This window comes from Microcebus murinus, chromosome 14, assembly GCF_040939455.1.
Source record: "Microcebus murinus isolate Inina chromosome 14, M.murinus_Inina_mat1.0, whole genome shotgun sequence".
Lineage (NCBI taxonomy): Eukaryota > Metazoa > Chordata > Mammalia > Primates > Cheirogaleidae > Microcebus > Microcebus murinus.
The window spans coordinates 34,447,056-34,583,170 of record NC_134117.1 but is presented as its reverse complement, the minus strand read 5'-3'; the positions used below and the strand labels follow the sequence as shown (position 1 = coordinate 34,583,170).

Genomic DNA, 136,115 nt, shown 5'->3' with positions numbered 1-136,115 from the left:
TTCTATAAGGTAAAATTGAGTGACCATTTTAGGATGATGATAAGGAATTTAAGTCATTTGTGAGTTGCTCAGTAAATATTTGCCAAAATTATTTTTAAATGCAAAGTAAGGCTCATTTAATCCTAACTACAAGCCTACAATGTTAATGTTGTTATCCTCCTTTTAAAGATGAGGAAAATTCAGTGACCCCAAGTTCAATAAATTGCCCAGAGTCATGCAACTACTTTAGGTGGTGAAGCTGGTATTTGAACCTAGATTAAGCTACTCGTAAAGCCAGACCTTTCTTCACCATCCCAGACAGGCTGAGGTAGTGCTGTTCATCAGGCAGCAGAGTGGCTGGAGCGCCCCCTGGCAATAGGAGAAGCACCGGGTTTCACAGATCACTCCGGATCCTCTGGGCTAAAGAACCTGAAAAAAACTCTGCCAGGGTAAGCCTTCAGCTGCCATCCTTGCTGTTGCCCTGAAGAGGTCACACATGTGACTTTGGATCAAAGTCAATGCCAATGGTGTGAACAACTGCTTTTTAACATAGGAGCCAATTCAGTTGCTAGGGTAGGAATGGGACTTATTTTTAGCCACTGTTTCTCATCCAAATATCCTTTTTGAATCCCAGGGTAGAAAAAATTTTTATTTTTGAAATTATTATTATTTTTAGTGGCATTAAATATTTGTTAATGCTCCTTATTTTGTGGGTCTGGAATTCAAACAGGGCTCAGGAGGAATAGCTCATCTCTGCTCCGTGACGACTAGGATGGCTGGGATGGCCCAAAAGGCTATAAAATGGTTGGGATGGTTCAACTGGGAGCATATGTCTGCTCTCAATGTCTGTGTTCTCCTAAAATTCATGTCGAAATTGTGACCCTCAACATAACATAGTGTTAGGATATGAGGCCTTTGGGAAGTGATTAGTTCATAAGGACAGAGCTCTCATGAATAGGATTAGTGCCCTTATTAAAAAAAACAAAAAACAAAACAAAACCAAGAGAGACTGTTGCCCCTTCCACCATGGGAGGATATAGGGAGAAATCACTCAAAAGAGGGTTCTCACCAGAACCTATGTTGTCAACCTGATTTCAGACTTTCAGCCTCCAGAACTGTGAGAAAGAAATTTCTATAGTTTATAAGCCACTTAGTCTATGGTGTTTTGTTATAGAAGCCTGAATGAACTAAGGCAATACTGAGGCTTTAATTCTGGCTATTAGTTGGGTTTCTCAGGGTTTTTTTGCATCATGTCTGCTAAATATGAAATGTATAGGATGGCTTCTTCATTTCCATGTGTGACACCTAGGTTGGAATGGCTGGACAGCTTGGGCTGGCTGGTCATCATTTCTCCACATGATATCTCAGCATAGGTAGCCTGGGCTTCTTCACAGCATGACAGTTTTGGGGTAGTCAGATTTACGTGGTGGCTGGCTTCAAAAATGTATAATCATACTGTTTAGATTAGCCTAATTTACAGTATAAAAGCATGTCATTGTACAAAGTGGTACTTCAGTTTAGACACTAAATCATTAACATTTGGGCATTTTTGAGACAAAGAAACATAGAAGTGCTTTTCATTTTTCACCCTAAAATTAGATTGAAAGCTGTATTGTGAAGCTATGCCAAGTGCTGGCCAGGGCTGGTTCATACCAGTCTGCACCTTCTTGCACTTGTTCTGCAGCTGTCTCAGAGTACTTGATCCAGGCTGCCTAATCATACCATACCAGCCCTGCATGGCTGATGGCCTTGAAACTTTCACCTCTTTGGCAAGCGTTTCATCATGTTAAGTAAAGTTGTCATTGGACACATAAAGTTCCAGAAACACATCCTTATCTTTAATTTCTACTCATCAGAATTTCTCTTAAGCCAGATTTAAAAGAAGGAAGGGGGAGGGGGAGAGAGAGAGAAGGGAGGGATTACAAGCAACCTGTGTATTAGGCAATAAGGGAATGGTTTATTCATTCAAGATTTTGGTACAGTGTAGTGATTAAGAACATGGACTCCAGAGTCAGAATCACACTGCATGAGTTCAAATCCTTGTCCCGCCATGTACTTCCTAGGTGTGTGATGATTTGGGGCAAGTTACCTAATCTCTCTGTGCCTCAGTTTTCTCATCTTTAAAATGGTGATGATAATAGTGCCTATCTTATAGGACCATTTAGAGAATTAAGTGACGATAACAGTACCTCTTGGTACCTAAGTAAGAAGGTATTATTGTGTCCATTTTGGATATGAGGAAAATAAACTGCTATGAGTGGTTTTGTCCAATATCAGAGAGTTGCTAATCAGCAGAGGCAGAATTTCTCCTACCTTGCACCTTTGCAGCTTTCAAATGTTTAATCAAATTTGCTTACTAAATTTAAAGGACAGAGAAGCTACATCTGTATAGATTGTATATTTGGACACAAGAACAAAAAAGTTCCCCCACATGTTGGCTCTTCCATGACCTAGAATAAAAAATTTAAAAACTGGTAACTTAAATCTCCAAACTAGAACAGGACCTCTAAAAAGCAAGAAAAAATTTAAAATATCCCACCTTTGACCGTAATATTCTTTTAAGTTGCTCTAACACTTGAGCTTTGATTTTACTTAAGAGAATGTCTTCCTGTTTTTACCAGTTTCTGCTGGTCCTAAGCTTACATGTGCTCAGATCCTTTGCCTGTCCTCATGCTACCCTGCTCTGTAAGGCAGCAGAGCTGGCTCCTGCAGGCTGTTTCTCAGGTTCCAGTGCAAGCACGGGCGGGAGAATAGCAGGGCTTTTCTCTCCTTTCTTCATTGCCTTGGATGGCATCTCTAACAGCTGCTGCCCCTCTTCTGGGATCTGCAGCACCTACAGGGCATGTCTGCCTTGACAATGTCCTCCTAACTCCTGGACTCTGACTATACCACCTTCTCTCTTTTCTTGCCAGCCCAAGAGAGGTGGTGGCTTCCTGCTTTTGCTAGTGTCTGGGTTGCCTCACTGTCCTGACTGGCTTCCCTGCCTCTTCCTCTTTCCTGTATCACATTCCTCTCTTCTGGATACCCAAGGTTGTTTATTTTTTCCTGACTGGACCTTGAATGACAGATAGTTTGTACTGTTGATTCAGGATTGAACCTAGGATCATACCTCAAAATAGTTTAAAGACTTTATTTAACCATTTCACTTGGCATCCCTTTCTGGCCTAACCCTCGGGCACATTTAGATATGACATCCATTATTACATTGTAAGTGGGCATATTTGTGTCAGAAAGGCAACCCTTAGACAATTAAAATGTTTTTATCAAATAGACTGGACTATAATCATCTAACAGCTGAAATAAGGTATTTCTAGGTCTGGAATCTTGAATAAACATTTAGCTGCCTATTTTCTCACATAAAATTTAGCATATTAAATTAGCATGGGCTGGGCGCTGTGGCTCACGCCTGTAATCCTAGCTCTTGGGAGGCCGAGGCGGGCGGATTGCTCAAGGTCAGGAGTTCAAAACCAGCCTGAGCAAGAGCGAGACCCCGTCTCTACTATAAATAGAAAGAAATTAATTGGCCAACTGATATATATATAAAAAAAATGAGCCGGGCATGGTGGCGCATGCCTGTAGTCCCAGCTACCCGGGAGGCTGAGGCAGAAGGATCACTCGAGCCCAGGAGTTTGAGGTTGCTGTGAGCTAGGCTGACGCCACGGCACTCACTCTAGCCTGGGCAACAAAGCAAGACTCTGTCTCAAAAAAAAAAAAAAAAAAAAAAAAAATTAGCATGGTAGAGATTTCTTTGTTGGTCACCAACAGTTCAGTGTGGTCATTTGGGGGTTTCTACACCGTGCAGTTATTTAGGATTCTTATTATTGACATCCAGCTAGCAAGTCAAGGGCAAAGGAGAGTATAGAGGGCTGGGTGCATTGGCTCAAGCCTGTAATCTCAGCACTTTGGGAGGCTGAAGCAGGAGGATCGCTTGAGGCCAGGAGTTTGAGACCAGCCTGGGCAACATAGTGAAACTCAGTCTCTTAAACAAAAAAGAAAAGAAAAGAAAAGAAAAGAAGAGAGAGAGAGAGAGAGAGAGAGAGAGAAAGAGAGAGCATAGAGGATTGTGTGGAATGTTTTAGGGACTAGGTCTAAAAGTGGCATACATCAACTCTGTCCACATTTCATTGGCCAGAACTCAATCACAAGGCCCCTATCTAACTGTAGAAGAGGTTGAGAAATGTAGTTTAACTAAATGCCTAGGAAGAAAAAGAAATGACTTTAGAAAACACATGGCTAGTCTCTGCCAGTTTGACCTTTTGGTAAATAAATTTCTATTTCATTCTTCCTCCCATACTTAGACTACATTTCCTGACTACACTCTCTAGGAGATTATCCAAAGTCATTGTACCCAGCTAAGAGCCCTGGGTGATGCTTAGTCATGTTCATCTGGTGTAGATGTGGTCCTTTATGTCTGAGTAGTTTATAAACTAAAAGAAGGATCTCTAACTCCTGCTCCTTTCCCATCCCCAAATATACAATGATAAGCAGAGACAAAGGACTGCATGGTCCTATTCAGAAAGGGAAAATATGAAAGACACAAAATTATCACTTGTCTAGAGCAGTCGAGCAGGCATCGTGAAGCTTCCCTGACCAGGAATTATTGGGAAATTTCTTTGATTCCATTTTGTCTGTTTTTTTTTGTTTTTTTTGAGACAGAATTTTGCTCTGTTGCCGTAGGTACAGTGCAGTGGTGTCATTGTAGCTCACTGCAACCACAAATTCCTGGGCTCAAGCGATCCACCTGCCTCAGCCTCCCCAGTAGCTGGGACTATAGGCACATGCCACGATGCCCAGCCAATTTTTTCTATTTTTAGTAGAGACAGGGTCTCACTCTTGCTCAGGCTAGTCTCAAACACCTGAGCTCAAGCAATCCTCCCGCCTCAGCCTCCCAAAATGCTAAGATTATAGGTGTGAGCCATTGCACCTGGCCTCTGTTTCTGTTTTATGATAGGAATTATTTTGTCCATTTTTCTTTGACCTCTAATTCCGCTCTTTGGGAATTCTCTTCATTGCTTATTATCCTCAATGGTAATATCTGACATAGGTGATGGGAGTAAGCTATCTCTGGGGCTATGCAGATTTGGGAGCTTGCTTCCTTCTCATGGAAGCTGATGGGCCAAGGGTTATTGTTGTTTTATGCCTCAATTACTTTTTGTCCCAGACTTTTGTTTTCTTCAGAAATATATGTTCCTCAGAAACTTAATAGGCTTCTTACTGATTGCCTTCTAGACAGGTCCTGTGCCACGAGCTATACCCCAAATGCTTTCCTGACATATCTCTGGAAAGAGATTTTCTTTATGTCTTTTATGTTTTATCCCCACAGCTCTCTCAAGAGGCAGCCTACCTAGAGGCAGCCACCTTGATGCTATCAGGACTGAGTGTCAAGGCCACAGCTTTAATGTGATCTTTGCCATAAAGTGGTGATCTAGCAGGCCTTTGTTGCTCACAGCTTGCTCAATCTTATTTCCTACAATTTGGGATCTGGAAGTAGGCTACTTTAAGACTACAAATTTATGAAATTTTCCTATTTTTTCCCAGTTCTTTTTGCAAATTGCCAATACTTGCCAGCCAATAGTAGCCAATATACACTAACAGTTTGGTTCTTTCTAACTGCTTTTCTTGGGCCTGACAGATCAGTAAGCATTGGCCTGTCTATTAAATTATTATAAGTGAGAATTTTTGCCAAATGTTGCCACTGCACAGGATGGACCCTTTTTCTGCCCCTGGCATTAGTTTCCTTTTTTCTCTCAAGGTGTGCTAAGCCAGTGCCACTTCTTTTTAGGTTTTTGCTTTAGGACACGATAGTTCAAGGTCTCATTTGTGGTTTTAGTAAAAACAACTTCTGAATCTCAGTGGCCTAACACAATAAACCCAAGAACGTTCAGTTTTCACCTACAATCCAATGTAGGTGGTGGCGTGGAGAGAGGGAACTCTGCTCCCTGCAGTCAAGCAAAGCCTAAGCTAACAGAGGCTCCACCACCTTTAATGCATGACTCCCAAGGTTTTCCAACATCCAGCCAGCAGTTGAGAGGGGACAGAGAGCATGAATGCTTACAAACAGCATGGATGGGATGTTTTAGGAGCTGGGCTTGTGAGTAGTCTAATATGCATAGCCTCCGCCAATGAACCTAACCTAAGATGGTAGAGGCAAAAAAGATTTTTTTCCTCCTTACACTTGCTTTGGATTACATTTTTCAGGTACAATAAATCCAAGAGGAAAACTGATTCAATAAACTGAAATCTTTTTCCAGATTTCAGTTAGATTTGTGTTGAAATGATTCCATCACTTACTGGTTATGAGACCTTGGAAAATTTACTTAATATATTTTGGCTACAATTTCCTTGCTTTTAAAAAGGGGAGTAACAATAGAAGTACTCAGGAAAATATATGAAATACTTTGAAAAGACAACAAAAAAAATTAGTGGATGTTCAATCTCACCCATCTGGATTATCTCTTTGTCTTTGAGCTATTTTATGACTATAAACTGTAGGAAACAGAGTGATGCAAATGATTCTTGTTCATAAAAATGCAAATTATGTCTAGTGGTATGCAATTGATTATTGTCCTGTGGCTATTCATCAGTTTTGCATCCATAAAGTAAATTTATTTTTGCATTCCTGATGGGTTAATTTATTTGTCTGCTCTTCGGGTTCTCATTTTAACTGGTTGTAATGTTTTACTGATTTCATCATTCATTGATAAGTTAAATACAATCATAGACACATGTTCATTTTATATTAGTATGTGAATCATGATTCCATTTAAAAAACTTATCCTTCCAGCGTAATTCAGAGTATTGTCATCATGATAAATTAATCAGTGCAAGCCAGGAAAGGTGGCTCACGCCTGTAATCCTAGAACTCTGGGAGGCCGAGGTGGGTGGATTGTTTGAGCTCAGGAGTTCGATGCCATGGCACTCTAGCCTGGACAACAGAGTGAGACTCTGTCTCAAAAAATAAAAAAATAAATTAATTAATCAGTGCATATGAAGCCCTTGATACAGGGCCTGGCACATAGTGCTCAATAATGTTAGCTTATTTTATAAAGCTAACGAAGAAGGTAGTGAAGAACAGATGATGTTACATTGCCAAGTTAGATGAGACAGAGGTCCATTAGTCTACCTATTCTTATTCTATCCATTGCTGTGTTTGCAAAAATACTCAGAGATAACAGTTTTACAAGTCAACAAACAAAACAGCAGTCAACATTCTAACAACACAACTATTACAGAAGAATAGGATCTCAGAAAAATCACCTAACCTCTCCCATCTCTATGAAAATGATAATACTTCAATAGCTGTTGTGCAGCCTTGCAGTAACACACATGAAATGGGGGTCCTCTGAATGAGCTAGAGGAATGATTGTTCTGCAAACAGATTTAAGAAGTACATGTCTGAGTGTTCTTTCAAATTCTATGCCTTCTGGCAGGTAAGTGAAACGCCTTAGTGGACTAGGTGTAAGAAACAGGCAGCTCTATCCATTTTTCTTTGTTTTAGATAGAGAAGAAATACTTCATAGAGATAAAATATTTTTCTATTATAAGAAAAACAACAGACAAACCTGATGATAGTTGGAAACAGATACTCTGGCTTAGAGTCAGAGAAGCAGCATGGAATGGAACAGTGTACTGGGAGGGGGCAGCTTCAGTTATTTGCTGCCACCAAAGAATTCAGGCCCAGAGTTTTAAAAGAGCAGCAAGGAGCCTCCATTATTATGTGATATTTATATTATTCTAATAGCTCAACCAAGTTATTAAACATACATGCCAACCAATCAAAACACATTTATTATCTCTTTGTGACCTCTATATTAGGTCATGATGTTTTAGATGTGCTGTTTGGGTGCAACTATTTGTTGGTGACATTCATCATGAGTTGCTTATCACTGTTTGAAGCCTTTTATACTGGCACGAGTAGAAAATGAAGTGCCAGGGAACTGCTTGGTCATTTTTGTTGATTAGGCTGGAGTTGTTGGCAGTTAATGAAGAGAACATGTAAGCAATATTTGTAGATCTGCTGTCAGACAGTGTTTACTTTGTTCTGTCCATCATAGGTTGCTTTGCCCATCATAATGTGGAAATGAGGGGAGAAAGAGTTCTAAACAAGTTCATCCTTTCAGGAAGCTTTGAAGTATAGCAAACAATAGATAACACATGAATTTGAATTTAGGCTCCACTATTTAAGAGATAACTGACCACAGAAAATTGAACATCTCTGATCCTCGGTTCTCTCACTTATAAAAAGAGAATTAATGGCTGCTCAAACAACCAGCCTCCTTTTATCTTCCTGCTCTGCCATCTTTAATGTGGGCCTTTCAGCCCTTTGGTTACAAGATGATTGCTACATCTACAAGCATTGCTTCTGAGTTCCAAGCGGGAAGAAGGGAGAAGAGTGAAGGTTAAAAGGCACATGTCAGGTGAGATGTCACTCTTATCAAAATTCAGTAGCTTTCCTAAAAGTCACACCTAGTAGACTTCTGCTTATTAGCTACACTGGCCACCACTGGTTGCAAGGAAACTTGGGAAATTAAGGATTTTTTAACTGGTCACATTTCCATTCACCAGTAGTATGAACAGAAGATTCTATTACTTTGAATAGGAGATTGGTTACTGGGTAAAAAACAAACAAAAACAACCAGCAGTATCTGTCACAGTGCTCAATAATCCTAAATATTATTTTATATTGACTTTTATCTCAGCTAGTGTCTCTCCCTTGCATCCTATCCAAAATATTATATGCCCAATATATTTGGGCATATAATGTGTGTATGTGTATGTGTGCATGTGTATGTGCATGCAAGCTCCACCTGCTTTCTTGCCCACTTAACTGGTACATCAGAAATATGTTCTTTCCATGTAGATTTCATAAAAAGGCTAAAAATTATCTATAAGCTGTAGAATCTGAAAAAAGGCTAAAAATTAAAAAAAGAAAAAAATGTATATTTTGATATAAAATATTTTTGATTTTTTATATATGTAACTAGGTCAAGAAAGTAAATTTGGGTTTTCTTTCTGATGAAGATTGCTACAAAAATAATAATCATTATTATGTACTAATAGCTAAAATTTACAAATATTTACTATGTGTTAGACATTGTACAAAGTACTTTATATTAACAATGTTCCTCATAAAAACTCTATATGGTAGACTCCATAATGCCTGCTCTACCAATAAGGAAAACTGATGCTCAGAAAAGTTTATCTACTTAGGATCACACAGCTGATACACAGTGGAGCCAGTATTTGATTTGGATCTGTCTGATTGCAAAACTCCTGCTTTTGGTCACCATATTATACTGTCAGATTGAAAGATGTCTACCACCTACTTTTAGGGACTCTTTCCAAACTTTATTCTAAATCTCAAAATCTTGGCCTCAACATTTGACCAATACCACGGTAATAACTGTTATTAAGAATCATCAAAGAATGCTAAAAGTGGTGGGGAAAAAGTATGATGACAAACAGTATATATGCATATTTTCAAAGTATCTCCACCCAAGATACTTATTAATTACAAAGAGAACATCTGTGATTCCTGAAATGATGCACTGAGAAGGGCACGGCATCACTTAGGTAGTATTGTCAAAAATGCATAACATGAATTTAGTCATGAGAACATCAGACATACCCAACTTGAGGGACAGTCTTTAAAACAACTGGCTAGTAAGAGTTAAGTTGCGAGGGTAAAATAATGAAAAAAATTGAAAAAAACAAAACAAACAAAACAATTGACTAGGCTGGTTGAGGGATAGTCTTATAACAACTGGCTAGGCCGGGTGTGGTGTAGGCTCACGCCTGCAATCCTAGCACTTCGGGAGGCTGAGGAGGGAGGATCGCTTAAGGCCAGGAATTTGAGACCAGCCTGAGCAATAGAGAGATCCCATCTATACAAAAAACAAAAAAATTAGCTGGGCATGGTGGTGCATGCCTGTAGTCCTGGCTACTTGGGAGGCTGAGGTGGGATGTAGCTTAGGACAACAGAGTATGACCCCATCTCAAAAAGAACAAACCACCAACAAATAAACAACTGCCCAGTTCTCCCTACAAGTGTCAATGACATGAAGGAAAGAAAAATTGAGGCAATGTCTTAGATTGAAGGAGACTAAGGAAATATGACAACTAAATGCATCATATGATTCTGGATTGGATCCAGGACCATAAAAAAGAACATTAGTGTGGCAATTAGTGAAATTTGAGTAAGGTTTGTATATTAGTTAATAGTATAATAGCAAAGTTAACTTCCTGGTTTTCATAATTATACTGTCATTATGTAAGATGTGAACATTTGGGAAGCTGGGTGAAGAATATATGAAAATTGTTTTTTTTGTGACAAGTTTTTTTTGCATCTTTTTTGTAAGTCTGAAATTATTTCAAAATGAAAAGTTAGAGAACAAAACTCATTTCCCAGTTTACTTGTTAAAGTTGTTTACTTATTAAAATTATGTCTGAACTAACAGAAAATGAACTCTAAGCACATCTCCACCAGCTTTTTTATCTGCTCTGCATTCTGTATTGTCTCTATTAGGCTGCCATGTTCCTTTGTCCAGATGGTGCCATGCTCAATGAGAGTGATTTACAGAATGGGTAACATACATTTGTATAATCATTATGAAAAATTCCTGGCAAATGAAAGACAAATTTTGTGCTAACAAAATTAATGCATTATGACAGTTTACCATCATGTGGAAGTGAAGTGTCATGGGAAGGGGCTTTTTTTTTTTTTTTTAATTCACATAAGGACTGAATTGGCTAGAAGCCTTTGGAGGGGATAGAAGCCTGCATTCTATCTAGTCACAGGCTATCTCCTAGCAAGGAGGGGTAAATCCTTTCCTCATCCTGTCTTTAGCAACAGAATTGAAACCCTCTCTCAGATTTTAAAATGTCCTGAGGAGTGACATTCCCAGGTTGGTTGTGGAAAGATCATATTGACCAGAGAATGTGTAAAGAGGAAATGCAGCAAGAGCTGTTGTTAGACCTCAGAGCTGTAAGATGGGTGATTTTCAAACTCTTCCCCAAGTTCCTGAACAGCAGAGGAGAATTTTATCAGGTAGGATGCTCTGGCTGCAAATAATAGAAAACTCAGCTAATACTAGCTTACTTAATGAACTTTACTGAGTGACCAGAGCTCAGAAGGGCTCCAGGCCCAATACTATCAGGACTCCATCCCATTCCTTTGATAGTCTCTTGGTTTGGCCTGCCTTCGTGTATCAGCTTTGTGTCCAGACTAAGGCTCTCACTGTTAAGAAATGGCTTTCATTAGCAAATGGAGACACATATTTATGTTCTACAGGGGAAAAAGAAAATCTTTCACCCAACCATGCCACAGAAACCTTTTCTTCAGTCTGGCTGGGCCAATTTAGGTCACATGCCCACTCCTCTACTAATAACATTCCCTAGGAGAAAGCCATACAGTACATGACTGAGGTCTGAGTTCCTAAACTATTCACTGGCAAAGTGAAAGGATTACCATGAGTGGTTTAGAGTAAGCAAGATACATTTCCAAAGCTGGTGATGAGGTTAAGTTTCTATGAGTCATGGGCCTTCTGAGGTAAGAGTGGATCTAAAGAAAACCAGGACTTTGCCAGGGAAAGAAATGGGGGCAATGGAAGCTAGGCAAGTGAATTTCTGCCCTTGTGAATTTAAAGTGCTGGTTCAAAATAATCCTCTACAAGCAGGATAGTTCTTTGACATTTCTCTCTCTTCTATAAAAGGGTTATATTGCTATGGCAAACAGTATGGAAGTTCCTCAAAAAATTAAAAATAGAACCACCATATGATTGAGCAATTCCATTTCTGAGTATATATTCAAAAGAACTGAAAGCAGAATCTCAAAGAAATTTGCACACCCTGGTTCATAGCAGCACTATTTATGATAGTGAAGAGGTGGAAGCAGCCCAAGTGTCCACTGACTGGAGAATGGATAAACAAAATGTGGAATATACAAACAATTGAATATTTTAAAAGGAAAGAAATCTTGTCATATACTATGACATAGATGAGCCCTGAGGACACTATGCTAATTGGAAGAAGCCAGTCACATAAAGAAAAATACAATAAATCTACTTATATGAGGTATGTAAAGTAGTAAAATTCATAGAAATATAAAGTACAATGGTGATTACCAGAGGCCAGGGGAAAGTAGAAGAAGAGAGTTGTTGTTTAATGGGCATAGTAGTTCAAATTTGCAAGATGAAAAAGTTCTGGAGATCTGTTGCACAACAATGTGAATATACTTAACACTACTGAACTGTACACTTAAAAATGGTTGAGGCCGGGTGCTGTGGCTCACGCCTGTAATCCTAGCACTCTGGGAGGCCGAGGCGGGAGGATCGCTCAAGGTCAGGAGTTCGAAACCCAGCCTGAGCAAGAGTGAGACCCTGTCTCTACAATAAATATAAAGAAATTAATTGGCCAACTAAAAATATATAGGGAAAACATTAGCTGGGCATGGTGGCACATGCCTGTAGTCCCAGCTACTCCGGAGGCTGAAGGATTGCTTAGCCCAGGAGTTTGAGGTTGCTATGAGCTAAGCTGATGCCACAGCACTCTAGCCCGGGCAACAGAGACTCTGTCTCGGGGGAAAAAAAATGGTTGAGATGGTAAATTTTATGTTACATTTTTAAAATCACAATGAATTTTTTATATGAAAAAATGAGTTTAAAAGTCCCTTTATAAATCCATTTTTAAAAATAAAACATGTTTCTGATAAAAAAATGAAAAAGATACAGAAAAGGAATAAAGTTCACTTAAAGCAAAAAGAGAAAGGAAAATAATGAAAACAATGCCAAAAAACTTTCAATAATAAAGGGTTCTTTCTCTTGTTTTGTTATATAAAATACAAGCAAAGGATAGACATACTTAAAATAGCACATGGGATCAAATGTGCAGTCCTAGAAATCCTTCAGTAAAAGCAAGGCAAGGTTTTGTTTGCTTTCTTATGTAATCATACAAACACTGCTTTCTTATATATACATATAGAAGATGTAAAATTAAATATCATAAAAGACCATCACATAGTTCTACTCTAGAGATTACATCCACAATTCACAGATATGTTAACAAAATAAATTTCTTTTCAACCATATTTCATTTAATTTTAAAAATCCTTTCCCTGGTTTATCATAAAAATTCATATACATTTCCAATTCTATTTCATAATATGTCAGGGTTGAGTTTATTTTAGAATGAATCTCCTTTTCGAATTTTGTGGAAAATTTTTAATCTAAGACAATTTATTAATCTTTGACATCCAGAAACTCCTGGTACTTAGTCACATACACTGATGCCCATTAGAGAGGCAGAGTATAGGCATGGCTTTTCTGGAAGACAATCCCTCCTGTGGCCAATCACACGAACTAGATAAGTGAATAATGCAGCCATTTGAGAGATTATTAACCATTAAAAATAATTATGAAAAGTCTGTTTTTCAAATGGGAGAAATACTTATTTTGTAATAATAAGTTGGAAAAAAGAATGCAACATAAACACTGTTTTGATCACAGCTATAAAAGAAACAGTAACAGTAACAATAGTGGAAATTTCAAACACAGATATAAGAAAGCACTCCAAAAGAAACAGATTAAATACATCAAAATGTTAACAGTGGTAGTCATTGGGTGATGGATCTTCAGGAGAGTTCTTCCTACTTTCAATCTTTTTAAAATTTTTTTCTTCATATGATATGTGTAAAATGTTTACTAAGAGAAAAATGAGATGGGGTAAACAAAATACTATTGATCCAAAGGTCTCACTTATGAAAATCTAAACTTTATAACCTCTATTTTGGCTGTTTAGAAGACTCACACAGCCTCTCACATCCTGCTTTATTTTTAATGTGTTTTTAACAGTTAAGGTCAATATAAAAATACTACTGTAAACGTAAAAATATAGACTTAAAATTAAGTGGCTCAGTTTTCTCAGTGATTTAACTCCTTAGCTATTCAAAATTTTATTTGAGTGACAAATTCATATTAGTATTAAAAAAGTATGTTAATTTAGAACAAAATGAAGTTCTTGGTTGTTTGAAACAGGATTAAAATATTAATAAAAGTCTTCTACCTGGAAATAATAATTGCTCAAAGGGATATACACTTGGCCCTGGAACATGGGCTTGAACTTCGAGGGTCCACTTACATATAAAATTTTCTCCACCTCTGCCACCCTGAGACAAGATCAACCCCTCCTTTTCCTCCTCATCTTCAGCCTATTCAATGTGGTGACCCACTTCCACTTAGTGAATAGTAAATATATTTTCTCTTCCTTGTGATCTTCTTAATATATTCTTTTCTCTAGTTTATGATAAGAATACAGTATGCATATAACATAAAAAATGTGTTGTTTATGTTATTGGTAAGGCTTCCAGTTAATAGTAGGCTATCGGTAGTTAAGTTTTTGGTGAGTCAAAATATTATATGTGGATTTTTGACTGTGCAGGGGGTCAGTGCTCCAACCCCCACGTTGTTCGAGGCTCAACTGAAATTCAAAAATCTCCTGAAACCACATCTATGTGAAAAAGTCATTTCATTTTCTCTCTCCCTTACATAGTGCACATATTACAATTTGAGAAGGTGCCTGGGTTTGTTCCATTTAAAAAGTCCTGATATTCTATTCTGGCAACCACAGCTTTAAATAAACATAAACCATGTGGAAATTTCTGAGATTAGAATAACTTAGATTCTGTCCTTGGGGCACACTGCATTAGTCCAGTGTAAGATGATGGAATGTCCTGCTGTAGGTGAAATAGTTCTGGCTTTGGATTGCAAACCCTGATAAGACTCAAGTTCCTGGATCTTGCCCACTAGTGATCTCAACCAGAGTGGTCACAGCGCAGCTCTCAGCTAGAATCTGCAGCTGCTGCTCTCCCCTGCCCAGGAGCACCTGCCCTGCAACAAATGGAACTCAATTTCACAGGACTTTTCTATTTAGGTGGTGTGTATAGCTGGAAAAGTGTTTTTGAATCTTAGCTCTGCCTATTACTACTGTAGAGACTTTGTATTACTTAATTTTTGTTGCAGATAAATTTTTTAAATAATATTTCATATTTTTGGCTGAGCACAGTGGCTCACACCTGAAATCCTAGCACTCTGGGAGGCCAAGGTGGGAGGATCGCTTCAGGACAGGAGTTGGAGACCAGCCTGAGCAAGAGTGTGACTCCGCCTCTACTAAAAATAGAAAAATTAGCTGGGTATCATGGTGTGCACCTGTAGTCCCAGCTACTGGGGAGGCTGAGGCAGGAAGATCACTTGAGCCCAGGAGTTTGAGGTTGCTGTGAGCTAGGCTGATGCCATGGCACTCTACTCAGGGCAACAGAGTGAGACTCTGTCTCAAAAAAAAAAAAAAAATTATATTTTCCATATCCTGTGCTCACCACCCTCTTTCTAAGAAGGATGCTCTTGGTATTTTCTTCCCTCAGGGTTTTATGAACAAGGAAAACAGAAATTATCATAGAACTGCTTTTACTTTATGAAAGTTCAAACTCTGTTAGATTCTGCAGTGTGTTCTGAGAAGAGACACTTTGAGGGCAATAAGGAGCAAAAAACAAATATCTCTGTCACTAAAAAGGGGGTTTCTGGGGATGAGAGGTTTCCTAAGATCTTGAGAACCCTTGGTGGTGCAGTGGCCAGAGAAATTTAGTGCCCAGAAAAGAGGGCTGTGTGGTGAGGTGCACCTTGAGATAATGAATTCTAGGGGACCCCAACCTCTGAAAGATCCTTGGCATTTGCAAGTCACACAGAAGCCATGGAGCAGCCCAATCTAGACTAAGTTTTCCTAGACATCTAGCAGATATTCATGCAGATGGAACAGAGATGACTGGGAAGGTCCTCCCCATACTCCGGCACACTGGGCAAGATCCCAGAACCTTGAGTGATGTCTTGTGAGGAAAGCCCTGGATTGGCTAAAATGCAGTTTCTTGCCATTCCAGTGGAATCATGTTAGGAGTTGGTTCTAATTAAATTTAAGAAAATAAAATAACTAGACGTTTCTTGCACATTTGCATTTGTGCACATTCCTGCTATGCCTGTCTGAATCTCTATTTCTTCATCATGTCCTGAAGATCAAAACACTTGCCTCATAGTATCATTGTGAGGATTAAGCGAGGTGATATTAAAGTGTCTGGGTTGGTGCTTAGGCATATTTAGTGGGTGCTTAGTTGTTTATTCTTTTAAAAATTGTTTTAAGCCTAGTCAAGTGCAGCAGTGAGAAGAGGGGAGAGTAGAACAAGGAGTTAGATCTGTAACTGACTGTGAACAATCAATTGACATAACTCACTATCTTCAGACCTGCGTTAATTTTTTATTTTAACCACTCTCTCTCCACGATGGGACTGCCAGAACAAATGGCAGAAGCTGATGTTAGGACCTATGGCAGGTCTTGGGACAGGGAAGGGTGAGGAGCAATGTTATAATATTAATAGTAATAATAACAACTATCATTGCATAAGAATTTATGGGCCACTAATGGACTGTAAATCATGTCAATGGTTTTAAAACTGTTTTGCAGTTCTAGGATTACAAGGAGGGTCTTATGAACTGCAGTAGAGAACAGAGTGGAGACCAACAGTTCACCTTCAGGGCTGCCTCCTCTGCTTCAACCGGATTAGCTTTGCTCTTACCTGTTTAATACATTGATCCTCTATATAACATTTTTTTTTGAAAGTCATGTCTGTTAAAAATGTTTGAAAATTTCTATAGAAATACTGGCAATATAAAAAAAACACATATTCAACCAGTCTTCTTCTTCTCCTGATCTAAACCCTAAAACTAACCTAAAATATGTGTATATATGTATATACCATAGATTTATAGACATTTGAAAATCATGCCAACTTACAAGAACTCAGTACCAGGAAATCAACATTGTTGATTTATTATACTAACAATCTTATTTATTATTTGATTGTTCTTATACTAACAATCTTATTTGAATTTCATCAATTTTTTCATTAATGTCCTTTTTCTGTTCCAGAATCCTGAGTAGGATCCCACATCATATTTATTTAGTCTCCTGAAGTCCATAACAGTTCCTCAATCTTTCCTGCTTTTTCATGACCTTGATACTTTCGAAGAGTATTGGACTGACGTTATGCATTTTTGGCAAGAATTACCACAGAAATGAAAGTGTATCCTCAGTGGACCATATAATGGGATTCATGATGTTTTATTACCAGTGATGTTGACCTATCACTTGGTTAAGAAGGCTTCTACTCAGTTCCTCCATGGTAAAGTTATTATTTTTTTCTGGATTGTTAGTAACTGAAGGAGATACTTTGAGACTGTGCAGAGTCTGTTTCTCCTCAAACTTTGACTCATAAATTTTAGTATCCATGTGTATATCCTTTCTGCTATAATTCCCACTGTGGTGTTTCCCTAATGGTGCAATGCCTCTCTCTCTTATTAATGATTGGAATTTTATGTTTATTGATTGGAATTTTACTCTAAGGAAGAGCTGTCCCTTCTCCCTCACTTATTTATTTAATCAACTATTTATTTACTTTTTGAGACAGGGTCTTGCTCTGTCACCTGGGCTAGAGTGCAGTGGCATCATCATAGCTCACTGCAATCTCAAACTCCTGAGCTCAAGCAATTCTGTTGCCTCAGCCTTCTGAGTAGCTGGGACTACAGGCTTGTGTCACTACCCCAGCCCCACCTATTTATTTTTAACTATATGGTCTCAGGTATTTACTCTACCAGGTAGTTATAATCCAAAATGGTCATTTACTTTACTTCAGTTCATTTATTGAACATCTGCTCAGATTGTTGCAGCTTTGTCTATTAGGAGCTTCTTTAGGTTGATTTTTATGTGTTATTGACAATTCCCATATTTTTTGTGTGTTTTAAAGCATCATCTTACTTTCTGGCACTGTAAGATATTCCAGGCTCATGCTGTACTTTCCTTGCCCTTCCTGTGATCAACCACTTCTCCAAGGAACCTTGGTTCCTTTCATATGAGGATGGCACTTAAAAATCAAATCTGGGCCGGGCGTGGTGGCTCACACTTGTAATCCTAGCACTCTGGGAGGCTGAGGCGGGAGGATTGCTCAAGGTCAGGAGTTCAAAACCAGCCTGAGCGAGACCCTGTCTCTACTATAAAAATAGAAAGAAATTAATTGGCCAACTAATATATATATATAAAATTAGCCGGGCATGGTGGCACGTGCCTGTAGTCCCAGCTACTCGGGAGGCTGAGGCAGGAGGATTGTTTGAGCCCAGGAGTTTGAGGTTGCTGTGAGCTAGGCTGACGCCATGGCACTCACTCTAGCCTGGGCAACAAAGCGAGACTCTGTCTCAAAAAAAAAAAAAAAAAAAAAAATCAAATCTGGGTTGTAGGTGAGCTTATGACTTACTATTGGGGTTGCATTGCTTTTAGTCCTTTCCTATGGATACATATGCATGTAAACTAACCCTTGTAAGTATACACATTTATATTTCTATATATATGTGTATATATATTTCTGTGTATATGTATTAAAAATGAGTTCATAGATATACACTGGATTCCAATATAACACCCCAGGATTCATTTCAACTGAAGGACTTTTTAAGACAGGAATGTCCTAAGTTAAATGTTTAGTTTATGCCTAAGTACCCTCTCCATCACTGCAGCATTTTAATTGTGACTGATACATATAAAAATGGCTTGTGTGTGTGTTAAGACAAAGGGGGCTCTGCCCATGTCTAGAGCAACATGATGCAGAATATGAGGTTGTGAGTTCACTTATAAACTAAACGAATTCAGCAAGAACAGAAAGTCTGAACCAAAAGTAAATAGGAAAAACGTAAGGCCTCCATAAGGGCTGGATGGCAGATATTCTGACATTTCCACTAATACTTTCTGTACCTATGGCAGATATAAACAAATGATCACCACCCACTGAATGAGCCAGGATATGGATCTAAATTCTCGAACCTGCACTTTGCGCAGTCACTAACAATCAACTGGAATTCACACTGTAGATGGCACTTATCCCTGTGTAAAGGAATGAAGAGCTAATGTAAAGCATATTATTTGAGAGATGAAGGAGAACATTATCCATCATCAGAACTCTGCAAAATTACAAAAAAAGCCTGACATGCTAAATGAGGTCCAAAAATGCAATTAGATATGGCTACTTCCTAGGGTCTGGCTCATGATACATAGTTTAGTATCACCTGGTGGCTTGTTGTTTACTTTGCCTTACATACTAATGGAGCAGACTATTAATCAAGTGCCTGGCTGAGATTTCCAGGGCAACACAGGTGACTCCAGGCATCCCCCAATTAGTTAGCACCTGTTTTAATGACTGATCCTATGAGAATGGAATGGATAATACTGCAGACATAGTACCCTCCCTCCACATCCCTACTTACCAAGATGGAGTTGCTGCTGTTTCTCTCCCTGTTGGGATTCTCTCTCCCTTCCAAGGCATGCCTCTCCTGTGAAACTTTAGCTCACCCCAATAAAAGAACAGTGCTGAGTGGAGAATGGGAGCCAATCGCCAGTCAGATGATAGTGAGAGTTTACTATATCTTTTAAGAGTAGCTAGCAGAGAGCTGCGTATGAGCTAATGGGAAATAAGAGGGGCAATTATGATGGGGGAATAGTGGAACAATAGGGAAGGAAGGTAGTCAGGAAGAGAGAATGCAAGATAAAGTTCACCCTAGGGCCTGAAGGAGCAAGTCCCAGAAGGAAAGGATAGGCTGAATGCAGTGTAGAAAATATGGCTTTGTCAGATCTAATAGGATTGATGTGGAAAAATACTCACAATGAAGTGTTAATTAAAAGTAATCTGGCCCAAAAAACCCTGTGAGTATAGTTTGAAACTTAAGTGTGAGAAAGTATGTTTTCTCCAAATGTGTTATATGCCTGCTATTGTGAGAAGGTGAGGACAAGGTGGGGATAGGACTGAATGAACATGGTTTCTGCCCTCATAAGGCTCATAACTTAACACAATAGATAGCTTCGAAAGTTAAAAGTGAGTATTACTGGTTATAAGGTTAGGGATAACTTTACTTTTTTCTTTATCAATCATATTGTCCATAAACTATGTATGCCATTTATAATGAAAGAAAAGCAATAAATCTTATATTTTAAATGAATGAACATTACAAAAAGACAAAAAACAAAGAAGACCAGGCTATAGGGAATCAATTCACATTCATTAGGCTAACAATTATAGCTTTATTTATAAAACAGAATACCAATTTTATTTATTTAGCTATGTTCAAGGTCTTTTTAAAAAATTCTAATACTGAATTTTATTAAAGTAAAGCACACTAAATCAAACCAGTAACTGAGGTTATACAAAGAGGGTTAATAATCAATCTTTTCTATGAGACAGATTAAAGTATTGTTTGTATGGTACTTGTGGCAGAGAGAGCTGAAGGAATAGTTAGCAATTATATATCTTTGATAAATAAAATAAGGGCTAACTAGATGTATATGCATTTTATTAACATGCAATGTAATTAGATGTAACAACATTTTCTATCCTCTGATTTGGGAAATGTTCCCATCTCCCGGATGAAGATTTAGGAGATCCTGTACTATATGTTAGCAGCACAGTGCCAAAGCATCCCTTAGGGTGATATAATTTGAAGCATGCTTATTATTACCTATGCTAGGTTAACTTGCTAACTTCAATGTCTGAAAGACCTTGTCATACATTTTAAGAGTAGGACAATGGAATAATAATAATACCAACTACATTTAATAGGCATTTACTTTGTGCCAGGCATTTTACAATGGTCATATCACTGGATCATACACAACAAAGAAGTATTACAGGCCCATAATCTCTTATCCAAAACCTTATGGAGCAGATGTTTTGGCAGTGAGAATTTTTTAGAATTTAGGAAGAAATCGGTATTCTTTGGAATACAGTACATAAACTATATATTTTTAACACTTCAAATAGGTATGGGACTGTACTCTGTAATGAAACACATTAATATTAGTATTTCTGCAAAGAAATGTATGAAAATTCACACAAAGTGGAATAAAGACCATAAATAATATTATAATTTATTTACATAAATTAGTAAATTTATTAGTAAATAAAATAGCAGGATAAATAAAGACCATACATACCATAAGCTTCTAATTTCATTTGTCAATTGTGAAAAACTTATTTCTAAAGAAATTTTTAAGTAAAATTTTAAATTTATACTGATGAAAACTAACAGATAACACACATATATGTAAAACATGTTCATCACTTCTGGTTGCTTGAGAATCCTGGAGAATAGGTTACACCAGTTTTACCATTGCCTATGAAACCAAGCTGGAGATGGACATCTGATGAACAGCCAGAAGCAGGATTGTCAAGTGATGAAGAGGCATTATCACAGACAGCCTTATTAAAGACTTTTCCCAATGTCATCTGTTTCCTTAATGCAGGTTTCTGTCTAAGCAGTTTCTCTCTAATTGAGTAAATTGCCATGAGCTCTTGCTCGCTGATAAATGCACATTGTTGAAGGCCAACAATTAATTGGTTACACATTTTCACCATATGATCTATGGAGATTTTTTCACCTGTGCTCACAATGTCATCATCATTACTACTACTATCTCCATACTGATCTGTATTTAACACCATCTCTGTAATTTTCCCACTGAAAGAATGCACAATGGGTGCATCATTATCAATGTTTAGCATTTCTTCAATGTCAGCTTCTTCTAACTTATTTACACTTTCAGCTGATAAGCTTTTGGCATAAGTAATGAGTTTTGATACCATCCTTTTCTCATTAGAGTCTTTAAATCCTTCAAAATCTTCATCGGCAAGGTCATTTTCAAACATCATTGTAGCCCAAAGTCTGTGCCAAGCATTGGTTAAGGTTGTCTTATCAACGTTGTTCCAAGCATTAGCAACTGTGTAGATGGCATCCTTAAGACTAAATTCTTTAAGGAAGTCCTGGATTTTCAGGCCTCTGTTAACTGAAGCAAGCATGCTGTTCAAAAAAAGGTGTTTGTATTTACTCTTCATGGAACGCAGAATTCCTTGGTCACAAGGCTGAATTACAGATGTCACACTGGGGGGAAAGTAAATGCCTAAAACATTACTTTTCACAAGAACTTCAGGAGGGGGATGAGCAGAACTGTTGTCCAGAAATAATAAAATTTTGCAATTGTCTTCCAGTCCAGCTTGTCTGCAATGAGCTTGTGCTGCAGGTACAAAGTGCTTATTGAACCAGTCAGAAAAGATTTCTCTTGTTACTGAAGCTTTCTTGTTTGTATAATAATGCACAGGTAAATTGTGCACACCTTTTAAACATCTTGGATATAGGCTTTTTCCAATCACTGCCAGTTTTATCTTGTGTGTGCCTGCAGCATTAGCACACCCAAGAATAGTTAACCTTTGCTTGGCATCCTTGAAATCTATTGCTGCTCTTTCATCACCCATTGTTAAGGTTTTTCTAGGAAGGTAGCACCAGTACAGAGCTGTTTCATCAGCATTGTAAATTTGTTCAGGGCTAAGATTTTCATCAGATATTATCTTAGCAAATTCATCAATGTAATTTTCAGGAAGTTCATGATTAGCAGAAGCTTTTTCACCACAGATTTTAAGATACTTGATACCATGACGTTTTTTAAATTTCTGTAGCCAGCCTTCTGAATATTCACACTCGCCTTCAATATTCAGTTCTTCGTGGTATATTCTAGCTTGTTTCATGACCAACAAACCAGTCAGTGGCATGTCTTTACTTCTTTGTTGCCTAATCCACTCAATTAATACACGGTCAAGATCTTCATTTTTGGCCCTATGCAATGTTTTCCTATTTTTCATGAGTTCTTGGTTATCACTGTCACTGTAAAATTTCAACAACTTGTCTTTCTGTTTCTTTAAGTCATATATGGTGGTGGTTCCCACACCATATTCTTCAGTAAGACACTTAACAGACACACCACCATCAAGCTTCTGCAGTAACTCCACTTTCTGAGCTATTGATAAAGACAGATGCTTCCTTTTCTTCTTTTCACTGTTATCCACAGGTATATCTTTAACTCTTTTTGACATTTTCTAGTGCAATTAATTAATCCCTAAGTCATAAAATGTCAGCAAATAGCAGAGGCATCTGTGACTGATGGATATAAATGCTCAGGCAAGAGAGGCTTCATGTTTTGTTCACAGTAGGATTTGTTGCTAAATAGTCCCGGTGTCAAACTTAAAAATACTTTTGGGTTTCAGTGGTTTTTTGTTTTTGTTTTTTTTTCTTATTTTGTAATTGCAGAGTAGAGATTGTGGACCTGTGTTAAAAATATCATTTTAATGATGCAAAGACTGAGGCTCAATTAGTACCTTGCCCATGGTTATATAACTATTATTAAATACTTGTCTTTTCTGCTTATATTCAGTTTCCTAGAATTTGGCCACTTTACCAGAGAGAAGAAATTTCTTTTTGGTATTATTTGCCAAGATGATTTGAGCTGGAGTATTTTTAGCAAAGGAACCTGATACTCATGGCCATTTGACTGACATAGTAGTTGAGTTCCATGCTGGATAACATGGAGAGCCTTGGCAAGAAGTTGGAGTTTCTAAATTTATAGTCATTGAATATAGATTTTTCTTTTTGTACCAAATGATGTTTGGTGCTTATTTGCCTAGTTACCCATTGCTCCACAATGAGCAATCAGGAAAAATAAAAGAGCTCATTTCAGATGTCCCAAACACTCCCACAAATTTTCCCTAAATATCCACTCATTTTGTTTGCTTGTTTTTTAACTGTTCTGTAAATTGTACATCCCAATTGTGACTCAGAATTATTGTTAATCAAGTTCAGAATTAAAACACATTTTAGACAGTCTAATAAACTGTTTCCTTCAATTTGGAACTTAGAATTCATTAGAATTTTTAGTGACTTTTAAGCTTTTGTGGTTTGGGCCTTATTTCATGTACTCTTTTAAAAGTTCCTACTGGAACTTTTCTTCCTCATTCTTATCATCCCCATTATTTGTTTAGATCTTCATGAAATGTCTAATATGAACTCTCACAAAAGCCTAAAGACTGCTGATTCAGTCCTAAGTCTTTCTCTGTTTTCCTATTGGGTGTAAAAGTGGTCCTTTGGGATGAAAATTTTAGAAAAATGAATAAAGCACAGTTCCTATAATCCAGAAGTTTAAATTCCAATAAATATGAGAAATGTATGAAATTGAGAAAAGAAAAATAGCTCAGAGCACTCTGAGCTATGTAAACTTTACCAGGCCCAGAGAGACCTGGGAATGGGACTTCAACACACTTCCTACCAACCCTTGTACCCAAGGGGGTGGGGATTGTTAAAGGCATTTTGTTCTGGACCAGGTGCCTCACCCATTACGTTAATGTTACCCGCATTTGTGATACAAAGAACAATGTATAGCCAATCAACAGCACACATTCAATTAAATTATATTAATTTAACGTACATTATTAAGTTAATTAAATTATATGTAATTATATATTAATGTAGTTCATATACATAATTTTATATCTAATTATATATTAATGTAAATTCTTGGTAAATAACTTTGGAGCTGCCTCTTCATTTCCTTCTTTTCCCACTTGTAAATGCTGCTAATCAAAACATATTCAGGGCAACTTGAATCTATGCTTCCACGTTGCAGTCCTCAAACTTGGCTCAGATAAACTCTCTACTGGTATTAAGCTTGCTTCAGCTTGTTTTTTTTTCCTTTAGGTTGACAAAATCCAACAAATCCAACAAAATCCTTCAGGAGAGAGATCATATTTGTTTGGGATTGGATTACTCTCATATTATTTCTACATTGGTCTGTCCTATTAGATTGTGATAACTACGATTTATTGGGGACCTTCTGTGTGCCAGGTTGGCACATAAAGAAGCTAGCACTTTAGCCTGGCACACAGAAGGTCCCCAATAAATTGTAGTTGACTTACCTTTGCCCCTTATTACAAACTCCTAAGTGACAGGGACCAGAAGCCACCCATCAGATTATACAGCCCTACTTATTTTTTCTCCCTTATTTCAACATACTTTTTCCTTTGCCTTAAGAAAACACTCTCCATTCCTAACTCTCCCTTACCTATAGTCCTTTCTCCCACTTTATAAAGGAAAGGAATACCTTTACTTATCTGGAATCATATGGTACCTTGTCTCAAGGAGTAAAAACCTACTGGTTGCCCAACTGTGATATGGTGAAATATATATTTGGTCTTTGTTCTGTTTTCTGGCATACAAGTTTTAAAATCCTTGGAATTGTTGGGGCTCAGAAACTAACACTCCAAAATATGGCACATTTGCTGAATTAAAGCATCAGTCTCAAGTTTCTCTGACTCTGACCCTTCCTTCCTTGGCCCCTCAATCTTCTGTCTCTCCCAAAGCATAGGATAAGGCTATTTTCTGAAGTTCCCTTATCTACCTAAAATAAGACCCCCAAAAAGGAACACAATAGCCTTCCATCCCCTCCCTGAAATTTCATATCTATCTCAGAAAAGAAGACTACGAAATGCAGCCATGCCTGTATGGACTTTTTTTTTGAAAAAGAAAATGTGTGCTTGTTGAAGGCGAAGGTAGGAAGAAAAAAAAAAAAAGAAAGAAAATGTGTGCTACTCAGGCTCATTCAAATTCTAAAGAGAATCACAGGTTAATTTCTGCCTCCTGGGTCCATTCATTTCTCTTGAAAACATTTAGTCCTACACTTCCCATTTTCCTCTCTCAAGTAAAGGGAGTATTTAAGGTTCCTCCACCTAGCCTTTTTCTTAAGTTTTCATATTTTGTATGACTCTCTGCACATGTGTGTACATAATAAATTTGTTATGCTTTACTCTTGTTAGCCTGCTGTGGAGTGTTGGTTGTGACTTTTAATGATGGGAAGAGAAGGGTCACCTGTTTTCTGCATTTACAGTTCTGGTGACAAAGGTGTGGTGGCTCAGGCACCTGACTTGCTCCAGAGCCTGCATATTTTTGATAAAAAGCCACAAAGAAAGGTAGGAATTTTTACCCAGGTGAGTTCTCCTGGGCCATTGTCTATAGTGCCTATTTGAGAATGGGGAGGTAAAAGTTCTCTTTATCCCTTCTTTTCCAAATCCGGGTTGACAGGAGCAAATAATTCATTTGGATTGTGACTCTACTGTAAACTTGGTTTTGGGGTACCCATCTATTATTGATCCTTTTCCCTCCTACAGACAACTATTTTCCGATTTGTTGCATTTTGTGACCTGAGAACTAGGCTTGGCAATCAGGTTGTTGGACATGTGTGTGCAGACGACCAGCTGAAGACTGGGGTCTCCCATAAAAAGCTAACATACCAGCCGGGCGCTGTGGCTCATGCCTGTAATCCTAGCACTCTGGGAGGCCGAGGCGGGCGGATCACTCAAGGTCAGGAGTTTGAAACCAGCCTGAGCAGGAGCAAGACCCCATCTCTACTATAAATAGAAAGAAATTAATTGGCCAACTAATATATATAGAAGAAGTTAGCCGGGCATGGTGGTGTATGCCTGTAGTCCCAGCTACTCGGGAGGCTGAGGCAGCAGGATTGCTTGAGCCCAGGAGTTTGAGGTTGCTGTGAGCTAGGCTCACACCACGGCACTCACTCTAGCCTGGGCAACAGAGTGAGACTCTGTCTCAAAAAAAAAAAAAAAAAAAAGCTAACATACCGACTGCCACCAGCTTTCAAGGTATTGTCTAAATCTTTCATTTAGCTGCCTCTGGGAGAGGCTCTGGATCCTGAGAAGACAGCCTCTTTGCACCTCTCTGGAGATGCCTCATATGTCCTTGGTGAAGCCACAAAAGGCTTATTGGTTTTGGTTGAGTCACTTGGTAGGTACCTTTAGTTTAAAACAGCCAGGAATAAACCAGATATTTGCCCCAGCTGTAATCTGACAATAAGAGATTTGAAGAAAAAAAAAAAAACCTATATATATATATATATATATATTTAAAAATACCACTATGATCAGAAGTTAGCCTAATTAAAAGCTTAATATTCAGATTGTATTTTTTTAAAAAGCCTTCTTTGTTCTCTTGTGGATCCTAATTCTCCCATGGGAACTTTTTCAGTCCAGTGAAATCCTTTTTTAATTGTTTGGTCTCTCTACTTCCTTTCTTGTTGACTTGATTTTTGCTGAGAAATATAAAGCTTCACTGGCCTATTTGGGAAACTTAACATCTTCCCAAACTGGCTCCTCTAAGACTTGTTCTTATGTTTACTTCTGCCGCTTCTTTCTTTTGTCAACTTTATTCTTCCATCTGTTTCTCTTTAATCACTGATATATTCCCCTCAAGCCCCTACCACTTCCATTTGGTAGTCAGTAGATGAAAAGTTACTAAGAGGAAACATCAGAATTCTTCCTACCACATAAAGAGACATAGGGGAGACATCTAGCAACACAGGGATCCACTGAGGAACACAAAAAAGGTACCACAGACCCTCTTTGTGGGGTCTTTTATCTTCCTCATGGAGCCCAAGAGTAGTGGGTGGGGTCCTCTCAGGTCTGAAGCTCTGCTCCCTTTATGTTGAGCTCCCTGCTTGGGCTTTTGGTGGTACTGAGGGTTACTTAATACTGTGAGAGTGTTAACACCTGATCTTTAGTGTGGGGTAGCCAATCACTGGCAAGAGGCTACAATTTTAAAGGTAACTGACAGCAGTCATAGTGAATAATCATTACTGCAGGTGGCTATTTATTTCTTTTTAAAATAATTTTTTGGCTTTATTTATTTATCTATCTTTTTAAATTATTTATTTATTTAATTTACTTTAATTTAATTAATTAATTTATTTATTATTTCAGGAAATTATGAGAGTACAAATATTTTGGTTACATTTTATATCTTTGCCTCTCCCCAGCAAGGGTTAGAGGCATGCCCTTCCACTCTACAATGTTCACCGTGTCCCTTAGTTGTGAGTTTACCCACCCTAACCCCTTAATCCCTGGAGAATATTACTACTATGTGAGCAGTACTTTTTTATGCTTTTGGGCAAGAAAAGTCTCAGATTTCTGACAGAGTCATCAAACAGATACTGACAGTAAATGGCAATTTGTATAAGAAAAGTCATTGGCTCAGTTGGTTAGGGGGTATCTCAGAGCCAGGGCCACAACCTGATGACAGGCGTGGTCTGGGCACTTGGAGGCTGTGGGAGCTTATCATCAAGCAATAGAACTAGGGATAGGCTAGCTACAGAGTGGGCTGGCTGGCACTGGTTCACCCACCAGCCTGGGGGGAATATCCTTACAGTGAAGTGCACTAAAAGAGTGTTGAACAGGCTAGCCCCATGATGTTTCCCTCTTGGACTTTTGCCTCAGCTTGGGGGACCCGGGATTCAGTGCAGGAATAAGATCCTTGATTTTAGGGGATCCAGGCGCCCTGCCCTCCACCTGTGCCTGCTTTTCACATGTGTAAGTATTAGACCCTGGAAGTTGCAAATTCTTTGTTGGTCCTGTTAGTTAATGGTTTCCACCTTAAACTGAGTAATCCAGTTAAGCAACAGAAACTAAATTAAAAAGCCAACTAACTACAATTGTATTCCAAAGTAAGACTTTATGATATTCAACTAGTTATTTTGAACAGATCTCTAAATTTTCTCCTAGGCTCAACTGTATATTTCCTTATAAAATCCTGTTGTCAATTTCTAAGATTTTATTTTGGTTTGGCATCTACTTTTAAATTTTCCTCTGTCTCATCTAACTGACACACTTAAACCAAATGTTGATAAATCTGTTAGGGCAAGGCCAGGGTTAGCCAGCCTCCAGAGAAAAGCCCAAAGAACAAATTATAGGAAAATGCAACAAATCCAGTTTTAGCAAAAATTGATATTTTGTCCACCCAAACGAGCTTTAGAAACATTCAGATCTAAAATTTAGCACACAGCCTCCATAAAATTGATCTCTGATTACAGACAACGTGCCTTAAGTTTCTTCATTTTCTTAAGAGACAGGGTCTCATTCCGTTACCCAGGCTGGAGTGTAATGGCACGATGATCATAGTTCACTGCAGCCTTGAACTCCAGGGCTTGCGCGATCCTGCCACTTCAGCCTCCCAAGTAGCTGGTATTATGTATGGATATGCATCACCATGCCTGGTTTATTTTTAAACTTTTTGTAGAGACAGAGTTTCTCTACATTGCCCAGGCTGCTCTGGAACTCCTGCCTTCAAGTAATCCTAAAAAAATATATAAATAAAAACTAACTCAAATGCCTTTTAGTTTATGTAATCTAAGATAATCTTTGGTAAATAAGGCTGGTTTTAAAATTGTTGGTAAGATAAACAAGAAGTACCTTCAGAATTTAATGTAGACATTTCTGCCAGCAGACAGATTTATGCTGTCTCTGTTAGATGTTTTAAGGTCACAAAACTATTGTGTCTGTGATATTTTTGATACTTGCTTGATTCTGTCTGTAAGCAAAAGCTGTGAGGGCTGGCTCTGGGCTTCATGAAAGCTTTACACACATCTTGCAATGAGCTTATGTCTTTGGTTTTGAGACTCTGAATTGTGGGGTCTGGATAGGTGGCCGTGTTGAGACCTCGGGTCATATGTGTGTTTGCAGTGCCAGGGCCACCAGATGCAGGGTAGAGCCAAGCCCAATATGGTAACACCCTCCCTGGCCCAGCTCTGCTTTCTGGCCATGTTGGGAGAGGTTGGATCCTCTAGCCTCTAGGCATCATCTTTACAGCTCTGTCTAGTGTTTTGGGTTCTGTACTTGGTGTGTGAATCTAACACTCAGGTCCTACCTTTCATAGTTGTCCTGGGTGCCACATGGGTACTTGGGATCCTAGGACGACAGGGGAAGGAGGATGTGCCTGTGTCTAGTATTTTAAAGGCCTAAAGATGAGACTGACTGATGCAGGGTTTGCCTGGTTTTGCTTTTCTTAAGAAAAACAAAAAAATATAAAACTTAAATGGCTGTTTTCTGTCAATAATTCAAATATAATTGTTAAGAACGACTAGATTAGGCACATGTAAATGGGATATTTATAAATAAACGTTCATGGTTAAAAAAAATCCTTTTAGTAATTTAAAATCAAAGTCATATTAATATATAATCACAAAATGTCTGAGTAATTTCTAAGTTAAAATACTGAAACAATTATTAAGTATAAGTTTAAGTTTATATAATTTTGGCTTGTTATTTCAGAAAAACAAAAAATATTTAGGTTAGTAAATATGTCCTGTTTCACACTACAAATTCTTCTCTGAAGAAGACTATGTTTATGAAAATTATAAAATATGTATTTATAAAATGTTTTGGTACATAATGATTAAAATTGCTTACTTCCTAGGTTTGGGGCTAGAAGTTAGAGTTACTAAGTTAAAATTGTAATTAATATTAAAACTACTAAAAATAAGGGAAACAATTCTGTATACAAAGTGTAGAAGAAAAATAGATACATTATTTGTGGAAAAGGTTATAAGGAAGGCACCAGGATGAGAGTTTTGTTAAAAAAAGTATTATTTTTTTTAGTATAGAGGTACTTTAAAGGTTGTTACATAATGAATAAATGGAGAAAAATGACCATAGATAAAACCAATTGGGCCAGGCGTGGTGGCTCACGCCTGTAATCCTAGCTCTCTGGGAGGCCGAGGAGGGCGGATTGCTCAAGGTCAGGAGTTCAAAACCAGCCTGAGCAAGAGCGAGACCCTGTCTCTACTATAAATAGAAAGAAATTAATTGGTCAACTAATATATATATAAAATTAGCCATGCCACTGGTGGCACATGCCTGTAGTCCCAGCTACTCGGGAGGCTGAGGCAGAAGGATTGCTTGAGCCCAGGAGTTTGAGGTTGCTGTGAGCTCTGATGCCACGGCACTCACTCTAGCCTGGGCAACAAGCGAGACTCTGTCTCAAAAAAAAAAAAAAACAACAAAAAAACTAATTGGATATAAAGTTAGGGGAAAAAGAGAATGAAAAAAATTGTAAGAGGCTACAGAAGGTTTATAAAAATCTTACGTGGTCAGAGCTGAGATGTGTAAATTTGTTTATTAGGTTTTATTAAAATTAGCTTTAGTATTTTTCTTTTTTTTTTTTTTTTCCTAGGGTCAGGGTCTTGCTCTGTTGCCCATGCTGGAGTACAGTGGCATGATCATAGCTCACTGTAACCTTCAATGCCTGGGCTCAAACTATCCTGCCTCAGTCTTCTCAGTAGCTGGACTACAGGTGTGTGCCACCACACCTGACTGACTTTTTAAAAATTTTTTGTAGAGGTGAGGTCTTATTATGATGCCCAGGTTAATCTCTTACTCTTGGCCTCAAGTGATCCTCCCAAGTGCAACACAGAAATTACAGGCGTAAGCCACCATGCCTGGCCAAAATTAGCTATAGTATTGATAGTACAATGGCACAAAAATAAAATTTGGTTTTCTGTTTAAACAAGATTTTTATGTAATATTAGTAAAAGATTGTAAAAGACTTTTTTAATCTTTTGAGTAAACTAAAAACAAAAGGTCAGAGAAAGAGAAACAGATTCTCTGTGCCTCATGCTGTTTTTACTAGCTCTTTTTTTTTTTCTGAGACAGAGTCTCACTCTGTTGCCCAGGCTAGAGTGCCATGGCATCAGCCTAACTCACAGCAACCTCAAACTCCTGGGCTCAAGCAATCCTTCTGCCTCAGCCTCCCGAGTAGCTGAGACTACAGGCATGCACCACCATGCCCGGCTAATTGTTTCTATATATTTTTATTTGGCCAATTAATTTCCTTCTATTTTTTAGTAGAGACGGGGTCTCGCTCTTGCTCAGGCTGGTTTTGAACTCCTGACCTTGAGTGAGCCGCCTGCCTCGGCCTACCAGAGTGCTAGGATCATAGGCATGAGCCACCACTCCCGGCCTTTAATAGGTCTTTTAATTATTTGGAAAACTGAGTCTCCTCTCTTTCAAAAAGTAAAGACTTTTGCTTCTTTGAAATCTTTTGATTACTCCATCATGTGAGAAGAGGCAAAACTCAAGGAGTGTCCTGGCTCTATAACAACCCACTCTCACAGAAACATTCACGTGAGAACTAATCCAATTTCGTGAGGATGAAAATTCACTCACTACCAGGAAAAAGGCATCAAGCCATTATTGAGGAATCTGCCCCTGACCCAAACACTTCCCACTAGGCCCCACCTCCCAAACCACCACATTGGACATCAAATTTCAACATGTGTTTGGTGCAGACAAACTCAAACTATAGCATCTCTAGAGGCTTTTCAAAAATTCCAGTCTGGCCGTGGCCGTGGCTTATGCCTGTAATCCTAGCACTCCGGGAGGTCGAGGTGGGAGGAACGCTTGAGCTCAGGAGTTGGAGACCAGCCTGAGCAAGAGCGAGATGCCATCTCTACTATAAATAGAAAGAAATTAGCCAAAAACAACTAAAAAATAGAAAAAAAATTAGCCAGGCACAGTGGCACGTGCCTGTAGTACCAGCTACCCAGGAGGCTGAGGCAGGAGGATTGCTTGAACCCAGGAGTTTGAGGTCCCTGTGAGCCAGGCTGATGCCATAGCACTCTAGCCTGGGCAACAGAGTAAGACTCTGTCTCAAAATAAAACAAAACAAAACAAAACAAAACAAAAAAAAACAAAAAAAAAACAATTCTAATCTGAGATTTCTTATGAAAATTTCTTATGAAAAAAGGAATCCAGAAATTCAGATTTCTTATGAAAAAAGCCAACTTAACAAAAAACCTAAAGGGTCAATCACCATTCTTGCTAAACAGGTAAATAAATAACCATGTCAAAGAGTAAACTTATTTTGCAAACAAGTTAGTCTTACTGTGATGAGGGGACTGGAGAGAGAAAACATTATGTTTTAGAAGAAAACTATAGTACAGCTATTATTAGATTCTAGCCATGTCCATTGTTGTAGAATTTTTTAGTATGTGGATTGAATATTGCATTTTTAGTTTCCTCTTACATCCAGCTGCGAATCTCCAAACTAATGTTTCCAATTTTTCTTCCAACCTTCTGACTTACGATCACTAAAAATTAAAACTGCCTTTTTCCTGTGGGTAAAGCTAGTTAACCTGGCTTTGAAGAAAAATTACTACAACAGCTTATATTTGGGCAAATTTTGTACAAACAAATTGCAAACCAGAAAAATCTGTCAGATTCTTTCCCTAAGGAGGTGATGAGATCTCATACCCTAACACACAATAAGTGCTTAGTAAAGGAATGCTTTTCTTTGAATCATTAATTTAAAAGAAAGTTTATTACAAATTTAAAAATAGCTTATCCACACCTCCAGTCCTGCTTCTCAGAGGCAATCACCCTTGTAATTTGTTTTTAGTAATTTTGGCAGTTACTATACATATCATCAAATAATATGCTCATAATGTTATTTCTTCATGTATCAATTATAGATATCTACTTCCTAAAATGACAAATAACACAGTCATAACTAGTTTTTTTCCCTCTACACATTTCTTTGTACATTTAAATAGTACACTTATACTCCTACATCCTGTTCCTTTATTTCTTACTCCCACCGTATAAGATTTAGAATTTACAGACTCAACCCTTACTGTTTTTTCTCTTCCTCCACTTTTCCCTCTATACCTCTGCTGGGCAAAACCTGTGTTTTATAGTTTATAATTCCAACTTCTTTTTAGTGTATAATATAGGGCCCTATATGATCTCTAGCCCGTGCCTACATTTTTCATCTCCTGCCATTATCCACTTTAGCTATACTCACTGTCATACCAATGTATGTATTTAGTTTGTGGAATCTTTTGTGTGCTCTTGTCCTTTTTATCACTGCCTCATAGCCTTCCATCATCTGGAATGGCCTCCCCTTGCAATTCATTGGCAAAACCCATTCATTCATTTCAGCCTACATACTATGTAAAGAAATCTTCCCTGGTAGATGTCACTTATTTAAAAAAAATGTATACTGAGTGCCTGTTATGTGCAAGGCATGGTTTTAGGGGTTGGGGCCATAGTGGTCCAAGACAGTCAGTCATGAGTTTGCATTCTAGTGACTTAATAAAAATAACGATCATCATGAAATCTACTATGTGCCAGGATTATACTAAATAATTCACAATGCTGCTTTTTTTTTTTTTTTTTTTAGAGACAAGGTCTTGTTCCGCTTACAGGCTACAGTAGTAGAGTCCAGTGGCACAATCATAGCTCACTGTAACCTTGAACTCCTGGGCTCAAGAGATCCTCCCACCTCAGCCTCCAAAGGAGCTGGGACTACAGGCTTGCACCACCATGCTTGGCTAATTTAAATTTTTTTTTTTTTTTAGAGATGGGGTCTTGCTACATTGCCCTACCTGGTCTCAAGAGAGCCTCCCACCTTGGCCTCCCAAAGCACTGGAATTACAGGCATGAGTCACTGCATGCCCAGCCATATAAGCTATTTTAATCCTCACAACAACTTTAGGAGCTCCAGAGAAGTTAAATATCCTTTCTTGGCCATAAGTGGCTGGGCTTGTATTCAAACTCAGTTCTGTCTGACTTCAAAGCCACTACTCTTAAGCTATACTCACTCTGCTCCCTGTACTCCTTTTTCACTTCTATTATTGCATTTCTCATAACATTTTGAAATTGTTTGCATACAGATTTCCCCATATGAACCACAGGAGATAAGAAAAATTATATGACTATTTTCTCAGTTTTCTCAGGATGGTACAGAACTAGTACCATTCTAGATGTACAGGAGAGAAGTTAATTCATTATATACAGTGGATGCCTAAAGGCATTAGGGATTAATTGTCTTTTGAAATCACAGGTTGAGAAAGGCTGCTATTAGACAGGCTTCTTAAGGGTAGAGATAACTGCCATTTAGTGTGTGCTTGATAAATTTTCCTTGAAACTGTTATTCAAACCTTTGTTATTAATACAGATTCAGTTTTTAGAATGAAAAGTGAGCTGCTTCCTGAATCAAGAACCAGAGATAAGAGGGGAGAAAAGAAAAAGAAAAATGAGCTGTTTAGTCCTGCTTCCAGAGGTGGCTTTGCAGGAAGAGTTAAACACTCAGTCTTTTCTTAAGAGAATTTCAGGGGTGTTAGATCCAAACTTTGAGAGGTAGTAGAATGCACAGACTCTGAAGCCAGACTGCTCACATTCCGATTCCAATTCCACTGTTTACTACTTATACAAACTTAAGCAAGTTATTATTTAACATGGGTTATAAGTACTTTACAATATTACCTGATTTAATCTTAACACTTCTATATAGTGCATACCTTTACTATTCCTTCATAGCTCTGTACCTCAATTTCCTCTTCTGTTAAATGGGGATAATAGTAGCAAATTACCTTATAGGGTTACTGTTAGGATTAAATGTGTATAAGGTGCTAAGAATAGTATCTGACACATGGACAGTTAGCTATTACTAACAGCAGAGGTTGTGACCAGGGCAGGAAACCAACTTGATATAACTTATCAATTTTTTCATTTTATGTTAATGTTTATTTCAAGGACACAGATGGAATTCTTTGTAATGGGACTAAATTTCAAGTACTTTCCAGTCAAATTGGCTCTGCATCTCTAAGGGAAAAACCAGTGACTGGTGTTGAAATGGAAAATATAGGAAAAAAATACCTCTGAAATCCGGACACCTTCCTGCATCTCTTCTGCCATTTCCCAAGTCCACATTATCATCATCTCTTTCTGGGATCTCTTGCAATAGCCTCCTAATTGGTTCAGCAGTATCCTCCTTGGTTGCTTCTATTCTCTTCCCCAGATTAACCTTTTCAAAAGATAGATGCAGATTGGATCATACAATGCTCGTGCTTAAACCAGTCCAGTAGCATTTCGTAAGACTCAAATCAAGACTTGGCTAAGGCTTATAGGGAATGGCCTCGGCCCATTCACTGACACTCCTCCCACTTTCTCCACCTCAGCCACCTCAGCCTTCATTCATTGTTCAACAAATATTTGCTTGTTTTGTATATAGTCACCAAAGATAAATCAATGACCAAGACAAACAGTTCTTGTACTCACAGAACTTAAATTTAACAGGGTGGGGGAAAACAATCAGACAAATAATAATTCCTAGTTATAAGTATGAAAATAGAATTGAACTTGCAAATTAAAAAGAAGTCTCACTTGAGTTAAAGTAGTCAGGAAAGTCTTCTCTAAGAAGGTAACATTTTAGATGAGATCTAAAGAAGGAAGAGAAATGCTATATGATGAATGGAGAAGACAGAATTAAGGTAGAGAGAATAACCCAATGTAAAAGTTCATATATACTAGAAAGAACCTGATGTTTGAGGTATCCAAAGGAAATTAACTTAAGGCACCACATGGTGATTGAGGGTTGCCAGCACTTGATCTGGCAGGGCCTGGCAGGCCATGGTTAAGATTAGAATTTTCCTTTTTAGAAAATCTCAAAATTATTTTAAAAAGCTGCAAGAGCGGCACAATGTACACCATTATACCTTTCATCTAGATTCACCGATAATTAATTTTGCCACATTTACTTTCTATTTTGTTTTTGTATTTTATTTTTTGCCAGATCTTTTGAAGGTAAATTGCAGACACTTGTGACACTTTGTAGTATTGCTGAAGGTATTTACTTCAGCAAATACCTTCCCAAAACAAAGACATTCTTCTACCTAATCACAAATTGTCATGAGCAAACAATTGAAAACTGATGCAATATCTAATATGAAGTCCATATTTAAATTTCCCCAATTGTCCACAAATATCTTTTGCAGTTTTAAAAACTTTAAAAAAAATCTATGAACCAATCAAGATTCACAATTTCATTTAGTTTCTTTTGTCTCTTGACTAACACAATACTCCACCTTGGTTTTTTCTTTTTCCTGTCATGACATTGACATTTTTTGAAAAGCCTAGGCGTGTTGTCTTGCAGAATGTTCTACATTTTGTTATATTTCTGATTGTTTCCTCATGATTAGATTCGTGGCAAATATTTCTGGTACATATAGCATCAAGTGATATAGTGTTCGACTATTAGTGATGCTAAGTATCCTAACTTGGTTAAGGTATGTCTAATAAATCTTTTCATTGTAAAATTATCTTTTCCTTTTATAATCAGGAAATAATCTGTAGGGTGATTCTTTGAGATAGTGTTAATACACTCTTCCTCGACAACCTTTCAGCCACTGGTTTTAGCATCCTGCATCCATTGGTTTTAGCATTCATAAGCTTACCTATATCAATTTTTATATTAGCAGTTGCAAAATGGGGATGCGGCAAGGGAACTGACCCTCTGGATCCCGGGAGGCAGAGCCTTTTCTGCTCTGTTGGGACCGTACGGGGAGGTTTCTAGAGCGCCATTACTCGGCCTGTCCCCAGGAAGTCGCAGGAGTAAGTGTGGTGGCAGCGGCCTCACCCCATGGCCTTCGCCACATCTTTATTGCTTTAAGGACAGAATACGAGATCGGCATCTCAGTCGACAGGGTAATACTTATCGCAGCCGCGAGAAAGCGCCGCATCCGTACAGCGCGCGGAACCCAAAGCTAAGCCAGACCCTCTGCCACCGGGCCGCAATCGAGCCTGCCTCTGCCCATTGGTTGCTCCGCGTTCCAAGATCCGCCCCCAGATTTGAAAGCTTCTTCCGGGAGCCTCTGGAAAGCCCGCAGCGCGAGCCAGAGGCCTCCCGAGCTTCGTTCCGGAAGCCCCGCCCACTCCCAGCGTTCAGTGCGGCGCTTTGGCCGCCATTGTTTGAATTTGAAAAGGAAAACATTCCAGTGCTGCTCGCAGGCCGGGTGGCCTGGCGTAGGCAACGTTTGTAGGTGAGGAGGTGACCTGGGCAAGGGTGCCGGGAAGGAGGTGGGTGATTGGACATATATGAGGCCTGAGGTGGGAAAACGGCCTTGGCAATGTGGACATCTTTTAGCCGGGCTCATGACGCCTAAGAGCTTACTGTCAGGAACTGAGTTGCGGAGTGATGCGGAAACCTGGGACACCAGGTGCGCAGGGAGAATTGAGCTATACTGCTTGGATTAGGGTTTAAATGTCGTCTCCACTGCCTATTACTAATCTCTCTGGGCCTCAGTTTCCTCGTCTGTTAAAAGGGAGCAATAATAGTACCTACTTCCTCGGGCTCTTGTGAAGATTAAATGGTAATGTGTGAAGCTGTTTGAAACAGTGCTGGCACATAACAGATACTGTTTGCTATCGTTAATATTTTTAGTGTAGTTGATTCTGCTGCTGTTGAGAAACAGGCCTCTTTGCCAGCCTAGTTTCCTGAATCCCTGAGGTAAGCAGTTTGCTCAGGAGATGATATGGCCTCTTTTGGGGGGAGCCCTTTGGTGGCCTCTGTGCGCTTAATTCCAGACTGTCCCTGCCTGTGCCTGGGGCTTGACATTTTAGGGTTTTACACTGCCAGGCTGAACAAGCGTGTGTGAGACTCTGACGCCTGTCATCCCCCAGTTTAGAAGACTTTTCCCATCTCGTTCCACTCCTTGCTTCGTAATTCCTGTCTGGTCCAGTTCTCTAAACAGCGGTTCCCCACCTTTTTGGCACCAGGGACCGGTTTCATGGAAGACAAATTTTCCGTGGGAGTGGGTGGGAGGGGAGGCGGGGCAGGGGAGGGCAGCGGCTCGCAGGATTGGGACCGCAGTTCTAATATTCCTTGCTGAAGGACTAGTTGACACAAATTCGTGCTTTATGGATTAGATTGTTTTTAATCCCTGCTCAAGATGATCAAATTGAGGTTTGTTTTTGCTTTTAAAACAAGGTAGCATGTTACTCCAGAAGCAGAATAGCACTGTATATATTTTATTTCATGTCCAAGATCCAAATTTCAAATTGCAAAAAGGAGTCATCAGTTAGTTGTGAAGACCTTTTTTGAGGGTATATGTTGAGGATCACATTCAGAATCTTCATTCAGGTCTGGCAGGGTGGCTCACTCCTGTAATCCTAGCACTCTGGAAGGCCAAGGCGAGAGAATCGCTTGAAGCCAGGAGTTGGAGACCAGCCTCAGCAAGAGTGAAACCCTGTCTCTAGTAAAAATAGAAAAATTAGCAGGGCCTGGTGGTTTGCGCCTGTAATCCTAGCTCCTTCCAGAGGCTGAGGCAGGAGAATCCCTTGAGCCCAGGAGTTTGAGGTTGCTGTGAGCTAGGCTGACGCCACAGCACTATAGGATTTTATTTATTACCATTATTTAAGTCACTAGACAGGGAGTCATTATCACTACATAAGTCTCTGAATTTGTTGTAGGACATAACAGAGTATTACAAAACAAGGTTCTTGCCTTTAAGAAATTTACATACTGGTTGGAAAGACCACATATAAGTAGGAATCCAACTAAAATTACAAGAAGTGAAAGTACATCTCAACAATTTTAGAATTGCTAGGAAGTAGCTTGTTCATTGAAAAATAAACATATGAACAAATACAAACTTATTTATTATAACCTTATTTTTTTACACATAAGAATATTCTTTTTGATTCAGTAATTTAAAATATCCACTTTTTTAAAAAACCAAAATTATTTGAAGCCAAAGAATGAAGTGTATTTTATAGTTTTCTATGAATTGTGCGTCATGAAATGTCAAGCCAGTACTTTAATGGTTTTTGGCAAACTTCCCCTCATATTCTAGATCACCAATTGTGTTTTACTCCACAAGATACCCCTTTTCTTAATTTTTATCCATAAATTGCATATTTGAAATATTATATCCAACTGTATTGAAGTAACTTTCCATTTTCATTACATTACTGAGTTTACAATAAAAACAGGCAATAAACATATGAAACTTGTTTACTTGTATGGTTGGTTAATCCTATAGGTTGCCTGGATCTACTGAAGATAAATGTATAATTTCTTTAGTCTTGTTGCAATTTAGGGGGGAAACAACCCAACAATGCTCTTGTGGAGGGTTTGGGAACTTTGGGGTTGAGGGAAAAAGATATTACCATGAGGTGGCAGTAGTAAATAAGGAGCTTTATTTGGACAGGGCTTTGAAGGGGTGTAAGCAAGGGAAATTCCTCTGGGAGTGGGACCTTTCCTAGACTAGAGTGAAGGACCACAACTCAGAGGGGGAAAAAGGCAATGGAACTTGAGGGAGTGGGAGAGGAGAATCACAGAGGGACTTACATGTCAAAGTTATGTTGCACAGAAGGGAGTTTAGAACTCTGAAGGGCAGCTGTTTGGTGCAATTTGATGGGATATACAAACCTAGCAGGCCCCAAATGACTAAAAATATACTTATTTGGGCTATATTTAAAGCAAATATTAATAAATGCTTAAGAATTTAAGTTTAAATTTTAAATTTAAGTTTGGTGGCCAAGTGGGTTTTTGAGCTAAGGTCCCTGCCTACTGTGATGAGGTAAACAATGTAGGGCCAATATGCAGGGTCCATCATTGGATCTTTTTTTTTTTTTTTTGAGACAGAGTCTCACTTTGTTGCCTAGGCTAGAGTGAGTGCCATGGCGTCAGCCTGGCTCACAGCAACCTCAAACTCCTGGGCTCAAGCAATCCTGCTGCCTCAGCCTCCCAAGTAGCTGGGACTACAGGCATGCGCCACCATGCCCGGCTAATTTTTTGTATATATATTAGTTGGCCAATTAATTTCTTTCTATTTTGGGTAGAGACGGGGTCTCGCTCTTGCTCAGGCTGGTTTCGAACTCCTGACCTCGAGCAATCCACCTGCCTCGGCCTCCCAGAGTGCTAGGATTACAGGCATGAGCCACCTCGCCCGGGCTACAGATTATCTTTACTCATGAAATTTCTTTGTATGGATCTACCCATGGGTTGAATCAGATAAATAATAGTAAGCCATGTTTAATATTATTTGATTCAGAGTCTATAAATATAAATTGATATTTTGTATTTTCCATAGGTCATTGTGTTATACATGAAGCAATCTAATGTTTTCCTTCTCTGAACTCTGGTTATTTGGGGGAAAATAGTGAGCCAGACTTTTTATGTGTGAGTGGCTTACATACTGACTTAGTAAGGTTGTCTAAAATAGTTACTGTTATTCTTGCAGAATGGAATCTAATTTGAATCAAGAGGGAGTACCGAGACCATCTTATGTTTTTAGTGCTGACCCAATTGCAAGGCCTTCAGGAATAAATTTTGATGGCATTAAGCTTGATCTCTCTCATGAATTTTCCTTAGTTGCTCCAAACACTGAAGTAAGTATAAGAAAAGTATCATGTTGATTATCTTCGAATGGAAATATTTGTGTATGTGGCTAATATTTGTGTATATGTATGTATTTGGGCATGTGACTAAGACAGAGATTCTCAAACTGTCTGGGTTTAAGGCAACCTTGTATCTAAGTAACTTTGTCAGAGAGCTCTAGGCCAAAAGAAATATATAAAAGTTCTTTTTCAAGTAGTATGCCTAAACAATGTAATAAGTATCTATGTCCTAAACTAATAGCCATTAGAAAAAAATTAACTTGAATGAAAATGTTTTAAATTTTATTCTTTGATAACTACAGTTACTAATAAGACATACGTGCCTTTTAAAATTTAATTTAATTTTTTGACCTTATTTGGAGAGATGTGTGTGCCTTTTGAGCACATACAACTTCTAAAACCTTGGAATCTGATTAGATGTTGCCACCCTCATTTTCTGTTCTTCATTGTTTTTATGTAGTACTTGCTTTTTATTGTAGCAACCACTGAAAGAACCAGTTTAGTAAAGATATGACATAATCAAAATAAATAGTGACCAGGCGTGATTACACCTGAAATCCCAGGACTCTGGGAAGCTGAAGTGGGAGGATCCCTTGAGGTCAAGAGTTGGTGAGACCAGCCTAAGCAAGAGTGAGAGCCCGTCTCTACTAAAAATAGGAAAAATTAGCTGGGTGTGGTAGTGTGCAGCTACATAGGAGGCTGAGGCAGGAGGTTGTTCAATATATGTCAAGTATTGCTGTGATTCCCTTAAAAAATGTGAAATTTTCCACTATGTCCCTAGGAATTGCAAGCCTTAATTTTAAAAAGAATACAAATTTTTAAAAACTAAAATAACTCAACAATGCTAGAGTAAGTAAAAGTTCTCCTACCACCCTACTTACTACCATTGTAACGTTTGCTTGTGTGTCTTTGCAGATCTTTTCTTATATGTGTACTTTTTGAGTCATTTATATTGTTTGTTACATTTTAGGTTGTTAATTTTGGTGCCTTAGAAATATGAACTAACCCATTTTATAAAGAATAATGGAAGGGGAAAAGGGGAGTTAGGGGGCATAGATAAAAAATAACATTTAATACCCATGATATGTCAGGTTTTTAAAAATACTTTAAGCTCATTTAATAATAGATAAATGAAGGAAGGAAGGAAGGGACAAAAGAGAGAAGAAAGGAAGGAATTTTGTGATAAGTGCCTCTTGATTATATAAAATGGAATTATACATTATGTAGTTGTTTGTGTCTGCCTTTTTATAACACAAAGGTTGGCCAAAAATGGCCTATTTTTGTATTTCCTGTTTTTATACTTGCTTACAATCTAATAATGGTTTTTATATTTTTAAATAGTTGAAGAAAAATCAAAAGAATGTTTCATGATGTGCAAATTATATGAGATTCAAACTTCACTGTCTCTAAATAAAGTTTTATTGCATCTCACCTATACTTATTGGTTCACTTATTTTCTATATCTGTTTTTGCACTATAATGGCAGGGTTGAGTAGTTGTGATAGAGACTGTAGGGTCTGTAGGTCTAAAATATTAGCTTTCTGGCTTTTTACAGAAAAATTTATTTATCTCTGACTTAGCATTATGTTTTGAGATTCATCATCCATCATATGTAAGTAGTTCCTTTCTATTGCTAAGTAGTAGTCCATCGTGCAAATATGGCACATTTCCATTTACCATTTGATGGACATTTGGGTATTTTCTGGTTTAGGGCCATTATAAATAATGCTGCTCTGAACATTCATGTGTAAGACTTTTTGTGGACTTGTGTTTTCATTTTTCTTTGGTAAATACTTAGGAGTGGAAGTTGTGTAAGTTTAAGTTCATGAGTAACTGCTAAACAGTTTTCCAAAGTGGCTTTACCAGCACCAGTAATGTATTCAGATTCTAGTGCCTCCACCTCCTTGTGAACATTTGGTAATGTCAGTCTTTAATTTAGTGGGTGTGTACTAGTAGCTTTTTATGGTTTTAGTATGCATTTCACTAATGAGGGCTTTTTCAAGTATTTCTTGGCCATTCCTATACTTTGTTTTGTAAACTTCTCTTTATATCTTTCTCATTTAAAAAAATTAGGTTATTTGTCTTATTAGTTATTTGTGAGAGATCTTTATATATTCCAGATACATATCCTTTATCAGATTTATGTCTTGATGAGATATTTTTAAATTTAAAGATGTTCAGTTTAATATTTCTTTGTTAGTGTGTATGTCCTCTGTAAGAAATCTTTGCCTTCCTCATAATTGTGAAGATTTTGCCCTACAAAATCTCTTCTAGAAATTTCTAGAAAATTTCTTCTAGAAATTTTGTATTCTTTGTTTCAGTGGTTATATCTTTGACCCATCATCACTGACATCTTGACAATATTCATTCTTAATCTATGACCATAGTATATTTCTCTATTTATTTAGATCTTTAATGTCTCAGCAATATTTTATACTTGTCAATATAGAGATCTTCCATGTCTTTTGTCAAATATATTTGTAAACATTTCATGTTATTTGATGCTATTGTAAATCATATTTCTTAACAGCTCTATTGAGGCATAATTAAGATTTTAAAAAATGCATATATTTGAAGTATGCAGTTTAACAAGTTTTGACATATTCATATACTGTGAAACTATCAGCACAGTCAAGATAATGAATATATTTATCCTCAAAAGTTTCTGCAGCCTCCTTGTAATCCCTTCCTTTCATCACACCTTTAGGTAACTTCTGATCAGCATTCTGTCAGTAAACATTAGTTTTTTATAGATTTGTTGGATTTGTGTGCATATGTTCATGTTGTCTCTGAATAAAGACAATTTTATTTCTTCTTTCCCAGTTTGGATGCATTTTTTTCCTCTTCCCTCTTCCCTCTTCCCTCTTCCCTCTTCCCTCTTCCCTCTTCCCTCTTCCCTCTTCCCTCTTCCCTCTTCCCTCTTCCCTCTCCTCTCCTCTCCCCTCCCCTCCCCTCCCCTCCCCTCCCCTCCCCTCTCTCCCCTCTCCCCTCTCCCCTCTCCCCTCTCCCCTCTCCCCCCCTTTCTCCTCTCCTTTCTCCTTTCCTTTTCCTGCCTGATTGCACTGGCTATAGAACTTTTAGTATAGTGTTAATAGAAGTGGTGAAGTTGAATCTGTATTATTATTCATCTTGCTACTCAGATTCAGCTTTTCACATTAAGTATGATGCTAGCTGTAGATTTTTTTTATAAATGCCCTTTATGAAGCTAAGGAAGTTTCCTTTTATTACACTTTGCTGAGAATTCTAATTATGAATGGGTGTTGAATTTTGTCATGTGCTTTATTTTTGTATTTATAAAGTTTCTCATTGATTCTTTTAATGTGGTTAATTGCCCTGATTTTTTTTTGAATGCTAAACTGACCGTATATTCCTGGGAGAAGCCATTCTTGGTCAGGATGTATTATCCTATTTTGTATATTGGCTAGTATTTTGTTTGAGAAATTTTTCTTCTATTTTAATGTAGTATGTTCTGTAACTTTTTTCTGAGGATATCTTTGCAGGTTGTGTGTTATCAAGGTTATGTCAAACTCAAAATTAGTTGAGGTGTTTTCCTTTATTTTTGTAAAGAGTTTATGTATGATTTGTATGATTATTTCCTTAAATGTTTGATAGAATTTACCAGTGAAGTACCAGGGCCTTGTTTTTTCTTTGTAGGATTATTGTGTTTGGAAATGGATTGAATTTCTTGAATAGATACAGGGTTATTCAGATTTTCTAGTTCTTATTTCTGTTTTGTTAAGTTGTGGTTTTCAAGTAATTATTTCCTTTTTTTATCCTTTTAAAGAAAATTTAAAACAGTTCTTTAAAATTACATTTAAAAATGAACTAAACTTATTCTCCTTCAAAGAAAGTAGCAAAGAGAATATTATGGAGTAAAAAAATTCTGAAGCATGATGGAATCGAGCATTGGGTTAGTAGTATATTCTGGTTACTTGTGACTTATTCTAGAGTTCTATTTTCCAATTACTTAGAGCCTCATTAATTGTATTGGATATAAAGGTTAGGTTTTTATGGAAAAAGGCTTTATGTAAACTTCATATATAAATACAGGAGGTAAGGAAACTGAATCTTTTGTGGTATATTTTGCTTTAATTTAAATAGATTTGTTGAGTTTTTCTAAAATGGTTAAAAACAGAATAGTGACTAATTGCTTAGTAATTGTTTGATCTCAGATTATAACATAACAATTAGCCATGTTGAAGAAAGATGATCTCTTAAAAGCCATATTTTATATCTTTAAAATATTCTTATTTTTTTTCTTCTTAAGGCAAACAGTTTAGAATCTAAAGATTATCTCCAGGTTTGTCTTCGAATAAAACCATTCACACAGTCAGAAAAAGAACATGAATCAGAGGTTTGTGTTGGATTTAATTATGTTTTAATATTTTACTTTCATTAAACAAATAAAATACTATTGTTCTTATTTATTGTGGATATATGTTTTAGGGCTGTGTGCATATTCTGGATTCACAGACCATTCTGCTGAAAGACCCTCAAAACATCCTTAGTCGGTTAAGTGAGAAAAGCTCTGGGCAGATGGCACAGAAATTCAGTTTTTCCAAGGTAAGTACCCATGTGAAACCAATTTTTTTTAAAGAGGAAGAGACTTGCTTGGGCTAAATGGCTATATATTATAATTGTATGTAATGACTGTACATTTTGTGCTTATGGAACTTAGATCTTAGGTACTGGTATTTTTTCCTTAAGAGTAGGTCTCAGATTTTAGGTCTGGAAATATGTAATTAGAAGTGAAGAAATCACTGCAGTGTTCTTAAAATTATTGTTTTTTTAAAGAAATGATTTTTTTCAAAACTTAAATGACAACTCAATTGGCTGGGTCAAATTTCTATCATGAAAACTTGAAAATTTTCTGGTATTAAAACCATCAAGTGCTATTTGTGGAAGTGGGGATATGGCAACTGTTTTAAGAATGAATCTTATATAACCAATCTTTAAAATTTTTTAAACATGAGAGATAGGTAGAACACACTGTGAGTTAACCTGAATTTTCTAAAAAGACTTGTTTTAAAAATGTTTACATAGGTTTTTGGCCCAGGAACTACACAGAAAGAATTCTTTCAGGGTTGTATTATACAGCCAATAAAAGACCTCTTGAAAGGACAAAGTCGCCTGATTTTTACTTATGGGCTAACCAATTCAGGAAAAACATATACATTTCAAGGTAAATATTGTTTCATTTCGGTTGGAAAGGATAAAGAAGCAATAATATTCACTCAGTATTTTTATAATACTTGCACGTATTTAACGTTTCCATCAGCTTGTATGTGTTTGCTCCATTTTTAATAGTAATAGCATATTGAATATTGCCTATGGCTTTTAATTCAGATTTATTTAATTCACATGTAAAAATACTTTAGCCATTGATAGAAAAATAAGATTGATGATGAAAATTCAGAAAAAGAATTGATGTGATATAGAAAATTGAGCATTGGTAACCAGTAAGACACTATATATTTAATTTTACTTTTATATTTTGTGATTATGGGTGATTATAAATCTAATATTATGGCCTTACAGCAGGTGTCCTCAAACTACGGCCCATGGGCCACATGCAGGTGTTTTTGTCCGTTTGTTTTTTTACTCCAAAATAAGATATGTGCAGTGTGCATAGGAATTTGTTTATAGTTTTTTTTTTAAACTATAGTCCGGCTCTCCAATGGTCTGAGAGACAGTGAACTGGCCTCCTGTTTAGAAACTGTGAGGACCCCTACCTTACAGGAATGTAAAATTTCAGATTTTGCATTAGAATAGTAGTTGATAAAATGTCCATCCATGTCAGTAATACAGTGAAGACCAAAGTAATGGAAAACTGAGTATTCCCTCAACTTCTCTCACACTTAGTAATATTGTAGCTATTTACTCGTGCTTATTGGTAGTATAGGAGGAGCTTTAGTAGTCCAGGAAAGTTTCCTTTTTCCAACTTGTCTGAGAGAGTGTAAGACAAAAATTCTTTTTATAGGCACAGAAGAAAATATTGGCATTCTGCCTCGAACTTTGAATGTATTATTTGATAGTCTTCAGGACAGACTGTATACAAAGACGAACCTTAAACCACATAGATCCAGAGAATACTTACGGTTATCACTAGACCAAGAGAAAGAAGAAATTGCTAGCAAAAGTGCATTGCTTCGGCAAATTAAAGAGGTATGAAAATATTTTAGAATGTAAAACATATATAAATCATGACCTTTTATAAACCCTTTTGTTTCAGTCTATATTGGAATCTGTTTTGTGGTGGTAGTGGCTGCCTTGGGTTTTTCTTGAGAAAGATGTTTAAAGCTTGAAGTTTGAAGATATCTCTTTCTCTTATTTTATGTTATAAAAACAGCAAGAATGTTTAAACAATACAGATGTAAATGGTTCTGAAATGATTTTGGTGTTGTAAAGCCGATATTATACTTGTTATGTGATGAATTTTAAAAATTCTGTGTTTTTTATTTTATTGATTGATCTATTCATTGAGACAGGGTCTCTGGCTCTGTTGCCAAGGCTGGAGGGCAGTGGCTCACTCATAGCTCACTCCAGTCTCAAACTCCTGGTCTCAAGTGATTCTCCTGCCTCAGCTTCCTGAGTAGCTGGGACTGCAGGCATGTGCCACCATGCCTCACTAATTATTTTTTATAGAGATGAGGTCTTGCTGTGTTTTCCAGGCTGGTCTCGAACTCTTGGCCTCAAGTGATCTTCCTGCCTTGGGCTCCCAAAGTGCTAGGATTATAGGCATGAGCCACTACACTTGGCTAAAATTCTGTTTCTTTAATTGTGAAAGTAATATATATACAAAATTTAAATAAGGAAATGTGAGAAATAAAAAGTAAGAGTTTATTATAATTGTATTCTTGCAATTATAAACCAGTAAGAAAACCATTAAGACATTGGAAAGTATGTTTTTTAGACTTTCTCTCTCTATATAAAATCCATACATAGAACTTTCTATATGTCTGCATATACACATACACTGTTGTATATATGGTTACATATATCTTCATATCTTTTTCTTTATATATTATATGTAGGATATAGTTTTTTTTTAAAACAAAAATGGTCTTTCTCATTTGGGCTTAATTTATATTTCTTTAATTACAATGAGGTGATTAGTATATCTTGGAATTTTTCCTGTGAATTGTTAGATATGCTTTTTGCCCATATCTTGACTTCTTACTGATTTGTAAGAACTTATTTTAAAAAATTAATACATTATTATATGGGTTGCAAGTTTTTCAACTTATTGTTTGCTTCTCCCCACCTCCATTGTGTTTGCCAATTTATTCAACAATTTTTTATTAAGGCATCTATGGTTGTTCAGGCAATATTTTAAGTGCCAAAGACAAATGGCACTGCCCTCATAGAGACTGACAATAAATAAACACACTATATGCTGTGAGGGGATATTATTTTAAATAAGTGGTACCTGCCGGGTGTGGTGGCTCATGCCTAGCACTCTGGAAGGCCGATGTGGGAGGATCGCTCGAGGTCAGGAGTTTGAAACCAACCTGAGTAAGAGCCAATCCCCGTCTGTACTAAAAATAGAAAGAAATTAGCTGGGCAACTAAAAATATCTGTAGAAAGGAAATTAGCCGGGCATGGTGGCACATGCCTGTAGTCTCAGCTACTTGGGAGGCTGAGACAGAAGGATTGCTTAAGTCTAGGACTTTGAGGTTGCTTTGAGCTAGGCCGATGCCAGGGCACTAGCCTGGGCAACAGATCAAGACTCTGTCTCCCAAAAAAAAAAAAAAAAAAAATAAGGTGGTACCATATAAACTTTTAAAATTTTTATGAAGTTATACTTATCTGTTTATTTCCCCTATGCATTCTGAGTTTTATGTTTTCAGACACTTATTCTATTCAAGACTGTTAAAAACTATTAACAGTTTTTATAAATGTTTTCAAATATTAATGGAGATTTTCTTTTTTTAAGACATTTAGAAACCAGGGTTTTAAAGTAATAAGAAAAAGTGAGTTGCTCAGTGGAGTTCAAAGTTCAGAGTCCGTGATTATAGTCTCTGAAAGTAAAATAGTATATTAATAAAAATTGTGAAGGTTAGTAGATAATTGCATAAGTAATTCATATAGGAAATTAAAATCATTAATAATGAAAAAAGTTTACTAACAAGTTATCCAGTTAAAACAAAATATTATTTTTCCTATGAAATTATTAAAATGTTTAAAAGAATGACATGTACTTTCATACATTGATTGTAAAATGTTTCTGGAAAGCAGTTTGGCAACATTATATTAAGAATGAGAACTTTAAAATTTTTCATATCTTTTTATCTACCAATTCAGTTATAGGTACATATTCTAAGGAAATAATTAGAATGCAGAAGAAAATATTATCTTAGTATTTTTACTGGCCAAACTTTGTAAATAATTTAAATATTTAGTAATAAATAATTAAGTCATTTCACATCTGTTTAGGTACATGGCCATCAGCTGTATATAAATAATTTTTAATTATGAGGAGAAAAAACTTAAGTGTGGGGAAAATAATAGAAGGGGGACTATATTGAAATATTAACAGTAATTACCGCAGGGTGGTGGGGATTGACCATACATGGTAATATTCTTTTTAATACTTTTCTGTATTTTCCCAACTTTTTACATTATGGGACTATGTTATTTAACTAGGAAAAAAACTAATAAATAGAGGTCACTGCATTGACTGGATGAAAGGTTGTGATTTGATTTGTGATTTGTTTGGATAGTTAATCAATATCTCCGTTATTTAACCTTATCTAAAAATATTTTTTAACTAATAAAAAAATCTTTCCTTTTAGGTTGTTATGCATAATGACAGCTATGATACTGTTAACGGTAAGGTTTCCTTTCTCTTTAATATGTAGATCATATGAAATACATTTGAAAAGCTTTAAATTTTGAAATCACTTCTAATGATTTAATTTCTGTAATGACATAGTCAAAAATACCTGGAAAATGATGCCTATATGAAATGTCAGTCATTGTAAAGTTTTATTTGGATTAAATACCACAGCTATCCCTTTTTACTGCTTAGAATTTTAATATTGAATTCTAGAGACACTCTTGTTTTTCTTTGTCCTTTGTGCTTAATTTCTGTTTGGTTCATTAGCATATTTTCAGAAAGGAAGGATAAGAAGAAGTCAAACTTTTGTTAATCCAAATATTATTTACATCTCACTTTGTTTTTAAAAAATGTGTAACATAGATGGTCATAAGATTAAGAATACTTGGCTTTCCAAGTCCAGCAGGCGTGATCTATACTTTTTAAAGTCCCATTTTTTTGTCAATTGCTCAATTTTGTCATTATCCTTTTTCTTCTTTTTGTAGGAAGTTTAACAAATTCTTTGAATATTCCAGAGTTTGAAGAATCCATGAAAGATTGTGAACAAGCTAGCTTGAATATGGATAATAATATAAAATTTTCTGTGTGGGTTTCGTTCTTTGAGATTTACAATGAATGTATTTATGACTTGTTTGTTCCTGTATCATCTAAATTCCAAAAGAGGAAGATGCTGCGCCTTTCCCAAGATGTAAAGGGCTATTCTTTTATAAAAGGTATACTAATGAATATTTTTATTTTACTGCTCATAGTTCTCTACCTAGACTTTGTGACAGCTATAGGAAAGCACATAGGAAGTTGAAAATTTTATACTGATTATTAACATCAAGAGAATAAGAGAATTTTGTGCTTTGGAAGTATGTTTTAGTATATTTATTAAACTTTAATATGAAAGGGTATCATGTTTGCTTGAATATTGTTGATTGGATTCTTGGTGAGGAGAAAAGCTGGGTGTTGATATTCACATTGTTCTGCTACTTGTAACAGTGTCCAAAATTTAGAGCTATAAAATGTTACTGTTCTTCCCTCGTAGTTTTTCCAGCCTTTAAAAAGCTATTACACTAGGAAATACATATTAATAACATCATAACTCAGTACCCATATATGTAATTGTATGCGTATGTAATATTTACAAGTCAAAAGTTTCATTAATTATATTTTTACTATAAGGAGTATACTGTGCTATTTTTTATATTCTATTTTATTTTTATAAAATGCTTGTTATGACTCAATAAATTTGATTTCATGATTCACTAATGAATTGTAGTCCGCAATGTCTCATAGCTGGGTAATTGTTTTTTTTTTTTTTTAATTTTTATTTCAGCATATTATGGGGGTACAAACGTTAAGGTTACATACATTGCCCTTGCCTCCCCTCCCCCCTGAGTCAGAGCTTCAAGCATGTCCATCACCCAGATGGTGTGCATCGCACTCACTATGTGTATAAATACCCATCTCCTCCTCCCCCCTCCTACTTGCCCGACAACTGATAAATGTTTTTTTTTAAAACATTTTGGTTACATTTTATATCTTTGCCTCTCCCTAGCAAGGGTTAGAGGTGTGTCCTTCCCCTCCACAATGCTCACTACATCCCTCAGATGTGGGACTACCCCTCCACATAGTCCCCCTCCAACCCCTGAATCCCTGGTGAACACCACCACCCTTTGAGCACCATAGTGTTAATCAGTCAATACCACTTTGATGGTGACTACATGTGGAGCCCATTATTCTGATCTTGTGTCGCCTCACTTTGGATAATGGGCTTAAGCTCAATCCAGGATAATATAAGCGGTGATAGCTCGCTGTCGTTTCTTAGAGTTGAGTAATATTCCATTGTAAACATATATCAAATTTTAATAATCTACTCATGAATTGTCGGACACTTGAGTTGTTTCCATGTCCTTGCAATAGTGATTGTGCTGCCATAAACATTCGGGTGCAGATGTCTTTGTAATAGAATGTCTTATGCTCTTTTGACTAGATGCCTAATAATGCTATTGCTGGGTTGCTCTTTGAAGCTGGGTAATTTTATAGGTTTAATCTGTACTGTATTTTGTCTCTCCTTTTTTACTGAGTTCTTAATGTAAGGAATTGTACTTGTTTTTAATTTTCCCTTTGGCAAACTCTGTTACAGAACATTTATTTTCTGTGTTTGTGTAACTTAAATATTGGAACATTGCTATAATCTCCTCCTCTTCTGTGCCTCTTGTGGAACATGAAATAGCTGAGTTGAGTGCAGCTAGGATGTGTTATTAGAAGAAAAATGTCATTATATTTCACTGGAAAAGACCATCAAAGAGATTACATTGTAGAACACATCCTATGTTTTAATAAATTGATATGTGTACTCTTTATTTTTTAAAGATCTACAATGGATTCAAGTATTTGATTCCAAAGAAGCATATAGACTTTTAAAACTAGGAATAAAGAACCAGAGTATTGCCTTCACAAAACTGAATAATGCTTCCAGTAGAAGGTAAGGAATAAACGCTATGGGGTAAACCTGGAGTACCCATGATATTCTGTGCTAATTTAAATACAACTGATTTTAAAGTAAAGTGGGCAATAGGTTCTGTTATGTTTTAAATGAATTTATAGGCATAACATTCTGTAAACTGAACAGCACTAAATACCTAATATTCTCATACTATTTCTTAACATTAGGTTTGCTAATTTGTAGAAAGTCTGAGGTTTTTTTACTCTTTCTTAATGTCAGTATCTAAGCTCAATATTTTCAGAGGTGTCTATAATCATGCCCTTTTCTCTGTCTTTTCCACTTACCCCTTGAATACTATATATGTACTGAGTTAGGCTATAATCTCAAGGGGTTATGTTTTTGATGGAAGGGATTAAGGGATGGGAGATACAGGAAGTCACGTTTGAGCAGTGTGTTATTTATTTATTTACTTACTAACTTGAGATAGGGCCTTACTCTTGCCCAGGCTGGAGTGCAGTGGCACTATCATAACTCACTGCAGCCTCAAACTCCTAGGCTCAAGTGATCCTTCTGCCTCAGCCTCCTGCTCACCACCACTCCTGGCTAATTTTTCTTATTTTTTGTAGAGACATGGTCTCATTGTGTTACCTAAGCTGCTCTGAACTTCCTGGCTCAAGTGATCCTCCCTCTTCACCATTCCAAAATGCTGGAATTATAAGCATGAGTCATTGTGCCCGGCCTGAAGCAGTTTAAAATAGGTTTTGTCTTAAGGGAGAAAGAGCCCTGTCCCCATACTTAGTTTGACATGGGATGATATATAATCCAGATCTATAGGTCAAATGTATGCTTTGCTATAGGTACATATTCAAAGAATATTAGCTGTACCTAATACAGTTTTAACTAATATGTTCTTTGTGTGAAAATTGTGACTATTATAAATGATTTCATTAATAGAAGTTGGAATGTCAGGAGAAGGTTTGAGGGATTTTAGGCAACTGGGTATATGGATGACAGTGGAACACTGGATTGAAATGTTTGGCAGCATAGTTGGGAAATGCAGTGGTGGACTACACCTAATATTAGGGTATAAAATAGAGGTCGATTTAGATACTTGTCACTCTCCTATTTAGAGTGTAGAAATTCAAAATGTAAAGATAACATTTGATCTTTGTATTTCAGTCACAGCATATTCACCATTAGAATATTACAGATCGAAGATTCTGAAATGTCTCGTGTACTTAGAGTCAGTGAGTAAGTTGAGTATTTAAATTGTAATTATTTTGAATTGTTTTAAAGAACTTTTAAAGTAATTTTTTTTTTTTTTTTTGGTTAATTCAGATTGTCTTTATGCGATCTTGCTGGTTCAGAACGAAGCATGAAGACACAGAATGAAGGTGAAAGGTTAAGAGAGACTGGGAACATAAATACTTCTTTATTGACTCTGGGAAAGTGTATCAATGTTTTGAAGAACAGTGAAAAGTCAAAGTAGGTGTTGCTGAAAGTGTTATTAACATATTAATATAATGTTTAAACTTTCAACATTGCTGTTTTTAGAAAGTTCTTTTCTGTTTAACCTGATTCTTTCATAATGCCTGTGTGTGGATTATGATTAAAGTACTTAGAGATCTTGGATTAAAAAGAAGACAGAAATTTTTAAAAAGTCAATGCCAGTAATTCATCAAATAATCTCAGTATTTTCCATAACAAATACATACCAACAGACTGTAAAGGATAAGCTTTTCATGATGCTGGTTTAGCATCTAAAACCATTTTTTCTTACTACAGCATTGTGTGTGTTCTTCCACATGTGATAGTTTTTGTATTAATTAGCATTTTAGGCTGCATAAATGGTAAATTAGGCTTCACTATTTCTAGTTAAGGTATCTCATAGTAGCTAGTATATAGCTAGGGAACACAATCTAGTTAAATGTGATTTTCTTTGCATTTTGCCTAGTGGGTTATTAGTATTTTTATTAGTAAGTAGCAATGTTTAAAGAAAACAAACAGAGAAGGATATTACAGGTGGTATTAATCACAAAAGTCCACATTAGCTGGATCAATTATTTCTTTATAAAATTTATCAGCATGTTGACTTCATGAGATTTGTTTTAACTTACAGTTTTTGAAAATTTTTTTCCATAGGTTTCAACAGCATGTGCCTTTCCGGGAAAGTAAACTGACCCACTATTTTCAAAGTTTTTTTAATGGTAAAGGGAAAATATGTATGATTGTCAACATCAGTCAATGTTGTTTTGCCTATGATGAAACGCTCAATGTATTGAAGTTCTCAGCCATTGCACAAAAAGTAAATATATATTTATTAAGCCTCTTCTTCTTATTAGAACACTAACAATTTTTCTTGAAATAATTATTTTGCACTCATTACTATAAGCCTAGGGAATAATTGAAGATTAAAAATGTGAATATTTGACCACGTAGGAAGACATGGGAAAAGATTGAAAGTTGCACCTGCCCTTCTAGGATTAAAATGACCTGGAGTATTAAGTGTTAATAATAAACATTAGTTACAAATTTTTTAATTAAAAAAATTTTTTTTTAAAGAAAGAGGGCCTCGCTCTGTTGCCCAACTGGCATGCAGTGGTGTAGTCACAAATCACTGCAGCCTCAGACTCCTGGGCTCAGGGGATCCTCCTGGCTCAGCCTCATGAGTAGCGGGGACTACAGGTGTGCACCACCATGCCCTGCTAATTAAAAAAAAAAATTTTTTTTTTCTTTTTTTTTTAGAGATGGGGTCTTGCTGTGTTGCCCAGGCTGGTCTCTAATTCCTGGCCTCAAGCGATTCTCCTACCTTAGATTCAAAAGTAGCTGGGATTATAGGCAGGAGCCACTATACCCAGAATCAATTACAAATTAATGACTATTCTTAGAATGAATTGTCAGCCATCCATCTGGTTCAGTTATGGCTTCTGAGTAACTGGAAAGCCCCCTGCTAGCAATCTTGCTAAGAAGTTAGTCCAGGAAGGTAGATTTACCAGTAGTATACTTGTATAAGTAGCTTTTGAAAAATCAGAATGTTCATTTAAGGATACTCATTTCTTTTTGTATGTTTGTTTGCATACCTTTTAACACTCAGATTGTCATTCGACTTTATAAAATTAATTATTTTCTAGTGGACAGTTCTTGCCTTTACTATTTTAACAGTCACATTGGATATTTTAACAGGTTTGTGTTCCAGACAATTTAAATTCATCTCAAGAGAAATCATTTGGACCTGTCAAATCTTCTCAAAATGTATCACTAGACAGGAATTTGGATAATAAAATATTAAATGTAAAAAGAGCCACCATTTCATGGGAAAATAGTTTAGAAGATTTGGTGGAAGATGAAGATTTGATTGAGGAATCAGAAAATACTGAAGAAAACCAAAATGTGAAAACTGAACTTACTGATGAAGATCTAGATAAAACATTAGAGGAAGATAATGCTTTCAATAGCCACAAGGAGAACAGAGTATGTATTAAGAACTCATACTTCTGTGCTTGGCTTGTTATTCTGAAATTAGAGTTAACAATACTTAAGCCTCCCTCTCTTCAATTATTTTCAACAATACACTGAAGTTTTTGTGTCTTAACTTTGTATTTTGAAAAATTTCAAACCTAATGAAAAATTAGTATAATGAACACTCATTTACTTTTTACCTGGATTTGCCAGTTGTTATCATTTTATGAGTGAGTACATTTTTTTGGTCTGTTATCATTTGAAAACAAGATGCAGACATAAAATACCTTACAACTGAGTATTTCAGTATGTATTTTCTAAAAACATGGACATTTTCCTCATGATCATGAGACCATTTTCATAACCCCCCCAAAAGTTAACATTGATACAATAATATAGTCTATTATACCATCCATATTGAGATTTCTCTGGTGGTTCCAACATGTCTTTTATAGCCAATTTGTTTTTATCTACAACCAAAGTTAACACATTGCTTTTGATTTTCCTGTTGTTTTTTTTTATCCTCTCTAATCTAGGATTGATATTTTTGAAAAGTAGAGGCTGATTTTCTTGTAGAATACTCTCGATCTAGATTTGTCTGATTATTTTCTCATGATTCAGGTTTAACACTATTTATTTATTTATTTTTGAAACAGAGTCTCAGTTTGTTGCCCAGGCTAGAGGGAGTGCCGTGCCATCAGCCTAACTCACAGCAACCTCAATCTCCTGGGTTCAAGCGATCCTACTGCCTCAGCCTCCAGAGTAGCTGGGAGTATAGGCATGCACCACCATGCCCGGCTAATTTTTTTTTTTTTTTTTTGTATATATATTTTTAGTTGGTCAATTTCTATTTTTAGTAGAGACAGGGTCTCACTCAGGCTGGTTTCAAACTCCTGACCTCGAGCAATCTGCCCACCTCGGCCTCCCAGAGGTTTAACACTTTAGCCAAGCATATTGTATAGGTGAAGTTGTGAGTTTCTTGTTGCATGACGCCAGGAGACACATGATATCTGATTTCTCCATTCTTAAAGGTGTTGTTTTACTTAGTTAAGGTATAGTATTTCAGATCTTTCTTTATTATAAAAGCATATCATCTGTGGGATGATACTTTGAGACCATGTGACTATCCTCTTCCAGTATCCTTTCACTGAGGGAATTTAACATATTCTACTGGACTTGCAGTCTTAAAGTACAAGTGTTCAAAATCTCTACCCATTATCAATGATCCTGTTTCTTCAAAAACAGGAATTTTTTGGTCCTCTTACTGTTATGATAAATAAATGAGACTTAACAGTGATTCTTTTATCCTTTTTCCAAATGAAGTTTATATATATTTTTTAGTTGTATTAACCCTGAAATTTAGATTGTATCCACATTACCTGTTCCCTTTATTAATTGGCTATAACTACATATTTATACATGGAGTCCTATGTATACTGGTGTCCTAGGAATACTGGTAAACTTGTGTTCAAGATATGATATGTTTGACTTATCATACATCACAGTGCTCTTTTGGACTATAAAAGTCCAAGTAGAGGGATGATGTATTGGGCTAAATACATTAATAATTTACCTTAGTGTCCCTGAAAGCCATTATTGTACCTATGTTGTTTAGAAATAAGAATGGTAGCCTTAGATGTGGTACTAGTTCCAGTTTATCTGGTCACTGTGTGATTGGACCTTGTTATAGGGCCTCTGATTCCCTCAGTGCCAAAAGAAGCCAAAAATAGTACTGTTTTAGTTTTTTCTGATCTTCTCAAAGTTGAAGTTTTTATATAATGTCGTTTAAACTTGAAATGTTAGTAAAATTTCTGAAATTACTAGGGAAAAATATTTAATCCTATAGTTTACAGTGGATTTCATGGTGTAAATGCATGTGTATCCTATAACGCTGACTAGGTCTTAATACTTTAAAGTGAGACATTTATCAAAATGTTGTTGTATTTGATGTTTAAGAATAAAAAGGATTAGGTATAGCATGCTTTATTTGCATTTTAATAGAGGATTGGAACTAGTAAAAATCATTATAAAATATATTGATATTAGCATATTTACACTTATATTTAGTAATTCACTTAGCTATATTAGCCAACCATAATTTTTGTTAGCAAAGACTTTCAGCTGCTAATAGTGATAAAAACTAAGATTCTTAAAATAAACCAGTTTCTCCAAGTATTCCTATATTCGTATAGATTTCTCTAACTCTCCTACATTTCTACTTCAATAGTTACTATTTATTGTTTCAAACAAAAGTTTGCAGTTCTTTAAAATTATTAAAGTAATATTATATATTCATGGTAGAATGAAAAAAATTAAATATACAGATTAATCTACGTTCATATAATGGATTTTTACTATACATTGATGTTTTGTAACCTTATATTCTTTATTTTAAAAAATTGTGAAAAGTATGTATTATTAATATAGTATTATTATATAATAACTATTATATAAAAATAGTAACTATATAAACTATATTAAAAAAACTATATAAACTATTATATAAAAATAGTTCATTTTATTTTTATTTTATTGCGTGTGTGTGCGTGTATGTGTGTGTGTGTGTGTGTGTATTTTCTTTTTTTTGAGACAGGATCTTGCTCTGTTGCCCTGGCTAGGGTGCAGCGGTGTGATCATAGCTCACTTCAAACTCCTGGGCTCAAGTAGTGTTCCTGCCTTAGCCTCCCAAATAACTGGGACTACAGTCACGTGCTACCACACCTGGCAAATTTTTCTTTTCTTTTTTGAAAAGATGAGGTCTCCCTCTTGCTCAGACTGGTCTCAAACTGTTGGCCTCATTCAGTCCTCCCACAGTGCTAGAATTACAGGTGTGAGCCACTGTACGTGGCCTTATTTATTTTTTGATAGACATAGGAAAAGAAGGAGTGGGTTGTCATTAATGATTACAATAGTTTACTGTATAACAGTAACATAATTGAACAAATTCCTGAAGCTTGGCTATTGAGTTAGGTTCACACTTTATTTAGATACAACCTATACCACAAAATGACAACACTGTGATCAACATTCTTTACCACCAAAATACTAGGGTCATGTTATATGACTATTTTCTCAGTATAAATTGTTAGAACTGTGATTTCAAAGTCAGGATATCTATAGAAGTATTTTCATATGTAAAGTTGAAACATTGGAAGATCTGTAGCTTTGAGAGAGTTTATTGTTTAATTTGTTGTTGAGTAACTTTAATCAGAAACCTTTAAAAAGAATATCAAGCTGTTTTCCTAATGCTATAATTTATTTTGTTATGAATCTATATGGCCATGTTAAGTGTTAATTGCTTTATTTTATTGTACATTCTTCATGATTATGTGTTTTTAAAGGCTATAGAGTTGTTGCTCACATCTGGATAGTTATAAAAGTCTAATAAGTTTATGTAACATCTCTCTTTGGCATTTTGTTTGGGGATTCTTAGCAACTTCTCTGCCGCTACACTGGGCTTTAGACTTTGACAGGCCACTTTTAAACCCAACGTTTAGCATTTACCACAAATTTGGTCATTATATTCCCCACCTATGAAATGTACACAATACCAAGCTCCCAGAAAGTTGTGTGAATTACATGAAATCAAATATGGAACTCCCCAAAGTAGTTCCTGGTGCCCAAATTTTATTTTACTTTTTTTCTTAGCATAGCTAGACAGTGAGATGTTTGAGTTATCATAAGTCTATTTCTAAAATGTGGAGGACTCTACTTGATTTTTCTGATTAATATATATTTGCAAATGCATACTTTTCAGTGAGAATTTTCTCATTAAAAAGGATGCATAATTATAATTGACTAAATGAAAAGTTTTATTTTTTAAACAGATAGTTCTCTTGGGATATGTTTATTCTTTTATAAGAATTTTAATGTTTACATGTTATAGAAACTGTTGGATTTAATAGAAGACTTGAAAAAAAAACTGATAAATGAAAAAAAAGAAAAGTTAACACTGGAATTTAAAATTCGAGAAGAAGTTACACAGGAGTTTACTCAATATTGGGCTCAACGGGAAGCTGACTTTAAGTAAGTTATTTATTTCATGTTCTGATAAAAATTGAGAATTTTATTTACTTGTTTAATTTTTTTTAACTTATTTACTTGTTTTATATTAGGTGACTTCTGAATTTTGACCTCTTTATACAAGTTTGAAAATAGCTGTTACTAATCGCCATGCATGATTATAGCTCTTAAGCTATAATGTACTTAATCTTAGAAGTTTAAAATTCAACACAAAGCAGCACCTTTTCTATTTCTTACTTGAATTAATTTGTGTTATGAAGGGAAACTCTCCTTCAGGAACGAGAGATATTAGAAGAAAATGCTGAATGTCGTTTGGCTATCTTCAGAGATTTGGTTGGTAAATGTGACACTCAGGAAGAACCAACGAATGGAGGTTGTGCCATGAAAGTTGAAACTGAAGTATGTTAACTAAAATATTTTAAAAATCCAGTGTGGTTTTGGTACCAGGATTTAGTATATCATGTCAATGTGAGAAACGTCAATTTAGTTTAGAATTAAAACAATACTTATTTTGTAGCTTTATTATAATCAGACATGTTTTATTAGGAATATAAGCACAAATAGTTAAATATAGCCATTGGGCTTTGAAAAATATATATCATATATCTCTGTTGCATTTATATCTCATTTTGGTATTGCTTGAGTCATTGTATTGATTGTAGGCAGATAGATTCCTTTTTGTCTGATTATGAGATACCCCTCTTAGCTTTATCTTAAACTTAAGACATTTTTATTTTTAGATGTATGGGAGACCTAAGAGGTCATTTACTTACTGTTCTGATTAAAACAAAAATGTTTATACATAAAAAGGATTGCCCTTGTTGAACAACTATGATTTTCTACTCTTAAGAAAAAATTATCCTTTTCTGTTGCTTCTACTAAAGCTGAAATTGATCACTTGTTTAGGGGATTGTTGTTTTTGTTTTATTTTTAATCACTCAATTTAGGGGCCTGTGACAGTGATGCTCTTGCTGTCAAACCACCCTTATGTATCCCAGACATGGTTTGGGACTTGGACTGAATTGTGAAAATGGAGATTGGTTTCCTTAGGTATTCTAAAAGTTTTTCAGGGTTATTATATAATTGAAACTATACTGAACTAGGTAATCATAATTATTCCATAATGACTTATCACAGATTATGACTTTTTTTTTAATGGAGAAATATGCCTCATGGTACATACAACAGACAATGAATGATGGTATACAATGTTTTTATAATTGGGGATGCTTCTATATAATTTATGTTAAAGAATTTCAAGTTGCGAAAAAAAAAGAATTTCAAGTTGCGAATATTTTGCTGTTTTTAAAACTGTCTAAATTAGATGGTACCACATGTAAGGATGTAACACACTGTTAATGTTAGGCATGTGGTTTTTGCTATTTTTAGGAAGCACATGATTATGTAGGATTTGAAGATATTATTGATTCTCTTCAAGATAATGTCGCTGATATTAAGAAACAGGCTGAAATTGCTCACTCATATATTGCATCTCTTGCTGACCCCCAGGAAGCTCTTGCATGTTTAGAACTAAAGTTTAATCAAGTTAAGGCTGAATTAGCTAAAACTGAAGAAGAATTACTCAAAACCAAAGAAGAGCTAAAAAAGAGAGAAAACGGTAAGTGGATGTATTTTACCCCGATTTAAATATTATAAGAACATAAAAAGTACAACTAAAAATACATAGAAAAAAATTAGCCGGGCATGGTGGCACATGCCTGTAGTCCCAGCTACTCAAGAGGCTGAGACAGATTGATCGCTTGAGCCAAGGAGTTCGAGGTTGCTGTGAGCTAGGCTGAAGCCACGGCACTCTAGCCAGGGCAACACAGTGAGACTCTTGTCTCAAAAAAAAGTACAGTTGGTAAGTATAAGAGATTTATGCAGCTTATTTACTATAGCAACTAGAATATTCTTTAATCAAGATAACATTTTAATATTATACCATTTGTATGACTTTATAGTAATTTACTTTTAAAAATATTTTTTCATCATTTACTTTTAGGTCATTGTTATTAGAAAATGGACTTCTCAAAAAAAAAAATCCAAACCAAGTGTTAGCTATATAAGTAAAATTAAGAAATCTTATAGGAAATTGTAAAGCTATAAATTTTATTCTGTATTCTTTATGAACTAGTGTAGGAGATTATGCTCTGGGCTTGCTAGCTTGGGATAGAGTGACTGTTGTAAAGTGGCTTAAAGTAGTTTGTTAGATTGATGTTTCATTCGAGTTCTGAGAGCATTTTATATATGTGTGTATGTATATCTATGATTGTGACATCTGGGTTTTAAGCGTTAAATACTCTGGGTTTTTTTTTAATTTTTTTTATGAAACAGAATGGGTAGAAAATAGCAGATGAGTGGTAACTTTGCATTATGAAGTACACCAGGAAGGCTTCTTTTCTTCTTTGACATTATGCCAGAGGTTCTTTATTTTTTGCATATTGTCATTCACTTTTATTCTGAGTTTTAAAAGTGACTTTTTCTGAAACATTACCCTCTTATGGTTGGATTAGTAGTTGAGTGCTGTGTACTTCTAATACTGTCAAAATCCTTTTTCTTGAATGTAACAATAGTTAAATTATCTATTACAGTAGCTTATATTTCATAGTTATTCAGTGATATATTAATATTTTTTGAGATACTTAGGTATTTTTAATATTCTTTATTTTTTCAGAATCAGATTCATTGGTACAAGAGCTTGAGACATCTAATAAGGTAATACTTTAAGCTTTTTTATTTTGATAAGGAACTTTATAATTAAGTAAATGAAGGCATGAATTATGACTTGGTTCCATTGTATTATTTTTTCTGTTCTTTTCTGGCTTGAGTCTTCTTATTTTAACTTTACATATATCCTTTTAAAGAACTGAATATGTCAAGATGTGATCAAATATAAATAATTCAAGTTCTTGATATCTACTATCTAATATTTAAAGAACAAAACCAAAATAATGTACTTAGAAGACATTATATATACATGGTAGGAAAAGAGGCGATCAGAAAAAAGAAAAAATAGTAGAAAATAATGTAAATTTAAATAGTATTATTTATTTTAAAAAAAGAAGACATTACAGCTACTGTTTTGATAATTCCTATGTCTTTGAAAATTTTTTCTAGTTATGAAAATAATAGACACTAGTTGTGTCAGTTTAATTATATTAAACTAGGTGAAATAGAAAATAAAAATGTCCCATAATCTTTCTCCTAAATTAAAAAAAATTAAATCAACAAATTGGTTGGAAGCTCTTTTAGACTTTTACTTTATTTATATTTATATTTATAGAATACTTACTACTTACCAGGGACTCTTTTAAGTGATTATTATTACCTCATTTAAATTTCAGAACAGTTTTATGATATTGATATTACTATGATTTTTATTTTTACAGATAGGTTAACTTGCCCTGCCCAGGGTGGCATAGCTAGAAGGTAGAGAAGCTAGGATTCAAACCCAGGAGGTTTGGCTCCAGATTCCTTTTACCTTGTGTGCTATATCTGTTTCTCTTTTCTTTGTATACATAAGCATGTTATTGTTTTAAGCAAGAATAAGATCATGCTATGCAGTGTGTTTATTTTTATGTAATTTTACAATTGAAGGGATTTTAAAACTGTTAATGTTTGCATTCTAGTTATCATGAAATATGTTCACTAAACATTGTTATTTTTTCTTCTTTCCAAAGAAAATAATTATGCAGAATCAAAGAATTCAAGAATTGATAGATATAATTGATCAAAAAGAAGACACTATCAACAAATTTCAGAACCTAAAGTTTCATACAGAAAACACATTAAAAGACAATGTAAGAATTTGTCTTTGCGTTATAAATTAGATTTAAAAATCCTATGTTTTGGTTTAAAGTAAGTAGTTTAAAATAGCTTATGCAACTAAGACTAATTTATTGAGAATGTTGAATTACTTATCTTGACATTGAATTCAAACTACTATTGTGCAAATCTGAATGTTTTAGAACTTAGAAGAGGGCATTTGACTTCTTTGAACATAGTATCTCATGAACTATGTTGGTAGTAGTGCTTTGTACATAAAGAGAAAAAAGAATATGTAGCCCTTGAAAGTTTAAGCTTCAGCTAGTTGGAAGGGGAGCTCTGAGGAGAAAGGAATTTAGATATACTTAGACAACTGGATTATAATGATCCAAGGAACTATATGAAGTTCAGTAGAATTAGGTTTTTTCCTTAGAAGTTTGTTTTTATTATATACATTGTTGCTATTTTTCATATGTTTAATAGGAAGGATATTTTTGTTAAAAAATTACATTATGTGTTGTGACATGCAAAACCTTTAAGGGTTTTTGGCTTTCATACAAATTTAGGTAATTTCATGTTCAGTTAGTTTAGGCTAGGATGATCAACTTGTCTTTTAATCTCTTTTAATAATGGTTTTTGGTTTTCTATTATTGTAATCATCTTTAAATTATTTTTTGATACAAAAATGGTAAAATATATGGCAATAACATAGTAGGCTGAATAAACTAATAGCCAAGCATCTTTGCTTTGTTAAAAGGTGCTTTTGTATGTCTTTTCTATGATCAGAGGAGGCCAAGAGTGGTATCTTACAAAAAGTGACTGTTTACATCTTGACAGTTAGGCTCAAATCCCACCACCATTCCCTGAATTATCTGAACTTTAGTAGGGCTTTTGACTCCACAGTGGTAACCAGGGAACATTCAAGAAGAGTAGCTCACCCTCTGTCTAATCTCCTGTAGCAGGCCCTTCTTTTGGTATGTATTAGATACATTATAAATCTGACTTTTCTGTACCTGAACTGGACCTTGAAAGCTTGTTTGGAGGTTCTAGCAGGGGCATGCAGCTGCTCATACACTCTTGACCAAAGAATAGTCCCCTTCTATTGGGGAAGTTTATTCTCTTCGACCGAGTGTGCAGCTTTGGGAGGGATACACATGGAATGGTGAGGGAGGAAAAGGGAGGAGGAAGGGGACACCCACCTAGCCAGCCAGATCAGCCAAATCAATCGTGGCGATCAACGATGTGACAGATGTCACAGCCAGATCGCCCTCACATCCTGTGTACCTGAATTGGGAGAAATATCCCTTCTAATAAGGTGGGAGGAGCAAGGATGGGAAACAAAAAATGATTTATTTCAGTAAACACTTACTGAACTGTGTGCCAGGTATTGTGCTAAGTTATAGAAATTATACAGATTAATTAAAAACTAGTCCACTGATGACCCCTCAGTAAGAGAAAAATAACATAAACATAATTATAATGTAATGTAATGTGCAGTGGTAGTCAATGAGTTAAGGATGCTGAGAATAGGTAAGTGTTTAGGAAATGCTTTATGGAGATGAAAATGACTGATTGAGCTTTAAAGGGTTAGTGAAATTTAGCCAGTTGAAATTAGAGAGAGGGGGCAGTTGGTAGTCAGTGAAGGCCAAGAAGACATACTGGCCTTCGTGTTTGGGGATCAGAGTGCACAATGTCATGGAGATGAGAAATCTTTCAGTCAGTGTTGTGTAAAGTGCAGGCAATATGTTGTTCAGGAAGAAAGTCTGAAGCAAGGAGAGGTGAGAAATGAGGCTTATAGTGGTAGAATAGGATAAGATGGTGGAGAGCCTTTGAATATTGCATTAAAGAGTTTGGGGAGGCAGTGGGATATCATTATTTTAAATAGAGAAATAGCAAAGTTGAGGTTTTTGATTGAGTAGATATTTCTGGAAACATGGGTGGAATTGAGGCAGAGAGACCAGTTAGCTATTTCTTGGAGGAGTTGAGGTGATAGTTGATGAAGATTTGATTTTGGGTAGTGGTGGTGGAGAATAAAAGGAAATTGCTTTGTGCAATAGGTGAGACTTTTGGGACTTGGGCCTGACTTTGTCCATTAACTTAATTGCTGGACCTCCAGGCTCTGAGAAATTTTATTTGGTCTAACCTCTTGATCTGGATTTTAAGTCTAGTCTTTGGTATGGTGAAGGAAAATAAAAACAAAAAGGAAAGGCAGAGACAGATCACTTCTGGGGATTACAACTTCAAAGAAAATAGTTGGAAATTTCACATGGGATTTTGTTTATTTCCATAGTGTGTTAGCATAGTGTGTTTATTACCATAGTGTGTTGGCAATGTTTAAGTGAGAAATAGTAAAAAAGCCATATAAAAAAAGCAATATTTTAAATTTAGTCATTCCTTACCTTAAACTTTATAAATAGGTTCTAGACCTTGTTTTATCAACTAACTTAAAACATTGTGCCAAATTTAAATTCTTCACTTAAATACATAAACACAAAATAATTTGAGATTTACCTGACTGTGCTGATTAACAGTTGATCTAGGATCATTCTTCCAAAGCTTGTCTTGAAAGTTTTCCAATGATGCAAAACTTTATTTTGAGTAGTTGTTCTTTTATCCTTTTTTTTCCTACCCAAGCATAAAATCCTCCTTTTAGTAACTGTGTGACTTCTGGAGTACAGACCAGGTCTTTCTGATGGGTGCTAAGGGTGGGGGAGGGGGCAACTTGGACCTCTTGTGGAGCTCTATCAGAGGTGTGATCTTTTCTGTCCCAGGATTGTGTCACTTAACCATTACACTAAGGGACTTATTGTGAGAAAGCATGGAAGTTGTTCTTTATGAAATCCTTTATTCAGGAATATCTAAAAAAAACTTTGCTTTTAAAAAAAATAACTCATGATTTTATGACTTAAAAAGTGATGTTATCTATATCTCCAGGAAATAAAATGTTTGCTGATTTTATGCTATAAAATGGTACTTTCTGTTTTGCCATACACTTTTTTCCCCCAAAATGGATTGCTACAAGTCCCTGCCTTTACCACACCTTTGATTATTTTATAGAGTTGATCTTAATTGTTGAGTTTTACCTTTCTTCTTTCTGTTTAAGTCCATATTGTACCCTTTCTCCGCTAGCCTTTTTAAGGGAGACAGTCTTTGCCTTAAAAAATAAAAGTGTAAATGACTGATCTAGAAGTTCAGTTTTAAAGCTCATAAGTAGATTGTATATCTTTGAATACATACAGAGTAAAAGCTAAGGTCAAAACTATTTTTTGGGAATTGTTAAAGTGTAAAGTAAAACAGCTCTACTTTCAGAGTCCTTAGTTACAAAACAAAATAATTGTTGAGTTTCATATTTTTCTTTTCAAAGCTCATTTTGAGTGTGACTTTAAAGTGACTGTTCTTAGGGCTCTCCAATTATCCTCAAATGTTACTCATTTGCCAGAGCCATCAGTTATTTTAGGGTGAAACTTAAGAAATAACTTAGAAAATGTTTCAACAGATTTGAAAATAAAATTGATACACTATTGAAAGATAATTCATATAGCTTACTCATTTATTGTAGCTTTCTAGCTCTCTATGTGTGAATTAATTTTAATTTCTTTTTCTTTAGGATAAGGCTGGTACATCTTTAATAGTAAACAATAAATTGACTTGTAATGAAGCAGTTGAAGTGCCTAAGGTCAGCAGAACTAACACCTATTCAGAAAGAAAAAGATTAAATGAAAATGAACTTCAACAAGATGAACCACCAGCAAAGAAAGGTACTACTTTGGCTGCCAGCAGGAGGCCTTTAAGACAATGAATTCCTAAACTAGTAAATACAAAAGTTGCAAATAGGAGGACATTTACTTGTCTAAGGAAAAATTTTTAGAAAATCCTAATATCATGAATTTTTATTTTAGACAGTTATAAACTGTGTAGAGGATGGATGTATTTAAAGCAGTCTTTTAATAAATGTGTAATTAGAAATTGTGCTTTTATTACTTCTTTTATAATTCTTTTACTTCTGTGCTTATAATAGTTAAAACTCATCACTTTCATTTCATAAATCTAGTACCTATTTCTGTCAAAAGCTCTGCACATTGTTTTCTTTTCTTCCTTAGCATTCTTTATTCATTTAGAGAAAAGGATATTTGACAGTAAGACTTTGAGCTAAATGTTATTTACAAATGTACTCTAGTAGTATTTATGTTAGTAGGAGACAGTCTGATGAAAAATAATACATATATTGAAGGTTATTTTTTTAAAAATCTATAAGAGCAAGTTTGTAAAAATAAAGAAGGGCAAATCTTTAAGATTCTGGAATAGCTGGAATCCTTGAATAAACTTAGAATCTTGAGGAAATAAATTAGGAAAATGTAAACTGCAAACATAAGAAACGCTTCAAAAATAAACTCAGCAGCTTTTAACAAAGTATGGCAGGGATAATGCTGTATTTTTCCCCTTCTTTGAGCCTAGAGAGACAATGTAAATTATGGATAATAAAACCTCGGCCAATGAGCTTTTAAAATTAGTCTGTATTAAAGAAAAGAGATTTTGGAATCCCATAATGAGATTATTTAACTACAGCTGCCTAAGAACATTTAGACAATTGAGTGAAAAAGAACATGGATTATATTTGAAAAATGCAAACTTAAAAATCTTGTTTTTTACATATACACACTACTGAAAGTAAAACTAGATAAATTCTGGATGGGGTAGGGAGCTGCGATTCCCATATTGTACAGTGTGATTCTTGGGTGGAGGCAATATATTCTCACTGGGGGCAAATCAGTATCAGGAGATGGCTAGGGGATTTTAATTCATCAAAACGGGTCATAGAATTAAAAATCTTGAGAACAAACAATCAAGGTTTTTCTTCTCTCTACATTGTATAATAGTATCTGAAAGACCTTTCATAAATGATTATGATTTTCCTTTATTTTACTTATAGCTTCAGCTGTGATTAGCATATAGGAAGATAGAAAGTCATTTGTATGTAACGTAGCAGATTTCATTTTAAGGAGCTTTTTATGATCTCAAAAATGCTGCCTTTTTTATTGAACAGATTCATTACATGTGTATCCCACGGGCTACTATCATTCCATGGGCAGGCTAAAACTTATGGGTTTGACTCTCGTAACTACATGAGGTTTGACATTTGGCTTTTATGAAACAATTACATGTAGCAGTGCTGCCACTTAAGGGCTTTGTAATGAAGCAAACTGATCCATTAATATCCCAAATGTATTATTGAGGTGACTGTCTTCTTGTAGAAATTTTCAAAAATAATGCCTAGAGTGCTAATTCTCAAAGTTTTACATGTAAAATACACTATAGACTTACCAAGTCAGTATCTTTGGTATTTATTCCCAGGAATCTGCATTTTAATAAGTTCCCTGGGTAATTCTGCCCAATTGAACTAGAAAATCACTGTTGTAAATAAATGTTTAAAGAGAGGACCTTAAAAATTTAAATGTAACGTTATAATAAAGTAACCAAGTTAATATAACTGGAATATGTCAGATCTGTGAATTTGCACATATATAGAACCGGAATAAGTTACTATGCAAAAATTATATTTACAAAGATTAATTATTTGCTTTCTGGTGCAGTGTTGTGTCTTAGAGATAGAAAAGGAGAACATAGCTAAGTTTCAAAAATATTTCATTTAGGTTTATTGTTTAAGATGAATCAGACACAAGGAGTCTGCCATCAAATAGTTTAAAATCTAGTAGATGAAAGAGACAAACATTTTTTGATAAAATATAAATAACTGAGATGGATGGATAATATGGGAGCTCATTAAAAAGAAAACTGTATAATACAATCTTTTTAGATTCACTGGGCAGATATCAACTGAAAGTAATAGGTTTCTTAATGAAGATTTTTGAGCTAAACCTCTCTTATTACTGTCTGCTGCTCTTAAGGATTAGTACCACTTGTACTTCATATTCTATTTGGGACCTTCAAGCATGAAGAATTTGATTCTTACATATTTAGTGAGGATAGCAAATAAAAACATAGGTGAATTCAAAAGATAAATGGTCAGTGAGGGAGCAAATGCAGGGCAAAAGGACATATGGAATTGATTGTATCAGAGCAATGTCATGTTGAAAATTCACACATAAATTGTATCGGAGCAATGTTGTAAAGTCCATGTACAAATATCAAACTATGAAGTGTAACAGAACAGGAAGAAATTAAAAAAAAAAAGAAGAGTCAGATTCTTGCTGTTTTGAACTATTGTTCTAGTATCTGAGATAATCATCTGGCCTTCATCGGAAATTGTATGAAAACATAAAAAGTTATGTGGGTATAAAATTGTGTATCTAGAAGATTGAGAATTATGTTTCAAGATTTAATCATAGAATATAATTTATATTGGATACTTGTGTGGGGTGAGTTTATTTGTCAAAGCAAACATTAAAAATTAAATTTAAAAAAAAATAAAATTAAAAAAAATTAAATTTAAGCTAATAATGCTTACACTCTGGACATAATTTATATCAATTATAATTGTTAAAGTTCTTATATGTGTATAACATTTATAGAATAGTTTAACATACATTATATATTAACTCATTTTAGCCTTTTAATACTATTCTATAGAGTAAGGCAGGTAGAGATATCCTTAGTCTAGGAATATTGATATTGAACCTTAAAAAATGTAAACTTTATACATGTTAATTAGCTGGACCTTTTTGTGCAGATTTTCAGGTCCTATTAATAGCTAACTGTACCCAAAGCACAGTGTTCTAAGCTCATTTATTGTTTTGATCTTTAAAACAATTCTGAGATAGAAGGTAATATTATTACTATTTCCATTTCAACATTTGAAGAAACATAGTATTAATATTAAGCAGTTTGTTAATGATTATACAGCTAGTGAAGGTTAGGGCTATATTATATGACTTCTCAGAATTTCAACCATTTTTTCCCTAATGTTAGCTATGAAAATATAAAGTACTCAGTTTACCAATCATTAATATAGTAGAATCCATAATATAATTACTTTAAAACTGTTCTTTAGGAGATAGGATATTTGCTTAGGGTATCTCACTGTTATCTCTTCCCCTCTGTCCCATGTTATAATGATAATAAAGGTTTGTGGTTTAAAGGTTAAATAATACTGAAAATTATAAAAAGAAAGAAGAAATAACTGATAATCCTACTCAGCGATAGCTACCATCATTTTGGCATACTTCTTTTGCTAACTCTCTGTCTGCATTAACTTAAGGAACTATGCTTTTTACATAAATGAGCTTATACCACATTTTTGCAATCTGTTTTTTTCTTTTTTTCTCATATTTTTCCTTTTTTTCTTTCTTTTTTTTTCTTTTTCTTTTCTCTTGCTTTTATATGTTTTGTATCTTTGAATATTGGCTTATGTGGTAATTTTTTGGTTTTATTAAGGTTTAGCAGATTAATCATAATTTTTCTTATTTTTAAAGGATCAATGCATGTTAGTTCAACTATCACTGAAGACCAAAAGAGAAAAGAAGAAATGCAACAGAGCATTTCAGAAAACAGGGAAGACATTAGAGTTTTACAAGAAAATAATGAAGGGCTGAAAACACTTTTACTCATTGTTGAGAATGAACTTAAAAATGAAAGGGAAGAAAAAGCAGAATTAAATAAACAGATTGCTGGGTTGCAGCAGGAACTTTCTCTTTCTGAAAAAAAGACTTTAACTTTAAGTATAGAGGTCCAACAAATTCAGTCAAATTATGACAGTGCAATTGCTGAATTACGTGTGCAGAAAGGTATAAATCAAGAACAGGAGGAAAAGATCATGAAATTGTCAAAAGAGATAGAAATTGCTACAAGAAGTATTACAAATAATGTTTCACAAATAAAATTAATGCAAACAAAAATAGATGAACTACGTACACTTGATTCGATTTCTCAGATCTCAAACATAGATTTACTCAATTTCAGAGATCTATCAAATGGTTTACAGGAAGATAATTTGCTAAATACACAGTTGCATCTTTTAGGTAATGATTACTTGGTGAGTAAGCAAGTTAAAGAATGTCCTATTCAAGAACTCAGCAGGGAAAGTGCTTTCCACTCTAGTATTGAAGCTATTTGGGAAGAATGTAAGGAGATTGTGAAGGCCTCCTCCAAAAAAAGTCATCAGATCCAGGAACTGCAACAACAAATTGAAAAATTACAGGCAGAAGTAGAAGGCTATAAGGATGAAAACAATAGACTAAAAATAGAGGAGAGGGAGCATAAAAATCAGAGTAACCTACTAAAAGAAAAAGAAAATCTTATACAGCAGCTGAAAGAAGAACTGCAAGAAAAAACCTTTAATCTTGGTGTTCAAGCACAACATGTAGTTGAAGGAAAGAGAGCACTTTCAGAACTTACAGAAGTTGTTACTTGCTCTAAGGCAAAAATAAAGGAACTTGAAACAATCTTAGAGACTCAAAAAGATGAGTGTAGGCATTCAGCCAAGTTAGAACAAGACATTTTGGAAAAGGAATCTGTCATCTTAAAGCTAGAACGAAATCTGAAGGAATTTCAAGCAAATCTTCAGGATTCTATCAAAAACATCAAAGATTTAAGTGAAAAGGAAATCAAGTTGAAAGAAGAAATCACGCAATTAACAAATAATTTGCAAGATGTGAAGTATTCTCTTCAATTAAAGGAAGAAGAAAAAGAAACCATCAGACAAGAAAAAGAAAAGTAAGCTAAATGTTATTTAAATGTTTAGAAATATGCAAAGCATTCATTTTACTATGTAGCTTTTAAACAATTAGAGGGTCACAATTTAGCATGGTAAAGTATAGCATGTGTGATTAGTGAAGAACTTGAATTTTGTTTATATAAACCTTTGGAACCATAAGTTATATGAAGAGATTGGCTTATAAAAAATCACATGAAACCCTCTCTGAAGGACTCTTTATAATTTGGATGTTCCAAATTTGTGAAAAGATGTAATTTTGTAAAAATTGTTACTAGTTCACATGTATGATTCTAACTGGTTAATGGTGCATCACTATCTATAGAAAAGTGATTTGTGTTTTTTAGATTGAAAGAGGAGCTTTCTGCAAGCTCTGCTCTTACCCACAATCTAAAAGTGGATCTTCATAGGAAGGAAGAAGATTATGCTGAGCTGAAAGAAAAACTGAGTGATGCCAAAAAGCAGATTGAACAAGTACAGAAAGAGGTAGGTTATTTGAAAAATCGTGTGGCTAATTTAATATGATAAAGATTGTTTTCCTTCTATATCAAGTTTAGGATTGAATAGAATATTTATCAACTTCATACTTAAAATGATGAGAAAAGTTACTTCACAGTATCTCTTAATTTTTTCCATGATAATTATTTTACTAATACATGTAGGTGTTAAGGGTGATTCTTTATTGAGAGGACTTATAGAGTTTGAGATTCTTAAAACAATGTATGAAGAAAATGAGCTCTTTATATGCATTCTCCATTAAAGTATTAAGATACTTTCTGGTAATTTGAAGCTGTATCATGTAGTATATTAGAAACTATAATTTTTCTAATGGGGTTTAAAGGACATGAATCTCTGAACAAGTAGCCATGAATTTTAAACAAAAACAATTCATATTTTTAAAAAATTTAATTTGTTTTATAAACATTACTTTGTAGATATCTGTAATGCGTGATGAGGAGAAATTGTTGAGGATTAAAATTAATGAACTGGAGAGAAAGAAAAACCAGTCTTCTCAGGAAATAGATATGAAACAGCGAACTATTCAGCAACTCAAGGTACAGTTTTGTTTTTAAAGATGGCTTAAGTACATTCTGTTGATATATTTTAGTGCCTAATAAAATGCATAAATTAGTTTTTAATAACATACTCTGTTTTGACCTTTTCTGGAATCTAAAAATAAATTACTTAAATAAGTCAATAGTGACTTGCTTCTAACAAAGAGTATAGAAAAGAAAAAATAAGAATTTTATAGTGGAGAAACCTCGTAGATACCACCTTAACAAAATGTTCAAGTATAACATCACTAGTAATTAGTCATATTAATACCATGTACTTCTTCCCCCAAATCCACAACCTCTGTTCATGAGACAACATGAGATAAACCCAAATTGAGGATGTTCTACATAATACCTGACCAGTATAAAGTGTCAAAGTCATTAAAGACAAAGACTGAGGAACTATAATAGGTTGGAGAAGACTAAGGAGAAATGATGACTAAATGCAATGTTATATCTTGAAGGGGATCCCAGAACAGAAAAAGCACAGCAGCGGAAAAACTGATGAATGGTGGTGAAGTTTGTAGTATAATTAATAATATTATGTCAATGTTAATTTCTTGATTTTTGATAAATGTATCATGGTAATGTATAATAATGTGTTAACATTAGAGGAAGCCGAGTTGACATGATATAGCTAAATTTGCAGCTCTTGTAAACTTAAAATTATTTTGAAATAAAGAGTAAAAAAAAGTGGTCTAGGTCTTATAACAAATTCTTTTTTTTTTTTTTGAGACAGAGTCTCACTTTGTTGCCCAGGCTAGAGTGAGTGCTGTGGTGTCAGCCTAGCTCACAGCAACCTCAAACTCCTAGGCTCGAGCGATCCTTCTGCCTCAGCCTCCTGAGTAGCTGGGACCACAGGCATGCGCCACCATGCCCGGCTAATTTTTTATATATATATCAGTTGGCCAATTAATTTCTTTCTATTTATAGTAGAGACGGGGTCTCGCTCTTGCTCAGGCTGGTTTTGAACTCCTGACCTTGAGCAATCCGCCCGTCTCGGCCTCCCAGAGAGCTAGGATTACAGGCGTGAGCCACTGCGCCCGGCCACAAATTCTTTTTTAAAATGACACTTGAAAAGCAAAATCCCTTTATTGTAAATGTTGACATTAACTAAATAGATAAGGCAACAATAATAGAATTCAGAGATCTCCAGGTTCTATAATGATTCATTCTAAGACTTATAAAGTGAGGAGATAGTAGTGGTGAAGTTAGATAAAATTAGAAGTGTAGTTTGGATTACTTGACAGATTGAAACTAGAATTGTAGGATTTCTAGTCCTACAACTTAATAATAATTAAATAACTTTTAAATATTTATAATGATTAAATTATAAATTGCCTTACTTTTTTTCAAATTTAGCAACTACTCTCCAGGTAGAGGGGATGAATGGCTCTCTTTTTTCTGCATTTTGAAGTTAATGATAGGGAATTTTATTATGGTTTTCTTTGTTTCTCCTGTATAAAATACATAGCAGACTTCCATTTTCCTTTGTTTCTGCTTTTTGTGGTATGTGAGAAAACATTTACTTAAAATGTGAAGTAAGTAAAATAACTGAGTCACAACTTAGATTAAAAGTATAAAGTATTTTTTTTTCTTATTATCACTCTCACCCTACCTTTTCTCCAAGGTGAACTTGGAAGCTTGAGACTGATAGCTTTTTAGGAGATTGATTTCAAACTTAATATTGAGCCCTGTTTTCAAGGTCCACTGGTAAATATTGTGTATTTAAGTTATATTTGCATTTAACTCATATTCTTTTTTAGGAGCAGTTAAGTAATCAGAAAGTGGAGGAAGAAGCTATACATCAGTATGAGAAAGTGTGCAAAGGTCAGGAATAAATTTCTACTTTCAGTACTAAAATTACTACAAAATGGGTAATTGCAATAACAATTTGTTAACATTTTCCTTTGAAAATTTTGAAGTGAAGGCAACATAAGATATAACTTTATCAAAAGAGAAAAGCAGTGATTGTAATGAATAATTTATCAACTTAAAATTTATTCTTAAATTCAAAGGTTAGTACTAGAGAGAAATAAAAATGTAAATAAAAAATAAGAAAAAAGTGAAAAAATAATTATTCTTAGAGAAATGAAAGAGTAAGAAATATTTAGTCAAAGCAACATTGATTTCTTGGTTATAGTCAGTATAGTTTGAAAAGTAAAACCAGTCAAAGTTACATAGGTCACGTGAATGGAATAGATTCCTGGACAAAACTGTATAAAAAAGATACTTCAAGTAAAATATTTTTAGAATTAAAATATGTATTTTAAAATGTTTTTTAAAACCACTTAATACTTGAGATTCAAATTTGAGGTGCTGAATTATGCTTTTCTTACTAAAATAGTATTATTATTTGAAATATTATAAAATACTTTTATTGATGACATGTACATATTTCTGTTCTTAGAATTATACCAACTCTTCTCTCCCACACTAACCCCTTAACTTCTTAGTTGAGTGAGTGAGAGAGATTTGAAACTAGGTCTGCTTCACTCCTAAGACTCAGACTCTCTTTACTAATCCATGCTGTTTATACTTGGCCAACAAGAGAAACGGGTAAGACTACCAGGTTATTACTAATAAGTATGATGTGTACATTGGTGGGATTCACTTTGATGAATAACTTGGATGTGAAAACATATCTCTGCACACAGTCCTGTTTTCTTCTGCCTTTCTTAGAGCTTTGTCACATTAACATCTCCTATTCCCATAATCTTTTAGGATTCCCATTTATGTTGGCATTTTTGTCATTGTTGGCAAATGTGGAGAGATCTTGGTCATTCTGAAAAAGATTACCCTTGGACCAGGATGCCTATAGTTTTTATCACATTTTAATTTTTCCTTTCTTTACTAAATATGGAGAAGTGTGGCAAGACCACTGTGACTACTTTAATCTGACTTCCATATTTTCCATGCTCCCAAGTCACTTGTATCCTAGTATTTTCAAATCTGTTAGCTTTTTGCAATCCCTACTTTGCTTTTTATATTATTTTGATGTTTATTGTCCACTCTCCTTTTCCTCATTTTTTAAAAGTAATATTTATTATGTGTAAATGCATTTTTTTCTAAACACAAAGGTAATATGTAGCTTTCCCCCCTTTTGAAATTCTCTTGCCTCGGCTTTCATGATTTACTAGTACTAGTTATTACTAACTTCTTTCTTTCAGAATGAGTTTCAGCCTCTCTGGCAAGTTTCTTGATTAAGGCATCTTCTTTTTACTCTTTATTTTCTTCCTTGAGAGTTTATCCACTTCTATGATTTTAATTATGTATGAGACATTCCCCTATAAACAAAAAAATACTCTGGGCGCTGTGGCACATGCCTGTAGTCCCAGCTACTTGGGAGGCTGAGGTGGGAGGATCACTTGAGCCCAGGAGTTCTGTGCTATAATGAGCTGTGCCAATAGGGTGTCCAAACTAAGTTTGGCATCAATGTGTGGACCATCAGGTTGCCTAAGGAGGGGTGAACCGGTGCAGTTCAGAAATGGAGGAGGTCAAAACTCCGTGCTGATCAGTAATGGATTGTGCCTGTGAATAGTCACCACACTCCAGCCTGGGCAACATAGTAAGACCATCTTTTTTAAAAAAAAAGGGGGGGGGGTGTGGTGGGAAGTTATATCTTCAACTCTTAAGATTTTCCCTCACTTCTAAATTTGTATTTAAGTACTGAATGTCTTTCAGTTAGCAATCTTTAGTATTAAATTATTTTCTAAAAAATACAGATGCATATAACATAAAATTCACCTTTTAAAAATGCACAGTTTAGGGGGCTTTAGTATTCTATTTACAACCATCGCCATTATCTAATTCCAGAACATTTTGTTACTTCAAAAAGAAGCCCTGTACCTATTAGCAATCATACCCCCTTTACACCTTCCCTCCAGCCCCTGGCAGCCAATAATTTACTTTCTGTCTTTATGAATTTGCCTATTGTAGATATTTTGTGTCAAGTGGATTCATACAATATATGGACTTTTGTCTTCTTTCACTTAGCATAGTGTTTACAAGTTTCATCCATATTGTGTGTGTATCAGTATCAGTACTAATTTATTCCTTGTTATGGCTGAATAATAATCCATTGTATGGATGTACCACATTTTATTTATGCATCAGTTGACGGACATTTGGGTTTATCCACTTTTTGGCTTTTATGAACATTTATGTGCAAGTTTTTGGGTAAGCATATGTTTTTAATTTTCTTGGGTATGGTAAACAAGTACTGAATGTTAAGCACTTGATTATTTGTTCATTTTAGTCATATATTTTACTATGATAACTTATAGCTATCTTTAGATATATTTTTAGGTAGCTATGATGAACTAAGGCTTCTTCACTTTGCTTAATTTTCAATTTTATTTGTTGTGTATTTTGGGGTTCTTTCCTGAAATAAAATGTAAATTACTGAAAACAGTGACTGATAAAATAATTCTCTTTGCCTTTACTGCTCTAGTTTGTTCCTTTTCAAGTAATAGGTGAATAGCCATTAGTGATGTTGTCATTGATGTCCTGGAACTATCTTAATGGGCAACTAGATATGTAAATTCTTTCTCTCTAGCCCTAAGTTTTAAATCAAAATATAGTGTAAGAGGGAAGGAATTCTTTGAATAAAATTATAGTTACTTGTATATCTGAATATACTTGCAAATCATAATTTTGATAGAAAAGGTTTATATGATAATACCAAGAGATCAGTTTAATTCTAGGAGGAATTCTATTTTACTAGCATTCCTGGCAGCTTTCATCAATGGACGTAAATAGAGTTGCTTACAAGTCATTATTATAGAAATTCTTGAAGGATCAGGAACAATTTTGGTAAGGCTAGTAGCAGTAGCCTTCCAATAGTCATTTCTAAGGAGCTGGTTTTAAAAACACTGGAAATAAATATCTGACTTTGAATATTTTTTCAAGAATAAGTCATTACTTGAGATTTTTAAAAAAATGTTCAATTGGGATTGAGCCTTTTATTAGCTTTAGGAGGTAAAGGTTTTAGTTTTGGTTTGAAAATATTAATAGTGAAAATAAGTGTTTTGCCAAATAACATTTTTCTAAATCATCCTAAATTTGTGTTTATTAGTAGTAGTTTAATTATATAAGAATTGTTAATTTTATCTGAAAAGATTCCTTATCCACTCACTCATTTACTTTATTTATTATTTTATTTATTTCAAGAAAATATGAGAGTACAAATATTTTGGTTGCATTTTATATCTTCGCCTCTCCCGAGCAAGGGTTAGAGGTATGCCCTTCCCCTCCACAATGCTCACCACATCCCTCAGATATGGGTCTACCTCCCCTCAACCTCCGAATCCCTGGTAGACACCACCACCATTTGAGCACCATAGTGTTAATCAGTCAGTACCAATTTGATGGTGGGCACATGTGGAGTCCATTATTCTGATCTTGTGTCACCTCACTTCAGATAATGGGTTCAAGTTCAATCCAGGATAATATAAGCAGTGCTAGCTCACTGTCATTTCTTAAAATTGAGTAATATTCCATTGTAAATATATACCAAATTTTAATAATCCACTCATGAATTGATGGGCACTTGGGTTGTTTCCACATCCTTGCAGTAGTGAATTGTGCTGTCATAAACATTCGGGTGGAGATGTTTTTGTTATAGAATGTCTTATGCTCTTTTGGCTAGAAGCCTAATAATGCCATTGCTGGATTGAATGATATTTCTATTTTTAGCTCTTTGAGGTATCTCCAAATTCTTTTCCACAAAGGTTGCACTAATTTGCAGTCCCACCGGAAGTGTAAGAGTGTTCTGTCTTTCCACATCCACACCAGCATTTGTTGTTTGTGGATTTTTTGATAGAGGCCAATCTGACTGGGGTTAAGGTGATATCTCACTGTGGTTTTGATTTGCATTTCTCTAATGATTAGAGATGTTGAGCACTTTTTTTATATGTTTGCTGGCTATTCTGTCTTCTTTGGAAAAGTTTCTCTTCAATTCCACTGCCCATTACTTGATGGGGTTGTTTGATTTTTTCTTGTTAATTCTTTTGAGTTCTAGATAGATTCTTGTTATCAGACCTTTATCGGAAGTGTAGAGAGCAAATATTTTCTCCCATTCTGTAGGTTGTCTATTTGCTCTAATGATAGTTTCCTTGGCTTTGTGGAAGCTTTTTAATTTGATCAGATCCCATTTATTTATTTTTGCTGCTGCAGTGATTGCTGTGGGAGTCTTTTTCAAGAATTCCTTGCCTAGGCCAATGTCTGAAAGGGTCATCCCAACATCTTCTAGGATTCTTAAGATTTCATGCCTTAGATTTAAGTCTGTTATTGATCTTGAGTGGATTTTTTATGAGAGGTAGGGCTCCAGATTCATTCTTCTGCATGTAGCTATCCAGTTTTCCCAGTACCATTTATTGAAAAGAGATTCTGTTCCCCAATGTATATTTTTGTCTGCTTTATCAAAGATTAGATTACCATATGCAGATGGTTTCATCTCTGGAATCTCAGTCCTGTTTCAAACATCAATGCCTCTGTTCTTGTGCCAGTACCAGGCTGATTTAATGATCATTGCTTTATAGTACAGCTTGAAGTCTGGAAGACTGATGCCTGCCAGTTTGTTCTTTTTTATTTTATTTTATTTTATTTTTATTTTTTTATTTCGGCATATTATGGGGGTACAGATTTTAAGGTTTCAATAAATTCCCATTTCCCTCCCTCCCCCACAAGTCTGAGTCTCCAGCATGACCATCCCCCAGATGGTGCACATCTCACTCATAATATATGTATATACCCGCCCCCCTCTCCCCTCCCACCTGCCCAATACCCTATTACTGTAGTACCTATGTGACCCCTTAGGTGCTGTTCAGTTAATACCAATTTGCTGGTGAGTATATGTGGTGCTTGTTTTTCCATTCTTGGGATACCTCACTTAATACTATGGGTTCCAGCTCTAACCAGGAAAATATAAGATGTGCTATGTCACCATTGTTTCTTAGAGCTGAATAGTACTCCATGGTATACATATACCACATTTTATTAATCCATTCTTGGATTGATGGGCACTTGGGCTGTTTCCACAGCCTTGCTATTATGAATTGTGCTGCTATAAACATTCGAGTGCAGGTGTCTTTTTTGTAGAGTGTCATTGGATCTTTTGGGTAGATGCCCAGCAATGGCATTGCTGGATCAAATGGTAGATTGACTTGTATCGCTTTAAGGTATCTCCACATTGCTCTCCACAGAGGTTGAACTAATTTGCAGTCCCACCAGCAGTGTAGGAGTGTTCCTCTCTCTCCGCATCCACGACAGCATTTGTTATTTGGAGACTTTTTGATAAAGGTCATTCTCACAGGAGTTAAGTGATATCTCATTGTAGTTTTGATTTGCATTTCCCTGATGATTAGAGATGATGAGCATTTTTTCATATGTTTGTTGGCCATTCTTCTGTCTTCTTTAGAAAAGTTTCTGTTCAAGTCCTTTGCCCACTTTTTAATAGGGTTATTTGATTTTTTCCATAATTCTCCCTGTGGAGGTCTTTTACGTCCTTGGCTAAGTATATTCCTAGGTACTTTAATTTCTTTGTTGCTATTGTGAAGGGAATTGAGTCTTTGATTTGGTTCTCAATTAGATTGTTGTTGGCGTATATGAATGCCTCTGATTTCTGTGTATTATTGATTTTGTATCCTGAGACTTTACTAAATTCATTGATCAGTTCCAGGAGTTTCTTGGTTGAATATTTGGGGTTTTCTAGATATAATATCATATCATCAGCAAACAGTGAAAGTTTGATCTCTTCTGCCCCTATTTGGATACCTTTGATTCCATTTTCCTGTCTGATTGCTGTAGCCAAGACTTCCAGCACTATGTTGAACAGAAGTGGAGATAGTGGGCAGCCTTGTCTGGTTCCAGTTCTAAGTGGGAATGCTTTCAATTTTTCCCCATTCAGTATGATGTTGGCTATGGGTCTGTCATATATGGCTTGTATCATTTTTAGGTATGTCCCTTCTATGCCTATTTTCTTAAGTGTTCGTATCATGAAAGGGTGTTGAATTTTCTCAAACGCTGCATCTATTGAAAGAATCATGTGGTCATTGTTTTTGCTTCTGTTTATGTGGTGAATTGCATTTATAGATTTACGTATGTTGAACCATCCCTGCATCCCTGGGATGAAGCACACTTGGTCGTGATGGATTATTTTTTTGATAAGCGTCTGGATTCGGTTAGCTAAGCTTTTGTTGAAAATTTTTGCATCTATATTCATTAGGGATATTGGTCTGTAGTTTTCTTTTTTTGTTGCATCCTTTCCTGGTTTTGGTATCAGAGTAATATTCGCGTCATAAAAGGTGTCGGGGAGGTTTCCGTTCTTCTCGATGTTGTGGAATAGTTTCTGCAAGATAGGTACTAGTTCTTCTTTGTAAGTGTGGTAAAATTCAGGTGTGAAGCCATCTGGACCAGGACTTTTCTTTTTAGGGAGATTTTTAATTGCTGTTTCTATTTCAGCTGTTGAGATTGGTCTGTTCAGGAAATCTATTTCTTCCTGGTTGAGCCTAGGGAGGCTGTGTGTTTCTAGAAATTTGTCCATTTCCTCCACATTTTCCAGTTTGTGTGCATAAAGATTTTTGTAGTATTCATAAATTATATCTTGTATCTCTTTGGGATCAGTTGTGATATCTCCTTTTTTGTTCCTGAGGGAGCTTATTAGAGATTTCTCTTTTCTGCTTTTCGTTAGCTTAGCCAATGGTGTGTCAATTTTGTTTATTTTTTCAAAGAACCAACTTTTTGTTTTATTAATGTCCTGAATAGCTTCCCTGTTTTCAATTTCGTTTAGTTCTGATTTGATCTTGTTGATTTCACTTCTTCTGCTGGGTTAGGGGTTGGTCTGTTCTTCTTTTTCCAGCTCTTTGAGTCATTTCGTTAGATTGTCTATTTGTGATCTTTTTGTGTTTTGGTTATAGGCATTTATGGAGATAAACTTTCCTCTCTGAACTGCTTTAGCTGTGTCCCAGAGGATTTGATAACTTGTCTCTCCATTGTCGTTTTCTTCATAGAATTTTTTTATTTCCATCTTGATTTCTTCATTTATGAAGTAATCATTTAGTAGGAGGTTGTTTAATTTCCACGTTTTTGTGTAGAAATGTGAGTTTCTGTTAGGGTTGATTTCCAGTTTTATTCCACTGTGATCTGAGAAGGTACATGGTATGATTTCTGTTTTTTTAAATTTCTTGAGATTTACTTTGTGTCCTAGGATATGGTGAATCTTAGAGAATTTCCTGTGAGCTGATGAAAAGAACGTATATTCAGTGGATTTTGGGTAGAATGTCCTGTAGATGTCAGTAAGACCCAATTGTTCTAAGATTTTGTTTAAATCCAGTATTTCTTTTTTAATTTTCTGTTTGGAGGATCTGTTTTGTGCCGTCAGTGGGGTGTTGAAATCTCTGGTGATTATGGAGTTGCTATTAATCCATTTGTTTAGATCCAGTAAGGTTTGCTTTATGAATCTGGGTGCACCTAAGTTGGGTCCATATATATTTAAAATTGTTATCTCTTCTTGTTGGACTGTGCCCTTCACCATTATATAATGACCCTCTTTGTCTTTCACTACTTTTGTTGCTTTAAAAACTAAATTGTCTGAAATTAGAACTGCCATGCTAGCCTTCTTTTGGCTTCCACTTGCCTGGAATACTGATCTCCACCCTTTTACTTTTAGTCTATATGCATCTTTGCCGGTTAGATGTGTTTCCTGAAGACAGCATATACTTGGCCTGTATTTTCTTATCCATTCAGCCAGCCTACTCTTTTTTTTTTTTTTTTTTTTTTTTTTTGAGACAGAGTCTCGCTTTGTTGCCCAGGCTAGAGTGAGTGCCGTGGCGTCAGCCTAGCTCACAGCAACCTCAAACTCCGGGGCTCAGCAATCCTACTGCCTCAGCCTCCCGAGTAGCTGGGACTACAGGCATGCACCACCATGCCCGGCTAATTTTTTTATATATATATCAGTTGGCCAATTAATTTCTTTCTATTTATAGTAGAGACGGGGTCTCGCTCTTGCTCAGGTTGGTTTTGAACTCCTGACCTTGAGCAATCCGCCCGCCTTGGCCTCCCAAGAGCTAGGATTACAGGCATGAGCCACAGCGCCCGGCCAAGCCTATGTCTCTTGAGTGGAGAGTTTAAGCCATTCACATTTATTGAGAGAACTGATAGGTAAGGTAGATGACTGTTCATCTGTTGGGTTGGATGTTGTTGCTTTCATTTTTCTCTTGAGTCATTGTATTATCTGGCCTTTAATCTTTGGGTTTTGGTTGTTTTTATATTCGTGAGTTTTTATTATGGTGTTCCATGTGTAACACTGTTTTGACTACTTCTTGTAGGGCTGGTCTTGTCTTGGTAAATTCTGTGAGACTTTGCTTGTCTGAGAATGACTTAATTTCTCCTTCATATATGAAGCTTAGTTTTGCAGGGTATAAGATTCTAGGCTGGGCATTGTTTTGTTTCAGAAGAGTGAGAATGGGGCCCCAGTCTCTCTTTGCTTGTAAAGTCTCATTAGAGAAGTCTGGTGTTATTCGAATTGGCTTTCCCTTGTATGTCACTTGCTTCTTTTGTCTTACAGCTCTTAGAAGGGCCTCTTTAGTTGATACTTTGGTCAGTCTGATGACTGCATGTTGTGACGTCTTCCTGTTTGCGTTGAATCTCCCAGAGGTCCTCTGAGCTTCTTGAAGTTGTATATCAAGATTTTGAGCAAGGCCTGGGAAATTTTCCTCTATTATATCTTCACATAGCTTGTCCAACCCATGAGTATTGTCTTCTTCCCCTTCTGGTAACCCTATGACCCTCACATTAGGTTTCTTCACATAATCCCACATCTCTTGTAGGCTTTGCTCTTTTCTCTTGTTTCTCTGCTCTATCTCTGTGATGGTTTTATTTAGTTGGAGGTTGTTATCTTCAATCTCTGAGATTCTTTCTTCTGTTTGATCTACCCTGTTCTTGACACTTTCCACTGTATTTTGTAGTTCACTGAATTGATTCTTCATTTCCAGGAATTTGGTTAAACTTTTCTTCATTGTGTCTATTTCTTTAGTGAACTTTTGTTCTAGGTCCTGGAGGCTTTTTGTGGTTTCTTTGTTTTGGTTATTGAGTTGTTGTTGCAGGTCGGTGAGTGTTCTTATGATCCACATACGAAACTTCTTTTCTGTCATTTTGGTTGCCTAATTTGGGTTGGTGTCCATTTCTAGGGGGCTGGTGCTCCTCTTTGGGGGTGTGTTTTCCGTTTGGTTCTTCATAATTCCTGAGTTCCTTCGCTGATTTCTTCCCATGTCGATCAGTTGTTGTTTCTTTCCTTTAGGTTTTTGTTTGGAAATTCACACACCTTGTTTAGTTTCTGAACCGTTAGGTGGTGTCTGTGGGTGAAATTGGACCACTCCCTGTATAATGAGTCAGTGGGTGGCGTGAAAAGGCTGTGCAGGATGCTGTCCCTGTCAGTAGGTCGCGCTTGCTTGCAGGAACAGGCTATGCTGTTGATTTTGTGTACTGTTATCAGCTCTTGTTTTGGGCAGAGCTGGTTGGGAAAGCCTGCCCTCAGGCACCACCAATGCCGTTAGCAGGGGTCAAAGTTCTGTGCTTCCAGGAAAAGCTGTAAGGGGCTGGAATGGTCCTGCTCAGCCAGAAAGTCTGGGTGTGGGGGTGGGGCTGTCTGAGACCCGCAGTCTGGAGCGTGCCTCGCTTCTTTCCACCCTCCCCAACTCCGCAGCTACTCCTGGGCCTTTGCCAGCAGGCCAGACCACACGCCACCAGGCCTCCCCGGACTGTGATGCTGGCGGGGAGGTTCCCTGCGCAGGAAGGCCACCTGCGCTAAGCGTACAGCCTCCTTTTGGGAGGAGGGTTGCCCTCTAGGACGCTGATCTGCCCCTGAAGGCACATATACCTAGGTAGGCTGTTCACGTATATCCCTCCTGTGCCCCGGGCAATGCTAGCCCTCGGTGCACAGGATCTGGTCTGCAGGTTGGACCTCTGGGTCCCAGATTTCAAACTGTATCCCCACCAGGGAGAGGAGTTCCAGTCCCAATTCACCCACAGGGAGCCCAAGCTGGGTCTATGTCTCTCAGCCTCTGAGTCGGCTCCGTTCTCCTGGGAACACCGTGCTAGCAGCACCTGGGAGGGCTGGCGGGTAGGGAGCTCACAGTCTGAGTTCCCCTGAGTCAGCTGTAGGGTCCCAAAAGGGAAGGTCCCGTTCCCTGGAGGTGCCTCCCGCTGGTGGCTATATTGTCTCTCTGGGCAGCCGGGAGTAGGGTCGGTGGAGGGGAGAAGAAGGCAATATGGCGTCTGCCCCCTGGCTTGGGTCTGTGCACACAGAGGTGCAGGGAGGGAGTTGGGAGCCTGGTGCCGTGTCTGCTACAGGCTCACTGCTAGCTTGCGGCGGCTGTCTCTGGGCTGGTGTCCGCAGGTCTCTCCACCCGCTGGGGAGCCCACCAGCAGTCCCAAATACAGGGGAGGGGAAAGGTGAATTATCCACCTACCCTTCCCGCTGGTCTCCGGGCTGCTCCGGTGGTCTCAGCCTCCAGTTCTCCTCCGCAGTCTCCTCCCGTGGAGTCTCCTGGGGTCTCAGGTACCCCTCCTTCCATCCCTCGTTCGCTGTATGCTTGTCTTCTTGCTTCTTTTTTTCTAATTTTTGCTAGAATCTGTCTTTTCTGCAGAGACACTCTGTTTGGCAGTGTTCCTCGTCCGCCATCTTGATCCTTCCCCCCCAGTTTGTTCTTTTTAAATTAAGATTGCTTTGTCTATAGGAGGTCTTTTTTGGTTCCATACTAAGTGAAGAATTATTTTTTCTAGATTTGTAAAGAATGATGATAGTACTTTGATGGGGCTTGCATTTATTCTGTAGATCATTTCATTCATTTATTTTTGCAATCATCAAGCATCCATCTGTACACCAAATCTATATCTATATCTACATATTTTTTTGAGACAAATTGCCCTGTTATCCAGGCCAGAATGTAGTGTTGTGATCATAGCTCACTTGAACCTCAAACTCCTGGGCTCAAATGATCCTCCTGCCTCAGCCTCCTAAGTAGCTGGGACTACACGTGTGCACCACCATGCCTGGCTAGTTTTTCTATTTTTTATAGAGATGGGGTCTCGCTCTTGCTCAGGCTGGTCTCAAACTCCTGACCTCAAGCAATCCTCCTGACTCGACCTCCCAGAGTGCTAGGATTATAGGCATGAGCTACAATGCCTGTCTCCAAATATATATTTAATGCTTCATAAGTACCAGTATTGTTCTTGGCATTGAGCATATATTAGTAACAGTGGACAAGACAAAGTTTCTCCCTATGTGGAGCTCATATTCTAGTACAGTTAATAAAAATGCATTTTAATTTTAGAAGAAATTAAGAAAAATTGGATATCTAGATATTACTAATTTTTAAAATGTTCTCCCCAAACTTTTAGATCTAAGTGTTAAAGAGAAAATAATTGAAGGCATGCGAATGACACTGGAAGAACAAGAACAAACTCAGGTAGAACAAGATCAAATGCTTGAAGCTAAATTAGAGGAAATTGAAAGACTGTTCACAGGTAAAACAAGTGTAGTTACATTTCTCAAAACATATTCTTTGATTTTTCTTTATTTTCCTAGATTTCTTCCCTTTTTAAAATAGCATAGTATTTATAATTCATAATAGAAAAGCATTTGGTGTGTTTTTTCAATGTCTTGTCACTTGTCATTTTCTACTGTGATGAAAACTTTTATCAAAGTAAAATCACATGTAGTAAAGAAGGAATAAGGACACTCCATGATAACTTATGAATTATAAATTGCAAATTATGGGTGATAACTTGCAATGTTCCAAAGATGTTAAGAATAAGTCTTTAACTGAGTTTCACCTCTGTCAAGCTTTTAGCCTTATCTTGTATTATATATAAACTGACATATGTAATTTCTTAATGCATTTCTTAATGCATAAGAAATGCAATGTCTTGCCCATTCTACAAGAATCACACATAGCTTGATTATTAGTAAATAAGTGTTATATTTTTTCACATACAGTAGAAAATCTCTGATGGCATTCTGAAGGCAATGAAATCAGAGTATTTATTGAGATAAACATACAAGATATAATATAACCTTAGTGGTATACTTGTGCTGACTCAGTCTAATTTTCTCATCTGTAACATGGTTAATGATAATAATGCCATGTATAATCTTATTGTTAGGAAGATCAGATGAGATGATAAATATAAGAATTCTGTGTAAACCCTAAAACTGTATTTTGGTGGGTGAAATTGTGTTGATGATAATGATGTTAATGATGATGAGTACATACTTTTCTAGCCACTATTATGGACATGTTATAACTCTTTTCTGAGAACTGTTTTAAGTTTCTTATATAATTAATAAGGTTTATATGAATTTATACTATATACTTTGGACACTATTCATTAGGTTCTTGAGAGATCTGTGTAGTTCCTGTTCACTAAGAATTTGGTAAGAACTCTTAAAAGTTCAGCTGTGGAATCTTCTGGTTCCATCTTGGTCTATGTTCTTCTTTTTCTGGGCTCTTCTGATTTATGTTTGTATCTCCTATCACATAAATTTCTACTTGGTTTAACTTTTGCATGTGCTTTTAAAAATAATTTTATGTCTTCAAATCAGAATTGGAAAAATGGAAGGAAAAATGTAAAGATCTGGAAACTAAAAGTGATCAAAAGTCAAATAAAGAACTTGAGGACAACACTGACATACTTAGTAAAAAGCTCAGTAATCTTCAAGAGGAGTTGCAGGTATGATTTTATCTATGTATCTATTTGTGTTTCTATGTATGTATGTATCTATCCATCCATATCTTCATTATAGTTCTAATGAGAGAATTCAGTATTTTATTTTATTTTATTTTTTTTTTTTTGAGACAGAGTCTCGCTTTCTTGCCTAGGCTAGAGTGAGTGCCGTGGCGTCAGCCTAGCTCACAGCAACCTCAAACTCCTGGGCTCAAGCGATCCTCCTGCCTCAGCCTCCCGAGTAGCTGGGACTACAGGCATGCGCCACCATGCCCAGCTGATTTTTATATTATATATATATTAGTTGGCCAATTAATTTCTTTCTATTTTTATGGTAGAAACAGGGTCTCGCTCAGGCTGGTTTTGAACTCCTGACCTTGAGCAATCCGCCCGCCTCGGCCTCCCAGAGTGCTAGGATTACAGGCGTGAGCCACCGCGCCCGGCCCCAGTATTTTATTTTTTGTAATTAATTTAGATATAAGTGAAATAATACCTGAGAGATATTAATATATAGATACAGTATTTCAGTGTACATAATAATAACATGGACAGGAAATTACAAACTAGTGCCAATAAAAATGCAGTGATTGGGTCCTCAATATTATGTTTTACAGATTTAATTCTTAAACCCCCACTTCCGATGTCTTTGTACCCATTTTTCTACTCCTTAGCCTTTTTACTGATCAAATACTGCTGTGGAGAAAATGATCATCAGGATAATTATTTTGATTATTCTAAATAATCTCTTCAAAGTTTAATTATTAAATTGGAATAGAATTATATATATGACCACTGGAATACATATGAAACTATGTAGAATACAACAAATGGTAGCTTCATTCTTCATGGGATTTACCAAGTACTATTTAGAATTTTGTACATTTTATTAGAAGTGGCATTCACAATTGCAGTTTTGGGATTGAAGGAAACATAATGGTTTTGGAAAGTCGGCTGCATCTAAACTACTTCTTAAATTCAGGCTGTATATAATCAGATATTGAAAACAATTAGGAAAATATTTTCTTTGTAATAGTTATATATTCTAGAATTTATCCTTTTCATTGTGAAAGTTCAGAAGCACCTAGAATACTCCATTAATTATGAAAAACAATATGTCAACCATATTGAGAATGTTAATATTAAGAAGTCTTGCTCACGCTGAGGTGGCTGGGAGGCTGAGGTGGATGGATTGCTCAAGGTCAGGGGTTCAAAACCAGCCTGAGCAAGAGCAAGACCTCATCTCTACTAAAAAATAGAAAGAAATTAATTGGCCAACTAAAAATATATAGAAAAAATTTGCCGAGTATGGTGGTGCATGCCTATAGTACCATCTACTCGGGAGGCTGAAGGAGAAGGATTTGAGCCCAGGAGTTTGAAGTTGCTGTGAGCTAGGCAGATGCCACCATACTCTAGCCAGGGCGACACTCTAGCCAGGGCGTGAGACTCTGTCTCAGAAAAAAAAAAAAAAAAAGTCTTAATGTATTGCACATTATAATCACATTGTCTTAGGTTACAAACTTTGTAATCCTGAAACGGACTGACATAGTTTATCTAGTACAGTGGTTTTAGAAGTTTTTAAAGTGGTATTACTGTTTTTGTTTCAAATGAAGTTTTACTTGGCTTTTGAATATATAAAATTAGAAGCTTCTGAACCCAAAGGATCTATAGAACCAGTTTGAATATTACCAGTCAACTGTATTCTGTGTCTAGCTGTTCTGAATGTTCCTTTAATAAATGTTTGTCCTGTTGCACAAGTTATTCTTTATCTGACATCCTTTGTAGCCAGGAATATTCTATTTTTGGAACCATACAGTTAGAAATGACCACCACAAACCAAGTCTTTTTTTTTCCCCTGGCATTCAGGAAGACTTGAGACACTTAACTCTTTCAGAAATTTAAGTTGTATATTTCTTCTTAAGTTCACTGATAAAAGTACTTAAACGTGATTTATAGCAAAATAAAGTTTATATAGGAAATACTGTTTATGAAAGCAAACCAGCTAATGTTTATTTTTATAACCTGAAATAAACTCTAATCTTGTTGTTATTTTAAAGAAAAACACTTATTTTAAAGTTTTTATCTTTTTTCTTTTTTTTCCAAATCACTTCTCTCCTGAGAATATTTTAAAGTTTTTAAAAAGGTGAAGTGATGGACTATATCAAAATGTTGTAATAACAGGTTTATTGGCTACTTCTTAGGCATTCTCTAATAATTTGTACCATTTATACATATAGGAGTCTGAACAGAAATATAAAGCTGATAAAAAGAAATGGTTAGAAGAAAAAATGATGCTTATCACTCAAGCAAAAGAAGCAGAAAATCTGCGAAACAAAGAGATGAAAAAATATGCTGAAGACAGGGAGCGTTGTTTAAAGCAACAGAATGAAGTGGTAACAAATATATCTTTGATGTATATTGCCTGCTTTTCTTGGTTGGTTAAATTTATTTCTGGAATCCTGATCAGTCTCTGTGGTTGCCTGTTTTGTTTTTTAAAGGCAGGTTGTCTATTTGTATGATAACTTTTCTGTCCCAGTTTATCTTGATATTCATTTATGTTCTTGTTTTAACTTTTCAGTCCATTTAGCATGTTTGGAAAATACCTACTTGCCTTTCAATATCTAGATGCCGAAGTTAAAAATCTCTTCCTTTTGACTGCTGCGGAGTTTTCCCTTTTATTTGAAAACTTTCTGCAGTTTGAACTGCAGATTTTAACATGATGTGTGCATTTTATCTCATAAGCCAATTTTATTGGGCTTTTTGTTAAAGTCAACTAAATAGTTTCTAGAAGACTTTACCTATATAATACAAATGATGTTATATTGATTAGTTATAGTTCTATAACTCTTGTAATGATTCTACCTTAGCCTGTTTTTATCCTTTCTGTTTGATTTATTTTATTTATTTTGGTGACAGGGTCTTGCTCTGTTGCCCAAGCTATGGTGCAGTGGCATCATCATAGCTCACTGCATCCTCAAACTGATGAGCTCAAGCAATCCTTCTGCCTCAATCTTCTGAGTAGCTGGGACTATGGGTGTGCACCACCATGCCTGCCTAATTTTTTTTTACTTTTTGTAGGGGCCATTACCCAGGCTTGTCTCTAACTCTTGGCTTCATGCAATCCTCTCATGGGGCTTCCCAGAGTGTTGGGATTACAGGTGTGAGACACTGCTCCCAGCCTTTTTCTCCTGTGTAATTGACACTTAGTCTATTTGACATGCAGTGTTTTCCATCAGAAAAAAGAGGTTAAAATCATCATTCATCCTAGGAAAACTGTTGAGCAACAAATAAACATTGTTTTTAAATGAAAAACCAGTTCTCTATTTACAATAATTGTAACCTGGCAATATCATATTATCATCTGTTGCCTTTGTCTTTTTTTAGGAGTGGACTTTGATAACTGTTAAATTTTTCTTTCTTTTTTTGAGACAGAGTCTCACTTTGTTGCCCAAGCTAGAGTGAGTGCCGTGGCGTCAGCCTAGCTCACAGCTACCTCAAACTCCTGGGCTGAAGCAATCCTCCTGCCAGCCTCCCAAGTAGCTAGGACTACAGGCATGCGCCACCATGGCTGGCTAATTTTTTGTATATATATATTAGTTGGCCAATTAATTTCTTTCTATTTATAGTAGAGACAGGGTCTTGCTCTTGCTCAGGCTGGTTTCGAACTCCTGACCTCAAGCAGTCCTCCCGCCTCGGCCTGCCAGAGTGCTAGGATTACAGGCGTGAGCCACCACACCCGGCCTAAATTTTTCTATAAAAACTAGAAAGTTGATTTTCAGTAAATTAAGTATTGTTTTCCCACTCTTTTTCACTCCAGCTTTAAAGCTTCTTTCAACATTGAATATTGGATAAAGTTGGCCAATTTTTATTAAAATGAGTCTTTTGTGGGCTAAACTTTCCAGTTTACTTACTAAACTCCAGGCCATGCATGTATTCTACTCCAGACATCATGCTCTTTTCCTTTAACGTACTAAATTTTTTTTTCCCACTAGATAATTTAGACACTCCATCTTCCAGAAAAACAATGTTCACTTACCCCCAATTGTATAAGATGCTGGGGAGCATCTATTGCCTTTGTAGATGTTTTTGTTTTGATGCTTGAGTGAAGTGGAAGTCAATACAGAGCAGTATACTGGCCATGTCCCTGGGCAAGCGGACATAGCTAGAAAAGGACAGCTGTGCAGTAGCCCTTAAGCCCCTCAATGATGTATCTATGGACAGGTGGCATTTAATTGTGCACTATTTATAGTCTTGGAAAAGTGGAAGCCACATTTCAGGGAAAGCCCTTTGTTGAAGTTTCTCTCCTTTCTGAAGGAGGAGGATCTACTACTACTACTAAGTGCTCTGCCTTTGTGTTACTTGGTATAAACAAACTTCCTTTGCTCCTGTTAAAAAAGAGTTTACCTTCTTATTTTAAAGTCATTTTATTTACAGAAAAGTTACAAAACTAATACAGAGAACTCCTGTATATCTGTCACCCAACTTCTGACGTTAGCATCTTATGCAACAACAGTGCAATGATCAGAACCGATTAAATGTTATCATAAGACTGTTAGCTAAATTTTGGACTTTATTAGAATATCAGCAGTTTTCCCTCTAATGTCGTCTTTTGGGTCCAGAATTTATTTGTAGGTACTATTAATACATTTCATTTAGTTGTCATGTTTGCCTAGAGTCTTGACTCTTTTATTTTGGTCATATGCCAAATCTTGTGAGATACTTGTCATTACCACAGCTCTGCAATGGATGTTTCATTTTATGTGCTAACTCCTTGTGATTGGAGGTACTTCCAGGAAGTGTTGGGTTCGATGCATCTGTCTTAACAGGAAAGGTTGCTCCTGGTTTTCTGTTCTTGTCCTACAGCCTATCAAACCTTCCTGACCAATAGAAAGAGGAAAGAGGGAGAATCAAAACTGAAGGCTGTCATCGTTGCTTCAGTTCCAAACCCCCAGGAACGGGTGAAGGGTATTTTCTTTTCTTAGTTAGTGGCCTCTCTGGCAACAATGCCAAGAAGTAAACCCACTTTGAGTTTTTAATCCTAGGGAAAGCTAGCTTGCTCCTTTCTCTCATGTTTTTTTATAATCATACCTAGGTGGTGTTTGTGTCTGCTATATTTAAGAAACAAATTTTTTATTTTTAAAGCTTTTTTAAATTGCAACATATAACATGAAAAATAAAACATATAGTTTAGTGAGTTATTTATTATAAAACCAGCACCCACTTAACTAATATGAATTTCAAGAAATAGAGCTTTGCCAACACCCCAGAAGCTCTCTCTTCTGCCTCTTTCCCAAAGGTAATAGTAATTCCATCTTTCAATGTTAGACTTTAGTTTTGTCCATTTTTAATTTTGTATAAATGGAAGCATATATATATATACACACATATACACACACACACACATACATATATATGTGTGTGTGTGTGTCTGTGCCGGACTTCTTTCACTCAGTATTATATGTGAGAATCATCCATGTTGTTGCCTATACCTGGAGTTAGTTTTCATTGCTGAATATTTCAGTGTATGAATGTAACGCTGTTTATCCATTTTAATGTTGAAGATATGTGGGTAGTTTCTTGTTTTTGACTGTTAATGGGTAAATTCTATAAACATTTTTTATACATTGCTCTTGATACACATAATGTCCAAAAAGAGAATTGCTAGATAATAGGGTATGTATATGTGAAACTCTAGTAGCATGCTGACATAATTTTCAAAGTAGTTGTACCCATTTGCACTTCAACTATTATAGTATTAGAGGCTCTATAAATTCTCACCAAAATAAGTCATTGTCAGTCATGTTTTATGGTTTTAATGTGCTTTTCCCTGATTACTAATAAGATTGAAGATTGTTGCATTTGTTTATTGGCTGTGCCTATACAAGTCCCCTTGCCTGTTTTTCTATTGGATTGTCTAACTTTTCTTATTTATTTGTAGAAGTTCTTTATACTTTTTTGGATTAGAGTCCTTTGTAATGCGTTGCAAGTACCTTCTTTCAATCTCTAGTTTGATTTTTCACACTTACTGCCTTTTTATGAATAAAAGTTCTGAAATTTATCATAATTTTCCCAATCTTTTCCTATATGAGCCCCAAGGACCTATTATAGTCTATTATGTTAGTTCCTGAAAGTGTTAACGTTTTACTTTTTCTATTTAGATCTTAGAATTAATTTTTTGGGCTGGTGTGAGATAGGGGTTAAGGCTCTTTTTGTTTGTTTGTTTCAATGTGGATTACCAATTGACCTGGTAGTACTTTTTATTTTTATTTATTTATTTTTTTTGCTCTTTTTTATTTCAGCATATTATGAGGGTACAAATGTTAAGGTTATGTATATTGCCCTTCCTTCCCCTCCCCTCTCGAGTCAGAGCTTCAAGTGTGTCCATTCCCCAGATGGTGTGCATTGTACTCATTATGTATGTATATACCCATCCCCTCCTCCCCACTCCCATCTGCCCAACACCTGATAAATGTTATTCCTATATGTCCACTTAGGTGTTGATCAGTGAGACCAATTTGCTGGTGAGTACGTGTGGTGCTTATTTTTCCATTCTTGGGATATTTCACTTGGTAGAATGGGTTCCAGCTCTATCCAGGAAAATACAAGAGGTGCTATATCACTGTTGTTTCTTATAGCTGAATAGTACTCCATGGTATACATATACCACATTTTATTAATCTACTCATGTATTGATGGGTACTTGGGTTGTTTCCACGTCTTTGCAATTGCGAATTGTGCTGCTATAAACATTCCAGTGCAGGTGTCTTTTTTATAGAGTGTCTTTTGTTCTTTTGGGTAGATGCCTACTAATGGGATTGCTGGATCAAATGGTAGATCTACTTGTATCGCTTTAAGGTATCTCCATATTGCTTTCTACAGAGGCTGAACCAGTTTGCAGTCCCAACAGCAATGTAGGAGTGTTCCTATCTCTCTACATCCACGCCAACATTGTTTTGGGACTTTTTAATAAAGGCCATTCTCAATAGAGATAAGTGATATCTTGTGGTTTTGATTTGCATTTCCCTGATGATTAGAGATGTTGAGCATTTTTTCATATGTTTGTTGGTCATTATTCTGTCTTCTTTTGGAAAGTTTCTGTTCAAGTCCTTTGCCCACTTTTTGATAGGGTTGTTTGATTTTTCCTTGCTGATTTTCCTGAGTTCTAAATAGATTCTAGTTATCAGGCCTTTATCGGATGTGTAGCTTGTGAAAATTTTCTCCCATTCTGTGGGTTGTCTGTTTGCTCTCTTGATAGTTTCTTTGGCTGTGCAGAAGCTTTTTAATTTTATCAGGTCCCATTTGTTTATTTTTGTTGCTGCTGTGATTGCCTTTGGGGTCTTCTTCATAAATTCTTTGCCTAGGCCAATGTCTAGAAGAGTATTTCCAACATTTTCCTGTAGAATTCTAATAGTTTCACACCTTAGGTTTAAGTCTGTTACCCAGCGTGAGTTGATTTTTATGAGAGGTGAGAGGTGTGGATCGTGTTTCAGTCTTCTACATGTGGCTATCCAGTTTTCCCAGCACCGTTTATTAAATAAGTATTCTCTTCCCCAGTGTATGTTTTTGTCTGCTTTATCAAAGATTAGTTGGCTATATGAGGATGGTTTTATATCTGGGTTCTCTGTTCTGTCCCACTGGTCAATGTCCCTGTTCTTGTGCCAGTCCTAAGCTGTTTTAATTACTATAGCCTTGTAGTATAGTTTGAAGTCTGGTAAATTAATACCTCTCATTTTGTTTTTATTGCCTAGGATTGCTTTTGCTATACGGGGTCTTCTCTGGTTCTATACTAAGTGTAAAATTATTTTTTCTATATCTGTGAAAAATGATGATGGTATTTTAATAGGGATAGCCTTGACTCTGTAGATCACTTTGGGTAGTATAGACATTTTAATAATTTAATAATTTTAGTAATTTAATAATGTTGATTCTGCCGACCATGAGCATGGTATGGTTTTTCACCTGTTTATGTCCTCTACTATTTTCTTCTTCAATGTTTCATAGTAGAGGTCCCTGTAGAGGTCTTTTACCTCCTTAGTTAAATATATTCCTAAGTACTTTATTTTGTTTGTTGCTCTTTTGAAGGGAATTGAGTCTTTGATTTGGTTCTCAGTTTGAATGTTACTGGTGGATATGAATGCCTCTGATTAGTGTGTATTGATTTTGTATCAAATCAATACTTTTGATTTGATACATATCAAATCAAAGAGACTTTGAGACTTTAGAGTCTCAAAGACTCTGAGACTTTACTGAATTCATTTATCAATTCAAGGAGTAAGAGTGAGAGTTTGATTTTTTCTTCTCCCATTTGCATGCCCTTAATTCCACTCTCTTGCCTGATTGCTATAGCAAGGACTTCCAGCACTATGTTGAATAGAAGTGGAGATAGTGGGCAACCTTGCCCTATTACAGTTCTAAGTGGGAATGCTTTCCATTTTTGCCCATTCAGTATGATGTTGGCTGTGGGTTTGTCATATATGGCTTGTATCATTTTTAGGTAAGGCCCATCTATGCTTATTTTGTTAAGCGTCTTATCATAAAAGGGTGTTGAATTTTCTCAAATGCTTTTTCTGCGTCTATTGAGAGGATCGTATGGTCTTTGTTTTTGCTTCTGTTTATATGGTGGACCTGGGAGTATTTTTTGAAAAGACTGTTTTGTCCCCACTGCTCTGCTACTTTTTTCATAAATCATTTGTCCAAGAGTTAATTTTTGTATGTGGCATAAGATTACGGTTGAGGTTCATTTTTTTTCATTTGGTTATTTAGTTGTTGCAGCACCATTTGTTGAGGACTGTCCTTTTCCTCATTGATTTTGGCTCTTGCAGAATGTCAGTAGTCCTGTCAATAGTCCATACATTTGTGGACTCTCTCTTCTGTTCCACTGATTTCTCTATCCTACATCATTATCACACTGTCTTGATTATTGTAGTATCTTGAAATGACCTAGTTGATTACGTCCACTTTGTTCATTATTTTTGAGATAGTTTGGGCTATTCTAGAGCATTTTACATTTCCATATAACTTTTGGAGTCAGCTTTTCCATTTCTTTCCACATGCACAAGCATCTGGATTTTGATTGAAATTGCCTTTATTCTATAGATCTATTTTAGGAGAACTGACAATGATACTGAATTTTTTGATCCATGAACACAAATTTTCTCTTCATTTATTTAATATTTAGGAGTTTATTTAATCTCTCTCAGCAGTGTTTTATAGTTTTTTATGTTTAGGTTTTACACATAATTTTCTTTAATATTCCACTAAGTATTTCATATTTTTTTAACCCGTGGTAAATGGTATATTTTTATTTTCATTTTTCCTATTTTTTGTTACTATTAGATTTGCCATTTATTTTACTGTAACTTTATCCTGCCATTTCCTCAACAGGGGGAGAAATGCTGGTATTAGTTTAAAAGCAACAACTATAATTGTTTATTGAAAGAAGTTACTAATAAGCTGATTTTTGGAATGAGGTGGGATAGGGATATAGCATTGTACATTTAATGTATAAAATGGTATTATGTATTTTGTTTTATAAATAAATATTTTATCTAGACTTGACGATATAATTTGTTATATGTCTTGTTCACAGTTGTATTCATGGTGTTATGTATAATAACAGTTTCTAAATGTTTTTAGATTCATAATGTCTGAAAGTTTACTTTAATATTTTTTTTTTATTTCTTGGTTAGGAAATACTAAAAGAACAGCTGACAAAGAAAGATAGTGACCTTAAAAAGTGGCGAGAAGAACGGGATCAGCTGGTTGCAGCTTTAGAAATACAAATGAAAGCACTGATCTCCAATAACACACAGAAAGATAATGAAATTGAACAGTTAAAAAAGATCACATCAGAGGCTTCTAAAACAGTTAGTAGAATCTTGTTCTTTCTATGCCATTTTTATTGAACACAGGAATTTTTCAAAATTGTTTAATTGATTAACTCTTAAAATATAAAAAAGTAAGTCTCAGTAGACCAGAGAGGAATCAGAATTTGGAATATTTGAATATTTCTCATGAGTTTTGAATTTTCAGAATTTATCATTAAATGACTGAGATATAGAATTTTCTTCAATATTTTGGTTATATCTCCCAGGTAGAGAAACTAGAAAATCAACAGTTCATGATATAATCCCTAATCTACCTTTAAAATTTAAAAATGGGTTTCAACATGAACTCTTTATGATATTTAAGTACTTAGGCCCACCCTTAAGTTTATTATATAAAGATACAAATTATTTTGAAAGTGAGCCCTGTAGTGGGGACACATTATGAGTCTTTTATTTAGCAGTCAATAAATATTAAATATTACTTTTGTAATAGTACATTGGGATTGGGAACCCTGAATGAAAAGAGGATTGCCTTTCACAGATAGCTACTTCCCAGTAAATTGAATCTGGGTACGTCTGAAGCTAGTCTTTCTGGAATAAATGATCTGCGCTTAAAAATCAGCTGTTCTGAGGCCTTCAAACAATAGGAAAAATGTGTGTGTGTGCGTGTGTGTGTGTGTGTCACATCAAAAGACTTTATGATTCAAAGAGAGATTGCCTACTTTAAGAGGTAGTATCATGTTGTTTAATAACACAGATTTGAAAGTCAGAAAAACTACATATCAACTACTGTCACTGTGGTTTTGGAACCCTTAGGGAAAATTACTTAACATTTCTGAATGTTAAAATGTTTTCTTAACATTTGTAAAACAAGTAGCATAGTTATTACTCCCATGGAAGTCAGTATATGCTAGTTGCTTTCCCTTTTATGAATTCAATAGGATCTTTCTTACTTGGACATAATCTGTAAGTTACATAAAAGGTATATTTGACTTTTGATTTTGATGGCTATGATGAGGAGGTCTATGTTGGAATTTATCAAGTTTAAAAATATAATCTGATATTTCTTTATAAATCTCTTAAGTAGGATTTAGGAATAGAATCTACCTTATGACTGAGGAAATGGGTTGAAGAGTGTGCTGCAAGAAAAGATTTAGTTTTCATTATGGACTTTGCTAATCCCATGCTATAGTTGCATTCCCAAGAAGCCTCTAGTTTTTCAAAATTGTGTTATCAAAAGCAGTTTTGGGGGTTCAAATTCCAGCTCAATACTGACCTTGGCTGTGCATTTAACATGTAGATCTATATTTCCTTATCTGGAAAATAGGAATAATGATTCTTGCCAAATCTAACTAGAGAGTTGAAATGAAAGTAAAAGGAGAGAATGTGTACAAAACACTTTGAAAATAGAAAGCGGGCTTTTGCATTTCTCCTTAGATTAGACTTGGAGGAGGATGGAAGGTTGCCCAAGCTTTCCTGAGTCTCTGAGGATAAAAGAGGTGGGAGGGTTACGGGGTCATTGAAGAAATTTTAAATTATTTCCACTGTTTAGTCCATACAAATCTTGATTTTATATTCATTATGTGAAGTGTTTTAATATATTTTTAGGTTATAATGGCTTATTGCTTTAATGTTTCCTTACTTTAGGAAAATCAAACAATGGCTATCAAGCCCAGACATATTAGTTCAACAGATCTTGGCAGAATTGAATCTGAACCTCACTCAACAAGTTTTGAAATTTCTAGGAATGAAATAGAGGTGGGTATTTGGTAACAGTCTACTTTTTACCCTCTTTACTCACCATGAATTACTAAATAACACTTGTTATAGGTACCTTACTGCACAGTGGGTTATATGTGCCATCTGCTGTGTGAAGGAAAGCTAGAGGCTTTTGAGATGAAATTATTTTGGGTGATTAGATCCTCAGAAGATGCTAATCTCTTTGTAAAAACAATACATCTCTTAATATAAACATACTTGATGGTTAGAAATAGGAAATCCCGCAAAAGATAAAGTAGGAATGATTATTTGGTCTCATAATAGATTCCTTTAATAAGCATTGTATTAAATAGTATTTTTTTTAAAAAATGTATCCATTTAGCAATTTTGTCACCAACCTTTAATAATAACTCATGATGAGTTTTCCTAATTTGTATTGAGCTCAAGTTTCTTTAAGTAACTTTGGATAATATAGAGATTCTCAGATTGGGTATGAAATAAATAAAAATTCTATGTCACTTAAAATTTTTGAAAATAAAATTACTTTTAAATTTATTTTTTAAACAAATTTATTGGGAACATTCAGTTTTGAGAACCTGTCTAAAAACTGAAGATATAAAAATTAAAAATATATGATTATCATCCTTAAGGAGTGAGAAATCTAACAATACAGTCATATAAATGACTAACTTGTTTAACCTTTTTGTATGGGCTGTTGTGATAGAAATATGAAGAAAGTGCAATAAGGAATACTGACTGAATAGGATGCAGAGAATTTTGCCTGAGTGGTTGTGGATTAGAGAAGGTGATATACTGAATCTTAAAGGTGAATAGAAGTTTACTAAACAAAGAATGAGAACAGAATGGCTTTTTTACTTTTTTTAAGAGCTAGGGTTTCGCTATGTTGCCTAGGCTGGACTCAAATTCCTGGGCTCAAGCAATCCTCCTGCCTCAGCTTCCCTAGTAGGTGGAATTACAGGTGCATGCCATCATACCCAACTGAGAAGGGCATTTTAATCTAGGAAAATAACATTTGCCATTCCTTTTCTATTGACCTTTCCTTAATAGTTCTTGGTAGAGTTTCAATTGATTAGTATTGACCTTAGAAATAATACAAATCATAAAGTTTGTGGAAAAGTTTGAAGTTAACCCATAAAGGTTTAATTTTTCATTGTGTGGACGAACATATAATAGAACATTTCTTTCTCCGTAAGTTTATATATGTTGCCTTAAAAACTTCTTGGTTCCAATTTTCTATATATAATTCTAGCAGTTGTTATATATTCCAGTTTTGGGAATCATATTGTGCTATTCTGTATTTTTCTTGCCTTCGTGAAAATCAGTGTATTTAACTAGGCCGAAACTCCAAAATGATTCATTCACTTAGTTGATAGTTGATTCTGGAAGTTCCACTGGATTTATATGTGTCCTCTGCCGGTGACTTGGACCTGGACCTCTCACAGCACAGTGGCTGGATTCTAAGATGGGGCATTTTGAGGAGAAGTGTTTCGAAAATGTTTCAAGAGGATAGGATGGAGGTTGCAATGCTTCTTAGGACTGAGCTTTAGAAGACTATAATGTTATGGTCCTTAGAAGGACCAGGTGTTACCACATCATATTGGCCATAGAATTCATTAAAGGCCAGATTGAAGGAGAGGAGAAGACTCTATCTCTCAATGGGAGGAGTAGGAAAGAATTTGCAGCCAACTTTAAATCTACCGGAGCTGGAGTGCTTGTTAAAAATCCTAGCTTTCTTCCTTGGAGATTTCTGATTTAGTAGGTTTGTTGTATATGTAAGGTCCAGGTATCTTTTAAACAAATTCTCCAGGCAATTCTTGTGATCACACAAGTTTGGGAAATATTGATCTCTAAGTTTCCCCAAATTTTCACATACCATATATAAACCTGGAGAGGATAGAGATAACTCATTCTTTCTGTTCTTGCTGTGGCCCAGCACACTTTTTATTTTTCTCAGTCCATTGTCTTGAATAGTCATTTGACAGAATTAGTTCTTTGTGGTTTATAAATTCATATTCTACAAGTAATTTTTTTTTCCTTTTTAATTCTGTTCTAGGGTGGATCTGTAGTTCTTGACTCTTGTGAAGTGTCAACAGAAAATGATCAAAGTACTCGATTTCCAAAGCCTGAGTTAGAGATTCAATTTACACCTTTACGGCCAAACAAAATGGCAGTGAAACACCCTGGTTGTACCACACCAGTGACAGTTAAGATTTCCAAGGCTCGGAAAAGGAAGAGTAATGAAATGGAAGAGGTAAATACTTAACTGGAGAATAAATTTAACAAGCTTCTTATTACTAAGCTCAGTTACAATGTATAGGTAAGCTGTGCTACACTGCTGTCCTCTTTATAGGCACTACTTTTAGAGACCAAAATCATAATTTATGGTATGTTTTATACCCTTTCAGAATATCACTGTGGTTTAACAGTTCTCAGACAAAAAGCAATGGATATTAAAATTTATCACTTGCTTCAGGTAAACTGTGTTAGATCAAATGATGGTGGATTTTACTGGAGAACTGTTTAAATATACCAGTCCTGTTCCCACTTAGTCACTTTCCTTCCAGTGGAAGAGAACAAGGGTTAATACAGAAATTAGAGAAACTAAAATGGCTAACTTGCTTGAGTACAATCTTTGTCATTTAACTAAAACCTTCAGTCTCTGTGGTCATAGCAAATTTTGGAAAAGAAATTCTTTTCTGTCAGCCTATATTAAAATTTGGGCCTCTGGGTAATGTTAGCCTATTATAATTACCTCTTCTTACTGCAGCTTCTTTATTGTAAAGCTGTCAAACCTTCTACTGTATCCTAGTCATGAAGATTTGGCAAGTCACATAAGCTTTCTGGTCCTATTTCCTTCTTTTTGAAATAATGGATTATTGTGTTTAAAATGCTTAGCCTTTGCTCTGCATATGGTAGATATATAATAAATGATGATGTTTATTTTTAAAGTAACTTGTTATAAGTTTAAAACTAATTATATACTCTTAAGCAAAATAACTTTCTCCAACTTTCTTTTACTCCTTTAAAGATTAATATATTTTTAAGCTGGTGGAAGAGCAGAAATAGTATTAACCATACTCCTGAGGCTCTCTGTCAGGTAATAAATTTGCTGAGGGAATATTATTTAGCATAGTTTTCCTGCTACATATACACCTTAAAAAAATTGTTTTGTAGAGTCTTACTAACTTTAGTTTGATACTTAATTTTTTAAATACATTTTAAATACCATTAGAACACTAAGTATTTGAGTTTTATCACCTATATTGACTTTTTTTCATCTGTTTTTTCAAGGGAAAAGGAAAAAATGAGTGTAGTAATCACTCCAAATTTGCTACATGCAAATATTATATTCATTTTACTGTTGGTATATACCCTTCTTCATTTGTATTTCAGAAAAGATTTATAGATTGTTGTAGCTATATCATGTAGAAATTTAAAATGTTGAACTGATTTTGCTAGATCTTCACTACTGTAATAAACAGTATATGGGTCCTCATGAAAATCATCGATACAATGCTATATTCTAATCCAGTTAATACTATAAGGAGCTCTTTACTGAACACTCTTGAGTGTGGTGACCTAGCATTATAGTCTTTCCTCATTTGCTTCCCATGATTACTATCTGTCCCCTTTCCTGGAGTCTGCTTCTTATGACCCTTATGACTTTTACTTGGTAACTTGAATTCTGAGGTTTGGTCATGATCTTTTCTTTCTCTTCTTGCTTTTTTCCATTTTTTATGCTTATGATCTTTGGTACATCTAAGGTTTGCAGTAGTTCAAGTCAGTGAATATATCTATAGAAGGCTTTATCCTATGTGAGGTTATATGGGGAAAAGAAGAGTAAGGATGCCATGCCTGTTTAGTAGAGACGAAAGATTATAAATATCTTAATTTTCATATTTTATTTGTGCTTATGTGAAGTTTTTTTTGTTGTTTTTTGAGACAGAGTCTCACTCTGTTGCCCGGGCTAGAGTGCCGTGGCATCAGCCTAGCACACAGCAACCTCAAACTCCTGAGCTCAAGCAATCCTCCTGCCTCAGCCTCCCAAGTAGCTGGGACTACAGGCATGCACCACCATGCCTGGCTAATTTTTTCTATTTTTGGTAGAGATGGGGTCTTGCTCTTTTTCAGGCTGGTCTCGAACTCCTGAACTCAAATGATCCACCCACCTCTATCTGCCCGCCTTGGCCTCCCAGAGTGCTAGGATTACAGGTGTGAGCTACCACACCTGGCCCTTATTTTGTTTTTGATGTTACCAACTTTCAGTGAGTGATCTTAGACATAGATGCTTCTATTAATATCATTGGGAGTTAGGGGCAGGGTATGTTGCTATGCTATATATTAAAGATGCTGTATTGCTATGCTGTATTTTAAAGATGAAGTTCAAATAAAAGATATTATCCTTTCTATGTTTTTCAGTTAGCTTATGTAATTGCATTATTTTGATGTATGTGAAAAAGTCACTCCTTCAGTTAGGGTTCTGTAACCCCCAGCGCAATTGACATTTTGGGCTAGATACGTCTTTGTTGTAGAGGCTATCCTGGATATTGTAGAGGTGTTTAGCAGCATTACTAGCCTCTACCCATTTATAACCAATAACATCCCCCTTCTCCCTGGCAATGACAATCAAAAAAATCTCCAAATATTACCATTGTCTCCTGAAGTCAAAATTGCCCCCAGTTAAGAACCACTGTCTTAAGTGTTAATGTAACTTCACAGATTATCTTTTTTGAGTTTAGAGAAAGAAAATTTTGTTAGGAAATTAACTGGTGCTGAAATTCTTTATTTTTAGGACTTGCTGAAATGTGAAAATAAGAAGAATGCTACACCCAGAACTAATTTGAAGTTCCCTGTTTTGGAGCATAGAAATTCTTCTGTCAGAAAGGAACAAAAGGTTTGTTTTTTACTTTGTCCAAAATTGTAACAATGATCCAAAAATCCAGCTGTGTTCAATTGTAATTCATTTATCTTCTGTTTCCTATTCAGCTATTTCAGCTTAGAACATCACTTTTAGTATTTGGCCAGTAGCAGGCACATCTCCATGTGTCTACTTCTGACTTTAACACACTGCCTATCAAATTTATTTTGCCATTCTCTGACCCTTATACTTAATCCCAAGTTTCCTACCTGGAGAATTCATAAGCTGTCTCTGGCCTCTTTAATTCAACTGTGGCCATAAATATTTCCTTCTAACATTCTTCATCAACAATAACAAAAAATGTTTGTTTATTAGGTTTCTACGCGTACATCATCTAAGAAAACATATTCTTTACGGAGTCAGGCATCCACAGTTGATGTAAACTTGGCCACTAAGAAGAAAGAAGGAACTCTGCAGAAATTTGGAGACTTCATACAACGTTCTCCAACAATTCTTCAATCAAAAGGTTTGCAGAAAATTAATTAAATGACCTTTTCTAAGATGGAGGGGGCTTTCTGAGACCTAATTGGTATATAAATTCAACAAATGTTCAGTGAGTATTATACTTCAAATAGGCATTGTCCTATGCTAGGTAGTGTGAGAAGAAACAGATGAAAGGATGATATGTCTAGATATTCACTATGTATTGAGAAGAAAGGCTTATGTTTAAGTAATTGATCCAGAGTAGGCTGCTTAATATAGTTACAGAGGTTCAAGCAAAGTCATTTGATAGTATTGAAGGGAAGAGAGCTCTTCTGATTAGGGAGCTTTGGGAAGATTTTGTGGAGGAGATGGGGTTTACCCTGGGTATTAAAATTTTGGTTGGATTGCACCCTCTAGAGGTAATTACTGTTAGTATTGTGGTATACGTCCTGCTACTATTTTTCCCCCATGCATATATAAGTATTACTTATTTACATATGTCAAAACATATGTTTTTATGCATACCTATTGAGTTTAGTTGCAAAAACAGTATGCTTAGTGCTTTTTATTTATAATATAATGTGGACATGTTAATACTTCTGTCTATATTAATATATATATACTACATACACGCACATATGTGTGTATGTACGTATGTCCATCCACCAGAGGGAATGGTTTTAACACTGGTAGAGTACCAGAAAAGTGCAGGGAATATTCATGCAATTCCAGCTAGCAATATGCATCTGGCATATAGAATGTGGAAGGACTACTTGGCAGGGGTAGGGGAGGGAGGATGGAAGAATGGGTTTTGTGAGATTACCTGAGTGGTAGCATTCGCATGAATTAGACACCAGAGGTAGGAAGAATGGGGAAGAAAAGGGACTAGAAGCAGAGGGCAGTTGAACTGAGTCAGATAGGTTATGTGAATATACTTTCTGTGAAAACTTATCACAGAGGTCCCCAAACTTTCTCAGTTCACAGTGCCCCTAGATCCAAAGAATTACCTAATAGTCTCATCTATTAGAACGTAAGGCCAAACGATTACTGAAAATTCAGCTTCTGAAAATCCTGGTTGCAAAGATAATGTCATCATCAAAAGGAATGCCATTTGATATCATTTTCAAACTGTGAACCTTGGGGTATTGATTATCATTGTTTTCCTTGAAGATTTAAAATGTCCTGAGTTGCTCCTATGAGTTTGCTGCAGCAATGCCTTAGTGCACAGTTTGGGAACTTCAGAATATCAGACACATTTGTATATTTTTACAAAAAATATATTGTTTTAAATCTATGGTTTTATAGGTATAGAAAATATATAGATATGTATTTATAGATATATAGAAAAATTTATAGATATATAGAAAATATCTGGAGGGACATATAGCAAATAGTTAAATGTCTAAATTTGATGAGGAAGGACTTCTTGTTTTAGATTCTTATGTATTTTATTTAAATGATATTGACTGTTACTTAAATATTAAAAAGAAGCATGTTTTTTAAAGGAAAGGGCGGTGTTTATAAGTAAGTAATCAAGTAAGGGCAATGTCTCCCTGACTGGATTGACTGAGTTCTTTAACAGCTTCCCTACCAATATACCTGACATGGATTTCTTCCCTACACGCCCCCCCAGGAATATAAATCCCTATTTTGGATTGTAGCTACAATACATATATATTGTTGTGGGTCACTTGGAAATATAGAGAAAAAAGAAAAAAAGATTTAGTTCTTACTTAAAATTCTGTTGCTCTGAAAAGCACTCTTAAACCAGACCATCACTCAACATCACTGATCTCCCAGCTTTCCCTTCTTGCCCATCTCCTATCCATTCAGCACAGGACAGGCAGAGCCATCTTTTCTAAGTACAAATTTGATTACGTTACTCCTCTGTTTTAAATCCTTTAATGATTTCTCATTCCCCTGAATGACTTGATTTCTGACACTTTTTCTCTTCATCTTATCTCCTGTTATTTTATGGTTTGATAACTAGCCAGCTTCAATTCTAGCTTCCGATAGTTCCAGAGTATGTGGGCTTCTTTATTGCCCTGATAACATTGCTTTCTTTGCTTTTTCTTTTCTCTGGAATGCACCCTGGCTTTTTCCAATCTCTGCTATCAGAGAGACAACTTCTTTCATCACAGTATTACTAACCTCATTCCCATCTTCACTTAATTGTTATTACTCAGTCCTATTTTTTTTCCTCCTTAGCATTTATTTAAACCATAATTTTTTATTTTCTTTTCCACTAAAATATAAGCTCCACAAGGACTAACTGTCTAGTTTATACCCTCAGCTCTTAGTGACTGGCAGCCACAGAGTAGTGAGGAGTTTGGCTTCAGGCCAAAATCTACCCTCCACCCCCACCCTCCCACCCCTGGCCTGACCACAGGCAGTGCCAAAGACTTACCTGATAGGCTTCATGAGGGAAAGCTTCCCTTTCTACACCAGATTTGGTGTATGGCTGATGAATTATAGCTTCTTACAAGAGTGACAATCAAGGGCCCAGGTCCCCCGGCCAACTGTGTTCTTTGACTTATCTGCAGGTTTAGCCTGGGTGCCTGCCTTCAGAGCTTCTATACTGGGGCCTTCTACAGAGGCCTTCCTCAGGCATCTCCGCCCAAGACCTTCTTAGAGAGGGGAAGGGGAAGGAACCTTGAGGACACTTTTCTCCACCGTGACTCAGTACTTTTCTACTTGTAGCTTTCCCCCCACTTCCACCCAAACTCCAGCACTGAAGTCCATAAAACTGCTTGGGGCTGTCTGGGTAGTAAGATGACCCCTACTTCTGTGCTGATCCACCTGACCCTAGGCTGTGTACCAATCCAAGGGGGAATATAGAAGAGGATGGGAGAAGCTGGTGCTTTCTCAGGTTTAGACTCTTGCTTATACTAGTGTAACAAGTGGTTAAGAATCTGGGGTGTTACTTTCATTCTGGCTTGTTGTCCTGGTTATCTACTCTGATGTCTGGAAGCTCAGCTCTCTCAAACTCAGCTCAGCCCTTGACAAGTTAGACTCTCAATATATTTCCTTAAATTTTTAGAAAATTAAAAAAAATATCTAGTTGATATCATATGTATATGTATGCATATGATATCATATGTATATGGATATATATGTATGGAGTTTCTATCTAGGAATTTTTTGAGATGGAGATATGTTTTCTATTAAAATCAGTATTTGCCCATTAAAAAACAAAGCAACTGTACAGAATAAGGAATTTAAAAATTCCTATTTTACTTCCTAGATGCAATTAACTGTTTATTTTTATAGTTCACACACACATATGCACTAAAGGACAGAAAGCAAACAGTAAACAAAGAGTTTATAATCATAGAGTATTTGCACTTAATATTCATTGGCCATCTTTATTCATGAGCACTGAACTAGATAATCTGCCACCTTATTGTTTATTTATTTTACAAATCTACTTTTATTTATTTACTTTTCATCAGTTTAAATTCTTGAGGGGTACAGCATCACATGGATTCTGTGTCCAGTGGCCTTAGCAGGAAGGTTGCTTTGGAATTTGGCACGAACCATGCCACTGTTTCCATGGGCCTGAGTTACCTTTCCCCAGATTACTCTGGTTTGTTTGGTTTGCAACCAGGAGTCACTGTGTTGTTCTTTGCTTTGTATATATAAGCACATCTCTTGTCCAAATAGAATTCAGTTTCGTCTCGGGCATAAACACCTTCAGTTTTAAGAAGAGCTGTGTGCTCTCTTTGGTTCCAGAGACCGCGCTTATAGCCAGCAAAAATGGCCTTCCACCACAGCCTTCCAGACATGTTTGCCTTTTAGAAGTCTTGTTCCCAGGAGACCTCCACAGGCTCTAAGATGTAGAAAAGAGAGCTGCCACCTTATTTTTAATGCTACATGATCCACTATATATGTATCCTGCTCTTTTGTTTAACATAGCATAAACCTCTTCCAAATTATTAAAGAGGCCAGAATTTTACTGATGTAATATAATTTACCAAAATCTTTTTACTGTGTTGAACATTAGTTAAATATTTTGCTTATTTGCTTTTTTTTTTTTTTTACAATATTATTTCATGCATTTCTTTGGCATTTATTTTTTTCTTTGTGAATTGTCTACACATGTTCTTTCAGCCTTTATATATTGTAGTATTTTTCATTTGTATATATGTTCTTTATTAAGAATTTCAAACTTTTGAAGTTATTAATAGAAAATTATTGGTTTTAAGAACTAATTAACATTTTTATTTCCAGCAAAGAAAATACTTGAAACCATGAGCTCTTCAAAGCTCTCAAATGTAGAAGCAAGTAAAGAAAATGTGTCTCAATCAAAACGAGCCAAACGGAAATTATACACAAATGAAATTTCATCTCCTATTGATATATCAGGCCAAGTGGTAAGATAGTATTTCAGTTTCATCAATGTAAAACTATTCATGTTCTTATTTATTTATTTATGAAGCCTCTTCCCAGAAGAAAGTTCATGGTCTTTGTAATTTTTTATAATGGTTTGAATTTCTGTTCTTTAGATCAGCTCTCTTAAAACACATGCTTTAAAGACCATAGTTTTAGTTTTATTGTTAAATTTTTATCTCAGTGTGTTAAATGTATACTAATTAAATATAACTCAATAGTTATACAATTATTAATGTATACTACTGTCATGAATTTGCATCTGAAAACTCATCAGAGGAATTTATTTCCATCAACAGAATTATCACTATTTAGTAACTTATTTGCCTCTAACATCTCTTTTTTGTTGTTATCTTTACAACTCTTGTGGTAAAGAGTTGTGGTAAAGATTTGCACAAGAGTTGTGCAAATCTGGGCCCAAGCGTGTGTGGTAAAAATATAGAATTGAGATTCAGCCATTTTCTTTCATCTTTCTTCTAAGCCTTCCAGGTTCTGTTACGAAAAGACTATAGTTGTCATCCTGACTCCATGACTCATTCTCTTCCCTCAGAACAGTCTGTACTGTTGCAGGGAAAGTTCTAATTTTCTATCATGCTTGCATTTGCTTAGTAGATGAAAGTGAAGGTAGAAAAATAATTAAAGGAAAAATCTTCAAAAGGAAGTGGTCAAGAAAAATCAGGAGAAACCTTTTTTTGCAACAGTAACTATTAGATATGAGATTGGCACATGAAGGCAAGTGGTAAAGAGTTAGGGTCAATTAAGGCATGCTAATAGTAAATACTATTCTGTCAGTCAGTTTTCACCATCTGTCTGATTAGTACATAATTTCCTCCCTTGGCTGAAAATCATTTATTTTCTTAGTTGTAGTATAATATGCTTTTTACTTTCTAAGTTATATACTTGTTGCCATGAAAGATCATTTCTTAAAAATTGTTTGAGATACTTGTCTTCAAATATTTAAATAATTATTTTAAGCTATATATGCCCTGAATTCGATACAGAGTATAGGTTATTTTAATTCTAGAGTTAGGTAGTATTGAAAGAATCTTTTACAAAATCTATTGTTTTTTAGGCATGTATTTTTATAAAATATGATATGGCTATAATCTGAGCATAAACATTGCTCTAATGTAACTATTATTTCAATTAGTAAGCACATGAACATATCTTATTCATTATAAACAAACTTTCATTTTATTTTCACTTAATTTTTGAAAAACTGTGAAAATGTTAATTTCAGATTCTAATGGACCCAAAACTGAAGGAGAGTGATCACCAGATTCTCAAACGACGACTTCGAACAAAAACAGCGAAATAAATCACTTACGGAAAATGTTTTAATATAAATTTTGTAGTCAGAATCATTGTAACTTGCATCCTGACTTTGTAAAGATAATTGTATATATTGTGACACTTTAAATCCCTCTGCATATAGATTATTTTATACATAGTATAATTTTAATTCAATAAATAAGTCAACAATCAATTTGCTTGTATATTTTTATAAGGCTTTTTAATAATGGTTTCTTCAAACTGTGTGTGTTTCTCTATTATCTCAGGTATTGGATCAGGGAAGATTCTAGGAAAAATGCTGTTATTCTTGTTTATTTTTTTCTATACATAATGTGACAGGTCAGGTATTTGGTTTCCTTATACTTAACTATGTTTTATGAGTTGTTTTTACTTTGTTAGGATGTACAACTAATTTTACATATCTATTTGGAGTATAGGTAGGATTTAGGGAGTAAATGTTTAGAGGTCTTCTATTTGCCAAAATATGTATGCACATTATTTAGAAAAAATCTCAAGTCTTTAGTTAGAATGTCTTTTTTAATGATCTAATAGAGTTGTCCTTCAGATTGTTTTCAGGACACATAAGATTAGAAAATTAGAAAGGAAGAGGGGATAGCATCTAGAAGCCAAAACAGAGACAGCTAGAAAATAAATATTATTTTAGACCTGAAGAGACCTTAGAAATACATTTCTTCATTTTATAGATGAGAAAACCAAGACCCGCAAAGTTTACTTCTGCAAGGTCATACGGCTAAGGTACCTTAAGGTATTGGTTTTTAAAAAAACATAAATAAGAGGCAAAAAACACACAGCAGAAACGTTAAGAATTGTTGCTACCTGGGGCTTCTAAGAACCTTAAAGATTTCATTAGATTTTAGCATTGTTTCCTTGATTATTATAATGATGGCCCTGAGTTAGTAAGAAAGTTATCTTTGGTTCTTGTGTAGGAGACACTTAACCTTTTTAAAGCATTAAAATATCTTCATTATGCTTTCTAGAAAAAAAAAAGTTGATTCCCATTATTCATGAATTCCATATTTGGAAATTTGCTTACTTGCTAAAATTTATTTATAACCCCAAAATTAATACAGCACTTTTGTGGTCATTTGTGGATATGTGCAGAGTGCTAAAAAAAATTTGAGATGCCCAACATGCACATTCCTAGCTGAGGTTGTTTCAGCTCTCAAACTGTAAATAAGCATCGACATTCCAGAATATAGATTAAAATCAAGCTCTAATAATATATAGATCTAAAATCAAGATCTCAAGGGAAACACCATTTGGAGGGTGAGCCCTGCCAAATTAAAAGAGCTCGAAAACACTTCGGGCCTTCTACAGATCCACACTAATAAAGCATTAAACCAAGCCTACATAATTTGAAAGTAACCGGCCTACTGGAATAAAAATCAGCACTTTTAGAGGAAAATACAGTGCAGATTCTCTACAACATATTTATAAGGGGTGGTATGTAGTCAAAAGTTACTAGATATGGAAAGAAACAGAAAAATGAATCCTATGGTAAAGCATAAAAGCAGTCAAGAAGAACAAACCTTGACATGACCCAAATGTTGAATTTTGCAAAATCTTTAAAGCAGCTATTATGTACATGTTCAAGGATATAAAGGAAATGTCATCTTAATGAGTGAAGCAATAAGGAGAGAAATGGAAAGTAAAAAGAGAAAAATATTATGACAAAAAGGTAAAATAACTGAAATGAAAAATCCCCTGCATAAAATTAACAGCAGATTGTAGATGTCAGAAGAAGTGTCAGTGAACCTGAAGATAGATCAATTTATATAATCTTTATGACTTTCATCAGAGTGAAAAAAAATACACAATCTAAAAAAAGAAAGATGGAAGAAAAACCAGAGCCTCAGAGTCCTGTGGGAAAAATATCAAAAGAACTAACAACATGTATAATTGGAGATCCAGAGGATAAAAGGATGAAAATAGGGCTGGAATAAAATGGCCAAAACTTTTCTAACTTTTATGAAGAAATATTGACTTACAAGGTCTGCAAATCCCAATTAGGGTAAATACAAATAAAACTACACCTAGAAAGATCATTGTCAAACTACTGAAAACTATGATGAAGAGAAAATCTTGAAAGCAACCTGAAAAAAACAATATATTGTATACAAGCTGCTGACTGAAAAGAAATACTTGCAATACATTAATCAGACAAAGGATTTATACAATAAGGATATATAAGAAACCCTTAAAATTGTAATGAGAACACAATCCAGTAAAAATCTGGTAAAAGACTTGAACAGATGCTTCACTAAAGAAGATATAGGCAATGGTCAGAATGGGTATGAAAATATACTGCAGGTCATTGGTTATCAGGGAAATGCAAATTAAAACACATGAAGCAAAACTATACTGAGAGAAAGAAGATTAGTGATTTCTTAGAGGCTAGTGTCAGGATATGGGATCAAAGGATATGAGGAAACTTAAGGGAAATGGATATGCTCTATACTTTGTTGTATAAACAATTACTAAAAAATGTTCATTTGAAACAAATGAATTTTATTGTATGAAATTATACCTAATAAAAAGCTGAAAAAATAATTAAAACACACACACATACCCTGAGATATTATTCTGTGGAGAATGGAGTAGCAAAAATTAGAAAACTGACAATACCAAGTGAAAGTTTCTGGCTTCTAGCACATATTTTAACAAATTTTGTTTTCTTGATGTAAAGTAAATACACTCTTTATTATAACAGAGCATATTTTGGAAAATGCTTTGGATGCATCTTTTGACAAAGAACTGTAAGATAATTATGAGTTAGAAATACAGAATTAATAATGGAAGCATTTTATTAAAGCCCACCTTAGAATAGAGTGTTCATAATTCCACTTGATGAAATGATTGATAGGAACAGATTTTGGGGACAGTTTGAAATTCAACAGATGATACTCAAAATGGTGTGTAAGATAAGTATAACTTGAATTAATTTCAAATGCCCTACATACGATCATTAGAGAAATCCTGCTGCGAAGCCTTTTTTAAAGAAAATAAATTTTAGTTCTTAGAATAATCACTTTCTAATCTGTTTTACAAGTTTAAAATTTTACTTTTTTCTTATAGAAGGTTGTGTGATTACAAGTTACTTAGCAAATGCTTATCAAAAGTTGATGATAAATACTATTTAAAAGCACAAGAAACCTGAGTATATCTAAAAATGGAAAGAGGATATAGCCTACTGCCTTCTCTTTTGATTGTGAGTTTTTGGTCTTCAGAAGCATTCAGTAGAGATTAACAACATTAAATTCAAGGGAACAACTCCAAAGAAATTCAGGAAAATATTTATTAGTGGGCATATTAAGCAAGCTTATGTTTTATCCCTATGGCTTTCAGGAGGTTTGTTCATTACTTGGTCTACTTAGTTTTTGTAAAGTCACAGTCCAATATACTGAATGTTCTTACTGACCCAAGTCTTAATGTTTAGTCTCAGCCAGGAGCAATAGTGAATGAAGTATCCTGGTTACCCTGATCTACCATATGAAATTGTACTTCATCTCCTGAGTGCCTGCCCTTCCTCATCTTCGTCCTCTTCCTGTCACCAGTTTGGAGCTAGATAGAAGCCTGTTAGCTGTTACTTGATCTCTGTTTCCAAGTATCACTATAACTGTAATTACGGTGATTGCAGTTTAATTAAAGTGGGCATTTTCCTTCTTTTCCATATATTTTGCAAAGTGTACAGTATGCAGTATATCTGTTTTGGCCACATCCCAAAGAGTGACCAGAGTGGGCATTAGATTGGAATTCTTACTGGCTAATTTAATTCTTCAAAGTCCTTTATTAGAGGTGACTAGCAGCTTTGAACCAATATATGAACTCTGTCAGAGTTTTACACACACAAAGTCCCTAGTTTCCCAAAACATTTAACTCACTAAAAAAATTTAGTCTTTCCTACACCTGTTTCATGGCTAACCAGACTAAGCTTTCACAAATGGGATAATTTTGGCTTTCTGAACCTAAGGCTTGAATTAGCATAGCCTATTCTAATCAATAGTATACACAATAAAAGTGATTGCTTTTTGGCTATAGTTACCTAAGAGTTTGGTCTGTTTGGTCTTGGTTCTAAAACCCATTTTAAATCTTTGGTTATACCTTCCATGCATATTAAAGACATAAATCCACATAAAATACAAAATGGGCCTCATGATATGGACTCAGAATGATTAAGTTCTACATGGACTCTAACTTCAGATATATAATTTCTGTTCAGTTTATACACCAACTTAGCAATATGGTGATTGATGGTTGCTAGTCCTGTAAAACTAGTACAGTTAAGCCAGTGTCCTAACGGTGTTTGGTTCAAGAATGCAAATTCTGTGCTAATATCCTTGTATCATCACTCCATATATCATTTATTTGTGACTTCTTGCCCTTAGACAACCATTTAAAAAGTTATTTGACAATGAATAAATTATGAATGACCATTCAAAACCAAAAAGTCACACTTGAGACATGCATATGGATTATTGATCAGCTAAAGTTAAAACTCATTTTTGAAATTAAAAAAATTTTCTCTTTAATCATCCAGCCCAAAATGTCAGAACATTAATACTGTTTTAAGAGATGGAGTCTTGTGCTTTCATCTAAATTATAGTGTACTAGTCTGATCAGAGGTCACTGTAACCTTGAACTTCTGGGTTCAAGCAATTCTCCCAGCTCAGCCTCCTGAGTAGCTGGGACTTCCGGTGTGCCAGCACACTAGGCTGCTTTAAAAAATTTTTTTTTTACTTTGTAGAGATGGGGGTCTCACTATGTTGCCCAGGCTGATCTCAAACTACTGGCTTCAAGTAATCCTCCTGTTTTGGTTTCCCAAGCACTGTGATTATAGGAGTGAGCCACCATGCCCCAAAATTTTTAATGGAAAGAAAACAAATGAGAACCAGATACATATCACTGACTGATGATCCAGTAATAAATGGATGGTTAGCCCACAGCCATAACCATCCATTTACATATTATCTGTAGTTGCTTTCCTAAGATAAAGTAGGATACCTTATCCTTGGGGTATACATTCCAAGGCTCCCAGTAGATGTTTGAAACTGCAGGTAGTACTGAACCCTTGTAAAGTAAAATGAAAGTCTCAGGACCTCCCATGCCCAACTCCTTATGCAAAAGGAAAGGTCAAGCCTTGAGGCTAAGTCATGCAACATCCCCTTCCAAATGAATAGCTGTTACTAACATTATGCATTAGCCTGATCCCCACAGAAAGGTAAAAGGCCTCAGGCATCTACAAGGACTGCCCCCCACAGATCATTTATAAGGGAATTCCTTGCTGGCCTGTCATAAATGAGGACATGCAAATTGTAGCTTTGGGTCAGCAGTCTAAATATAGCTTCAGAAAATGCAATCTGTTGAATTCCACACTGATGATGTTGATTCCAAGTTCATCTTCCCAGGTGCAGAACAGAAGCAAGATGAGATCAATCACTCTATCTACCCAGAGACATCTCCATAATTGATTCTTCCTTTACTCCCTTTTTCTCTTCAAATATTCACTTTATCTTATGTAAAATTTAGACTTCCTGGGTCTCACAAGAGTGTAACCATTTGCCTCACTCTCCACCCCCCACCCTTTTCTCTTTCTATATGTCCTCTCCCCTTAAATACTGAGTTCCCAAGTCACTCTCCAGAAAAAAGTCACAGATGCATCGATGGCTTGTGTTTTTCCTGGGCGTGTCCTCAAACTTTGGCTTAATAAACCTCCATCAATTGATATCTTTGCTTCAGTCACTTAGTTTGGGTTGTCACTGTTTTCTCCTATATATACACACCAATGATAAAGTTTAATTTAGAAATTAGCCACAGTAAGAGATTAATAATAATTTTAATAAAACAGGACAATTATAACAATATGCCAGCATCATTACTTTTGCACTTTGGGGCCATTATCAAGTAAGCATTATGATACTATGACAGTTGATCTGATAACCCAGAGGGCTACTAAATGATTAACCAGTGTCATCTACAACATGGATAATTTATGTTCTGGGCAGGATGGGTGGGATTTCACTATACTATTCAGAATGGGTCACAATTTAAAACTTATGAATTATTTTTGGAATTTTCCATTTAATATTTTTGGACCATGCTTTATTGCAGGTAACTGAAACCATAGAGACTGAGCCATTATCAAGGGAAATTGGTTTGAGAAACTTAAAAAGATTAGCTTTAAACTTTAAAAGACCAATTTGAATCTATTTATCTTTATTTGCATGTATTTCAGAATACATTAAAACTAACATTAATAAAATGGATCTTCCATGCTACATATATAATAAGAACTTCTATTATTGTATATATGTCTTGGAAGTATTTTCCCCTCAAGATTATGAACTGTGTGTTTGACAAGTGTGTATTAAGTAAGTCTGTAGCCAGTTGAAAAAAGAAAGGTGAGTTCAGAAAGAGGCAGACTGGGGCAAGTCAGTTTTAATGAACAAAAAGAAAAGCAGTATCCACGTGGGTACCTATGGCACTCCCAGGGTGCTGTGCTCTTAGGTGAGTATTGGCACTCATGGGAAGAAGAAATATTCACCTTAAGTTCTTGAGAGAAATAAATGAGAATATATGTAAGAAAATTATCTGTAAATACATAAAATATCAAAATCAGAATAAAACTACAGTTGTCCCTCAACATCTTTAGCTGATTGGCTCTAAAATCTCCACAGACATGAGAACCTGCGGATGCTCAGATCTCAGAATTGCGTGGTATTTGCCTGTATTTTACACGCATCCCCCCCCATACTTTAAATCATGTGTAGATTACTTAAAGTACCTAATACAACATAATGCTATGTATAGGTATTACACTCTTGTTTTTAATTTGTATTTTTTATTATATATTTTTTTCTGAATATTTTCCATCTGTAGTTGGTTGAATCTGTGTATGTGGAACCTGAAGATATGAAGGATGACTGTACTTGACAGTTTTGTCCAGGTATAATAAGTCTGATATTCTGTGTGTGTGTGTGTGTGTGTGTGTGTGTGTGTTTGCATGTCTCTTTGCCCAGCACATTCTGCCTCATCATAGGGAGAGTTATATGGGAAGCAATTTAGATTTAGGTTTTTTATATTGCTATAAACTCCTTGATTATTTCTCCTCTGAAAGGTATAAAAAGGCCTTTGGAAGATTATATAGTTTACCTACAGAGGTTGCTCTTTTACTTTATGGCAGTCTTACACAAGGAATAATTGTCCAGTACTCATCGCTGATTTAGAGCTTCTTCTAACTCACTGGTTCTTAACTGTAATTGAATAATTAAATGGCCTACAAGTCTTAAAAACAAAATACTGACCCTGGGTTCTACTCACACCCTTTTATTGAATTGGTCTGGGTAGTGGCTGGGTATTGGATTGTTTATAAGCACCACTCATGACCCTAATGTGCATCTAGGCTGGAGAGCTAGTATACTAACATTGCAAAGTTACACTTTTCCACCAGATGGAGACAAAGGACTTCTCAGTGAAAAAGGCCCTCCACAAAATCTATTCTCTAACTTTACATCTGCACCACTCCAATTTACGTAATATATACCAAACAGGGCAAAAATGTGGGAAGATAGGTAAAATTATCTTTGATACTGTTGCTTGTCAACCAAAGAAATTCTTGCCACCAGTGGGGAAAATTTCAGGAACTAATTTAAATAATAACATATGGCAAAAAAATATATCTCATTCCCCTACTTACCTTAACTAGCATCTAGCAATATTTTCATTTTTCTAGCTCACTTTGATAAAACAGACTATATAAAAGAGGACTGTAATGTTTTTCATGTGTTATAGCGTGGAAAATTTTGATATGAGATCATTCCAAGAATTATGCAAATAGAAATCAATCTCAGCACAAGTAAATTAGCTTAAGTTGTTCACAGGACTTTAGGAAATATGCAGATGTAATAATGGGGTTTAGATTTATTCTTGTCTGAAGTACTTGACTGGCAGTTATCACTTTCATTTCTCCCATCTCTTTTGCCTAGCTCTGTCATAGAAGTTGTAAAAATGATGAAATCCATCTCTCTGTCCCCTTGTAGGTGGAGATGGTCAATGAGATGTAGGTGAAATCACTAGGGAGGGCGTCCCTTCTTGAATAAAATGACAAAGGCTAGATCAAGAAATTTCTTTTCTCCCTTGTCCCCCCTCCCTGTGCCAGCGGACATGAAAGTTGGAGATGGGGCAGCTATCACTGTCCATGTAATGACAAGTGAGAGGACAAAAGCCAATGTAACTAAAGATGACAGAGAGGACAGGCAGAAGGACCCCAGGTCCCTTTGTGATTGTGACTCTGAGCAGCTACTAAACTAGTTGGGGACCATCTGTCTCGGAACTGATTGTGAGGGGGAAAAGCCATTGTCAATCAGGCTTCCTGTTGTTCACAGATAAATTTATTCCTAATTGATCCTTTACTGAAAAGTTACTATATTGGCATATAGACTATCAATACAAGATATTTATAATGTTGACTTTAGACATTATCTTTTCTAAAGAAGCTCTGTGTGCTTTAGACAAAGCTAAGACTTTAGAAGCTCAAGTTTCTTTTTTGTTGTTATTTCTAGAAAAGCAGGTATTAAGTGCCTAATTGCCAATACCAGGCAATCTGCCAAGCATTCCTGCCCTAACAACATTTCCTGAGCCAAAATGCATAGTTTGACATATCACCTGATTCTGGGATAAATATTTTCAACATAACTCTGCTAGAAAATTCAGGCTGTTCCATCATTATACTTGACACACCCTGTGATTTCTTCAGGGTAGGTAGCAGGTCAGGGCACACAGATCACTGCTGTGGCCAAACACACAGGCAACAGGACAGAAACAATAAATAGCAACAGACAAGAAGGCATTTGCAGCAAAATAGGCTTAATTTGGTTTTAAGGCTAAACAACAAACAAAGGTGTCTAATTGGAAAAAGGACTGAGAAAGAGTAAGATTTCCACATTTTGATTAAGCAGAGTGGTAATTTGCTATTCGACAGTTTAGATATTCAGGATAGTTACTATTCTGTGGTCTACGGCAGGAAGATTTCATGGAAGAGGATTTCCACTAATTCACAGGCTATTTAAAGAACTTGAGAGACCTGAGTTGGCAATTGGTGGGGGGGTAGATATTACAATATAGGCAGATGGTGTCACCTTGGAAAGGTCATGAAAGCAAAGATGTGCCCTCTGTGGAGGACAACATAGAAATGTGTTCCCTGGGGTTATGTCATAAGCCAGCCCTGTGAGCAGGCCAGGGGATGATGACAGTATTCTTGGAGAAGTCAAAAGCAATTGACTAAGAAGGAGAAAGTAAATCCCACTACATGTTGGACTTCACTGGGGTCTGTTCCTGTCATACTTCTTATTTTCATGCTTTTATATGTGTTGGTTAACTCTCCAATATTTATTTATTTATTTACTTAGAGACAGAGTCTCGCTCTGTTGCCCAGGCTAGAGTGCCATGGCATCAGCCTAGCTCATAGCAACCTCAAACTCCTGGGCTCAAGAAATCCTCCTGCCTCAGCCTCCCAGAAGCTGGCACTACAGGCATGCGTCACCATTCCTGGCTAATTTCTTCTATTTTTAGTAGGGACAGGGTCTTTTTCTTGCTCAGGCGAGTCTCCAACTCCTGACCTCAAGCAATCCTCTTGCCTTGGCCTCCCAGAGTGCTAGGATTACAGATGTAAGCCAATGCTGACATGCTCGGCTGACTCTCTAATTTTTATATCCAAATTGTCTTAGTCTGTTTAGTGTTGCTATAAGAGAATATCTGAGGCTGGATAATTTATAAAGAAAAGAGGTTTATTTGGCTTATGGTTCTATAGGCTGTACAAGAAGCATGGCGGCAGCATCTGCCTCTGGTGAGGGCTTCAGGCTGCTTCCACTCACGGTGGAAGGTGAAAGGTGAAGGGGACCCAGAGTGCATAGAGATCATATGCCAAGAAAGGAAGCAAGAGAGAGGAGAGGGAGGTGCCAGGGTCTTTTTAACAACCGGTTCTCATGGGACCTAACAGAGCGAGAACTCTTTCATTGCTGAGAGGATGGCACCAAGCCATTCGTGAGCGATCCACCTCTATAACCCAAACACTTCCCATTAGACCCTACCTCCCACATTGTGGATCAAATTTCAATATGAGGTTTGGAAGTGTCAAATATCCAAACCATAGCACAAACCTAATCTCTTCTCCAAACTTCAGACTCATTTCCAGCTGCCTCCTGGTTATCTTCACCTGGATTTTTGTAGTTTTTTCCAACTCACCATGTCCAAAAAGGGACTCATTAAAGTGTCTTTTCTTCCTGTATATTCCCTTTCTCATGTTGTATTTTTTTTTTTGGCAGCTATTATATTTATTGTGTGCCTGCTCTGTGCCACTCCCTGTGCTGTTGTTGGCGATATAAGGATGAGCAAGACCAGACATAGGCCTACTCCACTGCGTTTTCTGTCTAGGGGGGTAGACTGCCACTTAACAAATCATTATGCAAATATTCACATATTTCAGTCGATGATGATGAAAGAATGGACATGGATGCTGAGTTAAACAGGGAAACTTCATGCCTAATTTGGCAGAATTTTTTCCCATCTAGTCACCCATGCTGGAAAACTGGGGGTCCTCCTTTCCTCTCCCTCTGTCATTCAAATACAACCAACTACCACATCTTGCCTATCTGACATCCTAAATATTTCTCAAACCCATCTCCTCTTTCCCTTCCTCATCATCTTAGCTGAGACCATCACCATCTTCTACATGGACTATGCATTACTACTCTTTGATGCCAGGCTTTTGTACATTTTTCCCCTACCTGAACTTCACTCCACCTTCCATCTCTTTCCAACTTCATCCAAAATGTGTATCTAGTCATGCTGCTTTCCTGCCTAAAATGTTTCTAGTGGTTTTATATTTTATGTTATAAAGTCAACCTAGATTTTTTTAGTTGTCGTTTTCTTCTTCTTGAACTTTTACACTTGAGCAATACCAACCTATTCATAGTTCCTTGAGTACATTATGACATTTCCTGACACTGAGCATTGGATAATGCTGTCCTGTCCCTGTGAGTACACTTCACTCTCTTACTGTCATTTTACTTCTGTGTAACCTGCCTCTCCTATCTATGCTCATAGTCATTCTTATTTACCCCATTATAGCATTTGGCACACTGCATTACATTTGTATGTTTCATGGTTGTTTTCATTTCTGAATGTGGGCACATCAAGGAGAGGACCTTACTTTGTCTCTATGTATACCACTGTGCTTGGCAAATGGAATTTGTAATGGAGCTCATTATTGAATGGAATCCGAAGTGACAGTTTATCTGGAAAGAAAAGGAGTTTGACACCTACAACAAGAAAGCAATTGTTGATTTACAGTTTGATTGTCCAGTTGGCCCCCAAAGTCAACAGCACAGATGTTACAACTCCCTACAACAGACACATATTCCCATCAGTCCCAAATGGACACATCCACATGATCCACTAAATTGTGAACATGTGCAGGAAATTACATTTAAGATAACACTGACCAATTGTGCCTTCCACTTTCAAAAGGAAATACCTCATTTTACTCTAATGGGTGGTCAGGATTGTTGAGGTAATGGCTGTTTGATCCTGACTCAGTCCATGATAGTACACCTGAGGCTATGATTTATGAGCTGGGTTTTCATAGTTTAAACTGTGAGTTGAGAAATAGTCTCTTGATAGCAACACACTGAAAACATAGATGCTGTAACAACTTCTAAGAAGGAGTCTTTATGAACCCAGATGTTTGGACAGCTGGACAATTGCAGCTGTATATGAGACATACCTATACTAAACATTTTTTGTTGTTTATCTGAAATTCGAATTTAATTGGACATCTGGTGTTTTATCTGGCAACTCTACATAGAAGTGACTTAAAAAACATACTCCAAATTAGGTAATGATTGATGTGTTAGGACGAACTTTGGAAAAAGTGTCAGAAAAACTGTTTTTTAGCCACAGCTCTGCATCACTTAGTTGCCATCTTCTTATCTATGAAATGAGAGGGTTTCAGATTCAATGGTTTTCAGATTTTGCTTAAGCATCAAAAGCTAGCAAATAACATTTTACTAGAAAGTCTAATATACAAAACAGATAAGAGCTGAGTTACTCTGATTAAAGCTGAATACAGGCTCCTTCCCAGCCCAAGGTGGGAAAATGGTGCACAGCCTGAAAACCCCTAGATTTGATGATTTCTAAAATTGCTTCTACCTGTTACAGTCTATGAATCCAAATGAATTTATTTCACATGGAGTAATCATCTACTTTGTGATTAATCATAATTTGTCCTTTACTACTTATAATAGAAAAGGCTGGAGAGACAAGAAAAGTATTATCAATAAAGATGGCATTTAGGAAGGATGAAACTTACCTTCATTTATTCTTTTAAGAGACATTTGTTGAGCATTTACTACAGACAAGGCAATGTGCTGTGCACTTTGGAGGGAGAATACTAAGAGAAAACTTCAGAATGACCTCTTAATTTAGTAGGTGAGCTAGATTTGTGTATAAGTAATTGTAGCTGCTGTTTACTGAGATTTACTATGTGCTAGGCATTTCGGCGTGTACAACTTTAAAAAATACTTGCGTACAGGACAGTGGCCCTGGAAGTCGGAATCTGCTAAAGAACATGTAACAACTCACATTCAGGGAAAAAAAATCTGCACGAACATTGGTGCAAATGTTCATTACACACAAACACACACACACACTCACAACATTCACACAGTCACACACACCAACCCACGATTAAAGAAAGGAGAAAAGACTGAGAGAAAATGTCGGTGTGGCGGTCGCTGGGAGTCACACACGCCCACCGCACTCCTCACACACACTGCAGCTCCAAGTTCCCGCCCAGGCTCCCGCACAGGGGCGAGTCCCCAGCGAGCGAGCCGGGTGTGGGCCCAGTCCCTGCCTCTGGCTCTAAGAAAGCTGGGCCTCAGGCAACGTCATTTCCGGAGGTCTCAGGGTTCTCTTTATGTCATGACGTAAAAATTCCTCAGTGGAGGAAGAAGGAACTGGATTTTCGCACTGGGTTCTGTGAGACCCTAGGGGTCCGGCTCTTTACCTCAGGGGTCGCCCCAGGAGCGGAGCGGCAAAGACGACTGAGGAAAACCGAGCTAGTTCGTGCTTTTCTTCTGCCGGAGAAGATATGAAGGTGCTGGAAGGAAGCGAGGGACCTTCTGAGGTGAGCATGGGCCGTGTCTCCACTCAAGGTCCCTAGTCTCTTTCTTTCTTTCTTTTTTTTTTTTGAGGGGGGCCCAAGGGAATCCGTCGTGAGGTTGGGAGTGGATTTGGAGAATGGGCTGATTCTGCTTGTCGTCTGGAGCCCCGGGTGCTGAGCGTGGGGGGACATGGAGAGGCGCAGGTGAGGGGACATGAAGAGGGACGGCGACAACTGTGTCTCCACCGCACCCCATGGTGGAGGCCTTGAGCTTACCTGTGGTCCCTGAGAGAACGAGGAGGTGAGTGGGGAGCGGGGACTGTCTGGTCACCTCACGCGTGCTCAGCAGGACACGCGGGGCCACTTCGGAGTTTGATAGGGGAGGAAACAGGACTGTTTCTGGAGGGTCATCCAGGGCGCCTCTCTGGGTGAGAGAAGTTCCTCTGGCAGAGGAACCACCAGGAATCTGAGGAAGGCCGGGCGCGGTGGCTTACACCTGTAATCCTAGCACTTTGGGAGGCTGAGGAAGGAGAATCGCTTGAGGTCAGGAGTTCAAGACTAGCCTGAGCAAGAACGAGACCCCATCACTTACAAAAATAGAAAAATTAGCCGGATGTCAGTGGCACGTGCCAGTAGTCCCAGCAACTGGGGAGGCTGAGGCAGGAGGGTCATTTGAGTCCAGGAGTTTGAGGTTGCTGTGAGCTATGATGATGCCACTGTACTCTAGCTGGGGTGACAGAGTGAGACTCTATCTCAAAAAGAATGAAAGAAAGAAAGAAATCTGATGAATAAGGGCTTTATCACCTCCCTACCTCCAGATATGTGGTTTTTCCTCCTCAAGACTCCAGACTTTTGACACTGTGGTCATTTGTGGGGCTCCCTGGAAGTTTATAGACAGACCAGGGATCAGGTTGGTGGATAGAGAACCTCGAACTGTGTGGTGACTGACAATAATGTTGCTACCTAAGAAAATGATGTTTAAAACCTGAAATGATAAAAGGAAAATCACTAGATTAGGCTGAGTTTTCCAGGTTGGTTGATATTTAGTTTTGCTGTTGCTGAGAACAAATGAGTAGTCATAAAAGAGAAATCAAAATATTTATAAAAATAAATTTTATGCCTGCATATAGGTTATTTATGGCTGTCTAAGTCACATCTGCCATTCTATTTTTCAAATGAGAAATGAAGCTTAGAGAAGGGGAGTGATTTTCTTTTTCTTTTTTTTTAAGAAGGGGAATGATTTAGTCAATGCTTTAGTGTTTTTGAGCAGCAGAGTTGGTCCTGGAACCCATTTACTCATTTACTCTGTCAATGCCTTCAGTGGACAGCCACCAGGAACACAGCTGTAGCCAAACAAAATTGGGTTTATTAACTTACAATGAGGGAGAATGAACACGACAAAGAAACATGGGTGGAGGGGAGGGATGTCCTAGAATGGACTTATAGGATTTGGGCTCATGGTAACTGATTTGGGGCAGGTTCAAGGAAGTGGGGATTTGCTCTCAGTTTGATGCTGCTGAAGTGAGACATTGCTGTCAAAGATGGCAGATGATGTAGCTCAGGAAGCAATCTGTGGGTCAAATATACTTTTGGCATCTTCTGCTAACACAGACAATTGGCTTGACTAAAAATATACCCAATAGCAAATATATAATTTGATGCCATGGTTACCCCCCATTTTGGGAGGAGGAGACGCTGGGTTTCTTTTTAGAAACTTGAACAATGTGGGTTAAGAATTAGATTAGGTTTGACATCTATGCTCCAACCATAATATGTCATCACAGAGAGTAACTGTCCATAAACAAAGAGATCCAAAATATGTGTTTCTTTTCTGTTTTACCAATAGGGATTTTTTTTTCTTCCTTCCCACCCCCACCTCCCAGACAACATGTGCTCTGGACAGCTTTTGGAGAGAAGCTGCCAATGGGGAGGTTTTTTTTCTGCCTTTCTTCTCCATGGCTCTCACGATAAAAGAATAAGAAAATATCTGTGACCAATTTGATTATAAAGCCCAGGACCTAGCCATGACAGAAAAGAGACTGTTGAAATAAAGGCCTTGTACATACATTTTGCCAAGTACCTTAGTAGGTGTTTGAATTTGTCTGGAGGAGAATGAGCTCCTTAGAGAGGATATGAGGGAACCCTAAGTTTCAGAGTTAAGGGACTAAAGCTCTGCCATGTGGAAAAACTAGGGAAAGTTTGTGTATGGAGCATTTTGTGGGGTGGTACAGATTACTTCCTGACTAAATTCTATGACCTCAATGAATAATATATGGCTTGAGAACTTCAGGGAGACCAACCAGCTTCTTCATACATCAATCAATTTAGATAGACACATCACTGTTTCTGAAGCCGTATTGAAAGCAGGGGTATAATGGGGAGGAGGCCCTTTAAAAGAATAACCTCAAGTGCAAAGGAGCTATTTCAGAACCCTCTGGAAACACCCAGTGGCTGAAATAGCCAGGAGGGAAGCTAGGACAGATGGGAAGAGACTGGCATTGGGTGAGAGGAGGATCACCAGGACAAAGGTGGCATTGAGTACCTGCCAGAATCAGGAGATAAGCACAGCCAAAATATATTGCTTCCTGGGAGACAAAGTGGAGAGAGAGTGCTTACATCCTGTCCATCTGGCCAAAAATCCATGTGATACACAGAGAAAGTGAGAGATCCTGGGAATTTCCTGAAGAAGCTCAGGAAATTTCACCCCAAAATATGGGGTAAAGAGTATTTTGAATTAAAAACCCTTTGAGATAAAAAGACATTGGAAGGGGCTTTCCCTGTATCTGCATAATCCAAACTGACTCATCAAAAGAACAATCAATGTCCCTTCCTTTCCCCATTATCTAAGTATATTGCAGGAAAGAAATAAAAAATGCAACTAGCATTGGCCCAAATGGCCCAAATGATTTTAAACATAATGCCTGTCTCTCAGGTTAATTTACAAGTCAGTCTGTTTTTCCTCATTCATTCATTCTCCCAAGCATCTATTCATTCTCCCTAGCAACCATTTATTGCCCCTAAAGAATTACCTATACACCTCATCTCCCTCACTCCTCTAAAAAGCAGATATAAAAATATCTGGATCCCATTGGGATATTGGGTAATCACTGTGATTCTCCCCATACTTATGGTAAATAAATCTCTTGCTTTTATTAATCTGCCTTAATTATGAGTTGATCTTTCAGCTAGCGAACTTTCAGGGGTAAAGGGGAAGTTTCCCCTTGCCCCCAAATTCCCGTGACTGAGATCTGGGTTTTAAAGCACTTCCCCCTTTCCTATTCCATATTAATTAAACTGAACATGAGAAAAGTGCTGGGACCCTGTGAGGAGATGCAGAGCATGTCTGGTGAAGACATGAGCTATTGCTCAGAGAATGTGGTCCATTTCTGCTGGTTGGAGTTCTGTTCCACACCTTCTAACTGTGTAGCCTTGACTAAGCACACTACCTAAATTCTCTGTGCATTGAATTCCTTAATGGGAATTGTAAATGCCTTCTTCCTAGGGTTGGTTTGATGACGAAGAGAGATTGGGCCTTTAAAATAGCTATGATAGGTCCTAACATATAGACAGTTCTCATTGAATATTGGCTCATCTCTTCCTTCCTGATCAGAAAATGACACTTTCCCACCAGGAAACCCAGCAAGAATAGGGAACTAGACTCAACTCACACTTAACCCTTAAAAAAAATTCTTGGTATAACACAGATTACAAGGAACAGAGCAGTTTCTGCAGGAGGACTGCCATTTGGATCAGCTACAATCCTTCAAGCCATAGGACTGAACACACAGTGCTCTTAATTATCTAGAGCCAGAGAAAGACAGATATGATTGGCTTGACTGACAACACTTAGGAATGTAGACACCAGTTTATTAATTATTCTCTTCTTCTAAATAGCATTAGGTTTATGTATAACTTACCATTTCCAAGTCTTCACAGGAAGCTAGAAGCTAAAATTGACAAGAAAGTTTCAAATTCTAGTTAGTAGCCTTGTTCTTGTTCCTATTTTCATGGTTCCGAGTGGAAGCTAGATGGATAAAAACAAAGAAGGCTTAGAAGTGGTTTGGCCAAAGAAACTAGCACTGCTAGGAAGGATTAACTTATTTTTTCTCCACTGATTCACCATTCTAACATTTCAAATGCATGCTCAATTGTTTATTGGAAGTCATGCTTCTTGCTAGGATGACCAACTCATTCTGGTCTACCTGGACTTTTCCCAGACTTAGCACCAAAAGTCCCAGACTATTACTGAAAGTTCAATACTTGTCTGTGAGGCTGAATCAGTGAGAATGGAGAGCGAGGACAAGAGGTTTGAGGAAAGGGAAAGAGAAGTTTATTAATTTGCTGGCAAAGGAAGAGGGCAGCAGAGTAGTGTCTCAAAAGACCACCATCCCGCTTTTAAGCAGAAAAACAGGACTTTTTAATGGGAGGTTTTCAGCGGTGAGGCTTGGGCCTACTTGACCAGTGTCACATATCATGGCTTCAGGCTATTGCTGCTTAACTATAGTTGGTGTGGTCTTTGGTCATGTCAACTTTATAACTACAACCTTGTGATCTTTGTCCAGACAATTCTGTTTTAAGATAATAGAGAACAAATGGCAAAGAACATTTTTCTGCCCCTTTGATCACTGCCTCAGGATGGAATGCAAATTTACCAAACGGGGTGATGTTTAAAGAAAAACTGATGAAACATTCCATTGCCCTTTTTCAGACCTTTACCTCTGTTACAAGACCACCTGGGACAATTGGCTACCCTACTGGAAAGGGCCAAGAAAAATTATTGAGGAAGAGACAGTCACAATGAACTCTAGAGCTATAGACTGGAGACAGGGATAAGGGAAGTTCAGGTAGGGTTTTAGATGGTAGAAGTGGATCCTCAGAGTCACAAAGTAGAACTCTTCAATTATTGGGGAAACCTAGAAGATAGAGAAGTCACTTAGGCCATCTGTATAACCAATAAACAAAATATTCAAATGCCACAAAAAAACACATAAACAATCAAACAAAATTCACTCCCTATTCTAAATTTACATGTGGACCAGCCTCAAAGACCTCCTTTGTGCCTGCTGTCAGAGTAAATAAACTACCCTTCTAAGGAACTGGTCAGCAGAGGAGTACTCAGCAAAATTACCTGGAGTATTTATTAAATAATTTTCCAGAACTCACTCAAATCTACCAAACATGATTACCAGAGGTAAGGACTAGGAATATGCCCTTTTAATCAGCATCTTGGGTGACTCAAATGTGAAATTAGGTTTAGAGTCATTTGCTCTAGGGTGGTGATCTTTAAACATTTTTGATTACTCACTACTAGCAGTAAAAAATTAAAAATATGTATTTAACATATGTGTATGCACTTATTTACAATTTTATCTAGATATTGAAAGAGCTTATGAAATTTCACCCCAAAGTATGCCTTCTTAGTATAAAGAATATTTTGAAATAAAGGCCCTTCAAGATCAAAAAGCATTGGAAGGGGCTTTCCCTCTATCTACATAAAACAGACTGACCAATCAAAAGAACAGTTGACTTCCCTTTCCCTCCCTGTTATCTCAGTATATTGCAGGAAAAAATAAGCAACAACAACAACAACAAAACAGTCAACCAGACATGGCCAAAATCATTTTAAACATAATACCTGTCTCTCAGCTTAGTTTATAAGTCTATCTGTTTCCCCGCATCCATTCATCCTCCCCAACAACCATGTATTGCCCCTAGGCAAGATTACCTATACTCCTCATCTTCCTCTCCCCTCTAAAAGGAGGTATAAAAATATCTGGATCCCACTGGGGTATTGAGTAATCACTGTGATTCCCCCCATGTGCATAGTAAACAAACCTCTCTCATTAATCTGCCTTAATTGTGAGTTGATCTTTCAGCAAACTTTTGGGGGGAAAGCAGGATGTTTCCTCTCACTCCCACAGTTTGGCATAGCCTGTAGGCCTTATAAGCCACCCTGTTCTCCTGAAAGCTGCAGTAAGGAGAATCTGAACTCCGACAAGCTGGCAACAGGGTAAGTTACCTTAATTTACCAGTCGGACTCACAGTTCTCCTGTCTCTCTGTGGGCCCCAGTTGAGCAGATGGTAAAAGATCACTGTCCTTTCCAACTTTAAGATTAATGAGAGAAAAGTTTTTGTGAATGACTAGTCTTGTGAGCAACTCTGGTATTCGTATCTTTTTGTTTGTATTTTGAGGTATGAATATTCATATTGTTTGATTCCCTCTCCTCTCAGAAATAGCCTTTGTTGTTGTAGTTATTTGCTTTTGTTGTTGTCTTTCTGTGTTGTTTTGCTATACAGAGGGCTACCACAGGGTAGAACACAGGCCTAGCACCTCTATAAGCCTGATGTTCAAGCTGGCCCTGGAAACTAGCCAGTTACATGGTTCTGACTAGACTGGTGTCTATTAAGGCTAACTTTGCTGCAGGTACCCCAAAACAAAAACCATATGAGGTTTCCCTCTCATCCTGTTTCATATCCCTGACCTTGTCTCGTGACCGAGTGGGAATTTTCTCCTCAGTCTCCGCCATCCATGTGCCAGGCCGCTGATCTGAAAAAGATTGGGAGTCCAAGACAGGTAAGATTCTAAGTGGCACACTCTTTATACTAAATGTGTCAAGCTGTAGGGGAGTCTTTGTCTTAAAAGGTCCTGTCTTTGTCTATCTTGTCCATTTCTGAGAGTGAATTTTTGGGAATCTTGGGAACTGCCTTCTCTGTGTCCTCTCTAGCTAAACCTGAAACATTACCACCTGGGCTTTCTATAAAGAGGCATTGGATTGAGTCACTTTTGCAATAAATATACCATTGAGATCAGCGGCCAAAAGATGGATCCTTTAAATTAAAAGACTTCTAAGTTAAAAAAAAAATAAATTTTAGAGATCTTATTAGAAACAATTGACTTATCTGTATTAATAGAAGAATTAGACTAAAAGAAAGACATAAAATGTTGTGGGTAGCCTTAAAAAGTCTCTTAACAAAATTGAAGGTGATGGCTGGGTGGATTGGCTCACACTTGTAATCCTAGCACTCTGGGAGCCCGAGATGGGTGATTGCTCAGGGTCAGGAGTTCGAAACCAGCCTGAGCAAGAGCGAGACCACGTCTCTACTATAAATAGAAAGAAATTAATTGGCCAACTAATATATATAGAAAAAATTAGCCGGGCATGGTGGCACATGCCTGTAGTCCCAGCTACTTGGGAAGCTGAGGCAGTAGGATTGCTTGAGCCCAGGAGTTTGAGGTTGCTGTGAGCTAGGCTCATGCCACGGCACTCACTCTAGCCTGGGCAACAAAGTGAGACCCTGTCTCAAAAAAAAAAAAAAAATTGAAGGTAAATATCTGATCTAAAACAAAGCTAAAAATCCTTTGAGCACTGTATCTGTGGGAATAATGGCATATGCAAATTTACCTTGTAGCCTAATAGTTAAAGTTCTGTGCTTTCACCTCGGCAGCCTAGGTTTGATTCCCAGGCAGGGAATGAGCCTGTTCTGGTTTGATATTTGTGAAACTTTTGCCATTCATTGATTCTTTTCCCTTTGTGCACAGCTTTGGCTTTTCTGTATTTTGTGGAGACATATGGGCCTTTTAGATATTTAGATAAATGGTCAGCTGAAAGCTGGGCTCTAGAAAATATGGCTATGACAAAAATATATGGGTTATAACTTGTTTATGACTAGTGAAACTATGAGTTGTTTTTGTGACTTTTCTGGATCTCATAAAAACTGTTCTCCACCTTTTTAAAGACACCTTTTACTTCCTTGGTTAAGTTATAACACTGATTAAGGCTCATTGGTTTCACTTAAAAGGGTACTTTAGTTAAAAAAGTTGAAAAGCAAAAATGTCAGCTGTTTATCCCAGCTAAAGTCTACTCCACTCATCTTCACTCCTTTCTACTCTTTCCTCTTTACCAATCATGGAGTTTTGGCCAATTGAAGGCAGCCAACTGTTCAAACTATATTTAAGTAAGATAAATGCTGAGCTGTAAACAATCTAGCTATTTCTATACCTCACTTCTATTTTCTGTATGCCACTTTCTCTTTTCTGTCCATGAATCTTCTTCAACCATGCTGCAACATTAGAGTCTCTCCAAACCTGTTCTGGTTCAGCTGCCCAATTTGTGAATCACTCTTTGCTTAGTTAAACTCTCTTAAATTTAATTTGTCAAAAGTGGGTTGTGAAATAGAGCTCCCAGAGACCTCCAGGAGCAGTCCAAACCAGGTACCTACCGGACCTGTTTTGTTCATTGCTCTGTCCCTGCACCTGGAGCTTGTGAGTAAGTTCTCTCTCAGATTCCAAAGTGCCACAGATTTATGTTTTGAGTTCTGAGTTTTTTTTTGAGCAAACTTTTGATCCTAACTGGGTTCAGAAATCACAACAGAAACTAAACAAGGGCTGGGATCAGATTGTATCAGATAATTAATTGACTTAGATCCAGTTAGAAGCCTCAAGTATCTGACTGAGTCAGACAGAAACGAACAGTAAATGGCACCATTACAGGGAGTGTGAACTCAAGCTTTCAGGAATTCACAGGGATTTCTATGTTCTATCTCTTTGTTCCTTTTCCTTCTGCTCTTGGGTAAGGAAAAATCATTGCCCAAGTTGATCATGGAAATCTAAGAGCCAAAGCCCAGGTTCAAGGTAAAAATAGAATCCTTAATTTCTGAAGAACTGAGTACTCTACTATGCCATGTGTGTAAAAGTATTAGACCCTAGAAGCAGCAAATGCTTACAGAAGTGGCAAAATCTTACTAAGGTAAATTGCTGCCTAGCTAGAAATTGCTTAAAACAATAATATAGGTAATTAAAAGATGGTAGTATGAATAAAAAATAATATTTAAGAGCTGGTGAATAAATTCTTTATAAGAGCTATTAGAAATGCTTCTGTCTATATGTCTGTGTGTCTATATATGTCATGTCCGTGTAATATTTTACTACCAAATTATATAATAACGAGCTCTAATTAACTAGCCTAAAAATAAATGCTAACATCAAATATTTTATCAAGAACATATAAACTAACTCAAATGCCTTAGTTCACCTGACTTAAATAATATAGTAATTTACTTCTGCTCAACTTTCTTTTCAATGGTGTTGCACCTAATTTACAATTTTGCTTTACATTTACCTTCAGAGGGAGATGATTGACATGGAGCCAAGTACCTCAGAGATAATGTGAGTCTCCTTCAATATTCTATCAAATTCTCAAAGCTGAGTTAGACTCTATAACCTTTACCCAGGGATCTACCCTTGTTCAGTACTTGTTCAGTACATTGATGATCTTTTGCTCTGTAAACAGGGTGCTGTCTTAGACTCATTCTTTTAAAGAAAGACTCTAGCTAAATGAGGCCATAAAGCTTCTAGGTCTAGACTTCAGTGGGTACAGACAACTGTTACTTACATAGGACATGAAATATCTCAGAGTATTCAAAAGCTGACCCTAAAATGCCTTGGGTCAATTTTGTTATAGCCCTAACTAGAGTTTGCATAATGGCAAAAGGAAAAGTTGCTGCTATTTACACAGACTCCAAATATGGCTTTGGAGTCTGCCATGCAATTCGCACAATTTGGAAATCTTGTAGTTTGTTAACTTCTGCTAACATTCCTATGGCCAGTGGGCCTATAATTGCTGCCCTATTACCAGCTATTCACCTTCCTTCTAAGATTGCTACTGTTCATTGCCTAGTCCACAACAAGTAAATGGATACTGTATCCCTAGGAAAATGTAGAACAGACAGGGCTACTAAATACGCAGCCAAAACTGGTCCCTTTTCTTTTAACTTTTTGATTTGCACTTATTTCCCATCTGATGTGACATATGTGCAAATGGGGGATAATTAAGAAAAAAATATATATATGCAGTTGGTACTGCCTGGAATCTACGTTATTTCTGACCAAATTATTTCCCAGTGCACTATTTGTAAATATCATTTAATCTCTGGAGAAAACTAACACTCTTTAGGAAGCCCCCAAAGGCCCAGACTATCCCTTTTGGCACTCCTAATTGGTTTTATAGATTTACCTCCAGCTTTAGGCTTTTCTCACTGTTTGGTATTGCTTACATGATTAGTGAATAGGCTGAATGCTATCCAACCAGGCATGCTGATGCTACGACGGTGGTAAAGAAATTAGTAACTGAGATTATTCTTCATTTTGGTATTCCTTTATGGATTGAATCAGATCAAGGGACTCATTTTACAACAGAAATAAACCACTTGCTTCCAAAGTCTCTGGAGTATTTATTAAAATTTCATACCCCATATCATCCCTAATCCTCAGGGCAAATGGAGCATACAAATCTAGAAATAAAAAAGACTTTGAGAAAAGTCTGTCAAGAAACTGGATTTAAATGTCCAGAAGCATTACCTTTGGCCCTTATAAAAATCTGGAATGCTCCAATTACTCCTAATGGATTAACCCCATTTTGAAAGAGTGTTCTATCATCCCATGCCTACTGTCACCTGTAAACCTTCTATTCCTAGGCTGACTAAACACTATGGGGATTTAAGTGAACAATTTGATACCATGACTAGCTCCAGCTACGTACAGCTGCTAACTATTATGGTTGGAGTATATCATCAACAGGTGAAAGGAGTATGGCCTCCACCAACTGACAAGCCTTGCCACCCTTTTTTGACCAAGAGATCTTATATACATCAAAGTTTTTAGAAGACAGGTGCTATCACCTTGCTGGGAAGTCCTTGTAAAGTACTATTAACTACCTACACTGCCATAAAAATAAAAGAAAAAATCCTCCTGGATTTATGTGAGCCATGCCAAACTACACTAAGATAATTGGATGATAACCCCTAGAGGTGAACTGAAAGTAAGAATTTCCAGAGCAGACTTCTTCATGAAGTAGTTTTCCCCAAGATCCCAGATCAAGAAACTCTATTTTTTATCTAAAAACTCCTTTTTTACTTTTTACCGCCTCACCAAGTGATCTTTTTTAAACCCTTACTTTTAACCTTCCCCCTTTGAGGATTGCATATTGGAAGCTTAGTGGAGTTTGCCTCAACCCATCCCATGCTCCCTTTTATCTTCCACTATGACTCTTCTTTCAAACTATTCCATGCTCTTACTAACCCTTACCTTACTAACCCTTACCCTTACTAACCCTTACCTGTTTTTCCAGCAGGTCAGGCACAGATCCAGCATCCCTTTACACCCTTACACCCAGTCTTTTAAACCCTGGCCACACAAACTAATCAAATTACTGCTTATGCCAACATGTAGATCATGCAAAGGAACCTGAACTCATTTTTTTCTGCTAATGTGAGTGCGAGGCGAGGTATAACCAGTCTGGAGATAGATGTATGACAACATGTAGCATCGACAACCAGAGAAAAAACATCATGCTGCATTCCTGTTGGTGAATCAACTGGACACAGAAAAATCTCTATGGAAAATCAAGAACTGTCTTTTGCTCAGGTAAAGTCACCAGAAAGAATTCTTATCTTTTCTAGGTGACATACGAGAGCAATATTATGATCAAACCCTACAGTTTGATTCCACAGATGGCATTTTTGCACTCTTAGATGGTGCTGATACTAACCCTCATGATGTCAACAATTGTCAAATCACCAGATATTATGGATGGCTCACAAGCCAGACTTGTACAACTTGGAATAGTTCACTTGCTCCCATTGTTAAGTTGCCTGACACTAAAGATTATATATATGGATACACACCAAAGATCTGGACTAAGTTGGTTAAGTGTCAAAAACAAACCCTACTACTGCCAGAACTGGACCAAAGTCCTTTTATATAAAATATTTCACATGTTCTGTGAGGTTGACTGGACACATGGAAACTAGAGATGTGGAAGTACCAATGAGGAAGAAAAGACACAGCAAATTCTGAATGGAAGGTAGCAGGTTCTAACCTGACTCTATCTGTAAATAACACTGGTCTTTCTATCTTGTGTGGTGATAAAGTATACAAGTGGTTCCCACCTAGATTTTCAGAATGCTGTGGACCTGGTTATCTGACACCCTCTGTTACCAGGTACTCCACTTTAAATGGCACCCAAATTATAAACTTGGACTCTTTTGTTATTACTGTGATACCACACAAACATACAAGATGTGATGTTACAGAAAACCCACTCGTACATCAAAATTCAAAATTCTTTTTGGTGCTCAGGACTCTGCCTGGCATTTCAAACTCATGAGGTTGAAAAGGCAGTTTTGAATCTCTCTATGGTAATAGAACAAGAATTCAATATTACTATGCAAGCATTTGGAGCACTTCAATTAGAAGGCAATGGCCTAGCCTCTGTTGTATTTGAAAACTGCCCTATCCTGGATGTCCTGACAGCTCAACAGGGAGGATCTTGTGTGATTATTGGTGGAAAAATGCTGTTTCTACATAAACTGCTCAGAGCAAATAGAGACTGATCTACACCTCTTAAAAGACAAGATAAATATTCTCCATCAG

At 36.2% G+C, this 136,115-nt stretch overlaps 1 protein-coding gene and 1 pseudogene across 5 annotated transcripts; one reads left to right on the top strand and one right to left on the bottom strand.

Moving 5' to 3' along the window:
- The first annotated feature begins 37,429 nt into the window (after positions 1-37,429).
- Positions 37,430-113,148, top strand: KIF20B (kinesin family member 20B). 5 transcript variants are annotated; one of them, XM_012765360.3, is made up of 34 exons: positions 37,430-37,590; positions 40,795-40,942; positions 45,219-45,305; positions 45,398-45,514; positions 45,995-46,133; positions 46,932-47,116; positions 49,747-49,783; positions 50,306-50,503; positions 52,152-52,263; positions 53,404-53,475; positions 53,563-53,709; positions 54,367-54,529; positions 55,408-55,695; positions 59,570-59,709; positions 59,967-60,105; positions 61,096-61,324; positions 62,381-62,421; positions 63,387-63,506; positions 67,079-67,229; positions 70,902-72,141; positions 72,487-72,625; positions 73,075-73,194; positions 74,961-75,024; positions 86,596-86,721; positions 87,800-87,927; positions 90,156-90,311; positions 97,608-97,784; positions 99,393-99,503; positions 101,539-101,736; positions 102,514-102,582; positions 104,278-104,379; positions 104,719-104,869; positions 109,057-109,199; positions 110,456-113,148. In XM_012765360.3, the coding sequence occupies exons 2-34, from the start codon at positions 40,796-40,798 to the stop codon at positions 110,531-110,533; spliced, it is 5,514 nt and encodes a 1,837-aa protein (XP_012620814.1). In that variant the 5' UTR covers positions 37,430-37,590; position 40,795; the 3' UTR covers positions 110,534-113,148. The 5 variants fall into 5 exon arrangements, with proteins under 5 accessions (XP_012620814.1, XP_012620797.1, XP_012620835.1 ...); XM_012765343.3 differs by having other exon boundaries at positions 50,276-50,503; positions 110,456-113,147; XM_012765381.3 differs by having other exon boundaries at positions 50,276-50,503; positions 61,216-61,324; positions 110,456-113,146.
- On the bottom strand, positions 108,280-108,640 carry LOC105871811 (large ribosomal subunit protein eL33 pseudogene; annotated as a pseudogene).
- Positions 113,149-136,115: the final 22,967 nt, after the last annotated feature.

Bases quoted from the DNA above. Each gene is read 5' to 3' on its own strand.
- KIF20B (XM_012765343.3), top strand. From the start codon at position 40,796: ATGGAATCTAATTTGAATCAAGAGGGAGTACCGAGACCATCTTATGTT. The intron at 54,530-55,407 runs GTAAATATATAT...ATATTTTAACAG, and splicing joins TCTCAGCCATTGCACAAAAA to GTTTGTGTTCCAGACAATTT. The intron at 59,710-59,966 runs GTAAGTTATTTA...TGTGTTATGAAG, and splicing joins CAACGGGAAGCTGACTTTAA to GGAAACTCTCCTTCAGGAAC.